Here is a 105454-nt window from a genome sequence, read left to right as displayed (position 1 = left end):
GACCTACATGAGGTATCGCTGTAACCGTACTGACCCGAAAAATAACACCGCTTTATCAATTTTACCGCAGGCGGAACGGTGTAGACGCACCCCCCCAAAAGAAATTCATGAAACGCTGGTTTTTGTTCATTCTGCGTCCCAAAAATAAGAATAAAAAGCGATCAAAACATGTCACGTGCCCGAAAATGATACCAATAAAAGCGTCAACTCGTCCCACAAAAAAGAAGACCTCACATGACTCGGTGGGTCAAAATATGGAAAAATTATAGCTCTCAATATGTGGTGATGCAAAAATTATTTTTACAATAAAAAGCGTCTTTTAGCGGTGGTGATGCAAAAAATATTTTTACAATAAAAAGCGTCTTTTAGCGTGTGACAGCTGTAAAACATAAAAAATGCCATAAATAGTAAATCAAACCCCCCGTTATCACCCCCTTAGTTAGGGAAAATAATAAAATAAAAAAAATGTATTTATTTCCATTTTCCTATTAGGGTTAGGGCTAGGGTTAGGGCTGTGTTGGGGTTAGGGCTGGAGTTATAATTGGGGGTTTCCACTGTTTGGGCACATCAGGTGCTCTCCAAATGCAACATGGCATCTGATCTCAATTCCAGCCAATTCTGCGTTGAAAAAGTCAAATGGTGCTCCTTCCCTTCCAAGCTCTGCCATGCGCCCAAACAGTGTTTTACCCCCACATATAGGGTATCAGCCTACTCAGGACAAATTGCAAAACAACTTTTGGGGTCCAATTTCTCCTGTTACTCTTAGGAAAATAAAAAATTGGGGGCAAAAATATCATTTTTGTGGAAAAAAAATGATTTTTTTTATTTTCACGCCCAGGCGTAATAAACTTCTGTGAAGCACTTGGGGGTTCAAAGTGCTCACCACACATCTAGATAAGTTCCTTGGGGGGTCTAGTTTCCAAAATGGGGTCACTTGTGGGGAGTTTCAATAGTTTAGGTACATTAGGGGGTCTCCAAACGCACATGACACCCGCAGACCATTCCATCACAGTCTGCATTCCAAAACGTCACTACTTCCCTTCCGAGCCCCGACGTGTGCCCATACAGTAGTTTTCTCCCACATATGGGGTATCAGCGTACTCAGGACAAATTGGACAACTTTTGGGGTCCAATTTCTCCTGGTACCCCTGGGAAATTAAAAAAATTGGTGACTAAAAGATCATATTTGTGGAAAAAATATGATTTTTTAATTTTCATGCCCGGGCGTTATAAACGTCTGTGAAGCCCTTGGGGGTTCAAAGTGCTCACCACACATCAAGATAAGTTCCTTGGGGGGTCTAGTTTCCAAAATGGTGTCATTTGTGGGGGGTTTCCACTGTTTTGGTACATCAGGGGTTTTCCAATCGCGACATGGTGTCCGATCTCAATTCCAGCCAAAAAAGTCAAATGGCGCTGCTTCCCTTCCGAGCTCTGCCATGCGCCCAAATAGTGGTTTACCCCCACATGTGGGGGTATCAGCGTACTCAGGACAAATTGCACAATAACTTTTAGGGTCCTGTTACCCTTGGGAAAATAAAAATTGGGGGTGAAAAGATCATTTTTGTGGAAAAAATATGATTTTTTAATTGTACCGCTGTACGTTATAAACTTCTGTGAAGCCCTTGTGGGCTCAAAGTTCTCACCACATATCTAGATAAGTTCCTTGGGGGGTCTAGTTTCCAAAATGGAGTCACTTGTGGGGGGTTTCCACTGTTTAGGTACATCAGGGGCTTCACAGCCAATTCCTAGCCAATTTTGCATTGAAAAAGTCAAACGGCGCTCCTTCCCTTCTGAGCTCTGCCATGCGCCGAAACAGTGGTTCCCCCCCATATATCAGGGATCAGCGTACTCAGGACAAATTGCATAATAACTTTTCCAGTCCAATTTCTCCTGTTACCCTTGGTAAAATAAAAAAAATTGAACCTGAAGTATTTTTTTTGTGAAAAAAAAGTTAAATGTTCATTTTTTTTTTTAAATATTCAAAAAAATTCCTGTGACACACCTGAAGGGTTAATAAACTTCTTGAATGTGGTTTTGAGCACCTTAAGGGGTGCAGTTTTTAGAATGGTGTCACTTTTGGGTATTTTCTATCATATAGACCCCTCAAAGTGGCTTCAAATGTGATGTGGTCCGTAAAAATAAAATGGTGTTGCAAAAATGAGAAATCGCTGGTCAACTTTTAACCTTTATAACTTCCTAACAAAAAAAAATTTTGGTTCCAAAATTGTGCTGATGTAAAGTAAACATGTGGGAAATGTTATTTATTAAGTTTTTTGTGTGCCGTATCTCTGTGATTTAAGGGCATAAAAATTCAAAGTTGGAAAATTGCAAAATTTAAAAAATTTTCGCCAAATTTCCATTTTTTTCCACAAATAATCGCAAGTTATTTGAATGAAATTTTACCACTAACATGAAGTACAATATGTCACGAGAAAACAATGTCAGAATCACCGGGATCCATGGAAGCATTTCAGAGTTATTACCTCAAAGGGACAGTGGTCAGAATTGTAAAAATTGGCCTGGGAGTTAATGTGCAAACCACCCTTGGTAGTGAAGGGGTTAATACACAATCAGCTGATATCAAACACACTAGACTAAAAGGATACACTTGGTTATGCCTAGTAGAATATCCTTTTATCCATTCCCGACATCTGGAGGACACCTCAAACATGGCAGATAATGGCTGCTTATCAAAGCCAGGATCTACATCTAACAGACATGGGTTGAGTGGACTGTCAGCAACCATTAGCCTGCTAAATGCTACTGTCAATTTCTGACAGCAGCATTAACAGTGTGCGCAGTCATGTGGACGTGTCATTCTACACGCCCATCAGTCACCCCGCCAAATGATCACGATGCACCAATGGGTTTCCATGGGAGCAGGGAGTCTGTTGGAAACTCCCGTGCCTGCTATATCGGAGCGCCTTTGAAATCCAGCCTGTGGCCGGGCTTCAAAGGAAACCGTGACTTACTGAAATATTGTGGTACGTAGTACATGTGATTAGATCATTGCATGTTGTAGTCCACCAGGGAAGCTAACAAATTATAACAATATAAAGTGAAAAAAAAATTAAAAAAAAAAATCACCCCTCCCATTAAAAATAAAGACATAAGAAAATAAAAAACATACATATGGTATCAGCATGTCCATAAAAGACTAACATTGGTAAACTCAAAAAAAGAAAAAACAAACAAAATAAAGCACCACAATTGCTGTTTTTGGTCACCACAATGTTGCAAAATTGCATTAAAAAAGAGATAAAAATCTAACCCAAAATGGTATCAAAAAGTGGTTAACTAACCCCAAAACAAAACAAGCCCTCACACAGCTCCATTAACTTAAAATGTAAAAGTTAAATATTCTGGGAAATAAATCGCAAAAAAATTGTTTTTATAAGTTTCTATTTTTTTCACCCCTAAAATAAATAAAAGGACAAGCTTGGTATTGCCATAATCATACTGATCTGCACAATGTCACAGTAGTGTTTTTTTTTCCACAACTGGATTTTTTTCCCAATTTCCAGTACACATTTCCAATACATGCCAGACTAAGCCTGTGTGACCATATGCATTATGCAGAAAAATAGGTTCACTGACCAAAGATCACAGTATAATTTCCATTGAATCCCACACACTTGGATATTATCAAATAGTCAATAAAGTTGAAGCCCTGTCACACTTGTAAATGATTATACAAATATTACCGTAATTTCCAATCAATGGCCCAGGGTAAACAAGTCGGCTAATCAATTGCAAATTATTGTTTAATCAAATCTTTTATGTGTGAAAATAATCAAAGCCATCAGCAGATCATTCCCTCGTTACTAACTCAGGGATGTGATGCCGTCAACTAGCTGTATTGGGACGAACGCTCATAACCCGCACATGGTGCTTATGATAACTAGAAGCAAGTAAGCGATGCTCGACTTGCTATACTGTTGATCGGCACTTGTTATGTGCAGATCATCTATCAGCATAAGGCCACGCTCACACGGTCAGTATCCAAAACCAGAAGTGGTGACGTGTTTCTATTATACTTTTCCTCTGATTGTCCCACTCCTGATTTTGGCTTACAAATACTGAAGTAAAATACTGACCAAATACTGAACGTGGCCTAAACTAGTCAGTAGCTATAGACTGGTCACATGCCCTAATATTCCTTATGTTGTAACATTTTGTTTTACTTTGAGACTCTGGTCGTTTCCAGGACATACTCTATATGGAACAATATTTGTAACAGTGTAGCAAATAGAGTTCATGAATTCTTTTCTTCTCTAATAGCTGACTACATGCTACACAGAAAGGAGTCAAACAAGTTCTGTCCTACTGACTCATGGAAATGTATTTGTTTAGAACGGATCACATGAAACATAGTGATTACCATAACCCATCTGGTCACTTGGATTATTATGACGTATATAGCTAATGTAACCCACTTTATCAAGGGCAAAGCTGAGCTATTTATTTTGCAATATGTATAAAAACGTGAATTAAACTCAAGAAAGGCTTACACTCATTTTAGCAATTACATTTTCTGTGTGATGTCCAAACTTCAGTTGAATGGCAGTCTATCAGACAGGGATCCTGTTCTGAGTTTTCAGTGTGGAGGCAGCTGTACATGTTAGCCAACTGCTTATCTTTGATTTAATCAGTGTTCAACTTAGGGCCCGGTCACACATAGTGACTCACCAGCGATCCCGACAACGATATCACCTTGTCAGGATCGCTGGTGACCTGTCAAACAGGCAGCTTCACTTGTGATCAGGACCAGCGACACGAGAACACTGTGTGTGACAGGGGCTTTAGACTGTTGGCATGAAGAGCGATAAGGTTTACATCCTGTCGACAAGCTCCCTGACCGATTTCACTGCTAACTCATTCTTCAGCCAGCTACGTACGGTGATGCACAGAAGTAAAACCCAGTCGAAAATATTTCATGAAACCTTATTTCATTTTGGCCCAACATACATTCAAGTGAAAAAAAAGTCACTTTATTTAACTATTCCTTTCAAAAATCATGTTCAAAGTATCAACATATTGAACTCTTATAACTTATCACACATATAAATGTGAATAGAGTCATAAGTACATGTGCTGACACCTCTGTATACCTAATATGCAAGAAGGGGCCCCATTCTTGAGACAGGTGCAGGTCCCAGAGGTGGGACCTACTTTTCATAGGCATTTATGAAAAATCCTGAAAATTCACTGTCACATTGTGAAGGATGGGGGGATTTAATGGAAGCTTAAAATCCTCCAGAAAGCATGTGTGGTTGTGGCAGGACACCAGGCTCAGCAGGTGGTCCAGCCACACTAGCTAGTATCCAATCTCCTAATCTCCTATAGGAAGACCTCCTGTGAAGCCCATGTGGTGTAGCTGCTTTCAGACAGCTACAATTTCATAAGTAGATGGACTTATCGTACTGCCTAGCCACACACCGGTTACATTTTCAAGATCTCTGGAAAGGGCGAATGCCTTCCAGAGTTTTGATCAGTTCTAGCACCTCAGGGATGGGAGTAACACAGAATGGCTAGTAGGAACCAAGTAGCAAAGCCATATTTTGTCGCAACACATAGCAAGGACCTGTCCAGATTTAATGGCGCCAAAAGCGCCTCCCTGGGACCATCAATTAAGGAGTTATGAGCCATCTTAGGTTTTGGAGTTTTAGGGTCCTCATAGACTGTAAGCTTGCGAGCAGGGCCCTCATTTCTCTTGGTATTTGTTATAATCTACTGTATGTGATTATTGTTATGCTGTAATGTCTATTGTCTGTACAAATCCCCTCTGAAATGTAAAGTGCTGCGGAATATGTCGGCGCTATAAAAATAAAATTTATTATTATTATTAGGGTCAGGAGGGAAGTTACCCTAAGGTGTTAAATGCTTGTGTACAGCATGGCCTATTGTTTTTTCCCGGGAAGGTCACGATGACATAGCGTGTGGGGAATAGTCAAGTAACAGAGGGGACTACCAGCCTCCCATGTGGCAGCCCATCCCTCACAAGCCAGGCCTTTCATCTGACTAGTAACAGACTCCCATCTTCTGCATACTTTGTACTACCACACTTTGTACTACCACTATTTGTATTTGCATATCTACTCATTGGATATGTGTAACCATTGTGTATACAGAGTTTTGTCTAGTGTGCACTTAAGGCGATTAAATACAGTTAGGTCCATATATATTTGGACAGAGACAACATTTTTCTAATTTTGGTTCTAGACATTACCACAATGAATTTTAAACAAAACAATTCAGATGCAGTTGAAGTTCAGACTTTCAGCTTTCATTTGAGGGTATCCACATTAAAATTGGATGAAGGGTTTAGGAGTTTCAGCTCCTTAACATGTGCCACCCTGTTTTTAAAGGGACCAAAAGTAATTGGACAATTGACTCCAAGGCTATTTCATGGACAGGTGTGGGCAATCCCTTCATTATGTCATTCTCAATTAAGCAGATAAAAGGCCTGGAGTTGATTTGAGGTGTGGTGCTTGCATTTGGAAGGTTTTGCTGTGAAGGAAACATGCGGTCAAAGGAGCTCTCCATGCAGGTGAAACAAGCCATCCTTAAGCTGCAGAAAAAACCCATCCGAGAAATTGCTACAACATTAGGAGTTGCAAAATCTACAGTTTGGTACATCCTGAAAAAGAAAGCAAGCACTGGTGAACTCATCAATGCAAAAAGACCTGGGCGCCCACGGAAGACAACAGTGGTGGATGATCGCAGAATAGTCTCCATGGTGAAGAGAAACCCCTTCACAACAGCCAACCAAGTGAACACCACTCTCCAGGAGGTAGGCGTATCAATATCCAAATCTACCATAAAGAGAAGACTGCATGAAAGTAAATACAGAGGGTTCACTGCACGGTGCAAGCCACTCATAAGCATCAAGAATAAAAAGGCTAGACTGGACTTTGCTAAAAAAAAAATCTAAAAAAGCCAGCACAGTTCTGGAAGAACATTCTTTGGACAGATGAAACCAAGATCAAGATCAACCTCTACCAGAATGATGGAAAGAGAAAAGTATGGCGAAGGCGTGATACAGCTCATGATCCAAGGCATACCACATCAGCTGTAAAACATGGCGGAGGCAGTGTGATGGCTTGGGCATGCATGGCTGCCAGTGGCACTGGGTCACTAGTGTTTATTGATGTGACACAGGACAGAAGCAGCCGATTGAATTCTGAGGTATTCAGAGCCATACTGTGTGCTCAGATCCAGCCAAATGCAGCCAAACTGATTGGCTTTATGTTTTGGGTCATTGTCCATCTGTAGTATGAAACGACGACCAAAGAAACCCAGGAGTTTATTAAAGCAAAGAAGTGAAATATTCTTGAATGGCCAAGTCAGTCACCTGGTCTCAACCCAATTGAGCATGCATTTCACTTGTTAAAGACTAAACTTCAGACAGAAAGGCCCACAAACAAACAGCAACTGAAAACCACCACAGTGAAGGCCTGGCAGAGCATCAAAAAGGAGGAAACACAGAGTCTGGTGATGTCCATGAGTTCAAGACTTCAGGCAGTCATTGTCAACAAAGGGTTTTCAACCAAGTACTAGAAATGAACATTTTATTTACAATTATTTAATCTGTCCAATTACTTTTGGTCCCTTTAAAAACAGGGTAGCACAAGTTAAGGAGCTGAAACTCCTAAACCCTTCATCCAATTTTAATGTGGATACCCTCAAATGAAAGCTGAAAGTCTGAACTTCAACTGCATCTGAATTGTGTTGTTTAAAATTCATTGTGGTAATGTCTCGAACCAAAATTAGAAAAATGTTGTCTCTGCCCAAATATATATGGACCTAACTGTATATAATTTAAATTTGGGCTGCTCTTTTATCTCGATCCATGAATCCACTTATCCGTGTTCTCAGCTGAAGTTTCCATGCTACTGGGGATGGTCTCTGCCCCAATATAATCCTGTTAATATAATGAGTAACTGGTGGCAGTCCTACTGGGCTGTCCAAGTGCTGTTTTACTGGAGCTAATGAAAGAGGCCTCTTAAGGTTGTTTGCGAATGTGGTGCCATGTCAGTGACTGAGTGGGCCACATCGTTCCACTTCCGTGCCACCCTGGGCCCATGTGGACAGGGGGCGTCTGTGTAAAACAATGCCAAGCTGATCTTACTTGTCCCAAGAGGGTGCGTAATGTCACATTGGTACAAATGCGAAGACCGTATCCGCATGATCTCTCCCCTGAAATAGTGACATCAGGCGGGGTGGCGAGGTGCGTGTTTGTCACATGTGGTGGCTAGGGTAAGATTCTGCATGAACTCTCTGGTGCCATCCTTCACAAAAAAAAAAATTATAAAATCAATAAAACAACAATAGATTAAGTCTGCCATTCACATGATTGATACTACACAAAGGTCTATAACGGTATTTACTCTTATTATATGAATTCAAAACCACAGGGCTTGACACTGACTACAGAGTGTCATCCAGACACCTTGGCTTGGGGAGTCCAAGCTACAAAGCTTGGGCAGATAATTATCCTTTGTGGCCAGGCAGGGCATCTAATTACTATAGGGAGGGGGAAGTTGAAGAAACAAGGTATTTAACCCCTTCCTGACATAGGATGTACAATTACGTCATATGTGTGGTCCCCGCATCTTTCCCGGCAGATGATGGGTGAATTATTCCCCCATCACCTGTCTCTAACAGCTCAGCTCCACCTGTGACTGTTAATCTGTTAAATGCTGCTGTAAATCTCTGACAGCCGTATTTAATGCAGGCTGGCACATCATAATCATCCCATGAGCCCCTGATGTGATTGCCGGGGGGAGATGGTTTGCCACAACAGCCGAGGGTCTGCTGAAGACAAGGAGTGCTTGTCATGACAGTTCTGTGAAAGCTCGCTTTTAAGCTGGCGTTCATACGAGACTGTGATTGTCGCAATACATCACAGTTGCACTTTGTGAGACTCGGCAACTTTGATAGCGCTATCGTTACTTTTGTCCTGCTGTCCAGAGCTGCCGGGTCTCGGGGAGCGCAGCGTGAACCGGCAACTGGTGTGCAGTGACGTCAGTGCTCAGCCGCTGGATCTCCCAGAGCACAGCGTGAACTGGTGACAAATGTGCGGAGATGCTGCTATTCATAATCGTTGGTTTCTGGAAAAGCTGGACTACTTCGGACCTGAGTGGGAAGATTTTTTTTTTAATAAAATGGTTAACAAGGGACAGTGCATTGTGTTTATTTCGCTCTTTTTATGTTTTTCAGATGTCCATTTCTGGACTACATCGGATTCGGTAGACTACGTCAGACTGCATGTTTGTTTTTTTTTTAAATAAATTGATAAACCAGGAAAAGTGTTGGGGAGTGTGATAGTAATTGATGCCAGCTCTGATTTTTGACAAATAACCAAGGACCTTCCCAGACTGATATCAGCCCACAGCTGTCTGATTTAGCTTTACCTTTGCCGATTACCAAAAATGGTGGGGACCCCACGTCATTTTTTTCATTTATTAGCTTAATACATTTTAACTACACAGTCAAAACACTAATTATATATCTGATCTCTATCTACCCATATATATCCATCATCTATTAACCCTATATCTATCTTTAACACCAAAACATGTAAATTCTATTCCGGTACATGCCACACTTTGTCATCCGTGTGCATGTATGCAATACGTATTGACATCCGTACTGCCGGAAAAAAAACCGATATGTCTATGTACAGGTCACATGGACACACGGTCTGTTGAATACATAGACATGTGCGCAACCCCATAGATTATGCCATCCTGGAATCTTGAGCCTAGGACTAGGCTTATAAAAATGTGCTAAATAATGGAAATTTGTTCACATATGGGGGTCAGCCTTAGCAGAGTGTGATCCATAAGTTTTTACTCCCACACTCAAGATAACAGAACATTAGACAAACATTTTTGTATTTGTTATTTCTCCCCTTTTATAACTGCTTTGCTTATTTGTGTCACCTTATTTTTCTTTTTATTATACCTTTTCTTGTAAGCACAGTTTGTTGTATGTTAAAACATAAAACTTTGATAAGCTTGGTTCTTGTATGCTCTTAAGAATCCAGAGCCTCAATGAATGTGTGACCTTTTGACTGTTGGAGACAGTGTACATTTTGGAGACTCATTACCCCATGTACTTGATGAGTGGCGGCCATGTGTTGTGTATCCAGAGTGTGTGGATTGTGCGTGGCGGGAGAGTTAACCTCTGTTATAGGCTGTAAAAGGAGTATAAGTATAAAAACCCCTTTACGACCTATGATGTATAGGTACGTCATAGGTCGCCTTCCCTTCCCCTCTTTTGTGTGTGCTCCGGCGCTGAGCCCGCACCTTTTACGGTACATGACAGCTGATCTGATCAGCTGTCATTTGCCCTTAACAGCCGCAGGTGGAATCACAATCCACCCACGGCTGTTAACATGTTAAATGCCAATATCAATCTCTGACAGCAGTATTTAACACATGCAAACCGGATGTGAGTCATTAGCTCCGCCGATCTTTGTCCCTGTTACATGACCGCGGGGCGCCGATGGGTTGGCATGACAACCTGGGGTCTGCAGTAGACCCATGTGGTTGTCACTGCCGAACTCCTATGAGCACTGTCCAGTGGCTGGCGCACACAGCAGATGAGCATTTTTGCTACACATAGTAGGGCTACAGCCCTGCTATGTGTAGCACAAGTGATCAGATGTGATTCAAGTCTCCTATGGTGACTAATGAAGCATGTAAAACAAACAAAAAAAGTTTTTAAAAATGTTAAAAAAATATAAAAAGTTCAAATTACCTTTCTTTTTCCCCATTCAAAAGAAAATAAAAAATACACATATTTGGTATCGCCAACGCCCATTCTATCAAAATATAAAAAGAATCAATCCAAAAGGTAAATGGCGTAATGAGAAAAAAAATCAAAATGCAACAATTAAGTTTTTTGCTCGCCACAACAATGCAATAAAATGCAATAACGGGCGATCAAAACCCCTTATCTATCCCAAAATGGTATCAATAAAACAGTCAGCTCCGTGAGCAAAAAATAAGACCTTACCCAGCCCAAGATCACGAAAAATTGAAACACTATGGGTCTCGGAAAATGACGCCTTTTTTATATATATATATATATTTTTTTTTTTTTTTACAAACTTTGGATTTTTTTTTACCACTAAAAGAAAAAAGATCCTATACATGTTTGGTTTTTGCTTTTTGTTTTCACTGGTTAATGGTCATGTGTTAATATGCACTTACATTGTGCATACACATTAACTTACTTTTCTCAGTTCAGATTTGTTTTTTATTCATTTCATTGTGCATTCAGTGCATATAGGGGTGTGACCGCCCTCTTTCTGAGCTGGGAAAGCCATCCAGTCTGGCCTAAGCTGTTACTAGTGGTTCAGCCGCTCGACCCTTATTCACATTCACGCCATTTGGCAAGTGAAAAGGTTTTAAATACTAGAGTAGGGACTGTCCCACAAGGGTTGCCGTGACGTGGCGGGATGGCTTGTACATTATTTTGATCAAAACTATGTTTACTAAATACCCTTATTATTATTATTATTACCTTTATGCATTATTTGCAGTATATTTTTTACTTTTTAGTTCAGGATATTTGTGTTTTTTGCTTTATGTTTGGTATATGCAAACTCGTATTGACCTGGAGAATCATAACGGCAGGTCTGTGTTAGCATTTAGTGAACATGGTTAAAAAAAACAGCAAAAAACAATTGTGTAACTGCATTTTTTTTTCAATTTCACAGCACTTGGATTTTTTTTCCTATTTTCCAGTACACTGCATGGTAAAATTAATGGTCTTATTCAAAAGTACAACTCATCACGCAAAAAACAAGCCCTTAAATGGCCATATTGATGGATAATTTAAAAAAAAAAAAAAAAAAAGTTATGGATCTGCTCTGGGGAAAAAGGGGTCGAAAAAACCCCAAGGTGGTAAAGGGGTTTATTGGAAAAAGAAAAAAAAAAAAAGATTGCAGTTGCACTCCACATAACGTGCTGAGAAGCGTGTACGTGACATACACCATAAATGCCGCTTCCTCTGCTAGTGGTGCCACCGGCATTTTCACCATTTCACAGAAGATGATGAGAATTTTTAGATGAGTTTTTTTTTTTTTTTTGCTTCTTTTTTAATTGGTGGAACAGAGACCATGGTTAGTGTCACCTATTGCAGTTAACTGGATCATCCATGGATATATTGTATATGGATGAGCCATTCATTTTATTTTTGTTAATACCATGTCAGAAAGAAAAAGCTAGCCAAAACAGAAAAAAAATAAGGATAGACATATATTGTGCCCACTGAAAGAACCTCATGCGAGTATACATAACTTTACGTTATTCAGCAGCAAAATGAGAATATATAGCACCTCTTTATTGAGTGGACGGAACATTAACATTCACTCCATGTTGTATGGTTCTGTTCCCAGTCACCATTGTCAAAATAAATATATGAATGAATGCCACCAAATCATCATATACAGCATAAAGAATGCTTCTCATCACATCAGAGAAAAAAGATGTCCAATACTCTGATCTGTGCAGGGAAATAATGTCACATCCACAAGCGATAAAAGCCCAGAACTATAGTTAGGCATGTAAACACGGACCCTGTAAGAAAAAGAAAATTAAAGTTATATGATGCTAAGTATTTACAATAACATACATAAAAGTCACAGTCCACTATTATGCCGGTATAGTTTTTTATTTAAATGGAGAAAAAAAAAATGTTTTTGATTACGTCGCAGTCTTCCAAGACGGTTGGAATTTTTACATCTTCAGGATAAGGGGCTGTGTGAGGGCTTATTTTTGCACCCTTTGGGGTACATACAGTATGATGTTTTCATCATCTCTTATTGCATTTTTGTTGCGATGGCCAAAAAACACCTTAATTCTGGAGGTTTTTTTCTTGTTACGCCGCTTACCGATCAGTTTAATTTATATTTTGATAGATCACAGCAATACCAAATATATGTATTTTTTATTTGTAATTGTTTTATCTTTAATAGGGCAAAATTTGAATTTTTATATTTTGTATGACAAGCACAAAGATCTTCATGCAAGCTCCATCAAAGTCAGGGACCCGACATATGACATAACGGTACATCATATGCTGGGAAGGGGTTTTTGGGTGCTAATTTTCTATTAAATTTGATATTTTCTGTACCACCAGAGCTGACCCAGTAGAATACACTAGTGGCCAAGATTGTGGATACACTTTAAATTTGTCATTTTATAAAAGTTTTTAGCATGCAATCATACAAAGTATTTATACCACTAATGCCACAAGTAGTCTAAGGTAGATTAGAACCCCTCTACATAGAAACAAGGTCTCCATAATTCAAAATATCTCATTACGTCAATAAGATCAGCGGAATGGCCGAATCAAAATATCACATCCTAATGTGTTAATTTCATGCTATCCCTATGTATTCTCTCTTTAGTAGCCTGTAGGGTATCCTTTAGCATCAATAACAGCTTTGCATCTCCTTGGCATTGATTCATCAAGACTTCTCAGCATCTCTGTGGTTATAACATGGTACCAGGAACTGATAACAGCTACAATCAATGTCTGTTTGTTGCTCGGTCGCTTACTAGAAACCAATCGCTTTAATATTGACCACAGATTTTCGATGGAGTTCAGATCAGGACTGTTTACTGGCTATGAAAGCACAGAATTTTGTTTGCTTTCAAACCATTTTAGACATTGCCTTGAGGTGTGCCATGCTGCTCCATCCTGTTGAAAAATAATTTCGGTCTGTTCCTTGCCAAGGTCATGAATTGATGGGATGAGCTTTAGTTCAAGGACATCATGAATATATTTTGAAGCATTTACAGTATTCTTCCAGCAAGGTCCATGGTCCCTTAAGCTGGCATCTTGTAGAACCGACTAATCTGTGTCCCTCTTGATGGAGCCATGGTGTCCCAGCAGCTATCCTGTAGATTGCTCCTGGCTGTGGTTTTGTAAAAGGATAGAAAATCTCTTTTTATACCCACATCTATGCTTCAGCTCATCATCCACAGGTCAGGGGGGAGGTGGGATGAGTTTAACTCTCATTATTTGAGTATTTAATCAATCTGCAGAGTTCGTCCTCCTCTGTTTTGCAAGTCAACAAACTAGCTGAACTTATACAATGTGTATTCAACATATTAGCAAATATCTATTGTTCAATTACCCCATGTCCCGGTGTTGCAAAGAAAGCAGACAATAACTTGTAGGAGCTGATATGAGAAACAAACAGCAGCCATTCGTCATCAATTCAGAAACAACAATCAATAGTCAAAAGTTCAAATAATAGTCTATGATTCTTGACCTACTGAAAAAGAAACATCAATTCTAGAGTCAACATTCAAACAATATAGCCTATTTCTCCTGGCCTACTGAAAATAGACATCTGGATAATTAAGATTAAATGCTGTGTCCTCACAGATGTAATGAGACAAACTTCAGTTCTGCTATACTGTGTTAGTTTTGATCTCATTGAAGACCTGTGAGTGATTATGAGAGCAAAGTGTCAGTCATTAAAGGTCTCACACTGGCAATGAGCGGTTTCATTTAAAATAAAGTCTGGAAGCAAATTGTCAGGGAGATCAGTGTCCGGCCCATACATCTTAAACTGCTCATTTACATAATAAGAAAAATGTGGAATTTTCTGAAATTAGACATAGGATCTAAGATATCAAGGTATCATTGTATTAAACATTATATCACCTGCATGCCATGTAGACGGCTCAGGAGGCTTGTGTCTGACAGATACCCTTTAACAGCAAAACTGCACTATATATTTTACGTGAACTAAACATATAAGTGTTCATATCACTTTCTGTATCCTTGAGAAGGAAATCAAATATAAATTCATAAATGGAATAAAACCAGCTTACCAGCAAGGTATTTGATGGTATCAAGTTTATTGGATTCTAACATTGTCTTTAGTCCAGCTAATTCTGTGTCAATCTTCCTTTTGGTTTGAGTCAGCGCTCTATCTTGTTGGGAGTGCTGAAATTAAACCATGTTGAATTATATGAATAAAAAATCTTTAGAAAATGTCCCGGCAATATAAAAATAGGAAAAAGTAATGACAATTATTATTGCAAGCCAAGTCTTAAAAGCAGACAGGCTTTACTTAACAAGAAAGCCAGTCTACATGGAAGTATGAGATTCTGACCATGATATCAATCCTTTACTGCCATATGTAATACATCGTGATTAAAAATTATTGCTGCGACTAGTCATATCATATTAATACAGACACATAGTTTTCAAAGAAGACATTTGTCCGTGGGCACCAGGAAAAATCTGCATGACTTCCGTAAATTTCTGCACAACCCAATTGCAAGACCAAGTTGAAAGCTGAAATTGACAGCGGGAAGAAAGATAGCAGTATGTTACTTTCCCCCTGTTCAGTGTCCAGTGATGAAGGTCGGGGACCCAGGAACTGTTTTTCATGTTCATCGCTCCCTTTGTGAATTTATAATTAAAGGGAGTTCTTTTTTTTTTTTTTTTTTTTTTTTACTGCTAAGGAGGTGACAGGCTAAAACAGTCTAATCACACTCCGCAGTTAATGAAGATATTTATTAACTCCAAGACTCAAATGTTCACTGGCCATTAAATTGCTGGAATGTAACCACCTAAGGATGCAGACTATTTTAGTTTTTGTTGTATTTATTTTTTTCAGTCCCTTTTTTTCAAATAGCCTTAACTTAACAGACGTTCCAGTTGTAATTTTGAATGACACCATTAATTTTATATCACCTACAGAGTTAGCAGCAAGTCAGCGTAAAGACAAATAAAGAAATGGTGGTCATAACCAGCATACAAATCGTATAAAAATGACCAGTCGTGTATTAAAAACACACATAAAGGGTAAAAAGTTGTGATAATATCACTGAATTTTGCAATGAAAGTACAATCTTCATTTTACCATATAAAGTAAGGGAAAATGGCAAAACAACCCTTCAAGAGTGGCGAGATGGTGAAAAAAATCCATACAATTCAGCCATTGTTTTTTAGTATTTTTTTTTACAGCTATAATTGAGCGGTAAAAATGATGTGACGACATTTCTTTAGAGGTCAGTCCTATTACAGCGATGAAAAATATTTATTGCTTTGGTTACTATTTTAGTGGGTTTAAAAAATGTGAACTTAGTAATTGGTTTGTGCTGCCATTTTCCCATCTATAAGGGCAGTCTCTCACGTCCAGATAATTCGGGTACCGGAAAAAACGGTACCGGAGCTAGCCGTGTCCGTGAGGATACGTGGTACAGCCATGTGGCACACGTGTGCCGCATCAGGACCACACGGACGGCTGCCAGGGAAGAAGTGCTACAGTAAGGGCTGTTCCCCTGCGGCTGGTGCTGAACGCGGCTGTCATTCTTCTCTCCTGCTCTGCTGGCAACAGCGAGCAGAAAAGAATGAATGAATGAAAACCCGACGTGGGGTCCCCCTCTGTTTGTGAACCAACTCGGCAAAACTCACAGTTGGGGGCTGCTATTCTCAGGCTGGTAAGGGGCCATTGATCTTGCCCCCCCCAGCCTAAAAACAGCAGCCGGCAGCTGCCCAGAAAAGGCGCATCTATTAGAAGCGACTATTCAATGCGCCTATTCTGGAGCTTTGTCGGGTTCTTGCCCTGTAGTGGTGGCAAGTGGTGTTAATGTCACCTTGCGCTTGTAAGGCGACATTAAGCTCAGCTTAGTAATGGACACCTATCCATTACTAATCCTAGAGTTCTTCAAGGGTTAAATAAACACACAATAAGAACAAAGTATTTTAATGAAAGAATACACTACACACAGTTTTAAAATCTTTATTATACTCCTAATCCCATATCGAAGCCATTGATCTCCTGTAAAAATCAAAAAATTAACAAACCAACAATATACATTACCTGTCTTGATTGTTACGTGTTAATATACACATAGGTCCAAATTCATCAAAGTGTTTACATCAGAAATCGGATGTAAAACACTTTGAAAAGTATGAAGTTGCTCAAAAAGCTTGCTACTCGTGACGTTTTCACGTCAGTTTCAGTCAGCTCTGCCAAAATGGGTGGAGGTGGGAAGGAGTCGGGAAATGTTGTGGCTACTAACAGCCTTCAAAATAATAAATAGTGGCAGCGTTTCTTCCGCCAGAAATGTTACTCCAGTCCGTGGCCATAGTACGTCTGAGGTAGGGTGGAGTCTACACCTTTTGAAACATGCCACAAAGACTTAGGTCTCATTCAGATGTCCGGGTATTAAAGTCAGAGTACGAACCAAGTTGCATGGACTGGCCACGTCTACTGATCTAAACCTTTTGACTTTGACTGGGGGACGACTGTCTGTACGTGCATTACGGTCTGTACACGTACTGTGCTTAAAAAAAAAATTCATCCTTTTACTGTAATTTTTGCAAAATGCAGCATTGTCACTTCTTTCAGCAGTTTTTACCCATTAAAAGAAATGGGTAGTGCAAAAAACGCTGTAAAAAAGCTGTAAAAAAAACTAAAAGGTATTCAGTTTTTCTGCGTTTTTGGCACTAAAACCCGATTAAGTTGAATCAGATTTTTTTTTATGCACCAAATTTTATCAGTATGCACAAGAGACAAATGTACCCTGCCAAATACGCAGCAATAGAAACGTAACAAAACTAAGCAAAACCTGTTTTTTTAAGCCACTAAAACTTTGCATTAAAAAAAAAAAAATGCAGCAAAAACGCAATATGTGAACATAGCCTACAACAAAATGTGCAAAATTTTGAGCTCAAGAAGAAGAAAAAAAAAGTCTCAGATCATCTATGGATAAGCTATCTATGCCAGAGAAAAAAGGAAACATCTAATAAAAGAGAAAAAAAGAGAAAAAAAAAAGAATATCAATGTATATCAGCACATCCAAAATGAGAAAGTTATTTGAAAAAAAAATATATATAGTATATCATTAAAAACATGGCAAAAAGAACAGCTAATCCTAAGAGACTGGCCTACATGTGGTGAACCAGATGGTTCTAAATCAGGGGGGTGGGCAAATAAATTTTCCTGAGGGGCCACGAGATCCTGTGAGTGTTGTGGGGAGTGTATATATATATAACTTATACTGTGCATAAATAGGTATGCTGACATTCCCTATATACAATATGAGCCTGCCCACAGCCCCATATATGCTGTTTTGACCACACACAGCCTCCCATATACCATAAGAGCCTACACACAGCCCCATACATACAGTATGAGCCCCTGCATAGGCCCCTGTATACAGGGTGAGAACACACAACCTACAAGACCCCTACATAATCTCCTATACAGTATACAATGAGTCCCCACATAGCCTCCTAAATACAGTATGAGCCCCAAAAAGCTCCTAAAGTACAGTATGAGCCCTCAAATAACCTCCTATATACCTGCACCTTAGTTTTTTTCTGAGATCTGTAATATATATATATATATATATATATATATATATATATATATATTTGAATGTATGTGTGTATCGCCAACCAATCACAAAGCATCTTTCATTTCAACAGAGCTGTTTAAAAGAAGCTGAGCTGTGATTGGTTGCTATGAGCAATAGTTTTCCCACTCCACAACACCTCAGCAGACACTGACCGGGTAGGAGAAATCTAGCATCCTCGGGAACATAAGCTCTCAGCCATTGTCTGCCCCCCAGATAGGAGCAGAGAGCACGAAAGAAATTAATCACCCCCTCCCGTGCCCATATACCCATCACACATCCTCCATCCCATTGGCACATCTTCCCTCTTAAAGGGATCTCCACTATGGAAGTTAGGGCAAATCCAACAGCGCTCTGATTCTGACCCCAGGCTTCTATTAAAGGGATCATTGGTATGGAAGTCAGTACAAATCCATCCAGCGCTTTGGTTTTGACCACAGGCCTCTCTTAAAGGGATCCCCGGTATGGAAGTTAGGACCGTTCCACTCAGCGCTGTGGCTCTGACCCCAGGCCCCTCTTAAAGGGCTCCCCGGTAAGGAAGTCAGGGCAATTGCCTTCAAATGCTCTGGTACTGACCCCAGGCTCTTTTAAAGGAATCTCCTGTATGGAAGTTAGGGCAAATCCCTCAGCGCTCTGATTCTGACCCAAGGATTCTATTAATGGGTTCATTGGTATGCAAGTCAGGGCAAATCCACTCAGCGCTCTGGTTCTGACCCCAGTCTCTCTTAAAGGGATCATTGGTATGGAAGTTAGGGCAATTCCACTCAGCTCTCTGGTTCTCACCCGAGGCCACTCTTAAAAGGATTCCTGGTATGGAAGTGAGGGCAAATCCACTCTGCGCTCTGATTCTGACCCCAGGCCGCTCTTAAAGGGATCCCCGGTATGGAAGTGAGGCCAAATCCAAACTACGCTTTGGTACTGACCCCAGGCTTCTATTAATGGGATCATTGGTAGAGAAAGTCATGGCAAATCCACTCAGCGTTCTGATGCCAGGCCTCTCTTAAAGGGATCTATATAGAGAAAAAATGCAGCACTCACCAGCTGAGCTGAAAAATTATGTCCTTTATTTCACAACCGTGCCACGGACAGATAAAAGTACAAGTAGGACGTGAGAGTAATGTTGGGGGAGGTGAATGCCAGACTACGGCCGTTTCGAGATTACTCGCTTCTACGGGTCCAGGTGCTTCACCTGGACCCGTAGAAGCGAGTAATCGGGAAACGGTGTAGTCTGGCATTCACCTCCCCCAACATTCCTCTCACGTCCTACTTGTACTTTTATCTGTCCGTGGCACGGTTGTGAAATAAAGGACATATATTTTTTCAGCTCAGCTGGTGAGTGCTGCATTTTCTCTCTATATAGTTTTCTGGACATTTCTTGTTTTCCATGCAAGCACCCCTCTTTTGGCTGAATATGTGTACCGCAAAAATTCAGATAATCAGCTCTGCCTTTAGTGGTGATTTGTGTGCCCTAGCTGCCGTTCATCTTTTGTTTTTGCTGGACTCTCTTAAAGTTATCCCAGGTATGGAAATTAGGACCGTTCCACTCAGTGCTCTGGTTCTGACCCCAGGCTGACGGGATGATGTGGGATATTAGTAGTCCGGTGGCTCTGACTGACGGGACGATGTGGGATATTAGTGGTAGTAGTCCGGTTACTCTGGCTGATGGGATGATGTGGGATATTATAGTGAATGTGGCTATGCGGAGTGTGCGGGGCTTATATATATATATATATATATATATATATATATATATATATATATATATATATATATATATTTTGTTATAACCAACCGTAGTTAGTTACTATGCCCGGGCAACGCCGGGCTCTTCAGCTAGTCTAATATATTTATGGTATAAGAACTTAAAGAGTTTACACTATGTTGCCATGGTAAACAGCAATTTTTTTCAACAAGTCAGCATTCTTCTTTGTCCAAGTCACATTGGAATGTTTGACTAATAGGGGTTCTCAAAGAATAAAGCAGACTCTCTGTTGATAACGCTCTGAGTGATTGTACTGTATGCATAACTATTGCGTTGTACCACTTTGCAATAACGTACATTCATGCAACCAGCCAAAAGCAGTCACTTTAATTTAACCATTCTTTTCTGAGTCTTTTGCAGAGATCAATATTTAAAAATACAAGTTTTCTAGAAAGGATCACTTCATTGTTTGAAGTGACAGATATCAGTCAAGAAAACAATTCTAGACACTTGTTTCGTATAGGGTTGAGTAGTCAAGGAGTTTCAGGGAAATTCATTATCCTTGATATATATTAAATTGTACGTAGGATCAGATAAGAACACTTTCAAGGAACCTCTGAAAATCCATATCCTGTGAGTGATTATAGAAGGTCTTAAACTGCATAGCTTGCATGTCATGTTATTAGATTAGCAAAATGGTGAAATCATCTCTAAACTCGAGCGCAAAGATTTCTCTATACGCAAAAAGGCTCAAGCTTGATCAAGATGCGAGAAGGCACCTAGCGTACCTGGTGCCTGAGAGTACTGGAGCAGTCACCTAGGGAAAGTGGGCCAAACAACCAATCAAAAACTGTAGGAAAAAAATCCAAAAATCACCTCCAAAATGTAGTGCTGGTAAATATCACATTACATGAAAAGTGGAAAGCAGTTCAACACAGAGGAATGCAAGTGTCACATATCAATTTATTACAGTGCTGCCTCAGGCCGCAACCTCCTCATATGATCATATTAAACCGGATAAGCGTGTTTTGAATCCGCCACGTTCCAAGGTGCGGCAATAATAATCTTCATTAACAATCTATGACATTACATCGTGTGATTCATTGTGGTGAACTAGAATTTGGCATTCGTGATGAACGAATGTGCTCGGATAAGGTGTTATCTGAGCATGCTCGGGAGCTAATAGTGTGTCTTTGATGTGCTCGAAAAGTATCGAGTCCTCGCGCCTGCATGTGTCGTGGCTGTTTGATATCCGCAACACATGCAGTGATGGCCTGTTTGTTAGGCAATCCCTGCATGTGTTGCGGTGGTTGTACAGTCACAAGACATGCAGGCGCGGGGACTCGAACGTATTATTCGACCACGCCAAAATCACTCGATTAGCACCTGAGCATGCTCGGATAACAACTTGTGCAAGCACGTTCGCTCATGACTATTTGGCATACATTTAAGAACTTCTGTTTAGAAGTCTGACATTACTGGGATTCTTATAAGCATATATTCAATATGATTTTTTTAAGGTACATTTACATGAACCAACAATTGGTGAATAAGAGTTTGTAAAGATCACTCGTTTCAGATTATCATCCCAGTAAACAGATCAAAGGCTCCTTCATCAGGTGATGGATCAATTATGAAAACAAAAAAAGGATATCGGCAGGCCATCAGCTTATGTAAACAGGGGATATACTGGAGATAAAATTATGTTGTATGGTTAAGCTCCCATGGGTACTTGTCGGCCTAAGTAAACAGCCCAGTAAACAAGCATATAGCCAATCAGTGCTTATTAACCCCTTAGTGACGGAGCTAAATTTTTTAAACCCGACCAGTGTCACTTTATGTGGTAATAACTCTGGAACGCTTCACCAAATCCCAGTGATTTTGAGATTGTTTTTTCGTGACACATTATACTTTATGATAATGGTAAATTTTGGTCAATGTTTTGTTTTTATTTATAAAAAATATCAGAAATTTGAGAAAAATGTTACAAAATTAGTAATTTTCAAACTTTGAATAATTATCCCTTTAATCCAGATAGGCATACCACACAAAAACATTCATAAATAACATTTTCCGCATGTCTGCTTTACATCAGCACCATTTGTAAAATGTTCTTTTATTTTGTTAGCATTTTAGAAGGTTTAAAAATGTAGCAGTAATTTTTCATTTTATCAAGGAAATTTATAAAAATTTATTTTTTTCGGGACCTATCCAGGTTTGAAGTGACTTTGGGAGTCCTATATATTGGAAAACCTCCAAAAGTTATACCATTTTAAAAACAGCACCCCCTGACATATTGAAAACTGCAGTCAGGTAGTTTTCTTAACCCTTCAGGTGATTTTCAGGAATTAATGCAAAGTGGCATGACAAATGAAAAAACAGGATTTTTTGTTGCTTACCGTAAAATCTGTTTCTCTGAGCCTTCATTGGGGGACACAGAAACCATGGGTGTATGCTGCTGCCACTAGGAGGCTGACACTATGCAAATAAAAACGTTAGTTCCTCCTCCGCAGTGTACACCCCACCGACAGGAAGTAGGATGCTCAGTTAGTGAGAAAGCAGGAGAAGCAATCTGTAACGAGATAAAAACAGAAAACACAAATCCATACTGTAACAATATTATACAGTAAACGGTGCTGTTCAACTTGGGAGGGTGCTGTGTCCCCCAATGAAGGCTCAGAGAAACAGATTTTACGGTAAGCAACAAAAAATCCTGTTTTCTCTATCGCCTTATTGGGGGACACAGAAACCATGGGACGTCCCAAAGCAGTCCTCAAGGGGAGGGAACAGCAAATAACCCCATCAGGACGAGGGAGTCACCCTCGTCACCTGCAAGGTCACCTGCGAGGTCTTCATTACCCCGACCGGCACTTGCCGAAGCTAGGCATGGGTTGTGAGAAACCTTATGGACCTGTGGAGGACCAATGACCGTACTGCAGAGGAGCCAGACGAAGGCCCAAAAAGTACCGCCAGGAGGACACGCACTGCCCGGGCAGTGTGCGTCGTACTGAAAAGAACGCAGTCCCTCCTGGGCCGGCAACCCTACTAATGTCGACCAGAATCCGCGAGCAGACGCTGACCTGAAGGCCAGAGGACCTCTATACCTCAAGCCCGAGCTTGATAAGTACCGTTGCTGTGGCCAGGTAGCCTGATGAGAGCACGCCACGGAGGGAAAATTCGAGGCGGATGAAAGAGAGAGAATTTAGAGAGATGTAGAGTGGACCCTTGACCTACAGGAAGTGTACCACAGCTGCTATAGAGTCTGAGGCGCCCTAGGAGTGGTGGAGAGCCTGAAAGGGAAGGCTACCAACTGAAAAGGAAAATGAAACCGTACGTTGCAAAAGCAGATATCTCCAAAGCCCTGAAGAAATCAGGACCTGAATAAGAGCTTCATGGAAAAATCATGCGATTCGCAGGAGGCAAATGCTGAACGAAGAAAAATTTCCACCTGAGAAAAAGGATGGTCTCCATCCTAGATCCCGGAAAGGCACGCTGAGGAAAAAACGCTGAAGTACGACGAGGTTCAGCCTGAGGAAGGAAAGCGCTTGTCCTTCCGGTGACCTCCCCAATAATTAAGCGATTGGAGCTACCAGGAAGAAACGGGAAGCTGGTGAGGGACTTGTTTGGAGATAATTTCGCTCGTGAGATCGAAAGCCAAATGAACCCCTAGAAGGGAACGATGAGGCGAAAACCCATGTTTCCATGCAAGTGGAATTTTTTGGACAGTGAGGACGATCAAATCTTCTGACTGGTCCCCAGCAAGAATGCTCTGATGAGCAAGCTAGGCCACGTGTCTATAGAACTTTGCAACACGAGTGGAGACTAAGACAGGACACTAAAAAGCGGCGGATGGTTTCAAGGTTGACCTTGCCAACTACTGTGTGAATTTGCCGTGGAATCTCTGAGGGATGCACTTCTGGGACAGGAAGGACCGTAGTAGTGGGAGACTTGGAACCGTAGGGTTCGTAGTCGCAGAAGTAGAGATATACTAAGGCGCCCTCTTGCTTGGAAACGGCTGAAGGCCGTTCTGTGAGAAAATGACGAGGCCTGAGAACAGGCCACTGAGAACCTGCGAAAGAGCCAAACACTGAAAACGTACTGAATAGAACCAGGGGATAATCTGGATCTCATCGCCGCGATGTAGGCTCAGGATGGCTATAAAGAGACAACTGATTGCTCCACTAAGGAGGTAGAACGGAGACTACTGGATGACTGAGATGCAAAGGGAGATAAATCCAGCACCCCGGGATGAGTGTGGATATGGACAAAAATAGTGTAGTTGGACTTAGAAAAGTGATTAGTCGAGTAAGGAAAGTTCAAGCAAAACATGGAGTATGATAACTGTAAGAAAAGTTGGCTCTAGGTAGATCAAATAGACACCAGAAGACAACTAGGCTGACGAAATGCAGGTCAATTTGTATGACGATGTAAACGACCGAAACCATCCTGGACCCTCTGGAGCAGGGAGGGGATTACGGTGTGTAGACCTGCTAGCCTAAGTCTAAGACAAAACGCGCCTGAGGATAACAGTGAAAAGATACAATACTAGCCGAAGGAAGAAACGCGTTATCACCAGACTCATTCTTGGATCCAGGACTGGAACAGCTTTTTACCCCGGTCGATGCTTGCGCAGAGTTAGATCCCACTCCTGTGAGGTGGGATACTTTTTCCCGGTCACGGTCAGAAGACCCATGTCTGAGCTGCTGAAGGCTTTACTCGGCGTCTGTAAGAAAGAATAGGTAAGTTTCGACAGATAAGGAGCGTATGGTAGTTTTGTTGCTCGAAGTCCCTTAAAGCAGGCTAGAACTTATAAACTACTATTTGCCAAACATTAAAGATAGGCGGACTACACCGGCAGTAAAGATAGCTTCTGGCAAAAACTCCTGTGGTGCAACTCACACTTAGGGTACAGAACATGCCGCAGTAAAACCGCGACCATCAGTACCTGACCCGAGAGAGTCTGACCCACCTGAAGGTGGAGTATCCAGATATGTTGCTACCAAGATCCGCACTGTGGGACAGAGATCCGTTCTGTTTGGACGTGGTAGTGGTTACGTTCAACTGTTAAACCACAGATGTTATTGACAATGAACTATGTAGCCGAGAGGTGTCTTTGACTCACCTGAAAGCGACTTGTAACCGCGGCTGTAGCCTGCTATGAGCAATAAATGCCGGCACCTCACCTCAAGTGGCTTTTAGACGGGAGCTTAGGTAAAGGCTGCAAAAGACCGTGAGGAACGTGAGAGAGGACGCTTCTGACTCACCAGAAAACGGGACAGTATAGCCGGATCGGTATAGTTGATGGCCTCGGGTACGTTTGAGTTACCAGAGAGACGGCGTGTATTGACTAAACATGTCTGATAGAGGACTATTCAAGTGCTCAATAAGGGATCGAGTACTGCTGCAATAGAACACGAAGAACCTGAAGGCGAGAGTGACTCACCTGAATACGGTACAGAACACCAGTACCACTGAAGCAGTCAACCCCAGACGCGTCTCCACAGTAATACAACCGTTTGAACTACTGTACCTGGTAGGTGATGCCGCCGCGGGATCTCGGCTCCTGCTTACTCACGCCCGCCGCGTCTGAAGCCTGGATAGCGGATATAGCCTAGCTGCCGGGGGAGTCTAGGCCTAGATACCTGACGACATTAGGCAGAATAACGGCTTATGTGTTGCGGTCTAGGCCGGAATACCTGATGGCATTAGGCCGAATAACTGCTTCTGGCTGCGGTCTAGGTCTGAAAACCTGGCGGCATTAGGCAGAATAACGGCTTCTGTGATGCGGTCTAGGTCTGGGTACCTGACGGCATTAGGCAGAATAACGGCTTCTGTGATTCAGTCTAGGTCTGGGTACCTGACGGCATTAGGCAGAATAATGGCTTCTGTATTGCGGTATAGGACTGGGTACCTGACGACATTAGGCAGAATAACGGCTTCTGTGTTGCGGTCTAGGTCTGGATACCTGACGACATTAGGCAGAATAATGGCTTCACGCGTAGTAAGGCGTGCCACGAAGTCTGTAGTAAAGTAGATTCTGACCAGTCAATTCTTATGACTGTAGAACAGTAGGCCTGGGATCAGAAAGAGACTAAACACCACTCTCTGTTGTGCGCCACGGTTCCAATTTCTGGAACAGCGAGTTGTGGTCAGCTTCTCTATCCACTGAGCCACAGCAGACAATTGCCGGATAACACGGACTTCTATTCAGCTAGAAGTCCGGCCCAAACACTGGAGACGTGAAGAGAAAGAAGCAGCACCCCGTTCTGCTTATAGCAGTATGAATCCAGCGTCCGGAGGGGGCTGCAGAAAATTGAAGGGAGAGTGCCTGTGAGCCGTAGATATGGAGTTGCTATGACAGGACCCCAACGTCTTTATGTGAAGCAATGGCTGAGACTTGCTCTGCTGAAAAACAGGGCACCAATCCGTAATGGCCGAAAAACACAACAACCGTGTGACAAAATCAGATCTCCGACATACTGATGCACTAGAAACTGCGCGGCAGAAGATTACAATTATGCCAGTAATTTGAGTACTATTACGTCAGTGACTGTACAGCTCTAGAGTACAGTTACTTCAGAGACCGTACGGCTCCAGAAAAACCTTCAAGTTAGTGACTGTACGGCTCCAGAGACTGTACGACCGGGTCAACTGGGGGCTCCTGGACGGTGGGAGAGGACCACAGTGGAGGAATAGGAGGAGAACGAAGTGGCCTAGAGTTAGACATGAGAACAATCCCACTAAGCGCTGCCAGAAGGTTAGGGGACAGGAGAGCAGAGGAGGGGGATCAGTCTGCAGTGCAGCTACTTACAGCAGATGTCCTGTATGAGACTTCATGGCTGTAGAGAGAGACAGGCAGGTCCCATAGCTGGATGCGGCTACACTGTACCACAGCCGGAAAATGGCGTCTGCCAGAATACGCAGGGCAGAACGTGCGCGCTGTGAGGGCGGCCAGAGACCGGGAAGCCCACTCTCAGCTAAACGCGGGGCCCGGAGGAGCAATATGGCGGCGGCTCCCGTCCACAGTCTGAGGATAGCGGGCGGAGCCTGACGCCACACAGGAAGAGGCGAGAGGAGAAACGGGCGGGAAAAGGCCCGCCCGAAGCCGAGAGGAAGGGGGGGCGGAGTCAGCGCTTCCACTAGGCCCAAAATGAAGCCGGGACCTAGATTACAGCCGGCGGCCGCCGGAGCGGGAGACCGCGGAGGACATACAATAGTGCCAAACGGGTCCCCACAGTGGCGCCAGGGTGCTAAAAGTGGAGCAAACAAAGTGCCATGACGCCGCTTAGACAGGCTGTACGGGGCACAAAGAACAGGAAGCCTCTGTGTGCCTAAACCCCCTCTCTTCCCCAAAGGATCTGCAAGGCAGTGCTGAGGCCCCTGAAACCAGTCGGAAGGGTATGAACTGCGCCTGCCGCCCAAACTACTATCTCTTTGAATAAAGGGTTGTTTTTTTTTTTTGTTTTTTTTGTTTTTTTTTTTCCTTCTTTCTCCTTCTTATCCCGTTTTCTTCACCTCTTCAGTGACTGGGGAGAAAAGGGGGAAAGTACCTCCTCAATCACGAAAATCGGACGTCCAGAATCCATGTTGCGGGACGTCCGTGTCTCCTCGACCGACAGGCTCTGGTGGGCGAGTGGGTGGGAGACGTAGGCAGGACCAGGTATTCTTTCTCTTGTGGGATCACCTAAACACGCGCCTGTGTTAGGGATTTTGGGGTCCTGCCGTCCAGACATATGAGGATACGGGGTGGCAGTACACGCCGTACTCATAGTCTCTGTGTGGGAGTACAGTAGTGACTGTTCACACTGTATCCCTCCGGGAACCTGAAAGAAAACGACGCACATTGAGGTAGATAAGGGTCTAGTAAAAGACCCGTGTCCACCTCCTACTGACACTAAGCTAAACTGAGCATCCTACTTCCTGTCGGTGGGGTGTACACTGCGGAGGAGGAGCTAACTTTTTTATTTGCATAGTGTCAGCCTCCTAGTGGCAGCAGCATACACCCATGGTTTCTGTGTCCCCCAATAAGGCGATAGAGAAATGTATTTTTACCACCTAAATGTCGCTGACTTCTGAACAGGTTACAACAGCCGTCAGACTCTAAAGGCCCCGTCACACATAGCGACTCACCAGAGATCCTGACAATGATATCAACGTGTCAGGATCGCTGGTGGGTCGCTACATGATCGCTGGTGAGCTGTCAGCAGTGGCGGATTATAATGAGGTCAATTTGGGCAGTTGCCCCGGGCCCAGTGGGGTTAAGGGGCCCACAGCCCAGGCCAGTAAATTGCCCCATTATAATCCGCCACCGCGCAGGGCCGGATTATAGGCAGGGCAGGCGGGGCTTCAGCCCCGGGGCCCCCACCACAAGAGCTTCTAAGGGGGCCCCCACCACATTCCTGCTGGCTGCTGCAATGGCACTCCATCTTCTCCCCACCTAAAAGTGAGTGACCGTGGGGGCAGCATTATGTGCTCTGCTACCAGCAGCATCTACAGTGCTCTGCTACCAGCAGCATCTACGAGTAGCGTGAACGCTGATGCTGCTGGTAGCGTGCAAAGGCTTGTGATGAGATCACAGGAGGGAAGGTGTCAGGGCCCCCGATCATGTGACCCCTGTCTCCTCCCCTCCTGTGACCTCATCACAGGTCCTGTGCGCACAGCACAGAGCACTGAGAGCAGCCATGTATGTGGAGTGCGGCTCTGCGGGTGGAGGTCGGTGCCGGAGGCTCCATTATTCTCTATGTGGAGTGTGGCTCTGCGGGTGGAGGTCGGTGCTGGAGGCTCCATTATTCTCTATGTGGAGTGCGGCTCTGCGGGTGTAGGTCGGTGCTGGAGGCCCCATTATTCTCTATGTGGAGTGTGGCTCGAGGTCGGTGCTGGAGGCCCCATTATTCTCTATGTGGAGTGTGGCTCTGCGGGTGGAGGTCGGTGCTGGAGGCTCCATTATTCTCTATGTGGAGTGTGGCTCTGCGGGTGGAGGTCGGTGCTGGAGGCTCCATTATTCTCTATGTGGAGTGCGGCTCTGCTGGTGGAGGTCGGTGCTGGAGGCTCCATTATTCTCTATGTGGAGTGCGGCTCTGCGGGTGGAGGTCGGTGCTGGAGGCTCCATTATTCTCTATGTGGAGTGCGGCTCTGCGGGTGGAGGTCGGTGCTGGAGGCTCCATTATTCTCTATGTGGAGTGCGGCTCTGCGGGTGGAGGTCGGTGCTGGAGGCCCCATTATTCTCTATGTGGAGTGTGGCTCGAGGTCGGTGCTGGAGGCCCCATTATTCTCTATGTGGAGTGTGGCTCTGCGGGTGGAGGTCGGTGCTGGAGGCTCCATTATTCTCTATGTGGAGTGTGGCTCTGCGGGTGGAGGTCGGTGCTGGAGGCTCCATTATTCTCTATGTGGAGTGCGGCTCTGCTGGTGGAGGTCGGTGCTGGAGGCTCCATTATTCTCTATGTGGAGTGCGGCTCTGCGGGTGGAGGTCGGTGCTGGAGGCTCCATTATTCTCTATGTGGAGTGCGGCTCTGCGGGTGGAGGTCGGTGCTGGAGGCTCCATTATTCTCTATGTGGAGTGCGGCTCTGCGGGTGGAGGTCGGTGCTGGAGGCCCCATTATTCTCTATGTAGAGTGTGGCTCTACGATTCGTGACCCCCGTCACGTGACGAGGGGGGCCCACAGAGTCTGAACTGCCCCGGTCCCTGGCTACCCTTAATCCACCCCTGGCTGTCAGACAGCTTCACCAGCGATCAGCACCAGCGACGCCGAGCGCGCGGCGTCGCTGTGTACTTTGGTTACCAGCGTGCTGATGCAGGGAGCTGGTAACTAAGGTACACATCAGGTTTTTAAAGGGACGTGCGTCACTTTAGAAACCCGATGTGTACCTTAGCTATCAGCTCCCTGCATCAGCGAGCTGGTAACTAAGGTACACATCGGGTTTCTAAGTGACGCACGTCCCTTAGATACCCGATGTGTACCTTAGTTACCAGCTGATCGCCGGTCTCCCGCCTGTCACACGCAGCAATGTGTGCTAGCCAGCGGGAGACCTGAGATCAAAGAAATGTCCAGGGCTCTCCAAGAGCGATCAGCGATACCGGCAGGTGGGGGGGGGGGGGCGGGCGCTGTCAAACACAGCGATCTCGCTGGTGAGATAGCGGCTGAGTCACAAGTTTTGCTAGCGAGATCGCTATGTGTGACGGGGCCCTAAGGCTGCTATTTGGTCCTGAATTGCCATGGCAAACATCAGGACCACACAATCATGATCTTGGGGTGCGGATGGGGATAAAGAGAAAGCCCCCACACTTAACCATTTATATGACGTTGTCACTATTGACAGCAGCATCTAAGGGGTTAAAAAGATTTGGATGGTGCAAGCACTGATTGTGGCTGATGCAGCAAGTTGTCAGCTATAGTGTACAGCCGACAGCTGCTGGATTGTCATCTGTATGGGGATGCTATTCTCTTATATCTCACGTCAGTTAAAAGACGTATTGGTGGTCATTAAGGGGTTAAAGTGCAGAGATCAGGATATTATGAACCTTGCCGGCCCACTCATTTATCCAGAAAATGTCACCAATCAGCAGACATTACCAATATGAGCTAGTAAAATTAGAAGCAGTAGGAAAGTCCATAGCAATCAGAATGAAGGGTTTGTGATTTTTTTCAAAGCTCTCATAAAAGCATGTTGGTACGGTTTAAGGAAACTACATATGTACCAGCTGCCAGCATGACAACTGCGCTATGGTGAAATCCTAAGGCACTGCAGGAGTAGCGCAAAGCACTTGAAAGTGCCAGTTTAATTTTTAGTCTAATGACCCGGCCAGCATGAAGAACGCCGATTACGCATGTTGACCATATTACAAAAAGTACCAGAAGACTAGACAACCCCAGAAAAATACAATAGAAGTCAAGTTTTTAGGAGACGTAAAAATCTATAAATTTGCTAGAGTAAGTGTATTTTTAATGGTTAAATTAAAAAAAATTCTTACTAATCAATTAAATGCACCATGATCAACTAGGATGTTTTCCAAAAAGGACCTACACAAATCCCTATAAAATATATGAACTGAATGTTTGATATAGGTTATAAGCCACAATGATGTATATGTTCATTTGAAACAAGGGGTTTAGCTTACTTCGGACATCTACAGTGGACCCTGGGCAAGTCTATTTCTGAAGTTTGGCATTCTAAGATTCAACAGGGGCTCCCAAAGATATGGAAACTTGCCTTAATTGAGGAACTCTTGATAGCTGTAAATCTTTTGATATGATGTAGTTTGTCTTTGTATGGTATACCTCTTTGTCACTGATGTAAACTATATCAATTCACTTAGCCATGCTATTTGAATTTATTTATGCTCTGACCGCCACAGGCTAATTAAAAAAAAAAAAAAAGTTTTTAAAAATATCGGAAAAAAATAATATATTGATCTTCCACATTTACTTCCTCTATTTAAAATAAAGAATCACAAAAAACACATTTGGCCTCACCATAATCATACTGACCTGGAACATCATGTTTCCATGTCACTTGTTATACAATGAATACCATAAAAACAAAACAAAAAACATGGCAGAATTGCATTCCCTCATTTCGTGTTATTCATAATATTTTTCTTTTTTCTCCAGTGTATTGTATGGTAAAAGATGGTGTCATTCAAAATTACAGCTCGTGCCACAAAAACCAAACTCACATATGGTTATGTCAACAGAAAAATAAAAAATGTTATGGCTCTTGGAAGGGGAGGAAAGATGCAAAAATAAAAACAAAAAGTTACTGCGAAGGCAAGGGATTAAATTCACTGTCAAACAATATAGCAAAGTCTACTATTTTGAACAAAATAATACATTCTTACTTCCCTAAAATTTATACAAAGGAGTTCTTGACTATAATATACTTAATTAGCTGTATCATAAAGCCCATAAAAAATATTTAATATTTCATGGACAAATGCATGAGAAATGTTGTGGTTAATTTAACATAACATTTTCAGTAATCTTTTATTACATACCCTGATCAAAAAATTAAAGGGAACCTGTCAGCAGGACTGTGGTTGATGAAATCTGTCTTGTGGTCCTTGTGTAATCTTTATTTTCAGTTTTTGGTTAATGATATGCTCGTGCTCCGGGGCGGCCTGTTCGGGAGTCTTTATGTGGTTCACTGATTAGGTATTCATACCGAAGACTGCTGACAAGTCACTGATCCCTCACTTAGGAAAAAAACACCGCAAGCACAACTGGAGGATGGTGCTAAAGGTTAGGTTCCCAAGCCGTAAAAGTAGAAGTTATAAACCTAGCACTCAACTTGGATGTGAACAAAAAGATTTATTGTTGTACGCAAACAAAACGTTTTGGTCAATTGCGACCTTCTTCAGTTACTACAAAATAGATATACAAATGAAAGCACAAAATATAATACAGAAAAATAAAGATAAAAAAAAATTAAATTAAATACCAAACCAAAGTATTTACATCAGATTACGTGGTCATATAAACGACAATATTTCGTTTATATGACCATGTAATCTCTGATGTAAATACTTTGGTTTGCTATTTAATTTTTTTATTTTCTGTATTATATTTGGTGCTTTCACTTGTATATCTATTTTGTAGTAACTGAAGAAAGTCGCAACTGACCAAAACGTTTTGTATGCGTACTACAATAAATCTTCTTTTTGTTCACATCCAAGTTGAGTGCTAGGTTTATAACTTCTACTGATCCCTCACTGACCTGCCCCCTAGTTTACATAATGAATATTATATATATTGGGAAAAATAAATTACCTGCAGCAGTCAGGCTCCGACGATGCAGCATTATCGCATGTGGAATGTGCATTTAATTCTTTTATTTGATGGTATAAATAAATTCATTAAAAAATAAAAATAAAGTGTTTCAAAATGGTGTCAGCCGCACCTGCACAGTAGCAGCAATTGGCGATCCGATAGATGCTACTGCACAGGTGCCGCCATATTGCTAGAGAAAGAAAAAAAAATTGACTCTTCCAAGATGGCGTCTCTGGCGCAGTAACAGCCATCGTCGATTTGAGATGTTTTTTTTTTTTTTTTCTTTTTTAAATGATTTTATTTATTGCAACAAATAAAACAATTAAATGCACATTACACATGCGATAATGTTTTTATTTTCAATATATACACTGCTCAAAAAAATAAAGGGAACACTTAAACAACAGAATATAACTCCAAGTAAATCAAACGTTTGTGAAATCAAACTGTCCACTTAGGATGCAACACTGCTTGACAATCAATTTCACATGCTGCTGTGCAAATGGAATAGACAACAGATGGAAATTATTAGCAATTATCAAGACACCCTCAATAAAGGAGTGGTTCTGCAGGTGGGGACCACAGGACACATCTCAGTACCAATGCTTTCTGGTTGATATTTTGGTCACTTTTGAATGTTGGTTGTTCTTTCACACTCGTGGTAGCAAGAGACGGACTCTACAACCCACACAAGTGGCTCAGGTAGTGCAGCTCATCCAGGATGGCACATCAATGCGAGCTGTGGCAAGAAGGTTTGCTGTGTCTGTTAGCGTAGTGTCCAGAGGCTGGAGGCACTACCAGGAGACAGGCCAGTACAATAGGAGACCTGGAGGGGGCCGTAGGAGGGCAATAACCCAGCAGCAGAACCACTACCTCCGCCTTTGTGCAAGGAGGAACAGGAGGAGCACTGCCAAAGCCTTGCAAAATGACCTCCAGAATGCCACAAATGTGCGTGTGTCTGCACAAACAGTTAGAAACCGACTCCATGAGGATGGTCTGAGGGCCCGAAGTCCACAGATGGGGGTTGTGCTCACAACCCAACACCGTGCAGGACACTTAGCATTTGCCACAGAACACCAGAATTGGGATATTCGCCACTGGCGCCCTGTGCTCTTCACAGATGGAAACAGGTTCACACTGAGCACATGTGACAGACTTGACAGAGTCTGGAGACGCCGTGGAGAGTGATCTGCTGCCTGCAACATCCTTCAGCATGACCGGATTGGCAGTGGGTCAGTAAAGGTGTGGGGTGGCATTTCTTAGGAGGGCCGCACAGCCCTCCATTTACTCGCCAGAGGTAGCATGACTGCCATTAGGTACCGACATGAGATCACCAGACCTCTTGTTAGACCATATGCTGGTGCGGTTGGCCCTGGGTTCCTCCTAATGGAGGACAATGCCAGACCTCATGTGGCTGGAGTGTGTCAGCAGTTCCTGCAAGATGAAGGCATTGAAGCAATGGACTGGCCCGCCCATTCCCCAGACCTCAATCCGATTGAGCATATCTGGGACATCATGTCTCGCACCATCCATGAACATCATGTTGCACCACAGACTGTCCAGGAGTTGGCGGATGCTTTAGTCCAGGTCTGGGAGGAGATCCATCAGGAGACCATCCGCCGCCTCATCAGGACCATGCCCAGGCGTTGTACAGTAGGGAGGTCATACAGGCACGTGGAGGCCACACACAATACTGAGCATCTTTTCCTTGTCATGAGGCATTTCCAATGAAGTTGGTTCAGACTATACTGAGCATCTTTTTCCTTGTCATGAGGCATTTCCAATGAAGTTGGATCAGTCTGTAATTTGATTTTCCACTTTGATTTTGAGTATCATTCCAAATCCAGACCTCCATGGGATAGTCATTTTGATTTACATTGATAATTGTTATGTTTTATTGTTCTGAACACATTCCACTATGCAATGAATAAAAATTTGCAACTGGAATATTTCATTTAGCGATATCTAGAATGTGGTATTTTAGTGTTCCCTTTATTTTTTTGAGCAGTGTATAATATTCATAATGTAAAATAGGGGGCAGGTCAGTGAAGGATCATTGACCTGTTAGAAGCCATACTGATAAACAGCTAATCAGAGCACCACATGAAGACGCCCACAGGTCGCCCCGAAGCACAAGCATATCATTAACTCAAACTGAAAACAAACATTAACCCCCGGAGCTTTTTTCAGTTTTGCGTTTTCGTTCCCTTTCTTCACAGAGCCATAACTTTATTTTTCCGTCAATATGGCCATGTGAGGGCTTGTTTTTTCCAGGACAAGTTGTACTTTTGTACCATTGGTTTTACCATGTCTTGTAGTAGAAAATGGGAAAAAAATTCCAAGTGCAGTGAAATTGCAATAAAAGTGCAATTCCACACTTGTTTTTTGTTTGGCATTTTTACTAAGTTCACTAAATAGTAAAACTTACCTGCCATTATGATTCTCCACGTCATTATGAGCTCAGACAAACATGTCTAGGTTCTTTTTTTTATCTAAGTGGTGAAAAAAATTCCTAACTTTGTTAAAGGGGATATGTCACCCCATTTTAGCCCCATCGGCTGCGGACACCGCCATCAGGAGCTTATCTATAGCATTCTGTAATGCTGTAGATAAGCCCCCGATGAAACCTGAAAGATAAGCAAAAATAGTTAGATTATACTCACCCTGACGTTCGGTCCGGTCCGATGAGTGTCGCCGTCCCGTCCGGTGCCTCCCATCTTCATACGATGCCGTCCTCCTTACTTCTCCCTTGGCTCCTGCGCACGCGTACTTCATCTGCCCTGTTGAGGACAGAGCAGAGTACTGCAGTGCGCAGGCACCGTACCTCTCTGACCTGACCTAGCGCCTGCGCACTGCAGTACTTTACTCTACCCTCAACAGGGCAGATAAAGTACACGTGCGCAGGAGCCGAGGGAGAAGCAAGGAGGAGGACATCATCGTATGAAGATGGGAGGCACCGGACCGGACCGCGACATCCACCTCACCCGGTGAGTATACTCTAACGTGTTTTTCTTCTCTTTCAGATTTCATTGGGGGCTTATCTACAGCATTACAGAATGCTGTAGATAAGCCCCTGATGGCGGTGGCCCCAGCTTATGGGGTAAAAATGGGGTGACATTCCCTTTAAAAAAATAAATAAATAAAATTTTCCGAGACCAGTAGAGTCTCCATTTTTCGTGATACCATTTTGGTGCAGATACAATCTTTTGATTGCCCGTTATTGTATTTTAATGCAATGTCGCGGCGATCAAAAAAAAGTAACGCTGGCGTTTTGACTTTTTTCTTGCAACGCAGTTTCAGGTTAATCCTGTTTTTTTATATTGATCGGGCGATTCTGAATGCGGGAATACCAAGTATGTGTATGTTTGATTTTACTTTTATTGTTATATTTTGAATGGGGCAAAAGGGGGGGTGATTTGAACTTATTTTTTTTCATATTTTTAAAAACATTTTTTCTTTAACTTTTGTCATACTTCAATAGTCTCCATGGGAGACTCCAAGCTGCCACAACCCGATCGGCTCTGCTACATAGAGGCGATGATCAGATTTACTCACTTGCTGTGAGCGCCGACCACTGGGTGGCACTCACAGCAAGCCAGCACTGTCAGCCATGGAGGTCTCCAGGAAACCTCCGGTTGTCATGCCAATATACTGGTGACCCGCGATCACGTGAAGTGGATCACCGGTGTGCGTATTTACGGCGCGATTGCTGGAAATACTTGTTAAATGCCACTGTCAGAGGTTGACAGCGGGCATTTAACTAGTTAACAGCCGCGGGTGGATTGCGATTCCACTCGCAGCTATTGCGGTCACATGTCAGCTGTTCAAAACAGCTGACATGTCCCGGAAAAGATGTGGGGTCACCGTCGGAGCCCACATTAAAGGGAGGGAGTCCGACATCGGCGTACTATTATGCCCAATCTCGGAAAGGGGTTAAACAACAACCACAAGACGGATTTCACCAACCAAGGTATAATTTTAATCAGTATAACGACTCCAACCTGACACTGTCTATAGGTTAGGCTACTTTCACACATCCGGTGTGTGGGGTCCGGCGGCGTGCGGCGAAAAGCCGGGCCGCCGGATCCGGCCTGCAGCCGTGACACCGGATGTGTGTGCGGCGAGACGATACGGCTCGGACATTATTAAAGTAGCCGCAGGACAGAGGCAGCCAATGAGACAGCTGCTGAAAGGGAGGTGAGGGGAGGAGAGGATAGGAGAGGGGAGGGGAGGGGAGGAGAGGGGAGGGGGGTGGAGAGAGAGAGACATGGGGGGTTAACATTAGTGTCCAGGCAAGAGAATCTCTCTTGCTGGGCACTTGTGGGGTTAACCCCACAGAGAGATCTCTCTCTCTCACCCAGACACTGTGAGTGTTAACCCCACAAGTGCCCGGCGAGAGAGATCTCTCACAAGTGTCCGGGTGACAGAGAGAGATCTCTCTCTCTCTCTCGCCGGGCACTTGTGGGGTTAACATTCACAGAGTCCGGGCATGCGCTGTGGAAAAAGCCGGTCCGGCGCTGACAAAAAACGTTGCAGGGAACATTTTTTGCAGATGCCGGAAGGCTAATTTATGCCGTGTCCGGCAACAACCGGACACGACGCATAACCATCCGGCACGATACGGCGCCCATGAAAGCTTATGGGACAAAACCGGATCCGGTGCTGGATCCGGTTATTAAAAATTTCGCCGCATCGTGCCGGATGACAAAAACCGGATGTGTGAAAGAGGCCTTACTGTGCACAATCCTGCTGACAGGTTCCCTTTAAGGAACACTTAGTTCCCACATCAGATCGCTACGGATATCATTTTGTAAGATTCACTAAGAACAAAATGACTAATCAACGGTGGATTGGAAACAATGTCATCAGCCAAAAGAGGGCTGGCTTCCAATGACGAAAATCAAAGTAAAACATTTAAATATATCACAAAGTAGATCCAAATTTATTACCGCAATTCATAATGTAATTCAGTAGTGTGTACACCCTCTACATGCCTGAATGTGCTCCTGACAATATTTGGGCATGATCCTGATGAGACAGAGGATGGTGTTCTGGTGGATCCCATTTCAGACCTGGATCAGGTCATCTGTGAGCTCCTAGACAGTCTGTGTCTCAGAGGTTCTAAATTGGATTCAGGCAGGTCTAGGGAATGTGAAGGACAGTCCATAACGTCAATGCCTTTGTCATCTGGGAACTTCTTACACACTCTGGCCATATGAGACCATGCACTACCTGCACATCCCAGTATCTACCACCAGTCACAGGAAGATTTTAATACCCTTCAAAGATAAGTCTCCACAAATCATTACTGACCCCACCGCCAAAAAAAATCACGGCAGATTAGGTCTCCAGACTCTTTCACGCTTGTCACTAGTGTTTAATGTGAAACTGGTTTTATCTATAAACAGAACAAGATGTCAATGATGGACCTGTCAATTCTGGGGTTATCTGGCAAATGCCAATCTAACTGTTTGTTGCGGGACTGATAGCGCAGGTCACAGTACAGGATGATGGGCCTTCATGGACTCTTTTTATGACATTTTCGTCAGAAACATGCACACCAGTAAGGGCTTGTACAAGGAGGAACAGGAGAAGCACTTTCAAAGAAGAAGATACATCCTGATGGGCTGATGCTCTTCTAATGTCCAGTCCAGCTCTCCTTGTATAACGGCCAATGTTCTGGTATTTACTCCATGCTCTTGAGATTGTGCTGGATGACACAGCCTTTTGATGGCACGTATGGATGTGCCAACCTGGAGGAGCTGGACTGCCTGTGCAATCTGAATGTGCTGCAGAGCACTATATCCTACCAGTAGTGACAAGGAAACTGGCTAAGCGTAAGAGGAATCAGTCAATAAGGAAGAGGATGACCATCTGTGGTCACCATTTGTAAAACCATTCCTTTTTTTGGAGTTTGTCTTACGGTATCCTCTTCAGTGCACTTTCCATTGCACCAGGGCAGGTGACTGATTCACAGTAGCTCATGTTTCCTAACTGGCCAGATTGAGATCCCGGAAGTTTAGTTGACTTTAGGTTATAATTGATACTTAATGTGGTGCCTTCATTTTCTGATGAGTGTATATAAGCAGTTTGTGCTATTACTTATTATGAATAAATACAGCACTTACCATTTCTACTATTTCTGTACGATGTTCCACAAGTTTCCGTTCATTGTCGGCATACTACGTGAAAAATTGGAACATGTATGAATAGGTGCCTTAAAAAATAACATAGGACAGTTAGTCATAAAAATAGCGCCTTAGCTGTCTTCTCTGTAGATAGATTAATTATAGTTTGACATTTTGTTGCCACATGAAAGACTCTCGCCAAGTGTTGTTGATTCAGCCACTTTAGTAATGGCAACTATGTTGTGATAGCTGCAATCAGGGCCAGACAGGCTATGTTCACACGCAGCATTTTTTTTTGTCTACAAGCCAAAACGCGGAGTTCAATACACAGGTTTTTGTCATGGAGTGACCAGTCCTCTGTGCCACGACCCGCAGGACGGCACTAAAACCAGGACAAACAAGGGGAACACCGGGTTACAGCGGTGGGCCCTGCAATAGGGAACGGGGACGTGGAGACCTCCTGCACTCCCCTGAAGCAGTGTCCCTGAACACTCCTAACGTTCCCTATACAGGCTCTTCACCTGTCGCCGAGCAGGATACCTCAATCCCTAACTCGCCCTGCACCTAACCCTTACTAGTGAACTGGATGGTGCAGACACTAGTCCCACCGCTGTACTAATACACACAAGGAAAATACAACAAAACAGGGAAAACACACAACTTGGCTTTGCTCTGCTGCAATTGCTCCATGCAACAGAGTACGGCACCCGGATACAGCTTCCACCTGAATAGCTGCTAATCCAAAGCTCTGGCTGAGCTGCAAGGAACTCCTCTCAATAGCTCCTCTCTCCACCAAGGTTGGTTGGGCATGAACAATATCACCAACAGTGATTGAGAACACCCGATACTCCTTTTATAGGTAGGAGCCAGGGTAATCACACGTGCTTGGTAATTTACATGTAATAACTCCAGCGGCCACCGGGGGCAAAACCAGAACTAAAGCAACTACAGTGTAATAACTCCAGCGGCCACCAAGGGCAAAACTAACCTTAAGCAAAAGGCTTAAGGGAAAAATAAAAAGGTTATCTGTGCTAAATCTGTCACAATCCAACATGGATCGTGACAGTTTTGCTGGGTTTTTGCAGTGGTTTTTTTAGTGAGAATTAAATGTGATTTGTATACAGTACATGTTTAGTAAAGTCAGGGTTTTTTTCCCCCACCAAAAACGCAGCAAAACCTGCTTAGTGCATTTTTTGCACTTTCTTGTTGCTTTTTATGGGTGAAAAAAAGTCTGAAAAAAACCACAAAGAAATTACATGCTGCATATTTCAAAAACACTATTCTCAATCAGTCAGGAAAAAACAAAAGCGTGTGCATGTGATTTCTGAAATATCACAGCTTTTGCTGATACTGTAAAATGCAGTTTGTTATTTGCATAAAAAAATGCCACAAAAACGACGCATGTGAATAGAGCCGTAGACGTGTGATATTTATGGTTTATTCCAGGTTTATCAGCTGCTCCTGGTAAAGTAGTCAGAGACTACCGGCCAGCCAATGCTTGCACCCACCATAATAATTATATTGGTAACAGTATGTGGCACTGCTACTTATGCACTGTATATTTTGGGCTGAGTTTACATAGCTTTCCAGGTGTCTAAACAGTCAGGCCTGGATCCTGCTCTGCCTCCGCGAATTGATGCCTGCTGGCACATAGAGAGGTTTCAGATTAGAGATAGGTCATCATGTTTGGGTACACCTTGTCACGGTGGGATGGCTTTTATGCTTTTTTGATCAAAACAGTGTCAACCAAGTACCCCATGTCATTTACATGTACTATTGCCATTTACTTACTGCAGGATATTTGCTCATTTTGTTTTTATCCAAGGTTATATTATGCACTGTATAGTATACTCTTGCAGAATTTTGTGATAACAGTGCCGTAGAGGACTAATATTTGTGCAGCTGTATTGAAGCATTATTTTGACACTTTCAGTTACTCAATAGTTATTTGTGTACTAAAAGATCCAAAAATACAAATTTTATTTCAATAAATACAAAACCATCATATTAACATTATATAATGCACATAAGACATACAGAGCACATATAAAGAGGTAAATACCTCACCTGGATAGACAAACAAGCATTGTTGTGGATAAGATAAATTGTATAGGGTCACAACATATAGGTCAAACATAGCATGGACTCTACAATGCAGGTCCTAATTATGCACCATGTGAGGGGATATAGTAACATAAGTCCTTAATAAGCAAAAAACCCTTGCTCACTTAATATCCATCCCCCTAGTGCGCTAAATGGGAAGGAGTATAACTCCCATGTGGTATAAATAGACATCACAGAATTAACAACATATATGGTGTACTTATACCTGTCATCATGTGGCCGCCTAGTTGTAGACCCGTAATGCACCCCGACACGCGTTTCACCGCCTCTGCAGTCTCATCAGTTTCACCTCCTGATGAAACTGCAGAGGCGGTGAAACGCGCGTCGGGGTGCGTTACGGGTCTACAACTAGGTGGCAGCATGATGACAGGTATATGTACACCATATATGTTGTTAATTCTGTGATGTCTATTTATACCACATGGGAGCTATACTCCTTCCCATTTAGCGCACTAGGGGGATGGATATTAAGTGAGCAAGGGTTTTTTGCTTATTAAGGACTTATGTTACTATATCCCCTCACATGGTGCATAATTAGGACCTGCATTGTAGAGTCCATGCTATGTTTGACCTATATGTTGTGACCCTATACAATTTATCTTATCCACAACAATGGTTGTTTGTCTATCCAGGTGAGGTATTTACCTCTTTATATGTGCTCTGTATCTCTTATGTGTATTATATAATGTTAATATGATGGTTTTGTATTTATTGAAATAAAATTTGTATTTTTGGATCTTTTTGCTCCATTTTTTCTCCTTTGGTGGTATGTATTGATTCTTGAGGGATCATTGGTCTAATTTTTCATGATATGAGGTTTTTACTGTTTGGATAGTTATTTGTGTACTGTATGAGATCACACTATAATGAGGATGCCAATAGGGCTCCTGGTCAAATCAGAAATTCACAGCAGAACACAAGTGAAACCACAAAAAGAGTATGCGGTTATCCCTCCAGCAGTCCACTCAAGGTGTAAGGCCACCCTCCGCTAGGTCACGGGTTCCCCAACTCAGTCCCAACAGTCGGCCTGCATCCCGTGTCTTTTTCCACGTAGAGTAGCGTTCATATTTGTGAAACCTGCAAGCCACCGTCTAATAAAATGTTTTCATGAAAAATTGCTTTTGTTACAACCTAGTGCTTCCCAATAATAAAGAAGGGCACAGTTTCATTAGCTTTTAAGGGTTTGTGCTTAAAAAAAAGTTAACATTTTACTGAAATACGGTAATCCTACGCAATTGAATTTCCATGCAGTTCAATCTTGGATTGCAGGAAAAAAGCTTATTCTCAATACAAGGAATTTACACACCACACAGGCAATGCTTACCATTTCTTTTACTCTGCTTTTCTCCAAATTAAAATCTAGTTTGTTATTTGCACGGACTTTGGTAATTTCATCCTTAAAAAAAAAAAAGGGTCTGTGTAAAGAAGCAGTATTGCTACAGCTCATATCATCATGACCAGGATTTATATGTGGGACTGTGGTTTTGTGAAGAAAGGCTGCTTGTCGGGACCAATAATACTTATTGGGTTTGCAGTATAAAATCAATAGGACACCAACAATTTCATTACTCTGTCACTATGGAGTTGATGTAAGCAATTTAAGCCTTTTATGGTAAGTCTCACAAAAGCAGGTTTAAGCTGAAGATGCTGATGGACATTCTGTTTAGCACACATATGGGGCATTCATCTTTGACCTTGCAATTTTTCACTTGCTTTTACAATGCATGACATAGCCTAAGCAAACTAATCTCCTGTATGGAAAAAGCCAAAGTACACAATAGAAAACAAGCTCATTTGCTTCACAGTTTACCACGGAGGGGGTGTTCAGTGACATGGACCCCAAAAGGATTATAAATGTATAGTTTGCAGAGGTTTCAAAGTAGTTCTCTTTATGGAAAAAAAAGAATATGGTTATATATAACTGAGCACATGAAGTGCTCCAAGATATACAGTATATACTTCTCAACATTAAAATTACAGCACCAAGAAGAAAAAAAAGTTGTGGATTTAGGAAACTCATAGGATCGATAGACATGTTAATGAGGTACAAATGATGAAAAGATGGAAATAAATAATATTTCTAATAGTATGCTCATCAGAGGGGGGGAGCTGTATTTGAATACACAGTATAATAAAAAGTAATATAGTTCATATATAGGAACTACTCTGCCTCCTTTCTCAAAACTGTATAAAGTGCCGTGAAAAAGTATTCATACCCCGTGAACATTTCCAATTTTTTTTCACCCATACACTGAACCCCTTAACGACCACCGATACGACTTTTAGTGGCATCAGCTAATGGTACTTATGGCACAGCGCCGCTTTTTAACGGCACTGAGGAATAAGGGTATAGCGCCCCCCAGAGTCGGAATTTCTCTGGGGTCTCGGCTACCAGAGGGTAAAGTTAGGTTTGTGGTTATGGTTGGGATTACGGTTATGGTTGGGATTAGGGTTACGGGTGTGTTGGGGTTAGGGTTATGGTTGTGACTAGGGTTAGGGGTGTGTTGGGGTTGTGGTTAGGGATGTTTTGGGGTTAGGGTTGGAGTTAGAATTGGGGCGTTCCACTGTTTAGGTACATCAGGGGATCTCCAAACGCAACATGGCACCATCATTGATTCTAGCCAATTTTGCATTCAAAAAGCCATGCACCCAAACAGTGGCTTTTCCCCACATATGGGGTATTGGCGTACTCAGGAGAAATTGCACAACAAATTTTGTGGTCTATTTTCTCCTGATACCCTTATGAAAATAAAAAAAAAAAATTTGGTTCCAATGTAATTTTTTGTGAAAAAAGTAAAATGTTCATTTTTTCCTTCCATATTGCTTTAGTTCTCGTGAAGCACCTGAAGGGTTAAGAAACTTCTTGAATGTGGTTTTGCACACCTTGAGGGGTGCAGTTTTTAGAATGGTGTCACTGTTGGGTATTTTCTGTTATATTGACTCCCCAAACTCACTTCAAATGTGAAGCGGTCCCTAAAAAAAAAAATGGTTTTGCAAATTTTGTTGGAAAAATAAGAAATCGCTGGTCAAATTTTAACCCTTACAACTTCCTAACAAAAAAAATTATGTTTCCAAAATTGTGCTGATGTATACTAGACATCTGGGAAATGTTATTTATTAACTATGCTGTGTGACACAACTCTCTGATTTAAATGTACAAAAATTAAAAGTTTGAAAATTGTAAAAAAAAAAAAAAATTTTTTCATAAATAAAGGCAAGTTACATCGAAGAAATTTTACCACTAACATGAAGTACAATATGTCACGAAAAACAATTACAGAATCAGTGGGATACGTTGAAGTGTTCCAGAGGTGTAACCTCATAAACTGACAGTGGTCAGAATTGTAAAAATTGCCTTGGTCATTAAGTACCAAATTGGCTCTGTCACTAAGGGTGTGTGCACACGCTGCGGCTTCTGCTGCGGATTTGGCCGCTGCGGGTCCGCTGCAGTTTTTGCTGCGGTGTACAGTACTATTATTCCCTATGGGAATAAAAAACCGCAGTGCAGACGGTGCAGATTTTTCCTCACTGTTTTCCTGCGGTTTTGAAACCGCAGAAAGAATTGACATGACAATTCTTTCTGCGGATTCCGCTGCGGTTTGCCATCTCCTCCATTGTGGAGAGGAAAAACTGCAGGGCAAAACCGCAGGCTAATCTGCAGGTCTTTTGACCTGCAGATTTACCTGCGGATTTTACAAAATCCGCGCTGCCAAATCCGCAGCGTGTGCACATACCCTTAGGGGTTAAAATGTATTTTACTGGGATTTTATGTGATAAACCAAAACATAGTAGCAAATATTTGTGAAGTGTAATGGAAATGATGCATGGTTTTCTAATTATTTTAAAAATATAATCTGAAAATTGTGACGTGTGTTTGTATTCAGCCCTCTATAGTCTGATACCCCTAAGTAAAATTCTGAATAACCAATTACCCCCAGAAGTCACAATTAGTAAACTGAGTCCACCTGGTTGTAATATATTCTCAGTATAACTACAGCTGTTCTGTGAAGGCTTCAGAGGTTTGTTTGAGAACATTAGGGATCAAACAGCATCATGAAAACCAAAGAAAACATGAGACATGTCAGGGTTAAAAAGGTGTGAAGAGTAAAGCAAGGTTAGGTTATAAAAAATAGCTCAAGCTTTGAACACTGAGAACTGATAAAGTCATCATCAAAAAATTGACGTAGTATGGCACAACTAGAAACCTACCAAGACATGGGCTGCCCACCTTATCTGACGTTCCAAGGAAGGAGAGCACTAATTAGAGTGGCAACTAAGAGGCCCACGGTCACTTTGGAGGAGCTGCAGAAATCCACAGCTCAGAAAGGAGAATTAGGCCGGGATCACACATGCGAGGAACACGGCCGAGTCTCGGATGTTAATACCCGGCACTGCCGCTGGCACTCAGGAGCGGAGCGTTCGGCTCCATGTATTGCTATGTGGCCACATGCTCCGATCCAAGTGCCGGCGGCTGTGCCGGGTATTAACACGCGAGACTCGGCCGCGTTTCTCGCATGTGTGATCCCGGCCTTAGAAGAAAGCCATTTCAGAAAGCATATAGATAATAGGTATAAACTTAGCACTCAACTTAAGTGTAATCAAGGGAGATTTATTGCAGTATGAAACTAAAACGTTTCGGTCAATTGATGAAGCAAGTAGCGAAACGCGCGTTGGGGTCCCGCAGCCCACATTACAGTAGGTTGGTTTTGGCAACAGGTTTATTATTATTTTTTGCATATACTTTGGTTTTGCCTGGTCTCTTGATAACTGGCTCAAGGACAATCTCCACTTTCTTTCATAGTGAAGATATTTATGGCAGCAGTCATATTTGACATCAGGCTATGAACTTGTTACATTTTACATGAATGCTGAGAAGGAATTGTGCCTTCTCATACAAAGGATATAGCGGTAGACATATACACATATTTTTTGTACTTTTTTCTATTTGTGGCCACGGTTCATTTGTAGGTCCTATTATGGATCACTTTTTTATGCACTATTGCACTTTATATGAATATTGAGAACAAATTATGCCTAAAATTTTTTTTATATATATATATATATATATATATATATATATATATATATATATATATATATATATATATATATATATATATATATATATGAAAAAAAAACTCTTTGCATCCTTTTATATCCTCTTGTGCAATACACAAGCTTATAATCATTATATGCAATAGTTTACATATTGCCACTTCTACCTCCTATCTGTATGTGGTAACTGGGTGTTGCCGATTCCCTTATATTTTTTATTATGTGATTGATTCATTATACATTTGCATTTTATCAATTTTTGGATATTAATAAAATTAGATATTTTATTCATTTGCTCTTTGTTCCATTTTTTTCTTTTTGGTATTTTCACATTGGTTTAATGGATGAGCTTTAACATTAGTAGCGGTTTTTGGTACTATTAACTATATGGTTTGGGAACCTAACTTCAGCACCACCCTCTAGTTGTGCTCACGGTGTTTTGTTTTACATTTCAGAAAGCAAGCCATAAGTCCCGTTTTCAGTTTGCAAAAAGGAATGCAGGAGACATAGCTAGCATGTAGAAGAAGGTGCTCAGGTTTGATCTGGTCAGTAGACGTTTTTGTGCTAAACACAAAACACTTTAGGTGGCAGAAAAATAACATTGCACATCAGACTGAAAACACCATCCCCACCGTCAAACATGGTGGTGGCCTCATCATGCTGTGGGGATACTTTTCTTCATGAGGGACAGGGAAGCTGGTCAGAGTTAAAGGGACTGTCAGCACAGAATAACTCTTTAAGCCAAGCACAGGCGCTCAGCGCTTCACGATGGGGACAATCTGATAAATACGCCTTCCCACCTGTTTGGTTTCCATCTATCTCCACCCTTCTCTGGCTCTATGAAGCCAGAGCTGTTAATCAGAGCGGGGGTGGTGGAAATTGAGGGGAAAAAAGCAGGTAAGTAGGTATGTATAATTAAATGATTGTCGCTGCTGTGAAGCACCGAGTGGCTGGACTTAGATTGAACAGTCATCCTGTGCCGAGTCCCTTTAATGGGAAGATTGTTCGAGCTAAATACAGGGCATGTAAAGCTGTAAGAAACAAACATACTCCAAAATACTTACAACAGTAATTGCAGCGAACGGTGGTCCTACAAAGTATTGACTTAATACAAATTACATTAAAATTTCACTATTTTCAGACTTATATTTTTAAAATAATTAGAAGTCATGTATCATTTCCTTTACATTTTACAAATACTTACTACTTTGTGTTGGTATATCACATAAAATTCCAATTAAATACATTTAAGTTTGTGGGTGTAATGTGAAAAAAAAGTGGCAAATACTTTTTCAAAGCACTGTACTCGTTTAGCTTTTATTTCATAAATTGTTCTGGAAATACAAAAACAGTGACTGGTGAGAACTGTGTTATTCCCTAGATTTTGTAATAAAATAACATTGTAAATGTAAGAGCTTGTGTACTATATGGATAAGAACTAAATTTGAAAAGTTGAGCAGATGGGATTCGACACTCACAATTGACTGTTTCTTCAGTTGCTCTAGCTCACTCTTTAGTCTCTAAAAAAACAAAAGCGAAAATGAAGAACTGTTCTAAATAATTAGACATAAAAGAACTAACAAATAAAAGGTGTTATCCAGTGCTTCTCATCTGCCCCAGGAGGTGCAAGGCACTGATAACATGGCATCTGTCAGCTGCATGGCCAGCATACATAGAGATCCTGTCCTATTATAATAGGACAAGTGCCTGATATCGGCTGTATTTGAATGAATCCAACAAGTACGTGGCAATCAAAATGGCTGTTCAACACCACATGGGGAACTACTGTAGAAGGCACTGGAGAGGACCTTTTACTGGATTTGTTTTAATATAAACTGAATACCTCCTCCAATTGCCACTGCTCCACTGATTCTGGAACAGTTTGTTTTGTCTTTTGCGCATTCTGTTCTAAAGTTCTGTCCCTTGGTAACAATGGGGCAAATTTTCCATTCAACCAACTAGCCATATACCACAGAACATCTCTGTGGGTGTTTGCTTTTTCACCTCTGATAAGATCCAAGCTAAACATGGCTGCACCCACAGAGAAGTTCTGGAATATATATGCCCAGCTGGCTGAAGGGACAATTTTCACCATTAGGCCACGTTCAGTATTTGGTCATCACCTGTTAACCAAAACCAGGAGTGGGTGATAAATTCAGAAGTGGTGACGTGTTTCTATTATACTTTTCCTCTGATTGTTCCTCTCCCGATTTTGGCTTATAAATACTGAGGTAAAATACTGATAGTGTCCTTATTACCGGGGGACATAACTTTGGAACAAATGGCACAGAAGAAAAACTAGTCCAGAATCAGTGTAACTACTCCGGAGCTATTCAGTTAAAATCCAGTGAAAGATTTGCTTTATGGAAGGTTTACTCACCACATAGTCAGTCATGAATTAACCCCTTTCCGACATCGGGCATATATTTACGCCGTTGTCGGACTCCCTCCCTTTGATGTGGGCTCCGGCAGTGAGCCCATATCTCTCCTGGGATGTGTCAGCTGTTTTGAACAGCTGGCATGTGCCCGCAATAACTGCGGGTGGAATTGCAATCCACTTGCGGCTATTAACCAGTTAAATGCCACTGTCAAACACTGACAGAGGCATTTAAATGCTTCCAGAAATCGCGCCGGAAATACGCACACTGGTGACCCTCATCGCGTGATCGCAGGTCACCGGTGTGTCAGCATGACAACGCAAGGTCTCCTGGAGACCTCTATGGTTGTCAATGCCGGATTGCTGTGAGCGCCACCAAGTGGTCGGCTCTCATAGAAAGTCAGCAATTCTACTACATACTGTAGAGGCGATCTGACCATCGCCTCTATGTAGCAGAGCCGATCCGGCTATGGCAGCATCTAGTCTCCTATGGAGACTATTGAAGCATGCCCAAAGTAAAAAAAAATGTGTTTAAAAATATTAAAAAAAAAAATAAAAGTTCAAAACCTTTTGCCCCATTCAAAATAAAACAATAAAAATAAAAAATCAAACATACACATTTGGTATCATCGCGTTCAGAATCACCTGATCAATAAAAAAAAAAAAGGATTAACCTGATCGCTAAACGACGTGGAGAGAAAAAGAGTCAAAACGCCAGAATTACGTATTTTGGTCGCCGCAACATTGCATTAAAATGCAATAATGGGCGATCAAAAGATCGTATAAGCACCAAAATGGTAATATTAAAAACGGCAGCCTGGCACACAAAAAATAAGTCCTCATCTAACCCGAGATCACGAGAAATGGAGAAGCTACGGGTATGGGAAAGTGGCACCATTTTTTTTTTTTTAGCAAAGTTTGGAATTTTTTTTCACCACTTAAGATAAAAAAAGAACCTAGACATGTTTGGTGTCTATGAACGCGTAATGACCTGGAAATCATAATGGCAGGTCAGTTTTAGAATTTAGTAAACCTATCAAAAAAGCCAAACAAAAAACAAGTGTGGGATTGCACTTTTTTTGCAATGTCACCGCACTTGGAATTTATTTCCCGTTTTCTAGTTCATGACTTGGTAAAACCAATGGTGTCTATCAAAAGTACAACTTGTCCCGCAAAACATAAGTCCTCACAAGGCCATATTGATGGAACAATAAAAAAAGTTATGGCTCTGGGAAGGAGGGGAGCGAAAAACGAAAACGCAAAACCGAAAAAAGCTCCATGTGTTAAGGGGTTAAGAAATCAGAAGTCAGCCCAGCTGCACAAATTTAGTAATCTCATTTGTTCTAATTCTAGATATGTTTGAGAATATTTGTTTCGATTCAGAGAAAAAAAAAAAAAAAAACTTTTAACAGGAAGCACAGCTAGAAAGTAACTCAAATATACAGCCTTCCAGTTTTGATTTCTGCAGGCATTATAAAGTCAATTCCTAATATTTTAAATAAACAGTACCTCATTTTCTGTCCTGAGAGCTGAAAATTCACTTTTCTCCAAGATGATCATGTCCTTTTTTGCTGAGGCTATGTGTGACATGACCTGCTGAAGACTGATCTCCTGTAATGAAATGCAAAGACCCTCAATCACCTTCATCACAAGTTAAACAGCATATAAAATGTGACTATAGGGTAAATATATATCATTCAGAGGACTATTAAATACCATCACAGGGTATTCTGCTTAATAGAGGGAAGTTTCACGTTCCACTGGCCCACAGCAGAGTGGTTACCAAAAGGATCTTTCTCTGCAGGTCCCAGCAGATCCACTGCTGTAGATAACAGCAGTGCCACTGAACCTATTCAGTAAAATATGGATTGTCTAAACCTGCTGACCACTTTAATTACCCTAGACCATTTCTCTACCTTAGACCCCAGGGATGTTTCCATTAACCCAACCACCATCTTAAACCACCAGGAAAACTGGCATTGCTGGCATATACCGCTAAGGATATTGGCATTAAAGAAATCCTGCAATGAGATTCATGCTGCCCGAACCACACACAGAATGAATCAGACACTGGGTTTGACCGAGAAGTCTTTCACCATGTACACATGTTAGACGCATTCAGACGTCTGTACAAATTGGCCAGAGATCAGACCACAATGCACGGACTGGCCGCGGATCTCCCGACCCGAGAGAGGCAGCTTCTTAGAAATATATGAAGTTGTCAAGCTCGGATCAGGAGACCTGTGATCAATCCGTTTATTGTGGTCTGATCTTGGACCGATTTCTACAGACGTCTGAATGTGTGCTTAGGCAGAGACCTGAAAGTTAGCTGAAGTATGGCACGGAGAAGCTGGCCGACGTTCAAAAGTAAGTTTTCCCCGAAATGCTCCCATTGCGCAGCCAGTGTCCGATTCATACTGACTAGGGTTCGGGCAATATTAATTTCATGACTAGTTCCCTTTAACCCCTTCCTAGCCATAGACGAACAGTGCTGTAGCTAGTAACGACATATCTACTGACAACCGGCGATATTCGAGTCACCCCTCTACATTGATAGACCACCAGTGAGTCAACATTTTGTCTTGTATAGTCGCCCATAGACTATATATGATGCCTGAATTTATCTGGACACCTTGTGCTATATTTATATATAGTTTTAGAATGTCCATATTCTAGACAAGTTAAACTAGCTAATTAAATAGAGTAGAAAAGTTTTTTCCTTGGATGCTATGTGGCTATTGTAATGTTTTTTAGGTCTATTTAAAAGGCAATTTTTTTATTCTGCTGGTTTGAATTGTTCTGCTCACAGGAAAAAGTACCCCAGTTCCAGTAGGCCCCCATACACACATGATGAAAATTGGCAAAAGCTGTTGTTTTTGGTTGGACTGGCCATTCACCTCCTGTCTCTCCCCCAACACATGATGTCAGGAGATATAACATTTGGTATTCCAACACTCTATTCCTTTTGTTTTCTTAGATAAGGTGCAGATAGGTGTCCAGCTGAAGATTTCTCCTCTCTCCCAGTTGAAAACACACAAACACATGACTAAAGCCCCCATTACACATAATGTCTCAGCGATCCCACCAATGATCCAACATGATGGGATCGCTGGGACATCGTTAGGCTGATCGCTGGTGAGCTGTCACAAGACAGCCACAGCGATCAGGATCAGTGACGCTGGTTTCCAAGGTAAACATCGGGTATCTAAGAACCGTGTCTCCTGGATACCCTATGTTTACATTAGAAACCAGCGTCCAGCGTCGCTGATCTCTCGCTGCCACACGCAGCGATGCACGCTTTCCAGCGGGAGACCAGTGATCGAAAAACGGCCCTGGCCGATGCAGCACGATCAGCGATAACCAGCAGGGGGACCGGTCGCTGATCTCCATCACACACAGCGATCTCGCTGGCGAGATCGCTGATGTGTCACAAAATCAGCGATCTCGCTGGCGAGATCGCTGTGTGTGACGGGGCCTTAGGATCATATATTGAGGAGCTGGGAGAGCTAGACAAGAGATAGCAGTCAACCAAATGTTCCTTCAGCTGATAGCTACGTTCAGCTCAACTGACCTGGTCATTAGTTACAGTGCCCCAGGCCCCAACTTGAACTTTTGACTCCATACTCAGCCAGGCAGCAATAAAGGAAAAAACATTTCACCTACTTTCTTACTGATGAAGAGGCTTTAAACACTCTACATATGGTAGTCCCAAAGGCATCCCAGCTAACCTGCTGTACTTTGGAAACCATATCCTGGTATATGAGGTCCAGATTGGCATTCATGATTTTAAGCAAAGCTGATACAATCATCTCGGACTGCGGAGTTGTAAACCCTAGAAGAAACAAATATGAGATAATTAGCAAAATGACTAAAGATAGTATGGGGTACAAGGGCAAGCCATGCGGATTAAGTTACCTCGGGCCTCCAGGATTTGAACAACTGCATGAGTGTCAAAGTAGAGTCTCTTTCCCACGGCTGAAAACACCGTTCTCTTATGCGTGCGCTCGGCTGATGTACGCGACACATTACAAGCTGTAAAATAGAGCAGATCGTACAGTACTGTACCACACCACATATAACACAGTTGGCATTTCACTTCTGTCTGAAGAGAAAGATACGACAATTATAATTTCTGATCCACATGTACACAAGCATAGTCAGTTTAGTGTTCATGTAGGCCAAGGGAGCATTAAGACGTCTGTGCAAATCAATCCAAGATCGGACCGCAATGCATGGACTGGCAAGGGCGATCCCGACCAGAGCGTGACAGCTTCATATATTTCTATGAAACGGACATGCTCGGGTTGGGGGACCCCCGGCCAATCTGTGCATTGTGGTCTGATCTTGGACAGATTTGCACAGATGTAATGCTGTAATGTCTATTGTCTGTACAAATCCCCTCTGAAATGTAAAGTGCTGCGGAATATGTCGGCGCTATAAAAATAAAATTTATTATTATTATTATTATTATTATTATTATGTCTGAATGAGCCCAAAGCAATTCTAAATTCATACACACCGTGTTTGGAATGAACAGGACACATGTACAATAAGGGTGGCATCCACGTCTTTTTCATTCAATGATACGTGGTAAATCAGACCAAACTTGGATCTCTCTCTGCATTTATTTTGCAGGCCCTCAATCCACAAGAAAGTCATGTGAAAGCTGCCAAATGCTATAATGTGTCCGTGTGACATGCTATACAAAAAAGGATGGCACACATGAGAAAACAGATGTGTAAATGAGGTCTAAGGAGGAGGGAATAGGCCGCTTCCAGACGCCTGTCAGCCGCTCATTTCCTCTGCTGAACAAAGGATCAGGACTGTTAAAAGCAAACTTTTTTCTCTCTCTCAACATCTATTGAGCAATTGCCTATAATTAGTGATGAGCGAACAAGCGTGGATAAGGTGTTATCCTAAAGTCTTCGTCGTGCTTGAAAAATATCAATGCATGTGTTGCAGCTGTCAAGCAGCCGTGAGACATGCAGCCGCGGGGACTCGAACATATTTTTCAAGCATGCCGAAGACATTTGGTTAGCACCAGAGCATGCTGAGATAACATATTATCCGAGCATGTTCGCTCATCACTACCTATATTACATAGTCAGCCAGCTGCACCAAAACTAATGAGTTCGGCCATTCTTATGAGTATAATTAGCCCGGTCTCATGTGTCCTTTTTAAAAACACTATATAGACAGACCGACCTCAATTCTGTGGGCACAGAACATCACTATTGACAGCACATCTCCTGCTTACACAAAGCGATACACGCAGACTCCAATGATATGATAGTGATGGCAGGTTAGAAATAAGTTGTACATAGAAAACCACTTTAATAGGGCCAGTGTGGGTTCCCCCCAAAAAATAAATAGTGCATCCTCCCCAGTATACTAGCATCAACATCTGGAAGGGGGCATCATGAGACTACTGCAGCCAATCAGCAGTCACTAGTGATGAGCGAGTATACTCATTGCTCGGGTGATCTCCGAGTATTTGGATGTGTTCGGAGAATTAGTTTCTGTCCCCGTAGCTGCATGATTTGTGGCTGCTAGCCAGTCTGAATACATGTGGGGGTTGCCTGTTTGTTAGGAAATCCCCACATGTATTCAGGCTGTCTAGCAGCCACAAATCACGCAGCTGTGTCGTCAAAAAGTAAATCTCTGAAGATCACCCGAGCAACAAGTATACTCGCTCATCATTAGCAGTCAGTGATTAACTGCATCCTCCTTGTTCCATCTGAATCGGTTCTTCATGCTCAGACAGAATGAGAAGGTTGCAGCCGATCAGCCCCTTTAGGGTTCACGCAGGTGAGCGTACAAATCGGACATGTGATGCCCAATTTTTATCACATAGCAAATGAATATTACACAGACCCATGTTATTGAAGAGGGCAGTGTAGATAAATTTCCTCTAGGTCCAAATCTCCAATAAAACTCACCCATTCAAGTCTATAGGTGCGTAAAAAAAAATTTAAAATAATCGGATACCACACGGACCATCCCATTGACATCGGATTTTAAAAGATACATTTCTACTATTATAAACCTAGGAAATTGTATGTAATCATGTACATTTTTAATGTAGATGTATGAAATCGGATGACACGCACCCGTAAAAAAATAGACAAATGGATGAAAATCTGTCGGCACTCGGCCTTAATCAGACATCAGGCTGCCGATCAGGGTAGCACTGAGAGGACAGACTACACGCTCCCGAGCAGGGCCCTCACTTCTCTTGGTATCTGAGCTGTGTGTAAGGCCTGCTTCACACTTCAGTTTTTTGTGTCAGTTAAAATCAGCCAAAATGGCAGAAAGCGGATCCGTTGCTAAACTGATGTGAACGGATGCCACCGGAACGTTTTTTTGACGGATCCAATGAATGAAGAATTTTAAAGGAACCGTAGCCGAGAGAGAGAGAAAGAGAATTTTTTTTCCAGCTGCCAGAATAGACTTGAGGCTATGTGCCCATGTTGCGTGTTAAAACGCACACTGAAAACCGGACTCCTTCCCAGAAATCGCGCGTTTTTTTCCGCGCGATTTCACAGCGATTTTACCGTGATTATGTTCTCGATTTTGCAGCAATTTTTGCGTGCGATAGTCAAGCACTTTCCAAGCGATTTGAAGCATCGCTTGGAAAGTGATTGACAGGTTGGTCACACTCGTCAAACATAGTGTTTGACAAGTGTGAGCAGCTTTTTACCATTGAGGCCGCCTATGCGGCATCAATAGTAAAAGATAAAATGTTAAAAATGATAAAAAAATAAAAAAATCGGGGTATATTTACCTTCCGACATCCCGCGCTGCCATCCCGGGCCTCAGCGTTCCCAGCAATGCCTTGCGAGACCTGTGATGACGTAGTCTCGCGTTGCTATAGCGATCTTGCGAGACCGCTAGATTCACGCGAGACTACGTCATCATAGGACCTTGCCGCAAGGCATTACTGGGAACGCTTAGGCCGGGAATGCAGCGCGGGACGCCGAAAGGTAAATATACCCCGATTTTTTATTCTTTTTTTTTACAGGGGTATGGTACCCAGGGCCTGGAGGACAGTCTCCTCTCCTCCACACCGTGGGTACCAACCGCACATGAGACGCTTAACTTCCCGCATGGTGGGCATAGCCACATGCGGGAAGTAAGCGATTCTCATGCATTCCTATGGGTGCGGAATCGCGGCAATTCTTTGTGATTCCGCACAAAAGAATGATCATGCTGCGATTGATTCCGCCGCGGAAAAAAGTGCAGCATGTGCGGAATGCCATAGGAATGCATGGGGGGGCGTTCTGTACACGATTTTTAAACGTTTTCGCAGCGTTTGCGCACCGAAAATCGCGGCAAAAACGCTTAAAAATCGCATCGTGGGCACACAGCCTTAGGGTTCAATTTCAGGCTGAGTGAAGTCTTTCTGGCATGCGCAGTGTGAAGTGCGGATCCTGCCGCCCGAAAAAACGTTACATGCTCCGTCCGGGCATGTCGGCGGACGTCAAAATGTTGTCGGATCCGCAAAAAAACGGATCCAACGGATGGCCATCCGTCAAGATCCGCCGGTAATGCAACTCAATGGGAAAAAAACGGATCCGCCAAGCAAAATTGCGGATCCGTTTTTTTTGCAAAACAGCGGATCTTGACTGATGGACAAAAACTGAAGTGTGAAACAGGCCTTATGCTGTAATGTCTATTGTCTGTACAAGTCCCCTCAATAATGTAAACCGCTGCAGAATATGGTGGCGCTATAGAAATAAAAATACTTATAATTAGAGATGAGCGACTTTGCCTTTTTTTGGGTCGAGTCAGGTTTCGTGAAACCCGACTTTCGCAAAAGTCGGGTCGAACGAAATCGGACGATTATCGTGAAAAGTCGAAGGCCGACTGAAACACGAATCCCAATGCAAGTCAATGGGGAAGCAAAGTCGGCAGGGAGTGGAGGACAGGAAACACACCTACAGTGCCCTTTTGAATGCCAAAAACATCAATTCTTATTACTGAAGCTTTTCAACCTTAATTTACTTCATAATACTAGTTACACACTGAAAAATGGGGGTTATTTGGCTAAATTTGTGGGGGGTAGGGCTGGCTCCAGGTTTTCATGTGCCCTGGGCCAAAGAGTGTCAGTGCGCCCCTTTAACACATGCCACAACTCATGATGCTCCGATACCGCAGAGAAATAGCGGCATAGTACAATGAAAAATACTTTTTACATCTCATGACTGATATCCATTTTTAACCCCTTCACCCCCAAGGGTGGTTTGCACGTTCATGACCGGGCCAATTTTTACAATTCTGACCACTGTCCCTTTATGAGGTCATAACTCTGGAACGCTTCTATGGATCCCGGTGATTCTGACATTGTTTTCTCGTGACATATTGTACTTCATGATAGTGGTAAAATTTCATACAAATAACTTGCGTTTATTTGTGAAAAAAATGGAAATTTGGCGAAAATTTTGCAATTTTCCAACTTTGAATTTTTATGCCCTTAAATCACAGAGATACGGCACACAAAAAACTTGATAAGTAACATTTCCCACATGTTTACTTTACATCAGCACAATTTTGGAACCAAAATTATTTTTGTTAGGAAGTTATAAGGGTTAAAAATTGACCAGCGATTTCACATTTTTGCAACACCATTTTATTTTTACGGACCACATCACATTTGAAGCCACTTTGAGGGGTCTATATGATAGAAAATACCCAAAAGTGACACCATTCTAAAAACTGCACCCCTTAAGGTGCTCAAAACCACATTCAAGAAGTTTATTAACCCTTTAGGTGCGTCACAGGAATTTTTTGAATATTTAAAAAAAAATTGAATATCTAACTTTTTTTCACAAAAAAAATACTTCAGGTTCAATGTTTTTTATTTTACCAAGGGTAACAGGACAAATTGGACTGCAAAAATTATTGTGCAATTTGTCCTGAGTACGCTGATACTTGATATGTGGGGGGGAACCACTGTTTCAGCGCATGGCTGAGCTCAGAAGGGAAGGAGCGCCGTTTGACTTTTTCAATGCAAAATTGGCTGGAATCCAGATCGGATGCCATGTCACGTTTGGAGAGCCCCTGATGTACCTAAACAGTGGAAACCCCCCACAAGTGACCCCATTTTGGAAACTAGACCCCCCAAGGAACTTATCTAGATATGTGGTGAGAACTTGGAACCCACAAGGGCTCACAGAAGTTTATAACATACAGCGGTACAATTAAAAAATCATATTTTTTCCACAAAAATGATCTTTTCACCCCCAATTTTTATTTTCCCAAGGGTAACAGGACCCTAAAAGTTATTGTGCCATTTGTCCTGAGTACGCTGATACCCCACATCTGGGGGTAAACCACTATTTGGGCGCATGGCAGAGCTCGGAAGGGAAGCAGCGCCATTTGACGCTTTTGGCTGGAATTGAGATCGGACACCATGTCGTGATTGAAAAACCCCTGATGTACCAAAACAGTGGAAACCTCCCACAAATGACACCATTTTGGAAACTAGACCCCCAAGGAACTTATCTAGATGTGTGGTGAGCACTTTGACCCCTCCAGTGCTTCACAGAAGTTTATAACGCCCGGGCGTGAAAATAAAAAATTTGTATTTTTTCCACAAACATGATCTTTTAGTCACCAATTTTTTATTTTCCCAAGGGTACCAGGAGAAATTGGACCCCAAAAGTTGTTGTCCAATTTGTCCTGAGTAAGTCGATACCCCATTTGTGGGAGAAAACTACTGTATGGGCACACGTCGGGGCTCGGAATGGAAGTAGTGCCTTTTTGGAATGCAGACTTTGATGGAATGGTCTGCGGGTGTCATGTGCGTTTGGAGAGCCCCTAATCTACCTAAACTATTGAAACTCCCCACAAGTGACCCCATTTTGGACACTAGACCCCCCACGGAACTTATCTAGATGTGCGGTGAGCACTTTGAACCCCCAAGTGCTTCACAGAAGTTTATAACGCCCGGGCGTGAAAATAAAAAAAATCATTTTTTTCCACAAAAATGATATTTTTGCCTCTAATTTTTTATTTTCCTAACGGTAACAGGAGAAATTGGACCCCAAAAGTTGTTTTGCAATTTGTCCTGAGTAGGCTGATACCCTACATGTGGGGGTAAAACACTGTTTGGGCGCATGGCAGAGCTTGGAAGGGAAGGAGCACCATTTGACTTTTTCAACTCAGAATTGGCTGGAATTGAGATCAGACGCCATGTTGCATTTGGAGAGCACCTGATGTGCCCAAACAGTGGAAACCCCCAATTCTAACTCCAACCCTAACGCCAACACACCCCTAACCCTAGCCCTAATGGGAAAATGGAAATAAATATATTTTCTTTTAATTTTATTATTTTTCCCTAACTAAGGGGGTGATATCGGGGGGTTTGATTTACTATTTATGGCGGTATTTATTTTTGGCGGCTGTCGCACGCTAAAAGACGCTTTTTATTGTAAAAATAGTTTTTGCATCACCACATATTGAGAACTATAATTTTTCCGTATTTTGACTCACTGAGTCATATGAGGTCTTATTTTTTGCGGGACGAGTTGACGTTTTTATTGGTACCATTTTCGGGCACGTGACATTTTTTGATCGCTTTTTATTCCCATTTTTGGGACGCAGAATGAACAAAAACCAGCGTTTCATGAATATCTTTTGGGGGGGTGAGTTTACACCGTTTCGCGTGCGGTAAAATTGATAAAGCGGTTTTATTCTTCGGGTCAGTACGGTTACAGCGATACCTCATTTAGGTCGTTTTTTTATGTTTTGTTGGTTTTATGCAATGAAAACTATTTTATATAAAAAATAATTATTTTTGTATCGCTTTATTCTGCAAGCTATAACTTTTTTATTTTTTTTCGCTGACGATGCTGTATGGCGGCTCGTTTTTTGCAGGACAAGATGACATTTTCAGCGGTATCATGGCTATTTACATGCGTCTTTTTGATTGCGCGTTATTGCACTTTTTGTTTGGCGGTATGATAATAAATCGTTTTTTATTTTTATAGGGGTTTGCTAAAGGGGTTAACTAATGGGATAGTTTTATAGGGCAGGTCGTTACGGACGCGGCGATACCTAATATGTGTACTTTTATTGGTTTTTTTATTTAAAAAAAAATGGATTTATTGGGGGAATATTTTTTTTTTTTTCTAATTTATTTATCGATTTTTTTAAAATTATTTTAACACTTTTTTTTTTCTAACTTTATTACATAGTCCCAGGTGGGACATCACTGTCCTGTGACAGATCGCTGATCTGTCACATCACAGATCAGCAATCTGTCACAGGCAGTTCTGCAGACTTCCTCATGCCTGCGCTTTGCAGGCAGTGAGGAAGTCAGCTCCCTACAGGCCCCCGTCGCCATCTTGGATTCGGGGGCCTGTTGGGAAAGAGACCCCCGCAGCAGCGCTGCACATTGCGCTGCCGTGGGGGGCTCAGGGAAGCACGGAGGGAGCCCCCTCCCTGCTGATGCTTCCCTTTAACCCCCGGTACACCGCGATGATGTTTGATAGTGGTGTGCAAGGGGTTAACGTGTCGGGGGCGGTCCGTGACCGCCCCTGACACATAGTGCCGGGTGTCAGCTGTGATAATCAGCTGACACCCGGCCGCGATCAGTGGCGCTCACCACGTGGGCGCCGCTGATCACGGTAGACGTACTATCCCGTCCATGGGCATAGGGGCCCAGGTCCCATGGACGGGATAGTACGTCTGATGTCAGGAAGGCGTTAATAGCTCCAAAAACGGACAGTATATTACTCCATACAGTATTAAGGCCACCGCATAGTGCGCTATACAGAGTAATGAGGCCCATATATTTCTCCATACAGAATCATTGGTCCCATATAATGTTTGAAACAGTATATGATGAGCTCCACATAATGCTACAGTATATGTTGGTCCCCATGGATGAAGCTCCACTGTTTTATGGGCCCAAATAATGCTCCATACATAATGGGCCCCATTTCTAATGCTTTAGTGTATAATGTGCCCTGTAAATGCTGCTCCAGTGTCTGATGTCCACCTTTGGAATGCTCCAGTGTATGGTGGGCCCCATATATCATTCTCCAGAGTATAGTGCTCCCCAAAAATTGCTGTCCCAACATTGAAAACAATAAGTCTCCTCGCTATGGAATCCCTGTACTAGTCTGTACTCCTCGTCGTCCCCATCGTCCACCTCACTGCACTTGGCTGTTTAGGCAGAGGACGTACAGACGTGATGTCATTGCGCTCTCTGATCAGACTATCACTGTCAGGAAACGCGGAAGACGTCATGGCGGTGGAGCAGGGAGAGGCAAGTATTTCAACTTTGCAAGTGCTGTGATCCTGAGCAAGCGGGGGGGGCCCACTTGTTGGCGACGGCAGTGGCACAGGGTCCCTCTAATATTACGGCGGTGTGTGGCGGTGTGTCTGACGGCTGGTGGGGGTGGGCCGGCAGAGACACTTTTGCGTAACCGGCAGAGACACTTTTGCGTACTATGAGGGGCCCTGTGCCAGTGCCGTCGCCCATGAGTATGCCCCCCCCACCAGCTCAAGGAACCTGCACTTTCATCTGCACCTTCCTCTTTGTCACCGTGTAAGGTGGTATAGTATGCGGGAAGGGGAACCTGAGTTTCCTCTGGGTCAGATTCTGGCTGTGTAAAGTGCGAGGGGAATGTAGTGGTCTGGGTCAATGTACCAGCAGAATCATCTAGCAGTGGCTGGGCCACAGTGCACTTGTGGCGCCCCCAGGAGTACGGTCGCCACAGTGGCATTACCTTCCTCCTAGGGAGTGTGATGTCATGCTTGGGAGCAACGAAGGATCTCTCTAGCAGTGAAACCAACACACAACACAATTCCCACTCCACGCCAGCAGGGAGACCTCTGAACATGACTGCTAAGGTGCTGCTCTCTGTGGTCGGGAGGAGGTAAGTTAGGCCATTCTGTGCAGGGAAGGGGAAGTGTGTGGACGTGAGAAGGGGAGCTGGAGGATGAGCATAGTTAAGGCTCACTCCTAGCTGGAGCGCATGGTCCGGATTCCGGTCTCCGAGTTTGTAGGGACACTGACGTTCCTGCAGCAGAATCCGGAGGAAGTAGCAGCTGTAAATGCTCTGTACCCAACTGAGGCTCGGAGGCCCCAGCATCGACGTGTGTGAGCCAGAAGGAAAAAACTACGGCTGCCAGCCATACGAGAAAGTTCCAAAAGAGAGCCAACAGGGGGAACTTCATTGAACTCAGATAAGCGCTAGAACGGAGGCCACACTACCTATCTGCAGAGACAGAAATCCAAATTGGCTTCCAGGCTGACCAACTCCTTCTCCATCTGTCCTCTGGGTCCTGGACAGCACCTACCAAGTACAGGTAAAGGAACTGCACGACTGTGTCATCTTTCTCCTGCGCCTGGCGCACGGCTCAGCTACATCCTGCACTGCACACCATCTCCCAACTCTTTCATCTGCCCTGCGACTACGGCCCTACCTGTGCAGGTCTTCTACATCTTAGCTGCACCACAACATCTGTCCCACAGAAGCGACACTGCAGCGCTGGTCAATCTAATCAGCAACCAGAGGTGGCGTCACGTATCATTCACCTATAAACTTAATTCACCCCTTTGCATGGACGCCCAGGGCCTCGGAAAGGGTCACCACCACCGTGACACATCCCTCTGAGACACCGGCCCGGTACCGATTAACCCTACTGCCCTGGCTGGCCACCCACACTCCATGTCAGATTCATCTTGGACTTGGGAATTCACGATTTGACTTGATAACCCAGGCATGGTATGATAGAAAGAGCTACATGGACTAATGTGAAGTGTGGCCTGCTGCCTCATTCAGTTTGGGTGGGGGTGCAGGACACAAGGAAAGGGGTTCTTCCTGACCAGCAGCCAGCACTTGACCACTCAGTGCTTGCATTTTTTGAAACTTCAGAAGAGGCGGGCATATTTGATGGAGACTGTTTCGGCAATGTAAGCCAAAACCAGTTCCTCATGCTCCGCCTTTAAAAGCGGTTAACCTACTCCCAGAAAAGGTATCATTCCTGGCGTTCCGGAGCCAGACCATGACGCAGGATCAACACCTCCTGCCTTAGCTGCTATTGTGCTTTTGCCACTACCAGCAGATGCACCACCACCATCATCACCAGCTGGCCCCCCCGCGCCCACGTCCGCGGCCTCTTCCACCAAACTTCAAAATTTTGCACAAAATAACATCAGATATATGGCACTGTATCAGAAATCTACAGCTCTATTCAGTCAAAGGATAATTGTCAATCTCCATATATTCCATCAGTCACACAGACGCTCACAGGCTCAGTATGGATTAGACAAGAATATAAAAATTAGACAGTGTACAGTATCATCAGATAGCAGGTATACATAGCATAGTTTAAACATTAACAATGTACGTCTCTATATCAGGAGTAGTGTTGAGCCACCACTCTAGTGTTTTGGTTCGTCACACAGGAGGCAAGTTCGTCGAATGTTCGTCGAACCCCATTGAAAACAATGGCAGGCAAACACAAACACATACAAACACATAGAAAACAATTACAAAACACCTTAAAAGGTGTCCCAAAGCAGAGAAAATGCTCAGAAGACAAAAATTACATATGGAAAAGGCCAACTACATTTAGAAAAGAGGTGGAGGAGTAAAAGGAGGAGGTGGAGGAGACACAGATATAGGCTTGTCATTCCCTTATGAAGTCAAGAAAGGCTGGAATAAAAATGTATAATACCAACCAAAAAAAAAATAATTCTGAAATCGAACACGATCATATACCGTCGGACTTCCCACCAATAAATTATGCCAACTGGCGATCGGGCGGCGTTATTCCCGCGAACATCCAAACAGCGTCCATGAAGGTAAAGTGTTTGCTTTCCGGGGGCAGTATGATTGCAAAGCTGAACCTTAAAGGAATGTCCAAAAGGGCACCACCAGGAGTGGAGCCTGCAGCTTAATTGGACTCCACCCGGGAAACCACAGCCATGCCACCTCAAGAAAAGATGCACATATTGAAAGCTTTGTCGATTGTGTGTGTGGTGTGGTATGTCCGTTTGTAGTTATGCTAGCAGTTTGTCAGCTTTATTCCGTTAACGAACGAGACTCCGGCATGCCCCTGCGGTACGCGTCAAGCTTACTAGAGGGATACGCGAGGCTCTGGCACTATCGTGGTCTATCATGGAGTTACATGTCCGGGGCTGCATGCGCGCTACACTGAAATGACCAGCTTTTGTCGCTTACAGGTGCAGATAACCAGCAGAACACCGTTAGTGATGGGGATCTATGATTCCAATTATTCCCCGCGAACGATGATTTCCCAGTAAGAGCAGGTCAACCGCAATTCCTGAATTAGGCCTAACCGGCATTCCTGAAAAAATGCAAAAAATTACGTGTCCAAACCACAGTTGCTGTAGCTTGCTTAACAGCTCGTCAGCCGTTCTCAGGCCCAGTATGGATTCGACAAGACTCTAGAAAGTTGATAAAGGGTACAGTTTCACCAGGTAACACGTATATATGTAGCATAGTTTACACATTAAAAACCTATGTCTATATATCAGGAGGCAGGCTCAGATGGTCTCAGGCCCAGTATGGATTAGACGTGATTGGACAAAGGTGAGAAAGGGTACCGTATCACTGGATAACTTGTATGTATAGCATAGTTTACACATTAAAAACGTAGGTCTATATAACAGGAGGCAGGCTCAGACGGTCTCAGGCCCAGTATGGATTAGACGTGATTGGACAAAGGTGAGAAAGGGTACCGTATCACTGGATAACTTGTATGTATAGCATAGTTTACACATTAAAAACGTAGGTCTATATAACAGGAGGCAGGCTCAGACGGTCTCAGGCCCAGTATGGATTAGACGTGATTGGACAAAGGTGAGAAAGGGTAACGTATCACCGGATTACAGGTATGTATAGCATAGTTTACACATTAAAAACCTATGTCTATAGATCAGGAGGCAGGCTCAGACGGTCTCAGGCCTAATATGGATTTGACCAGCTTGTACAAAGCTGAGAAAGGGTACATTATCACTGGATAGCAGGTATATATAGCATAGTTTAAATATTTAAAATCTCCATGTTCTCAGTATGGATTAGACAACAACCTAAAAAGTAGAAAAAAGGAAATGTATTTGATGCGTACGCCAGTATACACTTTTAGTGGTATTTTTAAATCTTCATATATATTTCTGTCTCAGTAAGACAGTCCAGACTCACTGTAATAGGAAAGGAGATGCATACAATTACTGACAAATTCTAGTGATTGCAGAAATCTAGGAATTCCTATTGACGGGATAAACTTCCGTCACAATTCTCAGAGGCGATGCAGACCCTCAATTAATTAGTGTGTGGAGACAGCGAAAACCTTTCTTTGTGAAGAAAGTGTTGCTGTATCGCAGTACCGTTGATCCCATCGCCATTACTCATATCCATATAATTTTGATCACAGGGAGAGATGTAAACATGGTGCTCACTGCCTATCATGCTCGGTCACGTAACTTTGGAGTGCAAAAGACAGAAGCCACAGGCCGTAGGTGATTCATTTGGATTGGCATGAGAGGGCACATTTAAAAATGTGCGCTGGAATGTCACACGTCTGTGGGTAGGAAAACTGTGAAAGCTGATGAGAAACCACCACTGCATCTCATTGTGAGTCGACGTCCATAAGAAATGGAAGCCATTGATCATCTGAAGCTAGATCCCAGCCAGCGGGACAGGGCATAGCTACGTCTTAACCATCATCTTCTATCAGTTCACCAAATTTGTAGTGGCAGTCCATTTGACAGCCCAGACTACACAGCGGAGGAGCAGGGAGAGGTGTTGTGAGTTCATTTTCCCCTTCACCATTGAGGTCTGATGAACTCCCTCTTCTGGTGAAGGAAGGTAGTGAGGCTGATTACAAAGCACCTGAGCAGAATGATGATGACTGGGATTGCTGACTGGATATAAGGCAGCCGACGCCCTTCTGCCTTGCGGGTGATTACTCTGAGGGATTCTTGGAGACCAGTCTGATTCCTGCTCCTCAAAAGCTAAGTTTTCTTCTCTACTTTTTGCATTTGTGTTTTGGTTTTGTTTTGCCTTGTTTTTCTGGATTTCTGCCTTTCCCTGCTGGGTGAGCCGAATTCCTTTTTGCTCTGTCTTCAGATAATACCTGATTACTGATATAGTCTTTTTGAAGCCTAGCGTCTTCAGGGCTTTTTTCCCTATCAGTCTGTTGGCTCTTGTTTTTGAGAGGGTTTTGGCGGATTGCAGACAGCAGCTTTTCTATTCTGTCCTATTTAGTTAGCTTGGGCCCCATCATTTGCTCAGCCTATCTTTCTATCTGTGTGTGTTTTTTTCATCTTGCTTCACCGTCATTATATGTTGGGGGCTGCCTTTGGGGTCTGCTCTGGGGCACTTTAGATTTCCCTTTCTGTCTTTAGGCTATGTAGTTCTCCGGCTGTGATCAAGGGGTCTAGGGCACCGTAGGAACCCCCCACGGCTACTGCTAGTTGTTGTTGTTGTTGTTAGGTTCAGGGGTCTGCAATCCGATAGCTGCCAACTTCTCTGGTTTTCTGGACTTGGCTAGTATTTCTGTTTTTGCCTCCTACGGTGACTCATTCATAACAGAGAGGTAAACATTGCAAATGCTGGGGCCCTGCCCAAGCAAGGGGGGCCCACTCGTGGCTGTCGGTACTGGCACTGGGCCCCTCGTGGTACAGCAGTGTGTCTGACGGCGGGTGTGCACCCCCGCCGTCAGAGACACTTGATTGCACTATGAGGGACCCTGTGCCAGTGGCTGTGCCCAAGAGTCGGCCCACCCATCTGTCCAGGGCAACGGCACTCGCACGGTTGCGTGCGCTAGGTGGTGACCCCGGCCATAGGGGGAGGAGGCAGCCCAGTTAGGGAGGTTTACAAAATGGCATATGTTGATGTGGGACATTCACCTGCTGCTAAAGGTGAAATTGGTCAAGTCCCAGGAAGAGGCGGACCAAAGAAAGCCATTTTTCTGTCAACCTATGTGTCATCAGGGTAAGGTGTGACAAAATCCTTGGAAACCCATGCATGGTTCATTTTAATGAAGGTTAGATCATCCACATTTTGGGTCGACAGACGGGTCCTTTTTTCTGTCAGGATTGATCCAGCAGCACTGAAGACTCTTTCCGATAGCACACTTGCAGCTGGGCAAGCGAGCTCCTGTAAGGCATATTGTGCCAATTCAGGCCAGGTGTCCAGTTTAGCTGCCCAATAGTCAAATGGGAATGACCTGTGAGGGAGAACATCAATATGGGAGGAAAAGTAGTTTGTAACCATAGTTGACAAGTGCCGTCTCCTGTCACTTTCAATTGATGCAGTATTACCAGTCGTGTGAGCGGGACTTGAAAAATCAGTCCACAACATGGTCATGAAACCCGTCTCCAACGCCACTTCTGATGTGTGCACCACCAACACCTCTTCCAAGTTGCCCCCGGCCCCTACGGCTCGTGTGACAACCATCACCGCTGCTGTGTGCTGGGAATGCCTAAACCAACCGGTTTACCAGAGTTGCTTGTTTGTTAGCCAATATTAGGTCAAGGTTCTCCTGTGGCATGATGTTTTGGAATTTGCCTTTATAGCGTGGATCCAGGATGCTGGCCAACCAGTAGTCGTCATCGTTCATCATTTTGGCAATGCGGGGGTCCCTTTTTAGGATCTGCACGGCATAATCTGACATGTGGGCCAATGTTCCCGGTGTCAATGATGCACTGCGAGTGCTGGGTGGAGGAGCACTTCCAGGCAAATCCACATCCCTCCAGTCACGCACAAACCCAGTACCAGACCTTGCCACGCCAACATTTTCTCTTGCCCCACGAGAAGCATCCTCCTCCCCTAAATAATCATCCCCATCATCATCCTCCTCCTCTTCTTTCTCCACCTCGTCCACGACAGTTCCCTGAACAGACAATGGCTGACAGTCATCAAGGCTTCCCTCCTCCTCCTCGGCTGCAGACGCCTGCTCCTTGATGTGTGTCAAAGTTTGCATGAGCAGACGCATAAGTGGGATGCTCATGCTTACGATGGCGTCGTCTGCGCTTACCAGCCGTGTGCATTCCTCAAAACATTGAAGAGACTTTATAGAGGTCTTTCAGCTTCGACCACTGCACACTTGTCAACTCCATGTCTGCCCTCAAAGTGCCTGCCCGTGTATCCTCCCACAAATGCATTACGGCCTGCCTCTGTTCGCATAGCCGCTCAACCATGTGCAGGGTGGAGTTCCACCTTGTTGCAACGTCGATAATTAGGCGGTGCTTGGGAAGGTGGAGCAATCGCTGCAGCTTCTGCATACGACTGGAGTGTACCGGCGGATGTGCGAGCACAGTCTTCGAACCTTATGGAGCAGGCCTGTTAACTCCGGATAATTAGTGAGGAAGTACTGCACCACCAGGTTCAAGGTGTGAGCCAAGCAAGGTATGTGTCTGAGTTTTGAAAGGGCTACGGCTGCCACAAAATTCCAGCCGTTATCACTAACTACCTTGCCTGCCTCAAGATGTAGACAGCCCAGCCATGACTCAGTTTGTTTCTGAAAGTAGTCGGCCAGTACCTCCGCCGTGTGTGTCGCCCAAACACATCATCTGCAACACAGCCTGCTGACGCTTTCCACTAGCTGATCGATAGTGGGACACATCGTGTGCACCACTGTCAGCTGCGGATGCAGTGCTCGTGCGACTGCGCTCTGTGGACGAGCTTTCGCTTCTGGAGGAGGAGCGAACGCCTACAGCCAACTGTTTCCTATACCGTGGGCTAGGCAGCACTGTGCCATCACAGCTGTCCCCTGTGGACCCTGCATCCACCACATTAACCCAGTGAGCAGTGATGGACACGTAACGGCCCTGGCCATGCCTACTGAACCATGGATCAGTTGTGAGGTGCACCTTTCCACTCACTGATTGCTTGAGTGAATGGACAATGCGGTCTTTCACATGAAGGTGGAGGGCTGGGATGGCTTTGCGAGAAAAGAAGTGGCGACTGGGTAGGTCATAGCGTGGTACTGCATAGGCCATGAGTTCGCCGAAAGCTTCGCTTTCAAAACAACCGATAGGGCATCATCTCTAACGAGATTAGTTTGGCAATGTGGGCGTTCAAACCCAGTGTACGTGGATGAGAGGATGAGTACTTTCTTGTCCTACTCAGTCTCTGGTAGGGTGAGCTGGACTTGAGTTGCATATGGTGGAACTAGTGGTGGACATGGCGGACTGAGAGAGGGTTGATGATGGTGATGGAGTTGGTGTTCTTTCTGATGGCCTAGATTCAGTCTTTCATTGCAATAACAGTGTGATTCCCTTACTGATTTGCCCTTGCGACGACAACTCAACATTTGCTGCTGGTGGTGTGCTAACCGGTGGACTTACAGTGGGGGAAACAATGTAGCGTTGCTGACTACCTTCTTTGGGAGCAGTAGCACATGTGGTACGTGAGTTTTGGTAGTCCGTCCACGCTTGCAAGTGCATGGTGGTTAAATGTCTTAGCACGCAACTGGTATTCAGATTTCTCAGATTTTTCCCAACTGGTATTCAGATTTCTCAGATTTTTCCCTCGGCTAAAAGTCTTTGCGCACTTCTTACAGATGACCTTTGCCTGATCATTAGGATTTTGTTCAAAAAAGTGCCACACTGCACTCTTCCTACTGTACTATGGAAGACATTTTGAGGTCTTGAACGCTGTGCTATTTTGACCATCTGGCCAAGCTGTCCTGCAACTCTTTTGGTTTTTGTAACCCGTTTTTGGACTGCTCCGGGCCTGCCAGATAACAGCTGTTGCGATGTCGATGCCCGCTGCGGATGCTCCTCCTCCTCTTCTGAGCTATTGGCAGCAGCACCCTCTACCTCCAATGGATGCCAATCTGGGTCAACAACTGGTTCATCCATCACCTCCTCTTCAACGTCATGTGCACCTTCCTCTGTGTCACCGTGTATGGTGGTATAGTATGCGGGAAGGGGCACCTGAGTTTCATCTGGGTCAGATTTTGGCTCAGTACACTGCGAGGACAATGTAGTGCTCTGAGTGAATGTACCAGCAGAATCATCTATCAGTGGCTGTGCATCAGTACACTCCATGTCAGATTCATCTTTGCCTGGGTAATTCACGATTTGACTTGATAACCCAGGCATGGTATGTGAAAACAGCTCCATGGAGTAATCTGTAGAGTGGCCTGCCGCATCCTTCTATTTTGGTTGGGGTGAAGGACACAAGGAAAGGTGTGGTTCATGAACATGAGCCTCCAATGATGACTCAGTGCTTTTATTTTTTAAAACTTCAGAAGAGGAGGCGATAGAGCTGGAGGCGGAGTCAGCAATGTAAGCCAAAACTTGTTCTTGAAGCTCTGGCTTTAAAAGCGGTTTACCTACTCCCAGAAAAGGGAGCCTTCGAGGCCTTGTGGAGCCAGACGATGACGCAGGCTCAACACCTCCTGCATTAGGTGCTATTTTGCTTTTGCCACTACCATCAGATCCACCACCAACACCATCATTACCAGCTGCCAACCCCTGCCCACTTCCACAGACTCTTCCACCACACTTCCTCATTTTTGGGGAAAATGTACCCAAAAACCACCAACTATATGGTAGTGTAAAACAAGGTACAAGGTGTATATAGTTGTGGGGAGAATTGGAATCTCTGTAGACTTCAGGACACAGTTGGATTCTGTCAGGCCCTGTTTATTTTACAACGCAATGTGACAGGCAGATTCTGGATGTTGTAAGAAAGGTGGATAGAGGACTGTGGAGAATTGGAATCTCTACTCTTCAGGACACAGTTGGATTCTGTCAGGCCCTGTGTCTATAACACCGCAATGTGACCGGCAGAAATTGCCTAGTGTATGACAAACTACAAGGTGTATATAGAATTGGGCAGAATTGGAATCTCCCTAGAGTGTAGGTCTGTAAGAATGGACAAACTCCTCGACTTTTCCTTACAGAGTCACACACGTAGATAGCTTCAATTTGGCAGTGATAACAGCCGTTACACGGTACTGTGTGAGGAGCGTACACCGCTGTACGGTGTGTGAAAAAATGAACGCTCACTACCTCACCAGGACAAAACAATACAATTTGGATTGCTTTTAAAAAATTAGTTTGAACACCAGTGTGCACACAGCAATGCAGCTAGCCTGATCAGCATGAGTAACATGGCGGTCGGCGTCCCCGCCCTTTTATACCCCCTGTGACGCCACACAAAGCAAGCCAATCACTTGCATGCCCATCACGTTGCCCACAGTGTCCGTTCTTCCTGATTGGCTGAAAAAAGGGCGCTAAAGCATCTTTTGAAACGCGACTTTTGAATTTTTTTGACCCGTGTCACTCAACTCTACTTATAATTAATAGATGATGGATGTAAATTAGCAATGTCATTGTTATATCCGGTGTTGTGATCTCTAGTCCACATTATCTGCATGCTAACAATCTAGATGGGACAGGAAAACATTACAGGCAGCGCTTTCCTGCCAGTCACACTACGCCTTTAAAATGAAAGGGCTGCTCCCATAGCGTCCATTCTGGCATAATGTGGAGACCATGCCGCTGGCAGTACAGGTCTGGATTCCCCTACATGTGACCTAGTGATACCTCCTACACGAGATCACGGGACCCCTTTAATGATTGTTTTCCCTCTTCTTGTCCAGATAACCATGGCCTAGATTCATGCCCTTAGTGAGGCAAGACCTAGCTCTGATGGGGAGGGTGCTCATTGGTTTATTTCTAGCCTTGGCAGGTTAGGCCTGTTTCACACTTCCGTTTTTGTGTCCGCCAAACGGATCCGTTTCCGTTTTTTTTTACGGAAACGGATGCTAACGGATCCGTTTTTTAAAACCCGGATCCGTTTTTTTGACAGATCCGTGGTAACCGCTATGGGACAAAAACGGATCCTGAAAAAAAAATTGGCGGATCTGTTTTTTAACGGAAACCAACGGATTTTGACGGATTTGAAAAAACGGAAGTGTGAAACAGGCCTTACACATCCCATTATAGTCACTGTAGCAACCAGACAGCAGCGCATGTTAGGGAGCACAGGTCCCAGCATCACAGGCCACGGGGAGGGCTGCAGCTGCGCATGCGCTACTCCTGACCACAGTCACCACACCGCTCTCACCTCCACTCCGGACCGCTATGGCGCGCATACACTTTACACAGGACTGTGCACACCGTCCGTAGCTCAGCATAGTGAGGCAGCTCCGGCGATCACCAGCAAATAGCCCTGCCTTCATCCGGCACAGCTACGTGTTACTCATACCATAGTAGCCACCAAATCCCAGCGGCAGCGCCCGCATTCACTGCTTTATTTGTGGTCAAAATGCAGACAAGCAATAAAGTTCGGAGAATACAAAAGTTGATGCGGAAATAGGCGTGTCTCTGTCCAGCGCGTCAGCAGGCTGTGCTGTCCCCCATACAGGAGGTGCATTACCTATTGCACTGCGCGGCCACAAGGTGGCGCTGTATCCACTACTGAGACAACTTTGTCCACACTGGCGTGTCCGTGTGCAGTAAGTTAGTCACAGGTCAGGCATGGCTGCTAGGAAGTCCTGAACACCAACGGGAAGTTCTCCAATGTTTACTGCTTTTGGATTGTTAAAAAATAAAACAAAATACAAACTTTTTTTTTTTTTTTTTTTTTACCAGCACCACTTAATATAAGGCATCTTTCACACATCAGTGTGTCCAGTACTTATTATTACTGATAAAAATGCTCTGACGAAGCTGTGGAGGCGGTGAAGCGCACGTCGAGATGTGGGTACAAACCACTTACCAGCTTAGTCATGGCCACAGGTGTATAGCTCATTTTCCATTGATAGTATACTACTTCCAGTCTGTGTGCTAGCTTAGTCCGGGTTCACATTAGGGTTCAGGGACTCTGCGGAGGGCTGCGTACTTCCTCCGTTAAGCCCCACCTACCTCCGCATACTTCTGTATGCGTCCTGCATACCTATCTTTAACATTGGGTACGCAGGACATGCGGATGCGTGATTTTGACGTGCCCGCTGTCCGCACAAAACACAACTTGTCAGTGCCGTAACTACAAAGTTATAGGCCCCGGAGCGAACTTTCAAATGGGCCCCCCATGCCAAAATACACTCACATCTCCGCTCCGTACACCTCGTACACACCCAGCTCCACTCAATACACCTCGTACACACGAGGCTCCTCTCCGTCCACCTCGTACACACACGGCTCCGCTCCGTCCACCTCGTACACACACGGCTCCGCTCCGTACACCTCGTACTCACACGGTTCCTCTCCGTCCACCTCGTACACATGCGGCTCCGCTCTGTACACCTCGTACACACACGGTTCTGCTCTGCACACCACGTACACATGCGGCTGCGCTCCGTACACCTCGTAAACACACGGCTCCGCTCCGTACACCTCGTACACACCCAGCTCCACTCCATACACCTCGTACACATGCGGCTCCGCTCCGTACACCTCGTAAACACACGGCTCCGCTCCGTACACCACGTACACACACGGCTCCGCTCCGTACACCTCGTACTCACACGGTTCCTCTCCGTCCACCTCGTACACATGCGGCTCCGCTCTGTACACCTCGTACACACACGGTTCTGCTCTGCACACCACGTACACACGCGGCTGCGCTCCGTACACCTCGTAAACACACGGCTCCGCTCCGTACACCTCGTACACACCCAGCTCCAATCCATACACCTCGTACACATGCGGCTCCGCTCCGTACACCTCGTAAACACACGGCTCCGCTCCGTACACCACGTACACACACGGCTCCGCTCCGTACACCTCGTACACACCCAGCTCCACTCCATACACCTCGTACACATGCGGCTCCGCTCTGTACACCTCGTACACACACGGTTCTGCTCTGCACACCACGTACACACGCGGCTGCGCTCCGTACACCTCGTAAACACACGGCTCCGCTCCGTACACCACGTACACACACGGCTCCGCTCCGTACACCTCGTACACACACGGCTCCTCTCCGTCCACCTCGTACACATGCGGCTCCGCTCTGTACACCTCGTACACACACGGTTCTGCTCTGCACACCACGTACACACGCGGCTGCGCTCCGTACACCTCGTAAACACACGGCTCCGCTCCGTACACCTCGTACACACACGGCTCCTCTCCGTCCACCTCGTACACATGCGGCTCCGCTCTGTACACCTCGTACACACACGGTTCTGCTCTGCACACCACGTACACATGCGGCTCCGCTCCGTACATCTCGTACACACACGGCTCCGCTCCGTACACCTCGTACACACACGGCTCCTCTCCGTCCACCTCGTACACACACGGCTCCTCTCCGTCCACCTCGTACACATGCGGCTCCGCTCTGTACACCTCGTACACACACGTTCTGCTCTGCACACCACGTACACACGCGGCTCCGCTCCGTACACCTCGTAAACACACGGCTCCGCTCCGTACGCCTCGTACACACGGCTCTGCTCTGCACACCACGTACACACGTGACTCCGCTCCGTACACCTTGTACACACACGGCTCTGCTCCGCTCCGTACACCTCGTACACACACGGCTCCGCTCCATAGCCTCGTACACACACGGCTGCGCTCCATACACCTCGTACAGGCATGGCTCCGTACACCTCGTACACACATGGCTCTGCTCCGTACACCTCGTACACACACGGCCAGGGCCGGCGTTAGGGGAAGGCAGACCAGGCAGCTGCCTAGGGCCCCCTGCTAGTGGCATATTACGCAGCCGCTATGGGGCCCCTGTGAGGCGGGGGGGGCCTGCCTGCCCCCAGCGCCGACTCCCCCCGCCGCCACCGCATTGAACTATACCGGCGACTGCCGATACAGTTCAAAGCAATGATGGAAGAGAGAGCGTCAGCTGACGCTCCCTCTCCCATCATTCCCTGCTCTGCCTCTGAGACACAGCGGGTGCGCGATGACGTCATTGCACTCTCACTGTGCGCCAGACAGGCCGGGAGCAGTGCGGGCAGGAGGAGAAGGTGAGGAGTGTGTGTTTTTTTATATATATCAATATGAGTACTGGACTGTGGGGCCATTGGGGGGGGCGGCTATATACCATGCTGGGCTATATACCATGCTGAGCTATATACTATGCTGGGCTATATACCATGTGGTGTTGGGCTATATACCAAGCTGGGCTATATACCATGTGGTGCTGGGCTAAGTACTATGCTGCATAAGCAAGAAATCAATAGATTCAGAACACATGACACATGCACAAAAACTGAACGGGTCAATAAGATCCTGTTCACACCACCCAAGAACTAAGACACAGAAACAGAACACAGTATGACAAACGTGCATAAATACTCTGTTGTAAAATATATATAACTGTAAGTAGCAAGTGCTAGTAAAAGATGTTAACAAAACCAGGGTATTTTGTTGATACGTTTTTTTGCAAAAAAATGTACGCTAAGCCACTCCGCCGCGTCAAGGCATACCCTTCTCGGAGCAGTCCTATCTAATATATTCAAAACCTGAGCATGTGAATAATACCTTCATGAGCAGGGTTCAGAAAGGTGCTGCCCGGTATGGGCTTGCTGGGCAAAATGGCTTTTTATGCATGTCCCAAAAGAGAGAAGCGGGGGATCTCCCAAAGCTTGCATAAGCAAGAAATCAATAGATTCAGAACACATGACACATGCACAAAAACTGAACGGGTCGTGTTCTGTTTCTGTGTCTAAGGCTGGAGTCACACTAAGGCTGGTTTCACATTAGCGCTTTTTAAGCGCACGCACGGCCGGGGGTAGCTCCGCCCCTGAGCCGGCTCTCTGCCCGGCGTGCCCGCCCCTTGCTTGTAGCGCCGCCTCCTAGCGCACAGCGGCGCCTGCGATCGGCGCACCCTATCTTTAGCATAGGGTGCGCAGATCGTGCGCAGGCCGTGCGCTAGTTGCGCTTTGACCTGCGCTGCGCACTTTTGACGGTGCGCCGTGCGCGCCAAAATCAAACTTTTCGGATTTTGGCGCAGGTCAAAGCGCAACTAGCGCAGGCAAGATCCGTATGGCAAGATTTTCTCGCAGCCTTGCAAAATGGACATTTAACGGTTTTGAGGCCTGCAAACAATTTAAATCATTAGCCTGCACCCTATTTAGACACTCAGAAACAGGTGGCTGCCTACATTCTGTACATTTGTCACCTTGCTTTCACGAGGTGTGTTGGTGTTCTTTGTGCAGCATGGCAGAGGGTCTGCGATTCAATACAACCGAGCAGGTTCTCTTTACCTGGCTTTTGTCACGGCGCTTTGGCCAACCATATCCTGTGATAGTGGATCCGCGGAGGAGGAGACGCATGTGGGTACATCCACTTTTGAGGCAACGACTCACAAGAGGGCATTTTCACCGCCTCTATTCGTCTCTGCGAGAGCATCCGGACAAATTTTACCAGTACTGTCGAATGAGCATTTCCACATTTGATCGCCTCTTGGAGACAGTGCGCCCTGGGATCACCTTTCAGGACACTAGGATGCACAAAGCCATATCTGCAGAGGAGCGACTTCTACTCACAATACGGTGTGTACTCCACAACCACATTCTCTATGTTCATAATGTGTGTGTTAATTTATGTTTTTTGGCCTTCTTGGACAAAGTTTAATACCCTCATCTTACTCAAAATATGTTTCACTTGACACAGCAGAATGTTACATCTAATATGTACTGCATATCACTTAGTCATTGTGCCACCAAATATGTGTGTGTTGTTCTCTCTCATTTCCTACCAAGTTTGGTCGGCATGTAACTGATTTTTTTTTACTTTAGCCATTCTAACCTGTACTATTTCTGTTGTTCTACAGCTTCCTGTCCACTGGCCTGTCTTATGCTGCCCTCCACCATGAGTTTCTCATTGGAAAGTCAACCATTTCAGGCATAGTGAGGTCTACATGTGCAGAAATCTGGACAAGACTCCATCAGGTGGTCCTACCCGAGCCCAGGATGGAAGACTGGTTAAGGATTTCAAGGGACTTTGAGGAGGACTGCCAGTTTCCAAACTGTATTGGGGCCCTGGATGGCAAACATATCAGGGTGCGTAAGCCGCCGAACTCAGGCTCCCAATTCTTCAATTATAAGCAATACTTTTCTGTTGTATTGTTGGCTCTGGTAGACCCTCAATACAAGTTTATAATTGTTGACATTGGGGCCTATGGAAGGACGGGAGACTCTAGAGTCTTCAATACTTCCATAATGGGTCGGCGGCTACGCACCAACCAGTTGGATCTACCACCACCACGCCAGCTACCAGGCTCCCCTGAACAATCAGTCCCTTATGTCCTTGTGGCAACAAAGGACATAGGCAACAAAGGGTGAGCTCCATCACCTAAATAAAGTCAATAAGATAACACTCACATTTCCTCATAATGTTTTCCAATCATAGAATGATTCCACCATGACAGGCAAGGCTACCTCACATCTTTCACACAGATATTACCTGTCTGTAGAACAGACAATATTTAAGCATGCTATACTGGAAAGGATGAAAATACAAAACTCACTTGTTAAGACATAGAGAGAGCGTGATATTGTGAATGCTGGTCGCCTCAAATTGGTTTACTAGAGAATGCTAATAACAAAGTTGACTACTTAACTAAAGGCAAGCACGCCTTTCCTATGCATTAACAAGTGATTAGTGTATTTTCATCCTTTCAGGTAACAGTATAGCGCATTTAAATATTCTCTTTTATACACACATGTAATATCTGTGTGAAAGGCGTGAGGTAGCGTTGCCTGTCATGATGGATTGTTTCATATGTCATATGTTTGGAAAACATTGTTTAAAAATGTGAGTGTTAAATTATGTTCTAAATGTTGGTGAAGGAGAACACCTGTTTTTTTGTCTAGATTAGAAGCACCAGTTACATGTAACTGGACATCTCCAAATTTTTGATTCATAAATCCTCATATGTAGGGGAAGGGGAACGGGGAGGAACAGCCTGTGGGTGCTGCTGGACATTGTGGGCAACATCGCCCTGTGTGGGGCCATACTGTTGCCCATGATGCTGTTGTTGTCCAGCCTCCTGGGCCTGTTGGTGATACTGGCCAGAGTAATGATGATGGTGAGGGGCTTCTTGTTGGCTCTGGTAGGCCCGTGGCTCATACCCACCAAGATAGCCAGATCGTCCCCAACCAGGTTGGGACCAGCCTCCAACACTGGGTGGGTACAAGTGGCCATATTGGTGGGGTTGGCTTGAGGAAGACATTTGGGGCTGCGGAATAGAAGGATGGGTAGGGGGAGGAAGGGCTTGAGGTGTTGGCCCACGTATTAGGGGCTGTTCAGACCCTGCTTGACCAAGCATCTGTGTGGATGGTCTCATGCGCATTACATTTCTTGGTGAGAGCTGCCACCTCTCCAGAAATTCAAACACCTCATATGGGGTATTGGGGGGGTGCTTGCATCAAGCAGGATCTGAATACATCCCCTAATACGGAGCCTGACCTCACGGGTAAGGGCACGGAGATAAAGGGTGAGGCTACGTGCATAGGCCTCCTCACCATCATCTGTAGTGACTCTGGACAAGTAATTCAGCACCCCAGTGTCCACATTGGTCCTGCTCTCTTGAATGGTGACCTGGCGCCTTCTTCTTATTCGCCGTGATGCTAGAGCAGCCTGTGGGGAGGGCCTGATCTGGGCAGTTGGGCTGCTGCTCAAGTTGCCCATCTCTTCCAGGATGGGTGAGGTTGCAGCTGCAGACCGTCCTGGTGGTGTGTTGTGTAGGGCAGCCATTGTGTGCTCTTGTGATGCCTCCTCTTCAGACATCCTTCTTGTAGGGGGAGAAGATGGGCCAGCCACCTCATCCCCTACAGGATCTATAATGGGCTCTGCCTCTGAGGCCGTTCCTCGATCCGTAAGGTTGGATTGAGTTCTGTTATGAAATAGAACAGAGGCAAAAATACATCAATATTTTTGTCCCTGTAAAGTATTTGTGTAATGTTTTTGTGTCATGTGGTGTGAGGTATGTACTTACGGTCTCAGAGCCAGAATTGGGGCGAGGAAGTTCAGCCGGTCATAGTAGATATATTTGTGCTTTACATGGCCAGCATCCCCACTCCTGGACCGCTGCTGGCGTTCCCGGCGGTACTGGTCCCGGATGCTTCTCCACCGTTTCATCACATCTTCCACTGCAATGTGACAGGAAAGATTGTCAAAATCACATATTTGAGAGGTCACATTTTCAAACAGTAGTCTAGGCATGGGGCCTTATGGGGTGTGCGTTCTACCCATGGTGGCATATGTAATTGGGCCGATACCCAGGGTCTCATTAGCTCCCCTGAAACTAATTTTAGTGGCTAGGAGGATGAGGAGCTTGTGGCCTAACCCCTAATTATGGCTGTGTGACGCCACGTGTCACATCCTAATGTAACGGCCTCATGAGGCTAATAAAAGTACATGCACAGGAAGGGGGGGGGGCTGATTGTAGATTCATTTTATAGCGCGCGCTAACGTTAATTATATTTTTATGGTTGCACTTCCGAATTTTATGCTGCTCATCACGTGGTCTGTCACCAAAGTCATGGTACATCTGGCGACAGATGCGCCTCCATGACGCCTCCTTTCTTGTGCGGTTCGCATAGCTTGCGTCGCGTGGGTCCCATATTTCTGGACGCTCCTGCACCAGCACAATGAGCATCTCTACATTAATATATGTGGACGCCATGCTGCTGTACTCCGTGGAGGCGTACTTCCTGGATGTCTGGAGCGGTTTTTGAGCTCATTTGCATGTCTACGCTTCCTGATGATGGATTGGCCCATTTCCTGTTCACCAGCCAAAAGACCTGCGTATTGCTCGCAGGTCACACGTGTGTTCCGTGTGTAATGCGTATTTTTTGCGCACCCATAGACTTGCATTGGCGTACTACGGACGTAGTACGCTGACAATCGCAGCATGCTGCGAGTGGCACGGAGCGTAGGATATGGAGGAGAAATATACGCCTGGTGCGAGTGACCCCATAGAGAATCATTTGTCCGTGTCTAATGCGTGCTTTTAGCGCCTCTCACTCTCCCGTATTCCTCGCCAGTGTGACTCCGGCCTAAGTACTATGCTGGTCTATATACCATGCTGGGCTATATACTAAGCTGGGCTATATACCATGTGGTGCTGGGCTATATGCTATGCTGGGCTATATACTATGCTGGGCTAAATACCATGCTGGGCTATATACTGTGCTGGGCTATATACTGTGCTGGGCTTTATACCATGTGGTGCTGGGCTATATACCATGCTGGGCTATACACTGTGCTGCGCTATATACCATGCTGGGCTACATACCATGTGGTGCTGGGCTATATACTATGCTGGGCTAAATACTATGCTGGGCTATATACCATGCTGGGCTATATACTAAGCTGTGCTATATACCATGTGGTGCTGGGCTATATGCTATGCTGGGCTATATGCTATGCTGGGCTATATATTATGCTGGGCTAAATACCATGCTGGGCTATATACCATGCTGGGCTATACACTGTGCTGCGCTATATACCATGCTGGGCTGGGCTATATACTATGCTGAGCTAAATACTATGCTGGGCTATATACCATGCTGGGCTATATACTAAGCTGGGCTATATACCATGTGGTGCTGGGCTGTATAGTATGCTGGGCTATATACCATCCTGGGCTATATACTATGCTAGGCTAGATGTGGTGCTGGGCTATATACCATGCTGGGCTATATACCATGTGGTGCTGGGCTATATATTATGCTGGGCTATATACCATGTGGTGCTGGGCTATATACTATGCTGGCCTGTATACCATGTGGTGCTGGGCTATATACCATGCTGGGCTATATACCATGTGGTGCTGGGCTATATACCATGCTGGGCTATATACCATGTGGTGCTGGGCTATATACTATGCTGGGCTTTATACCATGTGGTGCTGGGCTATATACCATGCTGGGCTATATACCATGTGTTGCTTGGCTAAGTACTATGCTGGTCTATATACCATGCTGGGCTATATACTAAGCTGGGCTATATACCATGTGGTGCTGGGCTATATGCTATGCTGGGCTATATACTATGCTGGGCTAGATACTATGCTGGGCTATATACCATGCTGGGCTATATACTGTGCTGGGCTATATACTATGCTGGGCTTTATACCATGTGGTGCTGCTCTATATACCATGCTGGGCTATATACCATGTGGTGCTGGACTATATACTATGCTGGGCTAAATACTTTGCTGGGCTATATACCATGCTGGGCAATATACTAAGCTGGGCTATATACCATGGTGCTGGGCTGTATACTATGCTGGGCTATATACCAGCTGGGCTATATACTGTGCTGGGCTATATACTGTGCTGGGCTATATACTATGCTGGGCTATATACCATGTGGTGCTGAGCTATATGCTGTGCTGGGCTCTACCATGCTGGGCTGTATACCATGCTGGGCTATATACTATGCTGGGCTATATACTATGCTGGGCTATATACCGTGCTGGGCTATATACCGTGCTGGGCTATATACCATGCTGGGCTATATACTATGCTAGGCTAGATACCATGTGGTGCTGGGCTATATACCATGTGGTGCTGGGCTATATACCATGTGGTGCTGGGCTATATACTATGCTGGCCTGTATACCATGTGGTGCTGGGCTATATGCCATGCTGGGCTATATACCATGTGGTGCTGGGCTATATACCATGGTGGGCTATGCTATATACCATGTGGTACTGTGCTATATACCATGGTGGTGCTGTGCTATATACTGTGTGGTGCTGTGCTATATACCATGTGGGGCTGGGCTATATATTATGCTGGGCTATATACCATGTGGTGCTGGGCTATATACTATGCTGGCCTGTATACCATGTGGTGCTGGGCTATATACCATGCTGGGCTATATACCATGTGGTGCTGGGCTATATACCATGCTGGGCTATATACCATGTGGTGCTGGGCTATATACTATGCTGGGCTTTATACCATGTGGTGCTGGGCTATATACCATGCTGGGCTATATACCATGTGTTGCTTGGCTAAGTACTATGCTGGTCTATATACCATGCTGGGCTATATACTAAGCTGGGCTATATACCATGTGGTGCTGGGCTATATGCTATGCTGGGCTATATACTATGCTGGGCTAGATACTATGCTGGGCTATATACCATGCTGGGCTATATACTGTGCTGGGCTATATACTATGCTGGGCTTTATACCATGTGGTGCTGCTCTATATACCATGCTGGGCTATATACCATGTGGTGCTGGACTATATACTATGCTGGGCTAAATACTTTGCTGGGCTATATACCATGCTGGGCAATATACTAAGCTGGGCTATATACCATGGTGCTGGGCTGTATACTATGCTGGGCTATATACCAGCTGGGCTATATACTGTGCTGGGCTATATACTGTGCTGGGCTATATACTATGCTGGGCTATATACCATGTGGTGCTGAGCTATATGCTGTGCTGGGCTCTACCATGCTGGGCTGCATACCATGCTGGGCTATATACTATGCTGGGCTATATACTATGCTGGGCTATATACCGTGCTGGGCTATATACCGTGCTGGGCTATATACCATGCTGGGCTATATACTATGCTAGGCTAGATACCATGTGGTGCTGGGCTATATACCATGTGGTGCTGGGCTATATACCATGTGGTGCTGGGCTATATACTATGCTGGCCTGTATACCATGTGGTGCTGGGCTATATGCCATGCTGGGCTATATACCATGTGGTGCTGGGCTATATACCATGGTGGGCTATGCTATATACCATGTGGTACTGTGCTATATACCATGGTGGTGCTGTGCTATATACTGTGTGGTGCTGTGCTATATACCATGTGGGGCTGGGCTATATACCATGTGGTGCTGGGCTATATACCATGTGGTGCTGGGCTATATACCATGCTGGGCTATATACCATGTGGTGCTGGGCTACATATCATGGTGGGCTATGCTATATACCATGTGGTACTGTGCTATATACCATGTGGTACTGTGCTATATACCATGGTGGTGCTGTGCTATATACCGTGTGGTGCTGTGCTATATACCGTGTGGGGCTGGACTATATACCATGTGGTGCTGGGCTATATACCATGTGGGGCTGTGCTATATACCATGTGAGACTGTACTATATACCATTTGGTGCTGTGGTATATACCATGTGGTGCTGGGCTATATACTATGCGGCTGTGTTATATACCAAGGGGGGTAAATTTTACATTATATTCTATGGGGGAGGCTGTGTTATATAATATGGGGGTTACATTATATTCTATGGGGAGGTGGGCTGTATTATATTCTATTTGGGGCTACATTATATTCTATTGGGGGCTGAAATATATGTATTATATTCTATGGGGGGGTGATTGCATCATACTCTATGAGGGGGCTACATTATACTATATGAGGAGGCTACAATGCATTCTATGGGGGGCTGCATTATATTCTATTGGGGGGCTAGATTATATTGTATGGGGCTTTATTATATTCTATGGGGGCTGCATTATACTATATGAGGAGGGCTACATTATATTCTATGGAGGGGCTACATTATACTATATAAGGGGCTGCATTATACTCTATGAGGGGGTTGCTATATATTCTATGGAGGGGCTGCATTATATTCTATGGGGGGGTTACATTATATTCTGTGGAGTGGCTGCATTATACTCTGAGGAGTAGCTGCATTATACTCTAAGGGGTGGCTGCATTATACTATAAGAGGGGGGTTACATTATATTGTATGGCGGGGCTGCATCATACTCTGTGGGGTGGCTGCATTATGCTATATGTGGGCTGCATTATACTGTATCAAGGACTATGGGAAATACATTATATGAAGAACTATGGGGTGCATTATACTATGGGAAGTGAATTGTACTACATTGATGACTATGGCTGTGCATTATACTATATGAAGCACTATGAGGAGTGTATTATACTATATGGAGAACTGAGCAGTGTATTTTAATGGAGGGCTATGAGTCTTGTATTATACTATATTGAGGACTATGGGTAGTGTATTATACTATATGGAGGACTGAGGAGTGTATTATACTATATGGAGGACTATGGGGCACATTATATTATATGGAGGACTATGGGGTATAAACTGTAGATGTGCTGCTGATAACATGATACTGTATAGTGATCTGTTAGTGATCCATTAGTGATTGTTCTGTTCCCATAATTCTTTCTCAGACGGTGGAACAAGGCCGGGAAACAAGTGTTGAACGACTTCAATATTGTCGATCACACTCATTTAGCGTCCTGACCTCAGCGCATGTAAATACAATCGAAATGCTTCTGTGTGATGTGCAATATGTTAGCATTTGGGGCCCCATTGTAAACTTTGCCTAGGGCCCCACTTTGCCTAAAACCGGCCCTGCACACTCCATACACCTGGTACACACACGGCTCCGCTGCATACACCTCGTACATACATGGCTCCGCTCCGTACACCTTGTACACACACAGCTCTGCTACATCCACCCTGTAAACCCCTCCTGACTCCACACAGAAACTTTACCTCACCCAGCACCATGACAACCAGCACAGCAGAGTCCTGCAGACAACGAGGCCCCTGATCATGTGACCCCTGGCTCCTCCCCTCCTGTCACCTCATCACAGGTCCTGTGCGCACAGAAAAGAACAGCCTAGGACATCATTGCAGCCTGTGGGGGGACTGCGGTGGGTCTATCTGAGAGGGTGAAGATGGGGTGCATGGGGGGTGTGGTGGCTCAGTGCAGTGCAGGAAGGACACGGGGGGTCAAAAACGGGACTGTCCCGCAAGAATCGGGACAGTTGGGAGATATCATGGTCTGACCTGTCGGACCCCGATTCCCCCTTGGCCTGGTCGCAGTGGCGACTGCGGTGACCGTGGTATTTACGCCCCTGCAACTTGTTGCGTTCCCGTGCGGTCGGCAGGCACATCAAAATGACGAATCTGCATACATCCGCATGTGAAAGTAGCCTTAGTCTGACTACTAGGTCACTGGATCTATCACAATGTGGCCTGTAATCTATATATGTGCATTTTTATCAGTAATAATACTTTCACATATGCACTGGTTGTCAAGTAGATTCTGAGCATTTTTGGAGATTTATTATTACTTTATACTGACATTCATGTTCATATTGCTATTTGAGCAATTATTTTTCTAGGTTGTAACGGTCTGTTTCCTGGTTAATTCTGTCACTGTTGTTATGTTCCATGTATGACAGAGAGTGTACTACTCCTGTAATTTTTCTACTGTATAATGTTCATTACATTTTTTAAGGAATATTTAATAAAATTGTTATATTTTACTATATATGATCGTGGTGCTCCTTCTGTGTCGCTGTAGGTATGCTTACTGTATATTTGATGAGAGGACCAGACAAGTAATCCCTGTTTTATTTAATCCCAAAAGTGTTAAATAGGGTTTAGGTCTTTAGGTAAGGGATTTATGAGGGACAGTCAAGTTCTTCCACGCAAAACTTCACGAACCATACCTTTATGGACATTGCTTTGTGCCAGGGGCGGACAATGACAGCTTGGGGTCCCTGTGCAAGAAATGTGCCTGGACTCCCTCCTTTTATGGCGACAAAGTTACATATATACGGGGCCTGCGTTAGGGGCAGGCAGACTAGGCAGCTGCCTTGGGCCCCCTCTCCCCCAGAGGTGCCCCAGCTAGCGACACATCACACAGCCGCTATGGGGCCCGGGAGGCAGGGGGCCCGCCGTCCCCGCCACATTGAACTCTACCGGCGTCTGCTGGTACAGTTCAAAGCAATGATGGAGGAGAGAGCGTCAGCTGACACTCCCTCTCCCATCATTCCCCGCTCTGCCTCTGACACTGCGGGTGTGCTATTACGGCATCGCGCACTCACTGTGTGTTGGCAGTGCAGCCGCTGAGACAGGAGCCAGCAGGGGCTGCTGGTGTTAGGGCTGACGGAACACACCAAATAATAAAATGATAGTACGGTGCATTCGCAACCCGGGGTCCACCGTGCAGAGGTGGTAAACTGCTACTTAGTAATGGTGGATGTGTATAGCGGTATATAAAAGGTCACACGCGGGTTAACGTCACCCGGTGTGAACAGGAGCGGACTCTGTTACGTCACAGGGCCGCAGTACCGCGGAACGTAAATGCCGGAGCTTGTTAAAACTCACAACACTCGGCAAGAGAGTGCTCAGTATATGGTCACAGAACTCAGCCCCAAGGACACGAGGTCTGAGTCCCTCTAAACCTACTGAGCGTGCGGTGTCGTACCTGCGGACGCCTCTAATGAACACTGACCACTGAAGAGATTATGTGCACCGTGGCGTACAGGCAAAGCCACCGGTGGATGCTGATGCCAGTCTCTGACTTTGCCTCTACCTGGACCTCAGCCTGGGCGCTAGCAAGCTAGGCTACACAACACATGCGTACCAAGGGTAGGGGTTTCATAATGAGTCATTCACTAGTGACATTCATATATGCATACAACACTCACTCCACATGGTCTATATCTTTCTCTATATTAGCTCATGGCCTGGCGGCCATGCTAAGCTTTTATAGTTGCAGGCTTCCGGGACCTTCCTGGTGGTCCAATCGGAGCAGCAATAGGACCTGAGCATGTGATCTCCGACGTCCAATCAGAGGTTGTCCTACAGGCAAGCTCAGTAGGAGAAAAGCAGGACTTAGTCCCAGGAGCGTCTGCTTTCCGCTGACTCATGCATGGTAGAATAACTGAGCCTGGAGGAGCAACCAGACGCCTAGCATTAGTCTGGGCAAGACGCTGGGACCGACGTCTCTGCAGAAGAATGGGAGACTACAGAGGACATGGCTCGAGACTCCCCCTGTGCAGAGGAAGAAACTCAATGCCTAACATGACCCCCCTCCTTGAGCCTCACTTTGTTCAAAAGCTGCAATGAGCTCAGGAGCATGAATGTGCTCCACAGGTTCCCAGGTCCTGTCCTCTGGACCATGACCCTTCCAGTCCACTAGATAATATTTTTTGCCCTGTACCACCTTGCACCCCACGATGGCGTTCACCTCGTACTCGTCCGAGGACAAGCTTGATGTCCCAGTAGATGGCTCCAAAAACCGGGACATGTGAACAGGCTTAAGGAGGGATATGTGGAAGGTGTCAGTGATACCCAGGTGTGGAGGAAGAGCCAGACGGTAGACCACAGGGTTAACCTGCTCAAGGACCTTGAAGGGACCTATAGACCGAGGCGCAAACTTAAAGAACTCGACCCGTAGCCTGATATTACGGGCAGAAAGCCACACTAGGTCACCAGAAGCAAAGGTCGGAGCAGGGCGCCGGTGAGCATTGGCGAAAACCCTCATTCTCTCCTTGGAGGCCTGGATGGCATCCTGTGTTTGGTCCCAAATGTCATGTGCCTCCACTGCCCAGTCTGCCACCCTAGAGTCGGTGGAATACACAGGCATGGGCACAGGAACCCGCGGATTCTGGCCGTAGGTAAGAAGAAATGGGGTTTGTCCGGTGGAATTGGCTACGGCGTTGTTCAGCGCAAACTCTGTCCATGGTAGCAAGGACGCCCAGTCATCCTGCCTGGCCGAAACAAAATGCCGCAGGTATGTAACCAGAGTCTGGTTGGCCTTCTCTACCAACCAATTCGTCTCTGGATGGTAAGCTGAAGAGAGATTCAGCTCAATGCTGAGTAGCTGACAGAGCTCTCTCCAGAACCGAGATGCAAACTGGGGACCACGATCGCTGACAATTTTGTCTGGCATACCATGTAAGCGGAAGACATGCTTTATAAACAATGCCGCCAAGACCTGTGCATATGGTACCTGAGGGAGAGGTAATAGGTGCACCATTTTGGAGAAATGGTCGGTGACTACCCAGATGACGGTGCAGCCGCGAGACTTGGGTAAGCCCACCACAAGGTCCATTCCGACCATTTCCCAGGGCCTGTCTGCCACCAGCAGAGGGTAAAGTAACCCAGCAGGCCATCGCCGAGGAGACCGATTCCTGGTGCAGGAGAGACACGCCCGAATATAGTCTCCGACGTCACAGCCATATGCGGCCACCATTACGTCCTCGCCAGGAGCTCATATGTCCTCTTGGTCCCAAAATGCCCACCCACTCTGGACGAATGAGCCCAAGAGAGAACCTCTGGTCGCAAATTAGGTGGAATGAAAGTCTTGCCCGGGGGCACAGACTCTAGAGAAACTGGGGCCACAGTTCTCAGGCTCTCTGGAGGGACAATTAACTGAGGCTCCTCCTCCTTTGATGACACTACGGAGCGGGAGAGAGCGTCGGCCCGAATGTTCTTCTCCCCAGAGAGAAAATGGAGGGTGAAATGGAACCGGGAGAAGGACAGGGACCATCTAGCCTGGCGAGAATTTAGCCGCTGGGCAGATTGTAAATAAACTAAATTTTTGTGGTCTGTGTAAACTTGGAAGGGATAGCGAGCCCCCTGATCATCCAATAGGTTCATGGTCCCAGGAGTCGAATATGAAAATCTTCAGCTGACCTGGAGAAAATAGAAATAAGTGGAGTATCAATCCTTACCAGAAATCTCAGTAAAATAATTAAGAAGTCTACACTGATTGATATGAACAATTTTAACACTTTGTAGCTTGAAATTTGAGCAAAGACTTAATCATTGTTGGGATGTAAGGCACTAGCCTGTCATTAACCCTTTTGTAGTACAGGCACTCCCCCTCAATGGGCAGGGACTCAAGGCAATTGAACAGGGATGAGTCTCCATCCTTCTCCTGTGCCTTTACGAGATCTTGAAGAGGAGAAAAAAACGAGGGGGGGCTCTCTGGGTTTTTTAGTGACTGCTGCAATGACTTCTTGAGGATATTTGTCATCGCCCGTAAGTGCAGCTTCCTTGGCTGCGTGGTCTACATATGCATTGCCAAGGATGTGGGGATCAGGAATCAGCCTCTGGTGCCCTTTAATTTTACAGAAGGAGCATAAATTCGGGAATTCTTTGCCCTGCTGCTCAATTTGTTTGAGAATGTCTGCATGTTGCAAAGGCTTATTTTGTGAGTCAACCATCCCCCTCAGGGCCCATACATTGAGATACAGGGTGAGAGAGGAACCAACATAGGCGCTGTCACTGAAGATATTCATTGGCTCCGTACACACAAGAATAGCCTGTAGAGCTGCTACCAATTCAGCTCTTTGAGCAGAAAAATGACCAGGGAGTTTATACTGCAGCAGCGGCTTAGCTGGAAGCCACACAGCGAAGCCTGTGACGTAGTGCCCCTCATGCCAATATCGAGCTCCGTTGATATAGGCACAAAAGATTCCCTCCTGAAAGTCTGCTCGGAAGGGGGAGGGAGTGACATTAGCCTGTTCAATTTGACAATCGTGACTTTTTCCTGCATATTGCATCATCTGGGCTAAATGATATTTCTCACCCACTTCAACTTGTAAGTCTCTAGTCTCAAAATCAATGATCCATTGGGCCATTCTCTATGACTTAATACCTGAAGCTTTTCCTTTCAACAAAGTTTTTACAGTGATATGCGGGGTTTGTAAAATTAAAGGAACAAAACCCACTATATGTCTCACTTGATTCATAGTCCAGTGCACGCCCAGTAGGTGCTTCATGCACAAAGTGAATCCTTTTTCCACGGGGGTAAGCAACCTAGAGTAGTAGCCTAGGGAATACAACTGACTAGATACTTCTGGGCTTTCTTTGGGCCATTTTTGTAGAAGCACAGAAGAAATAGAGATATCACCGGTGTGAGTCTGAATGTAAAATGGCTGGGAAGGGTCAGGATTAACCAATGCAGTAGCTGCCGTAAGGGCACGCTTCAATCCCTCAAAAGCCTGTAAGGCGGCTCCCTCTACATTGACAGGGGCAAAGTCATCATCAACATTTTTCAATAAATCATACGGTGGTTTAGCCAGATAAACAAAATCTTCAATAAATTCTCTGGAAAAATTGATAAGACCGAAACATTTTCGGAGCTCAGTAATATTAGTTGGTATGGGGACAGCTTGAATAGCTTTAGCCCTGTCATGCATGGGTTTCTTTCATTCTGTTGAGACAGACACACCAAGAAATTTAACCTCTGATTTCATCAATTGTACTTTGTCTAGACTCATTTTGAATCCTGCATTTTGTAAAGCCTGACAAACACTTTCAAGGGTCTCTTTGTGTTCACATTCATCGACGGTTTGAATCAATAAATCATCCACATATTGTAAGACTTTGTCTCCATAACCAAGGGGTTATAACACTTGAGTCAGTGCCTGATGGAAATACACAGGAGAACTGTGAAATCCCATGAACAAGTATTGCACATTCTCAAAAGTGAATACGAAGCGGAGGGCAGATTCAGGTGTTAGGGGTACTGAGAAAAAGCCATTTGCAATGTCCAAAAAAGAAAACACTTTACAATCACTCCTCAGCTGTGACATAACTTCAGGGACAAATGCAACAAGGTGAGCTGCTGAGGGAGTGTACTTATTTACGAGTCTCAGGTCTACTACCATTCGAAAACTGCCATCTTCCTTTTTTACAGGTAGAATAGGACTGTTACATGGGGAATTACCTTTCACAACAACACCTTGCTTTTCCAATTCACTGACTGCAACTCTTATGTAAGGGATTGCGTCCTCAGGAATACGGTACTAATGCTGGAAAGGTGGCAGTTTTTCACCATCAATTTTAACCTGAGTTTGCATAAACCCACAATCAGTTTTCCTTGAGATCCACAATTCAGGGAACCTTTGCTTCAATTTATTTTTCAAAGCATCATTGTCAGCATTTTCAACATTTTCATCAGTACATAATCCAAAACTAGCAATGGGTAATTTGTGACTCTCCTCCTCCTCCTCCTCCTCCTCCTCCACCAGGACAATTACAGAACAGATAGTGGCTTCTTTATTCCACCACAGGACTTTGTTACATAAATCAACAACAATTCCCATTGCTCCCAAAACATCAGTTCCCAAAATAGTGGACCGTAACTGTGGGTTTACCCAAAAAGCGCATCGAAGACCCCTTTGCTTCGTTCCCCCTGTGTCCTGAAATCTCAGGTTTACTGGACGACTTTTTACTGCTTGAATACAGGATCCTTCAAATCCTACCAAAGTAGTAGTCTCAGGCAGTCCAGGGGGTGACTGCAATTTGTGTCTTGTTACTGAAACTGAGGCGCCTGTATCGATGAGGATGTCTTCCCATGGAAGCCCCTCTATTCGCCCTTTGACATAAGGTCTCCCATCGTTGCCCAGGGAAAGGTGGGCAAGGAGGGCAAGGGGAACAGGGGGTACACCCCATCAATCAGTGTTACCTGCCGTGGGAAGCCCAAAAAATCCATCATCCCCATCTGAACACGGCTTCCGTCCAACAGCTGCCACCTCCGCCCCAAAGAGATCCCTTGTCAGGGTCCGGTCCTCATGTTCCCGTAGCTCCCTAATCAGCGGAGCATAAGGATGAGGAGGAGCGATCCCTCCCTGAATAGCATGGACCTCCGGGTGCGGATGAGTGGGAGCTATCGGGGAAGGAGCAGGAGCAGAAGGCTCCTGTGAGACTGGGTTAACCATTTGAAGACCATTGTACTGCTGATACTGCCTAGGGTCATTCACTGCTGGATACAGAGGTCTAACTCCGAAAGGTGGTCTAGAGAACTCCCGGGGCCATTGGGGAGTTAAATGGCTTCCGGGGTTCTCGGGGTATAGTCCCTGGCACAAGGTTGGGACAAAAACGTCTAAAGTGTCCTAGCTGTCCGCAAAAGTAACACAAGGGAGGACCTCTCATGGGATCCCGTGGGGGCTCTGCCGAATGGGACCTGCCCATTCTCGGCAGCTGGCCGTACCCCCCCGAGTTCCTGGCCTCCCTGAATCCGCAGATACACCCCGAGGTGAATGGTATGCAAAAAACATTAGACTCATCACCCTTCACCTCGGATTGCATCGTCCTAACATTAGTTAATAAAGCCTCCACCATGTCCTCAATAGATTCCGCATTTTGCAAAACTCCTGATTTAAAAACCCCTTCCAAGGGAACCTTTTTTACAAATTGCTCCATCATAGCAATTTTATCACCCTGTTCTATAGTATCTAAGGTCTTATCAAACACAACACACCAGGCTGCAACCCATTTATCTGCCTCTATCCTGAGATTACTCCCCTTTCTAATTTTAAAAGAATCTAACAATGCCGGAGAGAGCTTTCTCCCTTGTTGTGAATTCACTTTCTGGTCTACCTCTGGTTGCTGGCGAGGGTGGTGGAGCTGGTTGTATTGACAGAGGAGTTGTGAGTTCTCTTTCCGGGCTCCCTCTGGTGGTTGCAGGAGGTAATGAAGCTGATCGAATTAGCAGAGACCTTCCACTTGATAATGAGGTCGACGATTAGACATGTGGAGTCTCTGACTGGATTTTAGACAGCCGACTCCCTCTATCCCTCCTGGTGATTTTTCCTGCCTCCTGAGGTATTAGTTTCCAGTTCAGTCCCTGCATTCTCAAGATAAGTGTTCTTTGCTATTGTTCACATTTGATTTGGTTTTGTCTATTCAGTTTTGTGTGGTCAGCCAGCCCCGGCTGGGGCTGTGCTGAATTTCCATCCTTATGTTACTGTTTCCCAGTTTGATTTTTGTCCCTTATTAGATTGGCCTCCTTTTGCTCTGTTTTCAGAATATGCCAGAGTGCTGATATAGTGGGTGAACTCTAGTGAGTTCAGGGTTTTTTTTGCTATCAGAAGTGTTGGACATTTTTGCAGGGTTTTTTGGTGTGATTGCAGAGTCTTTCCTTTCCTGTCCTTTCTAGTTAGTGTGGGCCCCATCGTTTGCTCAGCCTATTTTCCTACCTGTGTTTGTGTTTTCATCTTGTCTCACCGTCAATACATGTTTGGGGGCTATCTATTCCTTTGGGGTCTGCTCTGGGGCAGTTTAGTTTTCCCCTTTTCTTGCTTTAATTTAAGCTTATTTAGTCCTCCGGCTGTGTCGAGGCGTCTAGAATCATCATAGGTACGCTCCACGGCTACTGCTAGTTGTGTGGATAGGATCAGGGGTCTGCATCCACTTAGTTACCAACCTCTCTGGTTTTCTGTCGCTTAGCTTGGTCTTGTTTTCCTCCTCGGGGACCCAATCATAACAGAATCACCAGCCTAAACCGCAGATTCTAGGGTACTCAGAAGCAGGAAAGAATTATAAAAAAAAAAAAAAAAAAGTCAGAATTTTTTTTTTATATATGTATTTTTTCCTCTATTTCTGTGGGGCCATGGGAGGATTTCTTCTTTAATGGAGATTAAATGATTGTCTGATCGGGTTGAGTAGCTCGCTGCTGAAGTGAAGTGCGGGGAATTTCTGCCTATCTCGCTCAATCACATGCTGTTGAACCAAAAATCCCTACTCCTGATGTGTTTTCTGGGGATCGGTCTAAATTTTTGAATTTTAAGAATAATTGTAAATTATTTCTTGCCTTGAAGCCTAACTCCTCGGGGAGCTCTGTGCAGGTGCAGCAGGTTAAAATTGTCATCTCCTTGCTGCACGGCGATCCCCAGGATTGGGCTTTTTCTCTGACACCTGAAAATCCTACTCTGACAAATGTGAACGCATTTTTTCAAGCCCTGGGGTTGTTGTATGATGAACCTAATGCTATTGATTAAGCTGAGAAAACCCTATTGGCATTGAACCGTCAGAATTCTGCAGAGTTATACTATCAAAAATTCCGAAAGTGGGCGATCCTTACTACATGGAATGATGGTGCCTTGGCAGCTCTCTTTCGGAAGGGTTTATCAGAAACCGTAAAAGATGTTATGGTGGGATTTCCTGTTCCCTCTGGTCTTGATGATTCTATGTCATTAGCCATTGAAGATGATCGGCGTTTACATGAATGTAAAACTACACGAGAGGCGTTGCTGCCTTTTGAACAAATGTCTGAACCCATGCAATATGATAGGGTTTTGTCTAGGGCGCAACGTCAGGAGTTTAGAAGGCGTAATAAGCTGTGTTTTTTCTGTGGAGACCCTCTCATACTATTTCTGTCTGCCCTAAACAAGAGAAACGTTTTGCACACACATTTGCTGTAGGCTGTGTACAACCTAAGTTCCTTTTGGCAATTACTCTGATCTGCTCCTTATCCACATTTTCCGCTAAGGCTTTTGTAGATTCAGGAGCAGCTTTGAATCTGATGGATTTGGACTTTGCTAAACGTTGTGGTTTTCCCATGATACCTCTGCGGATGCCTATTCCTTTGAGGGGTATTGATGCTACTCCTTTGGCGGAGAATAAACCTCAGTTTTGGACTCAGGTGATAATGCGGGTCGCCCCAGACCACCAAGAAAATTGTAAATTTTTGGTGCTGCACAATTTGCATGATACTATTGTTCTGGGTTTTCCCTGGTTGCAAACTCATAATCCAGTTTTGGATTGGAAATCTGTGTCTGTGGTGAGTTGGGGTTGTCAGTGTGTTCTTAGTAACACTCCTGTTTTCTCCACCTCTCCTCAGTCTCATGATATTCCTGATTATTTGGCTGATTTTTCTGATGTATTTAGTGAGAGTAAGTCTGCGTCTTTGCCTCCTCATAGGAGTTATGAATGTGCAATTGAGTTGATGCCCGGGTGTAATTTTCCCAAGGGTCGGCTTTTCAACTTATCGGTACCCGAACATGATGCTATGCGATCTTATATCAAGGAGTCACTTGAGAAGGGTCATATTAGACCATCCTCTTCACCCTTAGGTGCTGGGGTTTTTTTTGTGACCAAGAAAGATGGTTCATTAAAGCCTTGTATTGACTATCGTTCCCTTAACAAAATTACAGTTAAATATCAGTAGCCGTTACCCCTGATTTCTGATTTATTTTCCAGAGTTAAAAGTGCCTGCTGGTTTACCAAGCTTGACCTCAGGGGGGCGTATAATCTTATTCGCATCAAACACGGGGATGAATGGAAGACGGCGTTTAATACTCCAGAGGGACATTTTGAGTACCTGGTGATGACTTTTGGGCTCACTAATGCCCCTTCTGTCTCCCAGTCCTTTATGAATGATATTTTTCGGGACCTTGTGGATAAGTTTTTGATCATCTATCTGGATGACATTTTGATCTTTTCCAGTGATTGGGATTCTCATGTGAAACATGTCCGGACTGTGTTCCGGATTTTGAGGGAAAATTCCCTGTATGTTAAGGGATCGAAATGCCTCTTTGGTGTACAGAGGATTTCATTTTTGGGATTTATTTTGTTTCCGTCGGCTATTGAAATGAACCCGGCCAAGGTGGGCTGAACCCAAGGTGATTGGGTTCAGCCCACTTCTTTGAAGGCTCTCCAGAAGTTTTTGGGTTTTGCTAATTTTTATCATAAATTTATAGGTCATTTTTCTGGTATTGTCAAACCACTGACTGATCTGACCAAGAAGGGCGCTGATGTGCTGAATTGGTCTCCAGAGGTTGTCTCGGCATTTCAGGAGCTTAAGCGGAGATTCACTTCTGCTCCGGTTCTACGGCAACCTGATGTCTCACTTCCATTTCAGGTGGAGGTAGACGCTTCTGAGATCGGTGCAGGAGCTTTTTTGTCCCAAAAAGATCCGGTGACTTCTAAAATGAATCCCATTGCCTTCTTTTCGCGAAAATTCTCCCCATCTGAACGTAACTATGACGTGGGGAATCGGGAATTGTTGGCCATGAAATGGGCATTTGAAGAGTGGAGACATTGGTTGGAGGGAGCTAGACATCAAGCTGTGGTCCTCACCGACCACAAGAATTTATCTTGAATCGGCCAAACGCTTGAATCCTAGACAGGCTAGGTGGGCCTTGTATTTCACGTGTTTTAATTTTGTGGTCTCTTTTCTTACGGGCACGAAAATGTTAAGGCATACGCCCTTTCTAGGAGTTTCTTTGCTGATTCTCTTATTGTGACCGAGCCGACTACCATCCTAGGTGAGGTGGTAGTTCTTTCTGCCATCTCGCCCGATTTGAGACGCGCCCTGGAGGAATTTCAGGAGGACAAACCTGAGCGTTATCCTATGGGAAAATTGTATGTTCTTGACCAGTGGAGGAAGAGAGTGATGACTGAAGTTCATTGCTCCGCATTGGCTGGTCATCCAGGTATTTTTGGTACCAGAGATTTGGTGAGTCGGTCTTTTTGGTGGCCTGCCTTATCTCGTGATGTCAGGAATTTTGTGCAGTCCTGTGGGACTTGTTCTCGGTCTAAACCCTTGTGATGGTGAGATAGGCTATGTGGATATCATTTTGTGTATATTTCTATTTCACTGATTTGCATAGTGTTTTTCTTGTTGCCTTGTAGTCTGCAGCTTGACTGTTATCTGTGTCTCTTGATGACCCCCTGTAGTGTCATGATCCCCAGGCACCTTTTGTCAGGAATGGGAGGCCTGAGAACTGCCCCAACCCATCTGGCTACTCCTGGACATGGGGAGGGGGCTGGAGGGGACCGGAGGGGGGAAGTCAGTTGCTGTGGGGAGAGCATCGTGTGAAGATAGGACTTCAGGGAGAAAGAAGAGTATATGGAACATGTTATCCACTGTCAGCTGGATTTTGGACTCTCATCTCCCTGGACATGTTATCCTGTTACTGAACTGCATTTGGATTCTGGACTATCTTATCCTTTGTGTGGTGGACTGAATATGGACCTTTCGTATTTTTGCCTAAATAAAGGTCTTGGAATTGTTCACTCTTCGCTTGCTCTGTTGATTGTGTGCTACCAGAGAAGGACCCCGTGACACCCTGTTCTCATTCTAGTGGGTTGTTGATGCCCCTGCCGGTGCCCAAGAGGCCATGGACCAATATCTCAATGGATTTTATTTCTGATCTTCCTGTCTCTCAGAGAATGACTGTTATCTGGGTGATTTGTGATAGATTTTCTAAGATGGTCCATCTTGTACCACTCCCAAAGTTGCCATCTTCTTCAGAGTTGGTGCCCTTGTTTTTACAACAGGTGGTTCGGTTGCATGGGATTCCTGAGAACATTGTGTCTGACAAAGGAGTCCAGTTTGTTTCCAGATTCTGGAAAGCTTTTTGTTCCAATCTGGGAATTCAGTTATCATTCTCCTCTGCGTTTCATCCTCAGACCAATGGGCAGACTGAGAGAACAAACCAGAGTTCTATTTGAGGTGTTTTATATCTGCTGATCAGGATGACTGGGTCTCATTTTTGCCCTTGGCCGAATACGCGCTAAACAATAGAGCTAGTTCTGTCACTTTGATGTCGCCCTTTTTGTGTAACTTTGGGTTTCATCCTCGATTTTCTTCAGGGCAAGTGGAATCTTTAGCCTGCCCATGTGTGGACACTGTGGTAGAGAGAATGCAGCAGATTTGGGACCAAGTGGAGGATAAGTTGTCCCTCTCTCAGGAAAAGGCCCAGCGGTTTTCTAACCGGCATAGGACCATTGGTCCTCGGTTTAAAGTGGGTGATATGGTTTGGTTGTTGTCAAAGAATATTTCTATGAAGGTGGCGTCTCCGAAGTTTAAGTCAAGATTTATTGGACCTTATAAGATTTTGGAGATTCTTAATCCTGTTTCTTTTCGATTGGCTCTCTTCCAGTTACGTTTAAGATCCATAATGTGTTTCATAAATCTCTGTTGATGAGGTTTGTGGAGCCAGTAGTTCCTATGGTGGCACCTCCTGACCCTGTATTGGTTAAAGGCAATGTGGAATATGAGGTAGACAAAATATTGAATTCTCATTTGGCTAGACGGAGACTCCAGTACTTGGTCAAATGGAAGGGTTATGGCCAGGAGGATAATTCTTGGGTCTCTGCTTCTGACATTCATGCCGATAGATTGGTTCGTGCTTTTCACCGGGCCCATCCTGATCGGCCTGGTGGTGTGGATGATGGTTCGGTGACCCCTCCTCAAGGGGGGGTACTATTGTGAATTCACTTTCTGGTCTACCTCTGGTTGCTGGCGAGGGTGGTGGAGCTGGTTGTTTTGACAGAGGAGTCGTGAGTTCTCTTCCCGGGTTCCCTCTGGTGGTTGCAGGAGGTAATGAAGCTGATCGAATTAGCAGAGACCTGCCACCTGATAATGAGGATGACGATTGGACATGTGGAGTCTCTGACTCGATTTAAGACAGCCGACTCCCTCTATCCCTGCTGGTGATTTTTCCTGCCTCCTGAGGTCTTAGTTTCCAGTTCATTCTCTGCATTCTCAAGATAAGTGTTCTTTGCTATTGTTCACATTTGATTTGGTTTTGTCTATTCAGTTTTGTGTGGTCAGCCAGCCCCGGCTGGGGCTGTGCTGAATTTCCATCCTTATGTTACTGTTTGTGCCAGTTTGATTTTTGCCCCTTATTAGATTGGCCTCGTTTTGCTCTGTTTTCAGAATATGCCAGAGTGCTGATATAGTGGGTGAAGTCTAGTGAGTTCAGGGTTTTTTTTGCTATCAGAAGTGTTGGACATTTTTGCAGGGTTTTTTGGCGTGATTGCAGACAGAGTCTTTCCTTTCCTGTCCTTTCTAGTTAGTGTGGGTCCCATCGTTTGCTCAGCCTATTTTCCTACCTATGTTTGTGTTTTCATCTTGTCTCACCGACAATATATGTTTGGGGGCTATCTATTCCTTTGGGGTCTGTTCTGGGGCAGTTTAGTTTTCCCCTTTTCTTGCTTTAGGCTTATTTAGTCCTCCGGCTGTGTCGAGGCGTCTAGAATCATCGTAGGTACGCTCCACGGCCACTGCTAGTTGTGTGGATAGGATCAGAGGTCTGCATCCGCTTAGTTACCAACCTCTCTGGTTTTCTGTCGCTTAGCTTGGTCTTGTTTTCCTCCTCGGGGACCCAATCACCCAATCATAACACTCCCCCCTAACTTCTGCGAAATCACAAACTTCATTCTTCCCTGAAATTCTGTCAGATCACACTGAAGTCCCTTCGCTTGCTGGGCTCTAAGATGGGACATGAACTCAGGGGGCACAAAAGACATGAAATAACGGGAAGCATCTTCCTTAGATTTAATTTGAAATTTATCTAGCCATGACTCAAAACCAAGAACATTACGAAACACTCCCTTACTTTCCTCCCAATTAGGCAAATTTTTAACAAATTTGAGATGGACCAGGGACATTTGGCCAGGGATTTTTCTCGGGGTTGAAGCAGCAGCAGCGTTAAATTTAAAGTCTACCTGGGATGAATCATCTCTTTCCTCCTCTTCTGCCAACTCTTTAGTCAACTGTGTCTGCATGTGTTGAAGATGCCGGGACAATCTATCCTGTATATCTGTGTATTCCCTCACCCAGTCTCCTAACATTGATTTCCATTCTGAGACTGTTTCTGCATCAGCCCCGCACTTGTCCACTGCAGACTCCATCTGTGCTATAAGTGCTCTCAAAGGCTCCAACTCAACCCCCTATCTCTGTGTTTCCTCTGCTTGTTTTAGGCTGAGTTCACACGTGGCGTTTTTTTCGCGTTTCCGCGGCGGTTTTCACCGCGCGATTTTGCCGCGAAAACGCGAAAAATAAGTATCCCATGCATTCCTATGGGATTCCGCAATGCTGTGCTAATGCTGCGGTTTTTACCGAGGCGGAATCGCTTCGCGGTAAAAAACGCAGCATGCTCATTAATTTGCGGAATCGCGGCGATCCCGCACCCATAGGAATGCATTGTTCCGCTTACTTCCCGCATGTGGCTGTGCCCACCATGCGGAAATTAAGCAGAACAATTGCGGATGGTACCCACGGTCCGGAGGAGAGGAGACTGTCCTCCGGGCTTTGGGTACCATATCCCTGTAAAAAATAGAATTTAAAATAAAAAATATTGTTATTCTTACCTTCCGGCGTCCCGCGCAGCCTTCCCGCCTCTCTCCACGCTCCCGTTCCCAGTAAGCCTTTGCGAAAATGCCCGCGATGGCGTCCGTTCTCGTGGGATCGCGAAGTCTCGCGGTAATTCGCGATGACGTCGCGCGAATGACCGCGAGACTTCGCGATCCCGCGAGAACGTACGTCTTTGCGGGCATTTTCGCAAAGGATTACTGGGAACGGCTGCGCGGGACGTTGGAAGGTAAGAATAACACCATTTTTTTATTTTTTTTTACATTCTATCTTTTACTACTGATGCTGCATAGGCAGCCTCAGTAGTAAAAAGTTGGTCACACTTGTCAAACACTGTGTTTGACGAGTGTGACCAACCTGTCAATCAGTTCTCCAAGCGATGCTACAGATCGCTTGGAAAACGCTAGCATTTTACAAGCTAAATACGCTTGCAAAATGCTAGTTTTTCCGCGGGAAAATCGCGGGAATTTAAAATGCGATTTTCCAGCGGAATGGAATTCCGGAATTCTCGCGGTAATTTCCGCGAGAGTTCCGGTACGTGTGCACTTAGCCTTAATGTTTCATTCAACTGTCCTAATCTCTCCCCATTCACTGTCCCACCCCGGGTGATCCCATATACATACTGTGGTGTAGGCTGGCTATCAAGAGCCTGATCAAAAGTTATGACTGTCTTACACAAAGCCACTACTCGGTTACTAGTCTTCCCTAGCGAATTCTTTCTATCTAGTTCCCTGTTCTCTTTGGTAAACCAACGCATACAATTTAACAACGTGGTTTCCACATTAACCCCCTCCAGCTTGGGTGTGCCAGCATATTTCTCTGCCTGCTTCAGAAACCACTCCATATTTACAGTGGCCTACAAGGACGAATTTTACTCTGTTCTAGTATCAACAAATGCAATTTAAGCAAAGTTAGATACTCACACCTCTCTCGGATGGAAGACCTCGCTGCAGACTGGGTCGACCAAAAATATCAAAAGAGGTGCAGCCGTGATTCCAGCCTCACTCGTTACGCTTGCCAAGCGTCTCCCCACACTCTTTTAAAGCTTCTTGCTACCCGGCACAAAAAAGTTCTCACGTCCTTGTAGATAACTTTTTAGTTGCATATATATTTTTATAGTCTTTTTTCTGTAGCTTTTTTTATAAAAATCGGGCAGGCGATCTCGGAGCGATCACTAGAGGTTCTCCTTCAGGGTGGCTTCCTTGGATCGGTTTCATGCGTGGACACATGCGTTTTTTGTTTTTTCTTCACTCTTCCAACCTCAAAGCCCTCATCTGCAAATTCTTCGGTGGTTCTTCTGGAGGCAGCTCTCCAGAGCCGCTCCTCCTGGCTGGCAATCGCCACTTGTAAGAGAAAGTTCTTACTGAGAGAGCTGGAAGAACCGGAAAAAGTTGTAGACAATCTTCTTATTGAGCTGAGGTCGAAGTTTATTGAGAGATACAAGGCAGAACAGGACAGATAATCAGGAAAGCTGAAGTATGCAGGCAAAAGCAGGAATTCAGACGGGCAGAGATTTGCTGTGAAAAGGCCCTTTAGCCTGGCAATGGTGTGGCACAGCGGCATGATGGCGGTGCAATGGCCCTGAGCAACAGTAACAGGAGCTTTTTGTACATAATGAGAACAAAGAAAGCTGCATTTTGCCGCAGAGGGCGTTTACATGATAATTTTAGAGAAATGTTTAGCTTAGAACAAAGAATATAATGACATAATACGAAGACATTAATTAACGTTTCCCCAAACAACACTAAAACCAGTAAGTAATTGGTATCTATAGCTACTGTCCTTAATCTTATCACTTCTTCCATGCTTGATTTATAAATTTATGCATTTGACATTTTAATGATTCTGTTCTCTACCAACATTATCACGTATACACACATTGACCATATATTTGTTAACCCTATTCCCCTATTGATCCAATTTTCCTTTGTGCTCGTCTGCTAGCAGACATGATCTAACTTTGCTTCTTCCATTTACTTTCCCAAAGTACATTTTATTAGTTCTGTTATAAAAGTTTGAATCTTTTCCTAAGTTTTACAAGATGGCTGCCTGGTTCATCATGGTTGCTCAGTATATTATGGCTGACCATTCTCTTACATCTCCCTTCTTGGTGAGGCAACCAAGGGAGCTACCAAAGTCGAGAAGTGTGGGATGAATTGGCGGTAGTAGTTAATAAATCCCATAAAGCGCTGCACCGCTTTGAGGGAGTGAGGCTCCTGCCAATCCATCACCGCCTGTAGTTTGGCAGGATCCACGGCTAACCCCTGGGCCGAGATGATAGAGCCCAGGAAAGGCAAGGACTTCTGCTGAAACACACACTTCTCCAACTTGGCATAGAGGGAGTTTGCCCGTAGGAGATCGAAGACTTTGCAAACATCCTTCCGGTGGGAGTCTATTTCTGGAGAGTAGATGAGGATATCATCCAGATAGACTACAACCGAGGTGGTGATCATATCCTGGAAGATGTCATTCACAAAGTCTTGGAAGACGGCAGGAGCATTACAGAGCGCAAAGGGCATCACCATGTATTCATAATGCCCGTCCCTGGTGTTAAAGGCCATCTTCCATTCGTCTTCGTTACGGAGGCGAATCAGGTTGTAAGCACCCTGTAGATCCAGCTTAGTGAAGACCCTTGCTCCCCGCAACCTATCAAAAAGTTCAGATATCAGGGGCAGAGGGTACTTGTTCTTAACGGTGATGGCGTTAAGACCCCTGTAGTCAATGCATGGCCGTAGTTCTCCGTTTTTCTTCTGCACAAAGAAAAACCCCACCCGTGCAGGTGACACTGACTTCCTAATAAAGCCCCTTGCCAGATTCTCCCAGATGTACTGAGACATAGCCTCCATCTCTGGGAGAAAGAGGATAAACTCAACCCCGGGGAGGCTCAGCACCAGGCAAGAGGTCAATAGGGCAGTCATAGGGGCGATGAGGCAGAAGGGTCTTGGAGAACACATCCGCATAGGACCAATAGTGCTTGGGAAGAGAGGAAAGATCTGCGGGTACCTCCGCAGTAGCAACCTGAATGCACTCCCTCTGACATCTACCAACACAGGATTTACTCCATCCCAGATTTCTCCCTGAGGACCACTCTATATGAGGGAAGTGATACCGTAGCCATGGCATCCCTAAGAGGACCTCATCAATTCCCTTGGGAATGACAAGCAGGGAAATGATCTCCTGATGGGAAGGAGACATGGATAAAGTAAAAGGGACGGTCTGATGGGTTATCTGCGATGGTCGTGTCGACCCATTTATCACTCGAATGGTCACTGGCTTGGCGAGCATAACTTGTGGAATTGCGTGCCGTCGGGTGAAGGTAGAAGACATAAAGTTGCCCTCTGCCCCGGAATCCACGCAAAGCTCTACCATATGGGTGGATGGGCCAATGTTAATTGTCCCCTTAAATGTCTGTTTAGAAGAAGGCGCCGCTGCGTCTAGTGAACTAGTTCCTAAGGACACTAAACGAGGACGTTCTTCCAAACGCCGAGAACATCATATACTATGCTAGCTGTGCTATATACTATGGGGGCTGTATTATATTCTATGTGGGCTGTGTTATATACTATTGGGGGTATATTCTATTCTATGGGGGAGGCTGTGTTATATGCTATGAGGGGTACATTATACATTATATTCTATGGGGGAGGCTATGTTATATACTATGGGGGATACATTATATTCTCTGGGGGAGGCTGTGTTATACTCTATGGGGGGGCTACATTATATTCTAAGGGGAGGTGGGCTGTATTATATTCTATGAGGGCCTGTATTAGATTTTAGCTGGGGGGCTGCATTCCTTTCAAACGTAATACACCTTGTACACACGGCTCCGCTCCGTACACCTCGTATACGCACGGCTCCGCTCCGTACACATCGTACACACACGGATCCGCTCCGTACACCTCGTACACACACGGCTCTGGTCCGTGCACCTCGTACACACACGGCTCCTCTCCGTACACCTCGTACACACACGGCTCCTCTCCGTACACCTCGTACACACACGGCTCCTTTCCGCACACACACGGCTCCACTCTGTACACCTCGTACACACGGCTCCACTCCGTACGCCTCATACACACACGGCTCCTCTCTGTACACACGGCTCCGCTCCGTACACCTTGTAAACATACGGCTCCTTTCCGTACACCTCGTACACACACGGCTCCTTTCCGTACACCTCGTACACACACGGCTCCTCTCTGTGCACCTCGTACACATGCGGCTCCGCTCTGTACACACGGCTCCTCTCCGTACAACTTGTACACATGCAGCTCCGCTCCATACACTTAATACACACACGGTTCCGCTCCGCACACCTCGTACACACACGGCTGCATCCATAGACTTTGTACACACATGGCTCTGCTACATCCACCCTGTGAACCCCTCCTGACCCCACACATAAACTTACCTTCATCCAGCACTATGACAACCACCACAGACAGCAGCATCCTGCATACACTGAGGCCCCTGATCATGTGACCCCCTGACTCTTCCCCCTCCTGTGACCTCATCCCAGGTCCTGTGCAGTGTGTGCACACAGAACAGCCATCGCGTGCTCCTGAATGCACGCCTTCCCCCTGCCTCAGAGAGTGAGACATGTGGTGCACCGCAGGCCGCAGATGCCTGCCTCAGGGGCCGCATGCGGCCCGCGGGCCGCGTGTTTGAGACCTCTGCTCTATGGGGTGGCTGCATTATACTATATGTGGACTGCATTATACTGTATCGAGGACTATGGGGAATACATTATACTATATGAAGAACTATGGGGTGCATTATGCTTTGGGAAGTGAATTGTACTACATGGATGACTATGGCTGTGCATTATACTATATGGAGCACTATGAGGAGTGTATTATACTACGTGGAGGACTGAGCAGTGTATTTTAATATATGGAGGACTATGAGGAGTGTATTATACTATATGGAGGACTATGGGAAGTGTATAATACTATATGGAGGACTTAGGAGTGTATTATACTATATGGAGGACTATGGGGCATATCATATGGAGGACTATGGGGTGTGCATTTTACAATATGGAGGACTGTGGTGCACATTATAATATATGGAGGTCTGTCTGGTGTATTACACTAAACAAGCAAAATGCTGCATATTCTTTGAGTGATTGGATTGTTTGTGCCATAACAAAAATCACTGTTCTCAGCAGCACATCGCCGCTGTAAACTGTAGATATGCTGCTGATAACATGATACTGTATGGAGATTGATCTATCAGTGATCATTCTGTCCCTATCATTCTTTCTCAGAAGGTGGAAAGAGGCCAGGAAACAAGCGTTGAACGATTTCAATGTTGTCGATCACACTCATTTAGCGTGAGGCCCGATGCTATCGCATAAGGGGGGATGTCTCGATGGGGGCAGGCTTTGCAGCGTTGAGAATTTCTCACCCCGTGTGCTCACCCACCTATCCACTCTCTCTTTCTCCATGTGCTGACTTCTCCTGTCTGTGCTCTCCTCTTTGACCTGTCTACGCCATGTGCTATCCCCCTTGTCTGCTATCTCTCTCCTTCCTGTGCTGTGTTCTCCCTCATGTGCTGTGTGCTCCCCTCGAGAGCTGTCTCCCCCCTGTGCTCTGTCTGTCTCACCCCTGTGCACTTTCTCTCTCCCCCATCTGCTGTCTTCTCCTCTCTTGTCATCTCTTGTTTGACCTGTGTACCCCATCACTAAACAGTCAGTGCACAGCATGTCAGGAGGAATTTCTATTTAAGGCTGTGTGCCCACGTAGCGATTTTTAAGCGTTTTTGCAGCGATTTTTGGAGCGAAAACACTGCAAAAATGTTTAAAAATCATGTACAGAATGTCCCCCATGCATTCCTATGGCATTCTGCACATGCTGTGCTAATGCTGCGCTTTTTTCCGCGGCGTAATGGCATCGCGGAAAAAATCGCAGCATGATCATTCTTTTGTGCGGAATCGCAAAGAATTGCCGCAATTCCGCACCCATAGGAATGCATGAGAATCGCTTACTTCCTGCATGTGGCTATGCCCACCATGCGCGAAGTTAAGCGTCTCATGTGCGGTTGGTACCCACGGTGTGGAGGAGAGGAGACTGTCCTCCTGGCCCTGGGTACCATACCCCTGCGGCAAGGTCCTGTGCTGACGTGGTCTCGCGAGATCGCTATAGCAACACGAGACCAACGTTATCACAGGTCTCGCAAGGCATTACTGGGAACGCTGAGACCCGGGATGGCAGTGCGGGATGCTGGAAGGTAAATATACCCCGATTTTTTTTAGCATTTTAACATTCTATCTTTTACTATTGATGCCA

The 105454-nt window shown here is 44.8% G+C and overlaps 1 protein-coding gene across 1 annotated transcript; it reads right to left on the bottom strand.

Annotated features, from left to right (window-relative positions):
* Positions 1–12336: 12336 nt before the first annotated feature.
* MCUR1 (mitochondrial calcium uniporter regulator 1) lies at positions 12337–71870 on the bottom strand. Its single transcript, XM_073589953.1, has 9 exons — positions 71627–71870; positions 52473–52589; positions 52286–52389; positions 50067–50168; positions 47659–47700; positions 42450–42521; positions 39002–39055; positions 14865–14979; positions 12337–12593 (listed from the first exon to the last, which is right to left on the bottom strand). The coding sequence occupies exons 1-9, from the start codon at positions 71739–71741 to the stop codon at positions 12538–12540; spliced, it is 777 nt and encodes a 258-aa protein (XP_073446054.1). The 5' UTR covers positions 71742–71870; the 3' UTR covers positions 12337–12537.
* Between the last annotated feature and the right edge of the window lie 33584 nt (positions 71871–105454).

The sequence above is a fragment of the Dendrobates tinctorius genome, unplaced genomic scaffold, assembly GCF_039654945.1.
Source record: "Dendrobates tinctorius isolate UK_male_01 unplaced genomic scaffold, ASM3965494v1 ptg000115l, whole genome shotgun sequence".
NCBI classification, from domain to species: Eukaryota; Metazoa; Chordata; class Amphibia; order Anura; family Dendrobatidae; genus Dendrobates; species Dendrobates tinctorius.
This window is presented reverse-complemented; position numbering and strand designations above follow the sequence as displayed.

Coding starts and splice junctions, on each gene's coding strand:
- MCUR1 (XM_073589953.1), bottom strand. CDS start 71,741: ATGAAGGCAGGGCTATTTGCTGGTGATCGCCGGAGCTGCCTCACTATG. Junction 52,590..71,626: donor CATAGCGGTCCGGAGTGGAG/GTGAGAGCGGTG, acceptor TCTATTTTACAG/CTTGTAATGTGTCGCGTACA. Junction 50,169..52,285: donor TGGTTTCCAAAGTACAGCAG/GTTAGCTGGGAT, acceptor ATTTCATTACAG/GAGATCAGTCTTCAGCAGGT.